Genomic DNA, 126,858 nt, shown 5'->3' on the forward strand with positions numbered 1-126,858 from the left:
CTGTCTGCTCACTGTCCTGTCTGTCTGCCCACTGTCCTATCTGTCTGCTCACTGTCCTGTGTGTCTGCTCACTGTCCTGTGTGTCTGCTCACTGTCCTGTGTGTCTGCTCACTGTCCTGTCTGTCTGCTCACTGTCCTATCTGTCTGCTCACTGTCCTTCTTCGTCTGTCTGCTCACTGTCCTGTCTGTCTGCCCACTGTCCTATCTGTCTGCTCACTGTCCTGTGTGTCTGCTCACTGTCCTGTGTGTCTGCTCACTGTCCTGTGTGTCTGCTCACTCTCCTGTCTGTCTGCTCACTGTCCTATCTGTCTGCTCACTGTGCTGTGTGTCTGCTCACTGTCCTGTCTGTCTGCTCATTGTCCTATCTGTCTGCTCACTGTCCTGTCTGTTTGCTCACTGTCCTGTCTGTCTTCTCACGGTCCTTCTTCGTCTGTTTGCTCACTGTCCTGTCTGTCTGCCTAATGTCCTGTCTGTTTGCTGTGTTTGAGTGATCAATCCATTTCCCCCCGGAACAGACTGGAAGGAATCCCCTGGTCAGGTCCTCATAAACAGGGCTGCCAATGTTTGACTTCAGCTCAATAAAATGAGCATTATTTGTGGTAAATTGACCCACTCTACTTCTCTGCAGCCTTATAACCAACTCCTTTTTCATAAAACTTTTTCTTTTTGCTCATGTTTTTATTGGGCAGCATTTGTGATACACTTGAGATATTACACATACTTTTCTTCAAAATATAGTATAAGAAAGATCTATGCCCCTCACCAAGTCATGCCTACAGTATCACCAGTACCTGCACTTTAAACCCTGTGTTATTATACAGGCTCCAACATTAGCACTAGCCAAATCCTGGTAAAATATGCAAGTGGCTGGTACATTTGCTTGTTCACCAGCCAATAAAACAAAAAACAATGGTAATGAGTGGCTGGTAAAATTTTAACATTCACTAGCCATTTGGCACCTTTACAAACCATTAATGTCCCCGTGCTATTTAATAATTTCATGAATGGACGTAGTTACGAGGCTGGATTATTTGGAAGAGAGCCTAATTGGTGAGTAAACAAGTAAAAGTTGAGGCCGGTTGTATAACTCCTCTCTGCCAGCCATGTTATTTTCTAAGATAGAGAGGCCTGGGACTTTACAAAATTCAAGTTTTATTATGAAAAACTGTCAGAATTCTAAACCAAGTTACCAGTGTTTTGAGCCTGCCAGATTTTTCTGTCCACAAACCAATTTATCTTAATCAAGTCAAGTCAAGTCAAGTCAAGTTTATTTGTATAGCACATTTCATACACAGAGGCAATTCAAAGTGCTTCACATAAAATGGTTGACAGGAAAAAAAAAAAAAAAAGAAGAGAATAAAATGGACATTTAAAAGCATCATAAGCACATAAAATGGTTGACAGGAAAAGAAAAGAAAAGAAGAGAATAAAATGGACATTTAACACATTCACTGCCAGACGTTTTTTTTTTACTGTAGGTAGGTTCTGCCAGAGGGTTTTTTTGAGGATTCTGGCTCATCTTTCAAGACCCGAGGATTCTTTTCTGCTAAGATTTTGTGAACACACAATATCTCAAAAGAACTAATAGAATGTGTGCTTTCTCTGTCTAAAAGAGTTAGTTTGTAGAGTTAGTAGTTATGTAAGCATTAGCAGTTGAATACAGCATGGTTTCAGCGTCTGAAAATTTATTCCGAGATAAACGGCTTTTTGTGAAATTCGATAGAACATTCACTTTAACCATTCATTTTTGGCATCAGTAAGACGTCAGACATCTAAACAATAGTTTTGAACAGTAATTTCCTCCATAACAGCAGGAAACCCCCCTCTGCTTCCAACTCCTCCCTCCGTGGGCGTTCTCCTCCGCCCTCCTTGGCTCTGCAGCGGGTCTGTGACAAACGAGTTGCTGCTGCTGCTGCCTGGCAGTCTGGATGGGGCTCGCTGGATGGGTTTCGCTCGTTTCTTGGCGTTTCGGTTGAGAGCTCTGATCAAGCTCTTGCGATTCTGGGCTTATTTATGGTGCGTGTTTCAAAGTGTGCATCCAGTCTATTCTTGGAACCCCCCACCGTTGCCACCGCTGTGCGTCAGCGTGAAAGTGAAAGCGTTTTCGCCATCCATTTTACAGTATGAGAACGGCTTCCTCGCGCTTTTCCCTCCAGTTTTGGCTCGCCTCTTCCTACTCTGGAGAGACATGTCGCCACTCAGTGGGTCGGTAAAATAGATTATACACATTCAATACCTCCAATATTGGTATAGGAGACGTAAAAGGGTTAGATCAACGTCCCACCGTCAAAAAAAAAAATCGACGTTTTTTTTACGTAAAAACACGTCATTGGCAGTCAACCGTTGGATTTTGTTTGACGTAAAAACACGTCATTGGCAGTGAACGTGTTAAAAGCATCACAACAAAACTTTAAAAAAAGAGTATAAAAAGTGCATTAAGCAACAGGCGCAGCAGTTGCAGAAAGAGCTAAAACTTATAGAGGACTCATTGGGTTTGCATAGTAGCTGTCAGCAGTTAAAAGCGACGGTAAACATAAAAGTCTTTAGTCTATTTTTAAAAGTAAGTAAGGTTGGGGCAGATCTGAGGTCTTCAGGCAATTTGTTCCAGCTAGCAGAAGCATAGTGGGTAAATGCAGCCTTCCCATGATTTGATTTGATCCTAGGGACAGTTAATAAGCTGGACCCTGTTGACCTAAGAGTTCTAGACGGTTCATAGCGTGGGAGCAATTCAGCTATGTATTTTGGGCCTAGGCCATTAAGTGATTTATAGACTAATAACAGTATTTTAAAATCTATTCTATGACACACTGGCAACCAGTGTAAGGACTTAAGAACTGGAGTGATATGATTAGCTTTCTTAGTCTTCGTTAGAACTCTAGCAGCAGCATTCTGAATGAGTTGAAGTTGCCTAAGTTCTTTTTTGGAGAGACCAGAAAAAAGGCTATAGTCTAACCTACTATAAATGAAGGCGTGAATTAGTTTTTCTAGATCCTGTCTGGACATGTATCCCCTAATTCTTGCTATATGTTTAAGATGATAAAAAGCTGATTTTCTAATTGACTTAATGTGGGAGTTAAAGTTGAGATCGGAATCAATAATAACTCCAAGATTTTTGACTTGATCCTTAGGCTTCAGGGATAGAGACTCAAGGCGTACAGTGATTTTAAGCCTTTGTTTTTGGCCTACCTTGACGAGGTTAGGGACGACGGGTGACTCGCCCGGCTGTTCTCCCATAGACTCCTAGTGTGGAATCCCATGCACATCTTTTACAATGCGGCTGATAGGACCACATTGTAATGTTAGAGCATTGACGTATATGTATGCTTTTTATTTATTTTATTTTCCCGTGTCTGAGTTTGTTTGTTTTTGTTTTCTTTGATAACAATTGAAAAATTAAATATTGAAAAACAAGGCTAGGTCGGAACCTAGCATATGGCCAGCGTGAGTTCACGAACATTGGCACTCAAATCCACATGCAAATTGGACTGGACAAAGCCAGATATAGGGCCCGCTTGCGCTGGCCAAAAAAACAAGTAAAAGTTGAATACTTTATTTCACTCCATCTGCCAGTTTGAAAGTTAAAATGCAACAAGGAGATGATACTGCTTCAGGATATATTGGGTGATACAGTAAGTGCCCGCTATTAACGTTCCTGCTATTAATTAATTGTTCCCTGTGTGCATATCAATGAATTAAACCAGCAAACTCATGAACACCAGATGCATTTCCTCAAGTTATTTTCTACTGGGAGTAGCCTACTTAAAAAAATATAGCCTATAGCCTACCTATCTTATTCCTCTTAAGAAGTCTTAGCTGACAAAGAATGTTGCACAGTTGATTTCACTGCTTTTGACAAAATGTACTATTGTAAGTAGCTTTGGATAAAAGCGTCTGCTAAATGACGTAATGTAATGTAATCATAATGACTATTTGCCAACTTAATGAATACAATGTGAACAGAAATGTGACATTTGTCCCTTCTGGCCTTGGCTGAATGGGCCTAGTAGCCTAGTGGTACTTTCCACAGCGAGGATCATCCAGAAAACGGACTGAGGGAGAAAATTCAACATCTCTCTCTAACACTGACCCTGTTGTCCTAGACCTAGACTAGAGGAGGTGAAGCATGTGCAGTGGGAGTCTTGTCTCTGCAGCTCTTGGAGGACGTTTCAGGATAATTGTAATAGGATTGTGTTACTATCTATAGGAAGGATAGAGAGAGGTTAGAAGTGGTTACTCATTCTTTCCTCCCCCAACAGGAAGAATCAAGCAACAATCGGATACTTTGGACACGGCCCTCTGGGACACTTTATATTGAAAGAAAAAACCCTGTCAGGAAAGGCAGCTGTCTTTAGAAAGGCTGACCGTGCATATCACAAATGCTCTTTCTATATAAAGACAGACCTGAGTGGAGCCTCCTCTGTGTTGGTAAATCAGACTGTTATTGCCAAGAGCTTGTGATTCCAGTAGAGCAGAGAGCAATACTTTAGAGATCTGAATAGTGACAAGTAGGGATGCCCAATGCCGATATGAAAAAGTTGGCCCATACGATGCTGCTAAGGCCGATAACCAATGTCTACCAATATATGATATGATCTGTATAAAAATAAGTTTCTGTGACAATCAAATTTTGTACATACTTGAAAAACACATGGGGCCCTATCGTAATACAAGCGCTACAGTATTTGCTTTTTGCGGGCCGGTTTGTGTGCCCTAACGCGCGTCTTATGGTATCGTCTGCCCGAGCAGGTGTCATTTTGCGCACAAGCCACAATATCATCGTTTTGCGCCGGGGTCTGTGTGCTAAGGCTACGTTCACACAGCGCACCCAAGCCTTGCCTACAACTTGCCTTTACCCACGCTTTTAAATAGGCGTCCTTTTTAGTCAATGAGGCTGTGTACACAGGGCGCCTCAACGTGAACCTTGCGTGTACCCACGCCTTGCCTGAGCTGCGCCGATTTCATCGTTTAGGCGTGAGTTCTATTTTCAAGCCGACTAGGCGCGTGAAGGCAGACTTCTTCTGTCAAGCCATGAAGGAAAAAAGTGACAATATCCGTGGGAAATGGCAAAGTCAACTGAATTTCAAAATAAAATGGTGTTACTACAACAGTGTTGAGCAGAGAGAGAGAGAGTGATTGACGGGTGGCTATCATGTGGGGCTTTCTCCCCGTCGGTAAACAAATCTTCAGGAGAGAGCGACCGAAGAAGCAAGATGGACAATGAAAAGTTAATCCACTTACAACAGCATCCAGTTCTCTATGACAGCAGTCACCCAAGAAGGAGACCTGGTTATACATATCCAGCATCAATAGCACATTAAATATATCCGATTTATTTTACCTACCCATGATAATTCGGGACCACACGTGACAAAAAAAACATTCGGGAGAGAGGAGAGGCGCTTGTAACTCGGCTGTTTCAGCGTGGAATAGGCGTGCAGTGTGATCGCAAAAGCGTGTGATAGGTTCACGGCACGCGCAGCTCAAGGTCTGTAGGCGTAGGCATGGGTTGAGGCAAGGCAAGGCGTAGGTGCCCTGTGTGAACGTAGCGTAACGCTGCTGTAGGCATGCCTTATGCCAAACCAGGTGTTTCCCCACAAAATGCATGCCTTATGCCATAAGACGATACCATATGATATCGTCGTTATGCGCTTAATTTATTGCGGCGTCTTTGCGTTAAGGCGTCTGAAAACCAACTCCTATCGCAAAAAAGGCACTGAAAAAGTGGAGTTTTCAAGACCCGCTCACTTCCGCGAGCAGAAACCCTCACAGAGTATAAAAGCTTCACACGTTTTGTCGTCAGGATTCCGTGTCTCTCATTTCCGTGCGACAGGCCAAACCTCAAGCATCATTCCAGCTTGGATTTGCGCGAGATCATGAAATCTCGATCACATGACAAATCCATCTTGCCACACTCCAATCTATTGGTTTGAATCTGAACAGTGGTGGCTTCAGTGATGGGCTTTGGTGTGATGCCAATGAGATTGACGTGATGGACAGATGGCTCATCCAATCACCTGTCAGCTACTTTTTTTTTTAATGCCTGCCCTTTGAAATGGTTTCCCAGATTGTTATGGGAAAAAATCCTTTGTATTATGTATTTGATGCTCTGTGAAGCTCGTTTAGTAATAGGCTTTTGATGCCTCGGTGCTCTACTGAGCCATTTAGAAGGTCCTTTGTTCCTGCTGCTGTCAAATTCTTTAATGAACACTGCTAGCTCTGCATTGTGAGGCTCTCTTTTCATGTGTTATGTAACTCGTATTGTGCTGTATGTTATTGTTTTCCTGTTTGTGTATCTGTACTCGCTCTGGTGGCAAACCATGTTTCCCCTCGGGGATTAAGAATAAACACCATAGCATACCAAAACAAAGCATCTGGCAGCGTCAGGTTAGCAACCTGCTGTCCCACACCCAAAAAACTAATTTAAACTGCATTTAAGTAAGTAAGTAAGTAAGTGTTTTAGAAATAAAGCCGTGAACAGACCTGTGTGAGATGTGGACTCATTGTCCCTATGAAATAAACCATAAGGACCATAATGATAATTGATTGCATGTATATAGAGTTTCTATATTCAAAGCACTTCACATATCGGGGGGGGGGGGACTCGCTGGTGTAGTCTACGCTCTACGTGATGCGTGATAATTGAGCAGAGATGGGAAGTGTTACTGTACTTAAGTAGATTTTTCGAGTATCTGTACTTTACTTGAGTATTTAATTTTCTGACGACTTTTTGCTTTTACTCGTTACATTTTAACACAAGTATCTGTACTTTTACTTGTGTACATTTTCAAAACAGGTTCGTTACTTTTGTTTAAATGCACGAGAAAGTAATTTAAAAACGAGTAGAAATGGGAGAACGGAGCAGAAGTAATAGATAAAAGCTCATTCCAGCTCCGCCAATAGTATGACTTGGCACTCCTCCGGTGCCGTAGATGTCTGCTTGTGATTGGCTCTCTCAGCCTCTCTGTCAGTATTATGAAACCTCATTGGCTAGAGCAGTGATCCTCACTATTTCTTCGATGAGAGCCGCACTGGCAGGACAAAGTCAATAGGAGAGCCACTTTTACCGCAAAACACCAAAAGCCACCCCAACCAAGCACATCTGCCTACCATTTTTTTGTTTTATTGTTTTCCACACACACACACACACACACACACACACACACACACACACACACACACACACACACACACACACACACACACATATATATATACCAGTTTCCCCTAGAAAATCTTTCAGGCCTGGAGGGATTTCGAAACGTACCCCGACCGCAACGGTGGGGGCCGTCGATGGCGACGCTGAAGTTTTAGCTAACCTGTTCACATCTATGTTCGCAATGGCATCCCAAGTATCATCATACTATTATGGGATGCGATGCGAACAGTTGTATTATGGGATGTGCGTTTCCCAGGCAACGACACACGTTTTGGAACAGCGCTGCACGCTGGCACAATACTCCTAAAAGCAAAATCCTTATTGTTTTGAATGATTTGGCACCTTCTATTACTGTCAACACCAGTATTGTTGTATTGTAATAATATGCCATAAAGGTTTATTGAAATTTTGGGGAGAGCAGGGAAAAACAAAACAAAAAAAAAACTATTTTTTATTAGAGCCGCCAACTAAAGCTTTGAGAGCCGCCAGCGTCTCGCGAGTCGCGCAATGAGGAACTAGGGGCTAGAGGGTCTCTTAAGGGGCGTGGACAAAGCAGCACAAAGAAGAGAAACACGGATGTTCTCTGAGGGGAGGAGAAATGTTGTATTAACACATTCACTGCCAGACGTTTTTTTTTTACTGTAGTTAGCTTCTGCCAGAGGGTTTTTTTGAGGATTCTGGCTCATCTTTCAAGACCCGAGGATTCTTTTCTGCTAAGATTTTGTGAACACACAATATCTCAAAAGAACTAATAGAATGTGTGCTTTCTCTGTCTAAAATAGTTAGTTTGTAGAGTTAGTAGTTATGTAAGCATTAGCAGTTGAATACAGCATGGTTTCAGCGTCAGAAAAATTATTCAGAGATAAACGGCTTTTTGTGAAATTCGATAGAACAGTCACTTTAACCATTCATTTTTGGCATCAGTAAGAGTCAGACATCTAAACAATAGTTTTGAACAGTAATTTCCTCCATAACAGCAGGAAACCCCCCTCTGCTTCCAACTCCTCCCTCCGTGTGTGTTCTCCTCCTGCCTCCCTGGCTCTCCAGCGGGCGTGTCACAACGAAGTTGCTGCTGCCTGGCTGCTGCCTGTTTGCGCGGCCGCTGTTTGAGGAAGTCTGGGTGGACTCGCTCGTTTCGTGGAGTTTTGGTTGAGAGCTTTGATGCGATTCTGGTCATATTTATGCTGCGTGTTTCAAAGTGTGCATCCAATCTATTCTTGGAACCCCCCACCGTTGCCACCGCTGTGCATCAGCGCGAAAGTGAAAGCGTTTTCGCCATCAATTTTACAGTATGAGAACGGCTTCCTCGCGCTTTTCCCTCCAGTTTTGGGTCGCCTCTTTCTACTGTGGAGAGACATGTCGCCACTCAGTGGGTCGGTAAAATAGATTATACACATTCAATACCTCCAATTCTGGTGTAGGAGACGTAAAAGGGTTAGATCAACGTCCCACCGTCAAAAAAAAAAAATTTTTTTTTTTTTTTTTTTTTGACGACTCAACTCGTCGTTGGCAGTGAACCGCTGGATTGTGTTTGACGACTCAACTCGTCGTTGGCAGTGAACGTGTTAAGAGATACATAGCAGACATTAGGGGCCGTGCAGACAGCCAGCACTTATTAGCGCTCACAGAGTCTTTTTGGAATTCATTCTCTATAAGTATCTCTTTCAACAAGCATTTCATCGCGTTTAAAAGCTGGTGTTTTTTTTTTTTTTAGCGCAGCACTCTGGGCGCTGAAAGCTGAGGAAAGTTTAACAGGAAAAGCGCTCTGCTCTCTTCACTCCTCCCACCTCTTCTCCCAGGAGAGGAGGATTTTCATCTCGCTGCTGCCAGAGTTGCCAATAATCTGGCGTTTCCAAGCGTTCTTTTTTAAATAACCGCTCCCTGTGTGCATGGCCCCTTATGGTGTTGTTCTAACACATACATTCAGTTTGTGCGCTGTCAACATTCAGCTAATATGGAATATGCTGGTGTTCTAACACCAGAGACAGTTCTGTCTTAATAATAAACCTTGAATTTGTGAATGTGATCAACCTTGTGGACATTCAGTTTCTTATCCATTAGGTATCAGTATCGTATCAGTCTCGCGACGCTTAGCGGCAGTGCCGTTGGAAAATAGTTTCCAACAATCCAACTTGCCGTTTTCAGCGTGTAGCAACGAGCTAGCATGTAGGTTTCTGCCGTTAGCTTGCTAGCTAGTTAGCGTTGTTGTTTTCACTGAGGCGGCAGGGCATTATTTTATTTACAACGACACACAGGGAGGAGGAAGCGGAAGCCGCTCTGATTGACATGGTCGGAGCCAATGACAGAGTTTGTAATAAGCCGGGAGCGGACATCTGGCAGCCACTGAAACTCCAATGGGGAGCAGCTGTAGAGCAGGGGAGGGCTTATCTCAGTTGCCTGTTTCCGTAGCGCCAGACTCTCTCACGGTAGGGAGGGGAGGCTGGCCAGCAAGACTACCTATCCTATAACCCGGAGGGTCGTTGGCACCACAGACGATCTGTCAATAAGCTTTCTCCAGCTCTCTTTGTCCTCAGCACGAATGAGTCCACTCTATTACGCATGGAGAGAATTACAGCATATTGCATGCCTCGCGCAAACAGCGATTGCAAGACGGGAATCTGATTGGTTTTGATTGACGTAATGCCCAGCATTGCCTGGCCACACCTGTGAATAATTCTGGTACTTAAGACTGCCCAAATCCCGTTTGCGCAGGCATTTTGGGGGCGCAGATGATTTTAGCATGGCTCTAATTTGCGCCCGCGCGTGCCGTGAACGTTTCCGCATCCTCACCGAGAATTGCATCCCCAACATATTTTGGGGCTGTTTTAACTTAGAAATCAGGGAGGTCACGTCTACCCAAACAATTCTATCACTTTTAAACAGTTACATTTCTGTATAAATCATTACAATATGCTCCCGTGAGGTGGGGATGCTGCCGAGCGGGGGTGCAAAACTCTGCATAACACCTGGACAAATGCGCATGGCAGACCGATATCTTCCCTGCCTTAAGGCACACGCAAACAGGTGCAAGCACAAATAGGGGATATCGCCTGTACGAAGATAGGGCCCTTTGTCTCTCGAACCCAAATCTGAGAACATTTCTACATATGATCTCTGATGTCTGTATTGTAGGTAGAGAGACAACAGTGAGGCGGGGCTCAAAACAGTTTCAGGGGAGACTCAGTGAATATCTTAAATGTGTGTGATTTGGTAAAAAGAAATAGTTCAGAGATACAGTAGTAGTTTAGGGGAATTCTACTGTGTTTTTCCAATTTCCCAGAGTTAGAAACTAATAAAATGCCTTCAGACAGACCTTTTTTGTAATGTATTTGGTGTAGTCTGAAGTATATCAAACAGCGATATCTTGGCTCAACTGTTGAGTATATATGGGATCAAATAACATCATCATGATCAGGCATCCAGGAATTGAGCGAAACTAAGCAAGTAGACTAATGGGGGGGAAGGCTTTGTCTGAGGGGAGGCCCGCAGTCTCAGACTTTGAAAACCCCAGAACTAGACTACACTGCGAGGACTGTGGTACTCTTTTTTAATAATTGTTTCACGTCGCCAGTTACACCCTCGAGCCACCACCAACGAGCCGAGCCGTGGCTGACCTGGTGACGTGGCACCATTTCCTGGTTGAAAATGGTGCCGCATTTCCTGGTTACTGGTTAGCATTATGGTTTTGGTTAGGCCGAAAAAAGGGGGGGAGGGGGTTTAATCCGCTATATATATATGTTTTGGTCTGAGTCAAATGTTCTATGGTCTCTCCTGATTCCAAATATAGTTGAATCGCTTGGTTTGACCAAGTAAAACTATTTCTATAAGCATTTTATGAAATGTCTATAGAAAAGTAAATGGCAGATTAAATCCCTTGGTTTGTATGCCTAACCTGGAAGTGGGCGTGACCAAAATAGTTTAGAAATCAAAAATTATTAGCAATAAGAATGTGTTCTTTCTGTGTCTGATAGGTCCTGGCCATGATCTCCATCCTTTTCATCATCATGTCCACCATCTCCTTGTCCCTCAACACCCTGCCGGAGCTGCAGGTGATGGATGAGTTCGGCCAGTTCAGTGACAACCCCAGCCTGGCCCACGTGGAAGCCGTCTGCATCGCTTGGTTCACCATGGAGTACGTTCTGCGCCTGCTCTCAGCACCCAAAAAGTGGAACTTCATCAAAGCCCCGCTGAACGGCATCGACCTGCTGGCTATCCTGCCTTACTATGTCACCCTCTTTCTGACCGAGTCCAACAGGAGTGTGCTGCAATTCCAGAATGTCCGCCGTGTTGTCCAGATCTTCCGCATCATGAGAATCCTCAGGATCCTGAAGCTGGCCAGACACTCCACAGGACTCCAGTCTCTGGGCTTCACTTTGAAGAGGAGCTACAATGAGCTGGGGCTGCTCATTCTCTTCTTGGCCATGGGCATTATGATCTTCTCCAGCTTGGTGTTCTTCGCTGAGAAGGACGAGGACGCCACCAAATTCACCAGCATCCCTGCCTCCTTCTGGTGGGCAACCATTACGATGACCACTGTTGGTTATGGAGACATGTACCCACATACCTTGCTGGGTAAAATTGTGGGGGGACTCTGCTGCATTGCAGGTGTGCTGGTCATTGCCCTACCCATCCCCATCATTGTGAACAATTTCTCTGAGTTTTACCGTGAACAGAAGAGGCAGGAGAAGGCGATCAAGAGGAGAGAAGCTCTTGAGAGAGCAAAGAGGAACGGTAGCATCGTCTCCATGAACCTAAAAGATGCCTTCGCCCGCAGCATGGAGCTGACAGACGTGCTGGTGGAGAAGGGAGAGGACGGCAAGTGTCCTGTGGACAACCACCTCTCGCCCAGCCGCTGGAGCTACCACAAACACTACTCTAATACAGACGTGGCTAATGTTAGCCCAGCCCGCTCCCAGCACAGCATCTACCAGGAAGTGACCCAGCTGGGCTCCCCTGACCGAATCAAGCCCCCTCCTAGCAGAACAAGCCCACAGCACCTTAATGCACAGCGGCTGGAAGACACTTCCAATAACATGATCCTAGGCCAGGAGCAGCACGGGAAGAGGCTTGAGGAACAGATGGAGATGAAGGTGGTGGCCTCCACATGTGCCAAGTCTCCTCAAAGGAAAGAACAAGCCATCCTTGAGGTCAGCCCTGCTGGCAACTTCTCCAGTGCGTTCACATGTTTATCTGGGGAGGAAGGAGAGAGAAGCTCCTTGCTACCCAGTGTTGGAGTAGTTCAAGCTGGTCCGAGACACCAGCGTATACCCCCTCCCCTGGACCTCAGTCAAATCAGCTCCATGGAGGTGAGCATCCAGCCCCTCATCACAGAGGGGCTGTATGAGTTTGACAGCAGTGGAGATATGGGCGTTGCATCACAGAGTGGGGAGAGTTTTGGGATGACCTGTGAGAGCATCCGGGCCTCCATGCGAGGCAACAGCACCCCTCAGAAGATGAGAGCCCGCAAAGTCAACTTCATTGGATCCCAAGAGGAGACGCTGATGGCAGTGATGACACCTGTTTCCCGGTCTTCTCCCGCTCTCGGCTCGACCGTGCAGGAAACTAAATCTCCACTAGGGCGTCTGCCACCCCCATCCCCCGCCCGACAGTCTGTCAGTCCAAGCAGCTCCCCAGGGGGAGGGGGAGGCACCGCGGCCAGGAGCTTAGAAGGTGAAGGGCAGCTCACAGCCTTAAGCCGCCGGGGAAGGAATCACATGGAGAGGTCTGCTGTCAGCTCAGGCACACTGTCACCTAAAGCCAGCCCTCTGTCACCTAAAGCCAGCCCTCTCACAGTGGGGGAGGGGGGAGGGAGAGATGGAGCAACAGAGAGTGGAGAGAGAGTGGAGAACCACCTCGCCTACACGCATCTGTGAGGCAGCATGTGACCCTGACAGGCAGGGGGCGCTTCCGAACCAATGGCCAGAATAAAACATTGGCATTTTAGGTGTCTGAAAACCAGTGATATGTAGAATATCAACATACATTTGAAACAAAACGTTGGCAAAATATGTTTCTAAAATGTGGCATTTTAAGTCTACAAGCTCAACATAAATTTGAAACAAAATGCAGGTTAATTAGAAAACCTTGTTGCCTTTCCATTGTTAAATGCAAGTAAAACAACTTGGTTAGGTTTAGGCAACTAAAGCACCTTGGTTACGGTTTGGGTTATGGTTTGGGTTACGGTTCAAAGTAAAACCATGGTGCCTTGCTCGTGAGTCGAACACGCGTTCTCTGGCTTGTAAGATGGGGAGACTACAGGTCAATCCCACCCCTTCATGGGTGGCAGCAACATACTTCAACATGAGACACGTGTTAGACTCTATGACGTGTATAACATTAATATTCACGTATCTAAAGACTATGATGTGTATAACGTTAATATTCACATATCTAAAGACTATGATGTAGGTATATAATGTTAATATTCACGTATCTAAAGACTATGATGTATATAACGTTAATATTCACGTATCTAAAGCTTATGACGTGTATAACGTTAATATTCATGCATTAGACTCTATGACGTGTATGTTAATATTCACGTATCTAAAGACTTTATGATGTGTATAATGTTAATATGCACGCATTAGACTCTTTGACATGTATGTTAATATCCACGCATTAGACTCTTTGGCGTGTATAACGTTAATATTCACGTATCTAACGACTCTGATTTGTATAACATTAATATTCACACGTTTGACTCTATGATGTGTATAATGTTAATATTGATGCATTAGACTCTAACGTTAATATTCATGTATCTAAACATGATATGCAACATATTTTGGTCCAGAAATGTTCATATTTTACATTTCTGTGGATTCCACAGACGTAAAATGCTGACGTTTTGTTCTGGCGACTGGCTAAGTGGTTCAGTGTGGAGGTCTGAGACCTGGAAACAGGCTGGCTAAGGACAGCACTGTCCCACATCCATTACACTGCTTTGCTACAGACTGGACCGCTCACAGTGGACTGGATTCACCAAAGGCTCAGATGTGGGCAAAAATGAAGCTTGGTGTGAATGACAAACTGAATGACAAAAATGGTACTGAACAGTTGTTTCCAGTTCTTTTTATGGGCTACAGTATAGCCAGATGTCAGTTACAATTTCTTGTTGGTTGCTCTTTATATTTATTTATTTATTCTTGCCCTCCCTGCATTACAATGGGCTATTTAGACCAAGAATGGAAAGAAGCTGGAATGAAACAATTTGGATATTATTCTATTATGTATGTGTATGCATGTGTAATGTGTGTGGTGTATATATATAAATATATACATACATTCATACACCGTATATACATATATATATACATAATATAAATAAATATATGTGTATCTATGTATATATACATATGTATATATATATATATATATATATATATATATATATATGTATGTGTATATATATATATATAGTCATTGTTCAGTGTTAGGGATCCTCCTTTACCCTTAAAATTGTCCCATCTTACATTCCTTCACAGAGAGGGTCACTTCCAGATGTCTTCATCATTCCATATTACTTTCTTTCATTGTGTAAACGGAATCCAGACAGAATGTTCTGTAAGTTGATACCTGAAACTCAAATGATACAGGAAAGACATATTATGTAGCAAATCTTCTCTTCTCACATGTCGCTACCAAAATAGCATCCTGTAGACCAAGAAACACATTTATCCTCTGTAGCCTATACATCAGTATCTATGTTAGCTCTTCCATGTATGTTTTGTTTTGTATTTCTGCTGCTCATGAGCTTGTGAAACTTTTTCTGTAAAACCAGGTTCCTATAAAGGTTAAAGGGTATAGGAATATACCAGCCATTGTATGTAATGCTAGGGCACTGTTTTTACACACTTTTAGAATAACTCATACTCAAAAATGTTACTGGTAGGTTAGGAAACAGCACCATATACTGGTAGGTTAGGAAACTGCACCATATTATCATACACAGGCAACACGTAGGCTCTGAAGACAGACTCCTTGGCTCCCAAATGCTCCCGCCTACCCGTCTGTACTTTGCAGGTCTGCAAGTTGGTAAAAAATAAGGCGGGATATCCGGTCAAAATGTGCGGTATCCAACCACCTGCCTTAGTTATGTTTCCGAGTCTTGTGATTGGTCGAATACCATCAAACTTCCTTCTGGTTTGAAGCATTTTTATTCTTTGGAAGATGATGACTTGCTCTGGCCAAATATCATGGCCTGAAGTACAGACTGTCTCTGGAGCATTCCGAGACTGTGGGAGAGAGACTGGCTTTGAGAGACTACTACAAAAGTGAAAGGGGTATAGACGATTTTAACTTGACAACATAAACATTCTAAATTGCCCCTAGTTTACTTCCTGTTGCAGTGTTTGCTAATAAAATAGCTGACAGGAAATAAGCAAGGTTTCAAATTAAGAAATATGATTTTACAGTGATTTTACCACAGCTAAGAGGCACACCTTTTAGCTGTGGTAAAATCACTGTAAATCACAGCCTCACACAATTCGGTGAAAAGAGTCTTTTTGAATATACAGACCTTAGTATTTAATGCTAAGACACTGCTTGTACTCACTCACTTTTAGAAAAATGTAACTGTTGGGTTAGGAAACAGCACCATATTATCGTAGAGACAGGCAACACACGGGTAGATCAATCAATCTCTCATGGGTGATCGCACACTGAATACAGACTGGACTGACGTGATCCTACTGCCTTTTGCTGAGGGAACTATTAACCATTTGTTTTGAAGAGTTCTGTTGTGATTGGTTCATATGGAACCTGGGCATGGCCAGGAGTTACTATAATGCGCACATGATGTGCAACTGGAACCCTTGTTTTGGTTTATTATTAGTGCGCACAGGATACCATTATTTCCCTCAATTCGTGCTCATCGAGCACTCCTTATGTAAAACATGTACAATTTGCCAATAATGTTCCCTCAAAACGGTGAACTCATGCTCTTGGTATATATAAAACATGTCCATGACACAAGCTTATAAAGAGTCATTAATACTGGTGATATCTTTTGAAATGTGCCCTGGTTATGCAACCTAACAAGAAATATCCAAAGAAAAGAAAATGATGTTCTTAAGAGTTGAAATCAATGGCTCAGGTTGGAATAACTCCTGTGTCCTTTTAATTGTGGGAACATCATTATTTTTTGCGCACAAATTAAAAATGTATAGGAATGAAGAACTAAGCCAAACCAAGGACTCACATTTGCCTGGGACATATATGAGATGTGGCCATGCCTGGGTTTCATATAGTCACATGTTTTATGTATATCTGATGTCTGCAGAGAGAGAGAGGGAGAGTCTGCGTGTGTGTCTGTGTCATTTATATTGCATTGTGTTCAACATGAGAGCGTAAAGTGCTGTGAGAGTGCCCTCTACAGCCATTGTGCAGGCACTTTAATGAAAAGACTTGATGCCTATGTAGCACTCTCCTTAGGTGTAATCTTATATTTAATCAACATCTTATATTATTAGATTGAGGCAGCGTTAATGTTATTGCATGGCTGACACATCCAAACACACACACACACACACACACACACACCTAATTATTTGCACACAATTGATTACTCATTAATATGAATAATATGGTCATATGAATCATAGCAATTACAAAAATGGTGCTCCTAAGAATACGTATACCCAACTCTTATTAAGATTATATATTTTGTATTGCCTGTCTGATAACTGATTGATTGCATTTTGGAATTAGGCGGTATGTAATGATATTAGTTAATGTCTAATTATATTCAAGAAATGTGTGCCTTTTCATAAATAAATAGATAATTTATGAGAAGGCGTAAAAACCTATACAATTTGCAGGGCCGGCACTGTCCATCTGGGGGCTCTAAGCAGATAAGTTTGGGGGCCCTGCTTCGCAGTGGATAGACAGTGAAATATTCATAGAACCAGCTACCGTATGCAATTATAACCCTCTAATGTCATTCAGATATCTTGATGTGAAATGTCAAGGAACCCGTTTGAAGGTAGTCATGCCCATTTACCTTTGTTAACTTTGGCGCTATTTTATGCTTCCCAGCGAGCTAGCAGAACATGGTTGGTACTAGGGATGCACTATATGGATTTTTTCAACCGATACGATAACCGATAAATATCTGCTTCTCCTGGCCAATAACCGATATGATATTCCGATAATTATTATAATAAAAATATATATAATAATTTTATATAAAACGTTTTTAACCTGTATTTTATGCACACCTGGGGTTCAAAAAGGCAGATGTAGTGACATCACTGTGAACACAAAACAATACAAAAATACAATAAAATAAATAATAAATAACAACGCAAAATGGCCATACCGGCCGATAATTTATCGGTCCGATAATTATTGTGCATCCCTAGTTGGTACCTACATATTTGTCTGGATGCCTAGTTAAAACTCGGCAGGAGACAGCTCGTCAGCTGCTTTTGACTCGGAAGTTGGAGACAAGGACTTCAACTTATTAATTGATAACGATTTTTCTTTGGTCAATTGGCATAAGATATTGATAGCTATATTAATACCGTGACATTATTCAATTTTGTGCAAGGGCAGGCACATGTGTTCCACCTACATGTGGATTCACGCTCATGTTGCATAACTCGACTCGTTCTCAGGTAATGGGGACTCGACGCAAACTCTTCTTTGGTGACTCAGACTTAAGGTCCTTACACACCGAGCACGTATTTTTCGTGCGATTAATTCGCACGTCAATAATATTTTCCGAACCTATATCAGTCAATGCAACCGTGCATACCAACGGCGAAGTTTCGCCCAGCGTTATTGCGGTGTTTATTTTTTCGAACCACGTTCGATTTTTCAGAAATTCGCTTCCGACGTGTACACATCTGTGGCTGTGATTGACAGGTGGGTCAAAACTCGCATCGCAATTTCGTACCGTATATTCGCATCGCTCCCGATGTGTAAGGACCTTTAGACTCGAACACTGCGGACTCAACTCAGACTGGATATAGTGGCCTAACTACAACACTGGCTCAAACACAGAACTCAGAGCGTTGTAAAAGGGCACAGGGAGCATTGCTTCATTGTCATTGCTATGTGACACAAAGTTTGACAACAACTTGCAAACTATTTAACTAGCTGTATAAAAAGAAGATGATGCTGATCATAATAACTCAAACAGGACAAGATAAAATCAGCGATTGCTCTGCTTGCTATTGAAGAGGATGGAGAGCCCATTTTGACATGGAGGATGTGGGTACATGACGTCCAGAGCATAAGAACTAACTTGTCACTATATAGCTCTGCTTATAGTGCCCTTTATGAAGATTTGATTTTACAGCATGGCCGAGCCATCTACATTAGAACAGGGTCTGTCTGTATGTCTGTCCCCACAAAAGTAGACCAATCACAGCTCACGCTGCTACGTGCGTGATGTCACCTGCCCAATACACCGGGCAGAAAACAGCACGGAAGTCAAAGGAGGCACACGCGATTCTCAGATTCTCCCATCCCTCCTCACTCTGGTTGTTTAACAGGATTTGACCATTAGTCTGTAACTGTAAGTCATCAGGACTTGATATTGAATGACCTGTAGGGAATTTATTGTTTCAAATGAGTCAGGTACCATTATGCAAGACAAATAAATGTGTTTGTCAGCTGTTTTTGTCTTTGTGCATTTTTGAACTTTTAGCCAGAATAAAATGTTGGCATTGCAAGGTCGGTTTAAGCCTGCTATATTAGGGTGGGGTGGTAGAAGTAAGTAGCCTAATCCAGAGGTTCTCAAATGGGGGTCCGGGGACCCCCAGGGGTCCGTAGCACTTTGCCAGGGGGTCCGCGAAAGGTTTTCAGGAAAATAAAAATAAAAACTTTTTTTTTTGCAAAAGCTTCATAGTTCAATGAAAATATTGTATGCTTTAAATCTAAAATTGTTCATGGATTACATTCGAATCTAACAAACCTATCAATTTAAAAGTCAAGCATGTTACCGTGGAAACAATTAAGCTTAGCCCAAAATCACAAATCAGAATGAGGGGGTCCCCGGTATATTTTCTATGTTGTAAGGGGTCCTTGGCTGAAAAACATTTGAGATTTGTCCTAATATACTGTAGGTGGGCAACTTGGGTGGTAGGTAGCCCAGAGAGGTTAGTCGTAAGCGGATTCATAGCCCGAAGGTTGTAGTTTCGGGAGATGGGGATTCATAATATTCTATTCTATTCTATTCTAATATATAAAGAACAATTTGAAGCGGGGTGTAGGAGCCATTTCCAGAATTACTGTACACTAATAGTGTAATAAGGACACCAAATATAATTTATTTATTTGAATAGGGACAGACACACGTACATGTAACGTTTACCAAACCATCTGATGTCCTGTATCATAGCATTTATAGCCCACGGCTAATTTGCAATGCCCGTCCCTAGATGTTATTGAAAGCACCTGTTAAGAGCAAAGTCCAGTAAGATACAGTAAAAGCAATACAATGAACATAATGATATCATAGACACATAAACTTGGTTAATCAAATAGTCGGTCCATCATAAAACAACGTAACAATCATCATGGGAGCACAGGTCTTCAGGAGCTGCTTTAGCATGGTTTTGAAATGCTCCCAGCTACGTTCCAGTTTAATGTGGGTGGGCAATGAGTTCCACATTTGAACCCCCTGTACAGAGAGGGCTGTTTGTGGTTCTTCGGAGCGGCACTTTACAGTTTCCTGCGACAGCCCCCTCTGATGGCTGCAGAGGACCCGTCATATTATATGAGTTTTGCATTTGCAAAACCAATAAAATCATCAAAACTTTGAATATTTCGCTTTTTGATTACTCGGCAGTGGTTAACTCATTGAGTGCCAGCCACTTTTGGAGAACGGATGCTCCCAGTGCCAGAGTTTCAGAGCGTTTTCAGTGATTTCTCGAGGCCCACAGAATATTGTGTGATATTACTATGTAAACACTGAACACGCACAAAGAACGATGAGACTCTATTCTATCATCTGCAAAAAAAAGTTTATTGATCCCATTTTCCGTTCTTTAGTTATGAGCCGGAGAAGATAGCTTGATTCATCCAAAAACAGCAATTTTTTTCTAGAAGCTGAGATAATTGGCCTTTTGTGAAATTAAACATTTCAAGCACATCACTGACTCTGAAGCTAATCTTTTCTAATGTAGTCACACCTCAAAAATAATTTCCTTCAATAAAACAGTGAAGGCCAGGGAATTCTGTTTGGCAGAATAATATTTTTTAGCTACAACCAGCAGCGCTGGCCCCTGCGTGCGCTGCTGGTTGCAGCTTCTTGCTGGTCTTGATTTGCTGCTGGTGGGCATCGGATATTCTGGCTTGCGTTTGTCAATCCTGTCCTGCTGCCTGGGTCTGTCTGGGTGTTGCGCGCTGCTCTGCGTGCCCCCCCCCCCCCCCCCCCGCCCCGCCCCGCCCCGCCCCGCCTCGCCTCAACTGCACACTCCTCCTCCTGTCTGTGGTGGCTCTCTGCTGAGTTTGCTGTGCGCACAGTGAAGGGTGCTCGACATCCTGCTTTTTTACAGCGTTCCGCGTGTGTTTGTCACCGGCAACGATGCTTCCAGTTGAGAATAATAACAACTCCACGGTGTGGATGTGCGGATGTGCTGTCGCAACCGACACGGAGCGGCTCAATTGTGGGAGCAGATTGGCTGCTGCAGGCACAGCTGCAGTAACGTGCTTCAGCATATCGATGCATACGGATGCGATGCGATTTCCGTTTCCATAACGACTTCTTCTTTGTTTTTTCCTTGCCTTTCTGTTATGTGGAGAGCACTGTCGCCACCTAAGGGTTCTGTAAAATAGGTTAGACACATCCAATAGCTATAATATTTGTACATCAGAGGCAGAAGGCTTTGATCGACGCCCCACCGTCAAAAAACGCAATTGACGAACATGTCCGTCCTTGGCACTCTACGTTACTATTTGAAATGACGAACATGTCCGTCCTTGGCACTCAATGAGTTAAACCTAATTGGTTTCCTGTCAAGAATTTTTTACTTCCATATTTTATTTCCAATTTTTGTCAGAACACACGAACAAAACAAGACAAACAGGCTCAGACACAGGAAGAGAAAAGAAAAAGCATACATCATCAACAATGTTGATGATGTATTATGTATGCTTTTTCTTGATGATTCAACATTCAATATTACAGGTGCTACATGTCATGGGATTACATGCAAGGGGGCCATTAGAAACCAGCCGGGCAGGTCATCCGTCGCCCTTAACCTCATCAAGGGAGGCTAGAAACGGGTCCCAGATGGTTGCATTTTTTTAAAGTGAGTTTGTCCTCAGGGACCTGAGTCTCTCCATCCATATAACAGAGATCATGTCCGTCAACCACAATTGAAAGGAAGGTGGGGAGGGGGACTTCCATTCCATCAGAATGTTTTTTTTTTTGCAATGGTTGTCCCCTCTGTCAGAGACTGCTGCACAGCCGTAGGGAAGTTCAGAGAGGACTCTGAGCAGCCGAAAATGGTGAGGTTCCCCTCCGGCTGAAGGATTGTTTTGAAGGCCTTAGACTGAGTACCAACCAATCAAATATTTTGGCCCCGAATCCCGTCAGTGAAGGGCAGAACCAGAAGAAATGAGACAAAGTGCTCTCTGACACCTGACACCTATCACACAGTGGTGAAACAGAGGGGTAAATATTGTGCAACTTGCTTAGAATAGTGAAGACGGTGTCTGATTTTAAATTTGATCAGCTGGTGTCTATTAACTGAGCAGAGCCGTACCACAGTCTGATTCCTTTCCCATATAATGTCAGACAAGTCAATGCCAAGTTCCCCCTGCCACGCTTCTCTAATCCTCTCAGTAGAGGCCATGGTGCAGTTGTCAAACAGACATAGAAATCTAGAAATGATGCATGATGCATGTTTATTTGGGAGTGCTTTAAAGTCATGAATCTTCGATCGGCGAATGAGAATGGTTCTATCGTACCCATAAGTCTCCCCTTTACAGACATGCCCACTTTATGCTAATCCAATGCAGTTTTTGGCAACAACAAAAAAACATGACGTTTTTTGCATGCAGTAGCCTATAAATGTGTTATTTTCACCTTCTATTTGAATATTTCTGCATACTGGGGTCCATAAAAAGTCTCGGAATTACATAATTTGGGTATGACTGGAAAGCTGAGACTCTTGTGGATTCAATGACCCCAATTGTATTGACGTGTGATGATGTTAGTCCCCATAGTAGCCATTGCATTGTAGTGAGAAAACTTTTCGAAACTTGACCTCACTGTATAAAATAATTTTTTTTTTTGTTAGTACATGTTTCTATAGTATGTGTTGAGCCTGTACTTTAGCAATAAGTTCATGCAAATCTGTGGGCTTTATTGCCATAGTTTTTTTTTAAACATGTAAATTGACAGGCCCTTCAAGTGTGGTCATGCAGGGGCACCACACTGTATTAATCCGGGCCTGACTATAGGCCTATGTCACTTTATTCTATGAATAATTATGAGCGCGGTGCCCTTTTTTCCACTTGAGCACCTGCCCCCCAAAATGTCTGTACACACTGTGGGGCAGCTGTAGTGTAGCTCAGGACGTAGAGCGGGTCGTCCACCAATTGCTTTAGATAAAAGACGTCGGTGGTTCGATTTCTGGCCCCTTCAGTCTGCATGTCGAATTGTCCTTGGGCAAGACACTGAACCCCAAATTGCTCCCGTTGGTGTGCCAGCACCCTTCGTCGTAACCTGCCGCCATCGGTGTGTGAATCGGTGAATGTTCCTACTGACTGTAAAGCGCTTTGGATAAAAGCGCTATATAAATGCAGGCCATTTACCATTTACACCACTGGGTATGTGAGCCAGTGCGTGTTGGGCAACTCAAATTTCCTCTTCAGAAGATCAAAGGATGCAAAATGACCATCTAAGTATACATCTCTGATGGAGACCAGCCCCTTCTCACTCTTGGCTTGGTAGGTTTTGTCTGACAGTGAAGGTAAAAAACAGTGATTAAGACAAATTGGTGTGTGGACAGAAACATCTGGCAAAAAACACTAACTCGAAACACTCCCAACAAGTGTGTTAGAATTCTGACTGAGGTTTTCATAACAAAACTTATTCCGTAAAGTCCCTGGCTTCTCTAGCTTAGAAAATAATACAGCTGGCAGAGAGGAGTTGGCAATAGAGCTGGCCTCCATTTTCAGCCACAGGGGGTCACCGAGAGTTAAATTGCCAGGAGTCCCTTGCCGCCAGAACATTAGAGCCTTAACATTAGCAGCCCAGTAGTAGTGCCTTAACACAAGCCAGCCCTCCTTCAGACTTGCAAGTGAATTTTTTAAATTCTATGGTTTATAATTCCAGATGTACGACAGAATTACGGAGTCCAGCTCTTTAAAAAAGAGAAAGAAAGATGGCAAGGTTTTGACACAGATAGAGGAACCTGGGAAGTGAAACCATCTTAACTGAGTTTATATGGCCAATCATGGACAAAGGGAGGATTTCCAGTTTTCTATAGATTGTTTAAGTCTTGAGACAAAATCATGAAAATTCAACTTAAATATCAATTTGTGATCTCCGAGTATGGTCAAGCCAAGATAGGTGAGACTTTGAATGGGAGATTTTCCAGGAAGCCGGGATTGAAGACATCCTAGAGAGGCATAAAGTCACTCTTCGTCCAGTTAATTGTGTATGCAGACAGCTTACCGAAAGAGTTGATTAATTCTAGGAGAGGGGGGATCGATCTTTCTGAGTTATGGTATAATATAATATTATTACATCGTCGGCGTACAAACTGATACGTGTCTCAATACCTCCGACTTCAAGGTCCGCAATACCTGGGTGACCACGTATTCTTAAGGTAAAGGGCTCGAGTGCAACGGTGAAGAGAGCCGGCGAGAGAGGGCAACCCTGCTGGACCGAGCGAAGTAATAGAAACCTGTTTGACTTGGTTATAACTGAACATGTTGCACTAGCATAATATGATAATACGTAGTCAATCTGATCGAACGCCTTCTGTGCGTCGAGTGATAAAATCACTGCACCACTGGTCTTACTATGAAGCCAAGAAGACAACTGTCTGAGCATAGGCTATAGCCTTAATCGCACAAAGTGAATTGCATTGACATTCAACAAACTATCATGACATGAGTCTGATAACAAGTTGCTAAAAAATACATAATGGGTGATAACCAGGGGCGGACTGGGATCATAATTCAGGCCGGGCATTAGATACCAAGCAGGCCAGGCCGATACGGGCCGACGCGCGTGCCGGCGTCCGAAGGGCGCCTGCGAAAAATTTGGGCCGTTTGAAGCTCAATTTGGGCCGTTTGAAGCCAGATTTGGGCCGTTTGAAGCCCAATTTGGGCCGTTTGAAGCCAGATTTGGGCCGTTTGAAGCCCAATTTGGGTCGTTTAAAGCCAGATTTGGGCCGTTTGAAGCCCGATTTGGGCCGTTTGAAGCCCAATTTGGGCCAAGTCCAATTTTACAATGAGATGCACCCACTTTAAACCTGAATAAAGTAATAAAACCACTAGTAAACCAGTAGGCAGCGCCTGGCCTGCTGTTCAGTGAGTGGCCTGGCCTGGCCTGGAAAAAAAAAAAAAAAAAAAAGTTTTTTTTTTTTTGCAGGCCAGGCCAGGCCACCGGGCATTTGCCCGACGTGCCCGATTATGCAGTCCGCCACTGGTGATAACTGCCTGCTAACATTCGCGCATATAATCGCTTGTGCATAACATTAGTAATTAATTAAACAACCCTACAACTCACGCCCATATGCATCCATTTCCTCAAGTCTCAAGTGCTACAAAGAAAACAGGTCTTTTTATAAGGCTTTACTGGGTTTTTGTTCTGTAATGCAACCATCTGTTTCACTCTGATGTAGCTAGAGATCAGTCCTAAAATGCATCAATCCTGCTAGAAATATACAGAATACAGGAAGCTAGGCGTGTCGACTCACTACGGGTTAAAATTGACTTTTTGAAGGCAGCAGATATTCTTCCTGTTTATCTCTGTTCTGTATCTTTTGGATCACACGCACAAAAAACATTACACATGCATTTACTTTATTTAATTGCCAGTAGGTATTGCGAAGGTTGTACCCGGAAGTTTCCGTTTTATACTGACTGACTTGACGCTGCTTGGCATTTGCGGTTCTGCATGTGAATCATTCACAAACGCTGTGTATAAACGTGAAATCAAAGGCATGAGCGCAACCAGATCCAGATATCCTACCTAACGATGTCCAATACTGGGAAGCAGGACAACCCTTGCGTCCAAAAATGCTCTATTTTAAAGGTGTGTGCTGCGCAAAGCTTTATAGAAATAGATCAAAACCAGCGTTTCAATCCAGCAACACTGGATGACACATGGAGCAGGTTCGAGCTTCATTTGGAAAAACTGAAACTGCATGATGTTTGCTCGCTCGCTCATTCACATCGACTATTTATATAATAATAATCCGTCACGTGGGCTTTCTGTCTCTTTCACAGCTCCCCCGCCTCCTCCCACTCACTGAGCTCAGCTACTGTACAGTCACGGAGCTCTGGAGGGCCCTCATACTAGACCACAGGGTAGTATCGGGGACCAAAGGAGGGTCTCAGGAGCGCACATAGCTCACCAAATTGTGTTCATACATACACCACCACCCGGGTCGCCTCTAGATAACTCCAGAGTTCCAGGGCATGTCTCAAAGGGGCTTTACTGTATTTGCTTCGTTCACTTGCTCCGGTGAGGTCCATCTCCTAGACGTGAAACAAATTGACACGGTTTTCTTAGTGTTCAGTGTTAGGCAAGAACATTTGAGCCATGCAGCCACTGATTCTTCTAGATGTTCTGTCAATTGTGTGGAGATTGAGGTAGTGGTCCGACCAGACATATATATGATCGTATCATCCGCATACATCTGGAGACCTGGTCCAGGGCATGATTCTGGAAGACCGTTTATGTATAAACTGAAGAGGATTTGGCAGAGAATGGACCCCTGAGGGATTCCCGTTTTACACCCTAGTAAACCTGATTGTTTATTATTCATGATGACACATTGCTCACGATTGCCAAGATATGATTTAAACCATTGTAGTTTTATCTGCTTGTAGTGTCCCGCCTGTTTACTGCTCAGTGCTCACTATCCTGTTATAGACACGGACCAGTGAGGGGAAAGTACACACATTCTTTACTCAAGTAGAAGTACAGTTAGTTGTGTAAAAAGTTGAACTGTATACTGATTTAACTTGTTTACTCAATTAAAAGTAAAAAAGAAAAGTACAGGCTTTGAAATGTAATAAAGTATAAAAGGAAAAATAATTTCTACTGGCTGTTTCTGTGCAAAGCTAACAAACACATGTCATATTCATATAATTCAAATACTATTAAACTTAAAAGATGCCCACAAACATGTTTTAAGATGTATAAAGACTATACTTTGATTAATAATTTGTGTGATATGGTTTTCTCACAAAAAAGGTGAACACAATGCGTGAAAGCTGGGAGTGTGTGAAACGAGAAACACAGATAAACGTTACATGGTTTTTGTCTGTCGTGTATTAAAACTAAACTAGCCTGTTTGAAAATGTAAGGAGTAGAGAGTACAGATATTTTGTGTTAAAATGTAAGGAGTAAAAGGAAAAAGCTGTCAGAAAAATAAATAGTAAAGTACAGATACCTGAAAATGCTACTTAAGTACAGTAACAAAGTATTTGTCCTTAGTTACTTCCCATCTCTGACTATTACATACATGGACAGAGAGCCCGTGACTCACACCAACGTGTCCTTCAAACATCTTCAATAACCTCCTCCAACACACTGAGTCAACATCACAGCCTGGTCGCCAGAAATGTCAGCATTGTATAAACATACAACGCTGACTGCAATCCACAGATACATAGAATGTCATGTTTCTCAAGTGAAATACGTTGGCTGTGTATGCCATGCAAGCAATCCACAGATACATAGAATGTCATGTTTCTCAAGTGAAATACGTTGGCTGTGTATGCCATGCAAGGAATCGACCTACATAAGTAGCATTTCTAGGTAGGAAGTTGTAATTTTTGAGTTTTAGGCTGTGACATGTTTGCTAAAATAACAACTTTCTTTTAATTTTTGTTTTAAAATCGTCAATAACGTCAAACATCACTTCATTTTAGTGCGGTGAGTTGTTTGTACAGTACAGTGTCAGGAAAGTCACTTTTGACCAATAGTAGGAAGCATCCTAAGTGGCTGTAAGGGTGTTATGGTCGGGGTGGCCACTGGCCACACTTTTTTGCTTTGCGAGCTACCTTTAAAATGACCAGCTCCACATGATCTACCAACCCTACTGGCTACTGGTATCAATAATCGATACCGATACTTATCGATATTCTTATCGATACTACTTTCCATAATTTGTTGCAAAAATAAATGACGTTATTTTGTTATTACTTTTTTGCAGAAATATGATAAATTCCTGAGAAGGCCTATTTTATCATTGTGAATATGATGATTTATTAAACTTAGGTCACTGCGGCTCATCGCACGCTTCAAGGCAGGCAGCCAGCACTCTCCCTCGGGGAGAAGGAGGCTGTCCCCCTGGAAGGAGCAAACCATCAGTCCTGTGCTCTGGGGCTGGGTGCAGTGAGCCAGCCAGCAAGCACGCAGTGCACAGGGCTGCATTTACATTATTGTGTTTGTACATAGACTGTTATTGAAACGTGACCGCTAGGCTTCACATTTGTCCGGTAAAATACATTATTTTGCGGTGGGGACTGTGGTCTCGCGCTGGTCCGAGGCACAGAGCACTCGCCTGCATCGCCCCTCACATTCAGTCAGTCAACTCCAGTCCCTCATCACAGACACGCCCACTTCCCAACAGTTCAATCAAACTCCTCACGCTATCTCTATCTTGTTTCACTGGAAAGATGGCATGATAAGGAATCACATCACCTGGAAATGCCATTTCAGGTCGGCTTTAAGTTGTTTAATATAACCAAAGTTGCGTTGCAAAGGCAGTGAGGCTTTCATTTGGTTTTAAATTTACTTTGAGATTGTAGGTATCTGTGGAGTGCAGAAACGGACAATACTGACATTTTATTCTGGTGATCGGGTTGACAATCCCGTATGCATGCAGCTCTCCAGCTCAAGTGTTGTGTGCTGTGTGCTGTGTGTGTGTACGCGTGTTACTGAAGTGTTGTGTGCTGTGCGTGTGTGTGTACGCGTGTTATTGAAGTGTTGTGTGCTGTGTGTGTGTGTGTGTGTGTGTGTGTGTGTGTGTGTGTGTGTGTGTGTGTGTGTGTGTACGTACGCATGTGTGTTATTGTTGAGTGTTGAGTGCTGCGTGTGTGTGTTACTGAAATGTTGTATGCTGTGTGTGTTACTGAAGTGTTGGGCGTGTGTGTGTGTGTGTGTGTGTGTGTGTGTGTGAGTGTGTGTGTGTGTGTGTGCTGTGAGCAGGTTCATATCTTCCTCTTCCTGGCGTCTTCCTCTGGGACTAACGGCCTCTTCCTCTTCAAGTCAGTCTCAGCTGGAGAGAAACACACCTGAGCATCACTTCACAGGTTCATAACATTCTCCATTCAAACCTTTTTCCAGACCTTAATTACTTTTGAAGATGTTGTCTGGTGTTCAATATGATTTAGGCAGACAGACATCTTGCACCTGATAACGGCCAAAATTGTCACATTGAGTGGAAACTGATCAATTTAGGATTTATGGGCTTTTCCAAATGTTTTGGGGGTGTTTACATGTGTTTTTCAGTATACAAAATGTGATTATCAGAGAAACCTGTTTTTAATATAGATCATATCAACATCAGAAAATATCGCTTATCGGTCATAACAGCAATGTTAATATCGGGTACCGTATTGGGGTCCCCCAGTACGGTGGCTAATGTGGCCACTGCTGGCCAGGTAAAGGGAAGTTTGGGGTCCCCTGCTGGAACTGCTACCTCTGCGACCTGGCCCCGGATAATGTGAATTATCCAGAATATGTGAAATGATTGGCAGGGTTCGTACACACTTTCCAATTTAAAACTCCATATTTTTCTAGGCAGAGACTATGTTCTTGACTGGATGTGATTTTGGTGCGGAACCTATGTTCTTGACTGGATGTGATTTCCCTGCAGACCCTATGTTCTTGACTGGATGTGATTTTGGTGCACATCCTATGTTGTTCTCCCCCACCTCAATATTTTTATTTTTTATTTTTTTAGAACAGTACACAAACAAGACAAAACAGAGAGGCTCAGACATAGGAAAAGAAAAGAAAGAAAAAACATGCAAACATCATCAACATTCAATTACAACATGGTGCTACCAGCCACATAAGGTGCTTATAAGAAATGTACATGGGATCCCACGCGAGGGGTCCATGAGAAACAATCACCTGTTGCCCCTAACCTCATCGAGGTCGGCTAGAAACAGGTTTCAGATAGTTCGAAATTTTCTAAGTGAGTTGGTTCTCAAGAACCTGAGTCTCTCCATCCGTATAACAGAGATCATGTCCGTCAAACGCAATTGAAAAGAAGGTGAAGAGGGGGGCTTCCATTCCTTCAGAATGAGTTATTTGGCAACAAGTGTCCCCAGTGTCAGAGACGAAGATGGCAAGCTCTGCCTCTGGCTGAAGGGTTATTTTGTAGGTCTTAGAGTACCAGTCAAATATTTTGGCCCAGAATCCTGTCAGGCATGAGATAGTGTGACCTCAGACACCTGACACCTGTCACCTGTCACCTGTCACACAGTGGTGAAACAGAAGGGAAGATCTTGTGTAATTTATGTTTGGAATAGTGAAGACGGTGAGCGACTTTAAACTGGATCAGCTGGTGCTATTAACTGAGCAGAGTTGTACCACAGAGAGACTTCTTTCCCATATAATGTCAAGATAAATCAATACCAAGTTCCCCCTGCAACGCTTCTCTAATCCTCTCTGGTGCAGGGAGAATAGCCTCTGCATTAATGTGGGGAAGACCAAGGAACTGGTCATGGACTTTAGGAAGAGGAGCCACACCCCCGCTCCCCTTTTCATCGGAGGAGCAGCAGTGGAAATGGTGGACAGTTTCAAATACCTCAGCTACCAGAATTATTCACGGGTGTGGCCAGGCAATCCTGGGCATTACGTAAATCAAAACCAATCAGATTCCCGTCTGGCAATGGCTGTTTGCGCGAGGCATGCAATATGCTGTAATTCTCTCCATGCGTAATAGAGTGTACTCACTCGTGCGAGGACAGAGAGAGTTTATTGACAGATCGTCTGTGGTGCCAACAACCCTCCGGGTTATGAAGGTAAATAGCCTATGTCCATTGTCCAACAAGTTTTCTCAATTCATTTCCCTCTTTGTGATGTGATCAAAGTTTCTCAGTGAGTTATAGTTGATTGCCTCACTGAATTATCTGCTAATACCCAATTTTAGCAGCATAATTTGATGTATTGGTGTGGCAAGGTTGTGCGTAATAACATATCCAAAAGGAATTATTTTTTGCACTGCGGTGCGCTGCACGGAGATTACGGTGCGCTCCCAGCGCAGCGAGGTATTTGCGCGTAAAAGGTCCTTTTCAAAGCTCTTAGCGCAAACTAATTGCGTGGTGCTAATGATAGGATAATGCCATCCATCCAAACATTTTAGCACTGAAATGCCTGCTTTGGCATGTGGCAGCCTATGCCCAGTACAATTATCACAGGCATGCGCTTGTGTCCGCCCCCAATTTGCATTGCGCATGGCGTTAAACGAGCACAAACGCTAAATTAGCGCTTTTGGGAAGATAGGGCCCATGGTCTTCTTCAAATTTACCCATAAAGAGGTTGGCATAGTTGGGAGAGCAAGGACTTCCCACACTGACACCCTGGCATTGTAAATAAAATGCGCTTTCAAATTTAAAATAATTCCTTTTAAAAGGACCAACTTGGACACCTCCACTAGAAAACCAGTGGGGGGTGTGGGGTTCTGCGTCTTGTTCAGATAATGTGTCAAAGCTTCAAGGCCCTCTAGGTTCCATACAGGACATTGAAGACAGCTATTTTTTTTATCTACTATGGATGTAAACAGCCTTTATACTAATGTGCCACAACTAGAGGGCCTTGAAGCTTGACACATTATCTGTAGTTGTAGTCTGGCTGTCAGTGTTTCACTCTTTAACAGTGATTGAGAGGAAATGTTTATTTAATATTATTTACATTGTTACAGTCCATTTGTCTATTTATTTCTAGTCTATTTGTTTTTGTTTGATTACATTTTAGTCTGGCTGTCAGTATTTCACCGTTTAAAACTGACGTGGAGGATTATGATTTTGAAGCGGTTATTGAAATAAATAAGCGTTTATAAAGTTATTTGACTTTTGCTTGATTACATTTATTTCACAGAATATCAATGATTATAATACAAATTAAATTCATTTTTGAACAGGTTAGATACTGTAAATTGGCCAATAATATCACTATTAGACAAGTATTAATACCATGTATTTTTTTTCTTTATAAAGCAAGGTAAGACTGCAGTATCTTGGGCGAATGGGCGTGGGGGGAAAAAGTGACTTGACTTGGGACTTGACTTGCCTTAACTAAGGACTCGACTTGACTTGGGACTTTGAGACTTGGACCGAAGTGACTTGGTCCCATGTCTGCATTACAGTGACCATAAAGCAGTATGGATTATAGTGGACATGTTTTGGAAATGAGCCTTCGATCGCTTTTTCCACAATTGTCTATTGTCTTTGAACAAAGCGCTAACCATCTAACCACCGGAGTTTACTGAGGTAGGCTAACATGCTAAGCTAACGTCAGATCACTATCACGGTCCGTCCGTTTATATTTCTCCTCATAAAAAGTGCTCCAGGCAGCGCTTTTTCCATGCCAAAACGCTAACGTTGTGTAAACAGCCCCTACACAGTAGATTACCCCTGCTCTGTCATTATTACCATAGTAATAGATATTCTTACAGGTGTATGGCTAATGTGAAACTAAGTGCAAACTTGTCCGCTTGTGTTTACACACGGACCCCCACACCCCGAGAAGCGGCTGCCAAATACAGCGATCTTGGTCAACACTGCACCAATTTCAAAGATTGTTCACATTACTTAGTTATACAGTATACAAAACATTTAAATGCAGTCCAGGTTGAAAAATACGGAAATTCACCTTTAACATTGCACGCCATGTTCGACCACTCATTCTTGGTCATGGTTAGGATTCTGAGCCGACTCATAAAATGTGCATATTATAGCAGACCTGGCCTCGGCCGAGGTCTGCGCTCTCCAAGTGACACAGCATGGAAAAGAGGGCTTACTTGTATGTGAGCTCCGTGCCTCTTCTCGGTGTGGATTGGCTCTTTTGGAAGAAGGCGGAGGCTTACTGTGTTGTGATTGGGTGAGGGAGGTTTGTGGGAGGTGCCTCTCTGTCGTCTCTGCAGCACGCAGCTCATTGCCTTTACCTGAGAGAGAGGAGAATGACACGTGACATTTCCCCTCACGTCACAGTGTTCGAATTTTGCATTGGGGCCAGTTGTATTGAAGTGAATCGGGTGGGCAGGATATGTCCCACTATAAAGACATCATATCTGTGTTCTTGGATTCAAAAATGCTCTATTTTGGACTAAACAGGGGCTTTGAACTACATTATATGCAGCTGCTGGACAGAGCCATGGTCTGTTTGGAAACCAATAATAAAGACAACTAAGGCACTCATTTACGGAGGGGGGGGGGGCATCAGTCAACATCATGTCTTTTCTTTAATCTGTTCTTTCTTCAATCAAAGGTGAAAAAACATAGATGATGGTTTATAGTGGGACTTATTCATTTCTTATCCTTCTATTTAGGGTCCTTCCTTGGTACACTGGACCTGTTCAGAGTGTCTGTATGGATGAAAGGATGTGTGATGCTAAACCAAAGTCAGATAGTTCCAGTATCCAATACCCAAAAGTGCCTTTTAAACATGTTATCTGGATCATGTCAGGCCGGCCAATTGAGCCGCAACATTCCAGAATTCCGGCCTTATAGAATAATTACCGGCCCAGTCAAAATGTAGCCTATTGAAAAAAGATAGATGTAGCCTGATCATTTCATAAATACATAACACATTATTGTATAATTCTTAGCAAACGAAATCTAAATTTTAAATCATTTTTTGATTTCCAAATAATTTTCTAACTATTCACTGCGGAGCCACTTCTTAACATGCAGTGGAATCCGTATTATAACCTGCACCTAGCCGGTTGGCCTGCATGTTAAACAACAATTAGCCGGCCTATGCGCACTCCCGCGACTCCGTATCTTATCTACCTCGACCACCGGTATAAGATCCGCTTCCACGCAATCGTGGCTCATGTTTAACAGTGGCAGGTCATTATCCGCATATCCGTAGTGGGCAGGTGTGGCTCTTCGTGACTCACTTCACGTTCACTAGTTTATTAATTAATGAATCGTTTGGGCAATCGCTTATATCAACGAGCAAACTCACGGTTTCCTCAAGTGCTGCTGATAAAAATCGCAAGTTTGCTTTGCACATGCGGAGCGCTGATCATGAAGAAACTGCCGCAAGCGTATTTGCGAGAATTCTCGCAGCGACAGAGAAGTCCTCTGCAGGTTGTAAAGCTTATTATTATGTCTGTTAATTTAGCCACTAATATCAACATCATTTCAGCATAAATAACCTACTAGAACCTCAATTGATTTGCCATGGAGTATTTAATGGGCAGCTTTCATTTATTTGTCTGAACACTTTATGGAGCGCATCATCTCAAAGCTCACAACACGCAACAAGGGATTTCGTTCTCAGATGTAGGCTACAGGTAACACAATATTCTTACCTTTTGCCCTTCAGTTGAAAGTAAAGCAAATATTCTCATGTTGTGAAGTAGGCTATAAGTCCGTTCTGAAAGTGAGTTGGATGCCCGCGTGTCAACCAGCTGCAGTCCCTCGTCATCGTGTCAATATAGACCCGCTTCAGAAAATATATAGGCTATAAAGTTTGACTGACTGCACGTCTCATCTCTGGCTTGTTGCAGGTAGGCAACTTCTTAATTTAGATTATCTTTCAAGTTATTTAATTTCATGTTCTTCGATGCAAAGAGACATAAATGTAGGCCCGCCAGTGTTCTTTAGGCTTAATTAAATGGGAATATATGACAAACTCAGTTCACAAAGTGTGTGACGAGTTCATTCACTATAATAAAATACATTTGTTGGATAATAGCTTTTGTTTTTTGTGTTTTATTGTTTAATCTTAATGGGTCTGCAAACCCGAACCGAATTAATTAATTAAATAAGGAGCGGTGTGAGTGCAGCTCCTCCCTTTGCGCAGACCGCACCGCAGTGAATATTTAGAAAATTATTTGGAAATCAAAAAATGATTTAAAATTTAGATTTCGTTTGCTAAGAATTATACAATAATGTGTTATGTATTTATGAAATGATCAGGCTACATCTATCTTTTTTCAATAGGCTACATTTTGACTGGGCCGGTAATTATTCTATAAGGCCGGAATTCTGGAATGTTGCGGCTCAATTGGCCGGCCAGAAAAAATGCTAGTGGAATCCCTGGTTTGGTTACAAATTCGCTAAAGCTGTTATCTATCACATTTCTTTTTTTCGATAGGCCTACATGCTACCGCGCCCCCCCCCCCCCCCCCCCCACCCCCCGCGCCGCCCACTGGCAGAAAAAACGGCTCATATCCAGTTGTTTCTTAACAAAGACCCCTCATGTTTAGAAAGGCAAAACCTGAAAATATCCTGCTCTGTCTAGCCTGACATGATCCAGATAACATGTTTAAAAGGCACTATACAGTACATCTTCAATTTCACCCATTTATTTTGGCCATGTCAACTGGTCGCAACTAACCATTATTTTCATTGTAGATTAATCTGTGGGATTTTTTTCTCGACTAATATATTGGTCGTTTGGTCTATAAAATGTCACGCAATGGTGAAAAATGTCAATAACTTTTTCCCCAAAGCCCAAAATGATGTCCTCAAATGTCTTCTTTTGCTAGGTTCACTGTTATAGAAGAGTATGAGCCTGAGCCCACCTGGAGGTGGATCATTGACTTCCTGATGCACAGGAAGAGTCAGAGTCAGTTTATTTGCCATCTGCAGTAGAAACTACATTGGAATTGGGGTGCAACGAGCTTAAAAACATAGAGAACAAATCATACTGGCAACATATAAAAACATTTAGATAACATATAAACTAGTAAAAAAAAGTAGATAAAAAATAAAATTAGACAAGTAGGCTACACATGTGAATAGGCCCGAGTCATCCAGCTCAAGTTTAAAGTGCAGGATAATAAAGTGCACAATAATAAAGTGCCTATGAATCAGTATTGCATGGTCGGATAACAGTATAAGACATCTATCTTATTATAATTAGAGAAGTGTCCGTGTGTGCGTGTGAGCAGAATTTCGGCCAGCCACGGCTGTGCTGTTTTACATGTGATCAGGCTGAAACTTTCAGGGGGTGTAAAGAGCACCCGTGCGGGTGACCTGAAGGAGCTGGATTTTTTATTAGGTGATTGCCCTAATTACCTAATGATGTGATGTCAGTGATGATGTCACTAATGATGTGATGTCAGTGATGATTTCATCAGTGATGATGTCATGTTCCAGACCAGGGGGGCCTAACTCACAGGGGGGTCCCCACGGGTCCGCTAGTAAAATTGAGTATGTGGGCGATGTTTGTTTCAATTCTATGTCCGGCCACAGCTATGCCGTTTTAAGTGTGCTAGGGCTGAAACTTTCAGGAAGTGTAAAGGGCACCAGCGCGGGTGACCTGACAGAGCTGGGTTTTTTAATTAGGCTAATTAGCTAATGATGTGACGTCATCAGTGATGATGTCAAAAGTGATGTCATAAGGGCGTGCACGCGCACACACGCACGCACGCACGCATACACACACACACACACACATGGAGGCATTGTGAGAAGACTGATCAGTGATGTCACACACACAAGGAGGCATCGTGACAAGACTGATCAGTGATGTCATGGGGGGCACACACACACACTGATGATGTCATCAGTGATATAATAATGTGAGTTCAGTGATGTCATCCGTGATGTCATCAGTGTGTGAGGCTATATAAGCAATGGGAGTATAAGGAGGTAGAATTGGGAGGAACCAGACAGAGACGATGCCTTCCGCCCCTGGGGGACCTGATGGAGCCGGATTTCTTAATTAGGTGATTGCCCTAATTACGATGTCACAGAGCAGGCGAGGCAGTGACACGCAGTGGTCATCAGTGATGTCATAAGAGCAAGTGAGCTACGGGCGCTCGATGCCTTCTCTTAGGGGCTCTTTACACGTGGACAGTTTCTGAAAGAAACGACACAATAGCGTTTCCTTCACACCTTCTCCCTGTTTACATGAGCGCTGTTGAATTTTTAAAACGCCGTAATGTACATGCCAGGTCGCTAGGTGGCAGTGTGATCACCTTATTCTTTGCCCATACAAGGACGCTGCTGCATGACGTAATTTCGTAATCGTCTTTCCGGTTTTTAAACACGGAAGTAGAGTCCGCCTTCCGCAGTCATTTAGACTTGCCAAAAAGCTTTTTTCAAGCAAAAAAAAAAACCCAAACTTTTAAAGTTTTAATATTTGTCGGGTGAGAATGTAACATATATGTGACCAGTTTATCAGAATAACGCCTATTGGAAATCTTTAACGAGCAGCGATGACCGGGAGCGCTGACTGTGATCTGTCAAACCCTACTGTAGGCTAGTTAACTGTAGGCTACTGGCAGTGAGAAAACACTGTCGACGTGCTTTTGTAACTAACGTTAAATGCCGACCGGGTACAGCCATCGGCTCCTCGCAGCAGCAACGTTCTGAACATGTAACTGAAGTTGGCCGCAGTGTAGCTTAATTCTGAATGTTGCCAAACTTCATTCATACTGACGTTTTATTTGGTTGCCAACTCGCGTGTGCAGGCACGTCAGAGTTTCTGAAATGTGCCGTTCCAAAGCGATTACATGGAGCCCTCAGCCCCGCTCAGCGGGAAGCGTCTCAAACAATTTCACTCTGGAGGGTGGTTCCAAAATGTCTCGTTTCCTAAGCGCGAATTCGCCGTCGCCGTCTAAAAGGGAGGCACTAACGATAAAATAATTCCCCGTTTCCATAGGAAACTGTCCTTGTGTAAAGTGCCCCTTATACAAATGAAAAGCAACCGAAAAAAGAGCAAGTGCATAGATCTAACATTTGGAATTGTGATCGCAGTACGTGCGGCTGGGCAAGCTTGTCTTGGAGCCCCGGACCATCAGCACCGGATGGGAGGGGAAACAACATCTTGGATTGTTTAGCCACCTCTGTATTTACCACTACACCTCTGCGGATGTCACAACCCTCATTGGGTTAATCACCAATGGGCACAAGTCTGGATATCGGAAGGAAGTGGACCACCTGACCTCCTGGTGCAGCCAGAACCATCTGGAGCTAAAAACTGTAGAGATGGTTGTGGATTTCAGGAGGAGGAGCCCAGCCCCAACCGCACCCCTCACCATGTGCGACTCCCCAGTCAACATTGAAGAGTCATTCAGATTCTTAGGAGCCATAGTCTCCCAGGACGTCAGGTGGGAGGACAACATCACCGCCATCACAAAAAAGGCCCATCAGAGGCTGTTCTTCCTGCGTCAGCTGAGGAAACACAAACTGCCACAGAAAACCTTGGTCCAGTTCTACATGGCCATCATGGATTCCATCCTCATCTCATCCATCACTAGTCTGGTTTGCTGCCTCCACCACCAAGGACAGACAGAACCAGAGTGCCCTTGCCTTGATGAAAAAACAATCCCGCGAAAAGTAATAACTGTCAGGACAGTGGAGAGGTGTGCGCATGCCTTGAATCTCTGGCAATACGCATTATGCACCTTCATCTCTCCCACTCCACACCTGGCAGCTGCATCAGCCACTGCGTCCTGCACTCGCTCTTGGATCAATCAATCCCTCGCGCTTGGTACCCGACTGCGTTTACTTTTGTTCCATAGGCTAATAATTTTATAACTTTGGTGTTGTTACTGCAAAATCTATATTATTGGAAAAACCTTCCTTAGAAAAAACCCCGTAAAAGAATAAGTATATAGGCTATAAAAACTGGTCTATTGCTGTCATGATTCCTGCTCCTGCCTGCTCCCACTGCCGCCTGCCCCCGTTGACTTTTTTCCTGTCCCGTCCCAATCACGTGATGAACAGTGAAATGACTCCCATCTTCTGCCTGTATGGACGCCCGATGAACCTGCGCCCCTCCCGGTGGGAATTAAATGTTTTAACATCATCCTCCAATTCATCGCATAATGTTCCTAGGCAACACTAATGCTACCATCGGGCCGCTTTTAGAATTCTGCTCGTCTGGCGGGACTTGAGAGAGGCCAGAAGACGGAGAAAATATAACCAAGTCAAACAAAAATATGTCAAAGATCAGATTTCCACCTGAGGAGCTGAGGAAGAATCTGCACTGCTTACTGTGTAAGTGCACGTTTACATTATACGCCAATCCCACGCCAAAGCCACGCAGTTTCATTTCAGCGTCCTTGTTAACAGGCGAGTCCGTTCACTCCAGCAGTCAATGCAATTTGTGAGGGGGAGGGGCCAGAGGAACAGCTCCAAGCCCGGCGCTGAGGAAAAGAGACTGCTCCTGGTGTGACCAGTTAGCATCCGATCAGCTTGAGCCTGCCTCAAGCTTCAGTTCTGCATGGCTTTGGCGTATGGTGTGTTTGAGCTGTAAGTGTCTCGTCCATTGGATGAATGTTAGCTAGCCCTGCAGCCTCCACATCCTCCAAGTCCAAGAAATGGGTAATAGACAACTACAGTGAGTCTGGCAGGACCATGTAGGCTCGTACAAAAAGTCGTACAATGTCTCACCACTGTGGGAGAAAATAATTTCCTGCGAGCCGGGTGTGCTGTTGGAGAGGAGGTGGAGCCTTGAGCAGGGAACTACTGTAACTCACCTCCAAGCAGACGAAGGCAGTTACATCGCTATGAAGGATCCTGTTTTGATAAAGGTTCTTCAGGTGGGCTCACAAGGGCACAATCCCCATACTAGTATTATCCAGCAAACTACTAGGGCTGTGCCGATTCCCTTATCTGCCGATTCGATACTATCACGATACTTGGGTGCCGATTCGATATATATTGCGATTCTTAACGGAACACTCTGCCCATTTTCAGTTATTGAGTGTTAAAGTGTGGACCAGTGACATCACTGGTCCACACGAACTCAAATTAATAACTCATTAACTCAAATCAACTCTCAATAACTGTCAAACTAGATGAATGACTTTAGTTTGACAGTTATTGAGAGTTGATTTGAGTTAATGAGTTATTAATTTGAGTTAGTGTGGACCAGTGATGTCACTGGTCCACACTTTAACACTCAATAACTGTCAAATTAAATGACAGACTTCAAAACAGTTTACAGTTTTCTGATATACTACTGATGTTCTAATGATACAAAGCTGGTTGAAAATGGGCAGAGTGTTCCTTTAAGTATTGGGATTCTACGATTATTCGATATTACGATTTATTGCGATTGTTGTTTCTTTTTTCTTTTCTTTTTGCAGTTTGTTTGCTTTTTTGCACTAGAACATGGGAGAAGTTGAATCATACACTTCTAGAGACTGTATATTATATCATGAGTAGGGCTGGGTGATATAGTTAAAAAGTATATTGATATAACATCTTTCATATCAGTCGATATCGATAATTATTGATAATTCTATTTACCCGTTTTTATTCATAAAAAACATGAGAAGAAAAAGGTTGCATTTAGCCACTTTATTTTGAACCACCTTATTTTCAAGGCACACAGGTCTAATTTGTCACACACACACATACATGCTCTGAGTGCAACTGCAAGCAGTAAATTACAGACATGGTGACGTTTGACTTTGATGACAGCCTAGCGTTGCCAGCCTTCTAAAAAAATGTATTTCAGGGTTGTAGGGTTAACGTTAGGTGAATCAGAGGTGTGGAAAAGCCTGGGTTTTGCTTTGACTTGCTTAACTACAAATATGCCATAGGCTTATGTAGGGCTGGAGGGCGACAGCGCGCCGTTGGTTGGGCGAGAAAAAGCCTCGCCTGGCTGAAAATGCGGTACATTTCTCCATATCAGTTTTATATACCCATCAAGACTCCGCCCAAGCAGAAGACAAAAAGTCATAAGCTGTGTGCTCAATAGATGACACAATGAGTTATTCCTGTCCCAAAGTACAAGTAAAACCTTTCCAACAGTTCAACTTTGTCTCTGCTCACAGAAGTGAATTGATCTGCGGATGTCCCGCATTCCGTAAAGTAACGTTGCAGACGTCCGTATTTGTGAAATTTGTGTCTTAACATTAACGTTAATTTCCTGGGCGCTTATTAATAGAACACATGTTAAAACGTTACGTTAACACAAATTGAAACTCACCCACATCAAATTCTTTGTAACACCGGGTGAGATGAAACCATCGCGTCACTAGCAATGCCACCATTGTCAAGGGATATGATTAGCTGTGTATGAGTGGGGTGGGTGCACTCGGAGTTTGTCTGTTAAATGATTGGCTGTGTCTGTGTCACTTGTACTAACAAGGTACATGATTGGCTGTATGAGCCACGGAGCAGTGGGAAGCGCTCTATAATGTGCTGGATGAAAGTGGTAACATTTCATACATAAACAGAAAAAAATGACGCGATTATCGATTCTGGAATAAAAGATGGATTCAAAAAATCGTGACATTAAAAATCACGATGTGAATCGATTTTTCCCCCCACCCGTACAAACTACACTCCACACATCGGCATCAATACAACACAGTTCAGAAACAAGTGCCACCCACGTAGTCCAAAGAAACCACCATAAATTGTAAAATTCAGACACTTTTCAGTGAAAGGCGAACGGGTACTGCAAAACAAGCATTGACGAGCAGGCGAATGGCAGACGAGTCCACCGCATTAGGCCGAATTCAGACCCCGGCCCCTCCTCGAAATGGAGAAAATGGCTGCCTATTGCATGTAACTTGGCAGAATTTCTAGCCCATAACTTGGGCAATTGTATGTAACATACAAAACAAAGCAAATGATAATGTCTAAGAATGCAAAGAAATGCAACTGGCTCGTTAAAATCGCATTCCAGGATAACGTTAGTTAACGTAGTTAAGGGCTGCCTGGGGCTCTCACTTGCCTAGCGCCACAACACGCTGAATCCCACTCGATTTGGGGGTGGAACACGGCAGGATTGGCCAAAGCCAAATCGGTTTGTAAATCCGTGACAGAATGCGTGACAGAATGAGAGGACAATGCCAAATAACGAGGCTGTTAGGATGACGTCATCATTCCTACTTTGACGTCGTCATTCCTACTATGATGTCATCGATCACTGATGATGTCATGATTCATAAGTGTCTTTCATGCCTTTCGCTGGTGATGTCATAACACAGGTGATGTCATATTCGGGTCTATAAGGGCCTGCTCCTGCAGGTCCTGGCCAGTGATTCATAATCCAGACTCACATCAAGGATCACATCAATCTCTGCAACCGTTCCCCAACCTCGAACAAGTGCAGACTCAGCTATCAAGTTCCACAACACCCCAGCTTCTCAAGACTTCACTTACCAAGTTTGCCTTGGCCATCAACTACCCGCGAATAGATCCACATGTCTAACTCCGATCCTGACAGTATGAATCACTCAGAAATGGATTTAGCGGATAGATTTCCACCGATCAAGGAGGAAGACCCTTGGTGGGTGCGAGACCTGCCTCCAGGTCTCGCACAGGGGTTTGTAACAATACTTGAGCTGATTGCCCAGCAGGAAAAAGCAATCCAGGCTCTGGCTTCCGAAGCCGCTGATCGGCACGCCCTCTTGATTGGCCGGCTAGATCGTCTCGACGGACTAAACCCCCCTGAGGGTGTCATTCCGCAGCCCCAGCTTCTGAGCTGGGACTGCGAGTCTTGGGACTGGGTGTCATCCCCAGCCCCAGCTTCTGAGCGATCAGTCACCCCAACCCAAACACCGGAGGTTTCCAGTGCAGCCACGCCCCTTGCTCCCGCCGTGCCTGCTCCGCAGCAGCTGGTTGAGCCACAGCACGTACCCCTGCTGGGTGCTGCTGAGTATGGAGACGTTTTCAAGGAGAGGCTCGCAGGTTTCCTGCGGGCCGAGGGCATGACGGTGGAGGACCTCCAAAGGTCATTCCCTACTGCTCCCGTGCCTCCTATTCCTCCTGCCACTGCATCAGCTTCCGAGCGCACCCTCGTCCCGGAGGTTTCCAGACCCGCTGCCCCCCCACCTACCGCGGCCGTTGCTACTAGCCCTGCTTCCCGGCCGCCACCAGCTCCTAAGCACATACTCTGGGGGGAAGTTAGTGTCATCCCAAAGCGAAGGCAACCACATCTGAACACCAGCAGCCATCTGTACCGTGATCAGACCGGCAGGGTTCGCATCACACCAGAGGAGAGGCAGCGCCGTTTGGACACCCGGAGCTGCCGGTACTGTGGTCGAGCCGGGCATTACCTCTCCTCCTGCTCCCGGCGCCCAGTAAGTGGGTCCACCACTCGCCGGCCCGTGAGACTCTCAGCGGGTCAAGGCTCTAAGAGTCCAGCCCCGAAACCCGTACGGTCGGGCAGCGTTCCCTGCAGGACCCAGGAGTGGCAGTGTGTCTCCAAGAGGGTTAAGGAGTTGGAAAGGAGTGTCGATCGTCTCATTGAGAAGTTCAATCACTGCCTGCAGATCAGCTCCGTCCCCCCGCAGGGGGCCTCCGAGTCTGCTGGTCCTGAGGCACAACCTGTGGACCTTCCCCTCGCCGAGTCTGAACCCGTACCTCAGCAGCAGCCGATTCCAGTTCTTGACCCACACGTAGGTCCCAGCTTGACGCTGGGAGGTCCCCGTAGTATCGTCAGCCCTCGGTCAGGAGCAAAGAAGGGGCGTTTAAAGAAGGAGACGGTGGGTGTCCTGCCCAAACTACAGGTCGGGAAGGTAGGCCTCGCTGAGTCAGAGCCCCCTGTGGCTCTGCCTTCGGAGTCGGCAGACCGAGTCTGTCGGTCTATCTATGGCTTCGATATCCAGTATTAGGGAGGAGCACCTCCACTGCCTGACACCCCCTTTGGGGTCTAACCGCCTGCTGAGGAGCCCCTCCACCAGAACCTGCGGATTTTCTGTCTCCCAGATGCCATCCTTGATGGCCTCATTGGACGCCATGTGGCGTCCGTTGAGGGGAGGGTACTGTTAGGATGACGTCATCATTCCTACTTTGACGTCGTCATTCCTACTATGATGTCATCGATCACTGATGATGTCATGATTCATAAGTGTCTTTCATGCCCTCGCTGGTGATGTCATAACACAGGTGATGTCATATTCGGGTCTATAAGGGCCTGCTCCTGCAGGTCCTGGCCAGTGATTCATAATCCAGACTCACATCAAGGATCACATCAAACTCTGCAACCGTTCCCCAACCTCGAACAAGTGCAGACTCAGCTATCAAGTTCCACAACACCCCAGCTTCTCAAGACTTCACTTACCAAGTTTGCCTTGGCCATCAACTACCCGCGAATAGATCCACATGTCTAACTCCGATCCTGACAGAGGCCATCTCACGCCGGCCTAATTACAACAATAGACCATATTCACAGCGCGGCCATCTTGGAATGACGTCACCCGCTGGTTGGGAAGGCAACGAGACTCTCATCCAAAACCTTGTCTGAACATGGAGCAGTAGACCAAAAGTTTTAGTTCTGTCACACCAATTTTGTTTGATCACATCGATAAATGGGCAGATGAATGTGTACAGGATTAAAAAAAGGGTTACAGCAACCGGATCAAGTCTTATATCCACGATATTCAAGGAAGCCGACGCTCTAAATTGTAAACTGCAGTACAGCCTCGCACCACTGAGCACCGAACCGATACATCTGGCGCTGTGGAGCAGTTGAACCCGAAATGACACAGCTAAAGAAGGCTTTTCAAGGCAGATTTTAATTAACAATTAGGGGTGCTCCAAAAAAAACGATTCTTGAAAGGATCGCGATTCTTAATGCCACGATTCCTGGATCCATTCCCAACTCCCAAGAATTGATTCTTTTTTTTCTCAGTCCCTCCCCCCCCTCCGCACTGCTCCCCCACCGGCCATCGCCACTCATCCTTTTCAGGCTTCCGTAGTTCCAACTAAAAGGCTATGCTAACGTTAGTAGCTCTAACGTTAACTACAGTTACAGAGCGAAATATGGAATTATTTTTTGCTTACGTTACATTGCTGACAGTACAGAGGAAGCCCATGGACACAACATATCCCGTCTGTAAACGCTGTTTAAAAGTTGCGCAGGCGAAGGGAGCATGGATGGAAACTAAGGGAGCCGACACGTTCAGCCAGACCGATAAACATCCCAGTAACAGGTTAGCAAACATAATTACATTCCCTCAAATAAGTCAAGTCAAACGAGTGCTATTTCTTTGTGACAAGCAAACGTTTTTCACCATCAGCGTTTGATGAGGAAATGCGCTCAGTACGAGCACAGACCCTCTGCCAAGTAATGTTATTGAGTCATGATGCTGTGAAGTGATTAATATCTGGTTCCAAAAATATCAAAGAAATCACATTAACTTAAGTATAAGGGGACATCAGATCACGGTATACCATGTAAAAGCTTTACAATCAAATGATAATGATGTTTTTCTGCAAATTGCATAATTGAGAGGTTGATTCTGGCGCTCAATATTAGGGGTGGGCAATATATGGTCTTAGATGTTGGATATGGTGATATGGCATAGGCCTATGTTGTCTTTTCCTGGTTTTAAAGGCTGCAGTGTAGGCTAGTGACATTTTAAAGTAGAAAGTTATAACTCACTCACTTTTTCTATCTATCACTATCACTGTAATACTTTGGAAGTTGAATTTCAAGTTCAGCATTAATAAATGTGACCTTTTTGTCTTAGATTTGCCTTTGTGTATTATTGCAATATAAAACTACATAATGTTATACACTTGTTTACTGCTATATTTGGCTTAGCAGCACACAGTGGACTGCAGTAGATCCTTAAATCTCTCTTTGTAGAGAATGGATTCTAGATTCTTGAATCGAGAATAGATGAATCGAGGATAGATTCTAGATTCTTGAATCGAGAATCCTTGGAATCGAGAATAGATTCGGATCGTGACCCCAGGAATCGGAATCATATCAGATCGTGGCTTAGCCGGATCAGAGCACCCCTATTAACAATATGCGAAGAAAATGCAAAATGCCCCCCAAAAAAACTGCAGATTCCATTTGGACCTGCTGATAATATTAATTTCATGTTAACTGGTGTATTCAGAGGAAAGAGGGGGGAAGAGAGAGAGCATGATGATGCCAGTGCAGGGAAAGGAGGTGGTGACATGGAAGTGAGTGAGAAAAGGAGCAAATATACCGTAAATTCCGGACTATAAGCCGCGGCTTTTTTCCCGTTTTTTGGCCCCTGCGGCTTATATAACGGTGCGTCTTATCTATGGATTTTTTCAGAAAAAAAATTTCAAATACAAATAAAATCTCTCTTTTTTAGCACTCTTTCTACCTATAAATCCACTTCTGTTTTAATTTCCTCTGTTGCCCTCTTTTCACCACACCGCGGACACTGTGTGCACTGTCGAAATAAACAAAGGTGTTGTGTTATGTTGTTTTGTTGAAATGTTACGGTAATACGGTAAATGGGAGCTTCCTCAAACAGCCAACAATCCCCTCTGTGCGTGAACCCTTACATATGGTAATTACGGTAAGCAAAGTTCATCAGCCCGGAATCACAACAAGACAAGCAGTCTCTCTCTCACTTACCATGGGGAAGGTACGCAGAAAGTCACACGACGCAGCTTTCAAGCTGAAAGCAGTCGAACTCGCACTAAAAGAAACAAACAGAGCAGCAGCGCGTATCCTGGGCATCGATGAGTCAATGGTGAGACGTTGGAAGCAGCAGCAGCAGGAACTGTCTCAGTGTAATAAGACAAAAAAGTCCTTCAGAGGCCACAAAAGCAGATGGCCGGAACTTGAAGATTCCCTTGAGGACTGGGTGTTGACCCAGAGAGGAGACGGCCGAGACGTTTCCACGGTGCAGATCCGACTGAAGGCCAAAACAATCGCCACCGAGATGAAAATTGAACATTTCAGAGGTGGGCCATCTTGGTGCTACCGATTCATGAGACGAAAGGGACTGTCCGTCCGGGGGAGAACTACTGAACAACTCCCTCCCGACTACCAGGAGAAAATCACAAACTTCGGCGAATTCACACAAAGGAAGATCACGGAATATTATAGGAGTGTGAAAACATCCACAATCACCAACGGGTTCCAAAACGCTGGACTGCTGCGGGATGAAAAGGATGACGCCGCCACAGCTGGCGCTGAGGGCCGTCAGAGGCTTCAGAGGCTGTTCGATGCCGACAGTGATGAAGAGGAGTTCGTTGGTTTTGAGTGACAATGAAGGAGAGAGGAGAGTGGTTGACGAAGCCACCCTGAACCTGTTCGTTTCCGACACTGAAGATGAGGACTTTGGTGGTTTCAGTACGCAGGAAGAAGAGGAAGACGAGGATTAGTGACTTGACTTCTCTGGTTACAGGTTTGCTGCACATATACGGTAGCCTATTGTTGTGTGATTTTGTCTGGGGATTAGTGACCTGACTTTTGTTTTGTTTTGTTGAAATGTTAATAAATGGGAGCTTCCCCAAACAGCGATCTCTTTCCCGACATTCCTCTCTGTGCACGAACCCTTTCACATGGTAATTAAACATCAAAACACCCGCGGCTTATAGTCCGGTGCGGCTTATAGAAGAAAAAAATAGTCAATTTTGGTCCCGCGGCTTATAGACCGGTGCGTCTTATAGTCCGGAATTTACGGTAGATGGTTATACCATGGTCTGGGTGAATATTCGATTCTGATTGCAGGGTGTCCATTAATTTGTGATAATGTACATTGATAATGTACACCTAGCTAAGTAGTTCCAGTCAAATAGTCTGTCCATTGTTCATATCAATGCGCCAGGATCACAACAGAGCCGTTTGAGCTCTATACCACCGTTAAGGGTTATTATAAAACGGCTCTCTCAAATCAAGCAATCTGATTGGTTCACAGCCATTGTATAATTCCAGTAACCGAGTTCAATAACCCATGGCCATGGGTTATTGGTTGCCATGGCAACTCTCTTACTAAGAGAGTAATAATAAGGCTTACCTCAAATGACAACGTAGGAAAAAAAAATGGCGAGACAGCTGTCAGATCCTTGTGAATCGATCTTCGCTTATAACTTTACTAACACTTCACAGAAAATGATGTTTTGTACAAGAATAGATGCGGGCTAATGTCTTCTTTGCAAAAGAAAGGCTGTTAACCCCGCATTTAACCCCGCATTTAACCCCGTAACGTTAGTTGGTGTCGGCTTTGCAGAAAGCATTCAGCTTCTCAGCAAGCGCTGAGAATGCAGCGCTGCGGCTGGAGCTGCCTGTCGGGTCGGGGATTCCAGAAAGCTCTCAGCTACTCAGCAAGCGCCAGGATTGGCCAATGTCAACTTCAGTCTCCAGAACGATCCAATCAAATCACCCGCATGTTCTTGCGGTCCCGCCTTACAGTAGTGTTTCAACTGACTCTATCAGAATGACATGCCAGTCGGAGTCGGACTTATAGTATTATTATTATTATTATATTATCATACTTGGAAACCGTTTTATAAAAGCAATATAGCACTCGAGCTGCATGTGTTGTGGAATATATCCCCCTGCTCAGCAGTTATCCCACTCGGCAACACACTGGCTCTCATGCTATATTGCTTAAATATAGCACTTTTATAAGTTTAGAAAAAAAAAAAATTGTCAAAGTAACTATTTAGATTACCCGTGTGTGCTCAGTTTATCAAAAATAACGGCTATTTAGAAATTTGTCGTTTTCGGAGATCTGATGTTGTCAGCTGACAGAACCAGCTCTCAGCTGTCAACTGTCAAACAAGCTCTGTTTACAACTTTGCAGCAAGCCAGCCAGGCACTTTGCAAGAGCGCGCGCTGCCTGTATCACTGATACAAATCAAGTTGAAGAGGAAAAAGATGAGATCAACAAAAAGAAAACGAAATGGGCAGTTAACAGCAACACACAGAGACTTCCTTGTAGAAAACATACCTGGACTCCAACATAGAAAGCTTCAGATGGTTTTCAGTCTCCTCCAGCCTCGCACCACTTACGTCTTATAAGACCTGCAGGCGTTAACGTTATTCCCGGAATGCGAGTTTAACGAGCCATTTGCATGTCGTTGTATGTTTTGTATGTTACATACAATTGGCCAAGTTATTAGTTAGTATATGGGCTAGAAATTTTGCCGGACAGCGGCCATTTTCTCCCATGAACATCTTGAGCAGCCGAGGGGACTATTTTGTCTCAACTCATATCCAAAGTTATGAAAACTAGATTTTGATTGCAAAATGAATGAACATATAAATTAATGGTCTTGTTTTGTTTCTTTGGCAAGTGACCATGGTATAAGCGGGTTAATGGACTTTGAGGTGTCCATTATCAGAAATTAATGTACTTCGCGGAAGCAGTTCACGCCTCCACGTCATACATTAATTTCTGATAATGGACACCTCGTCGTGCATTAACCCTTACTTAAAGACCCCCTAAACGAATGTGTCAAGATGTATATAAAATACTTTGAATAATAATGTGTCTGATGGTTTTGCCCAAATTTTTTGTAATTATCTTGTTAAAATCCTTAAAATGACTTCCCCTCCTTCTCCTTCATTTAAAAATCCAAAGCAACCAATCAGGGTGATCTAGAACCTAACTAGCCAATCACAGCATAAAACACGGCCTTTCAACACATTCTCACTCCCAACACATGACAAAATGATGGCAAGAAGGCTTCCTGACAGTATATGACAAGTTGGGAGTGAGAATGTGTGGGGGCTTTAACTGCTGAATACTGGACAGGGATTGGCTCCAGGATTTGTGATGTTCAAGATTCAAGATTCAAGATTATTTTATTTATCCCAAGGGAAATTTGTCTTGGACATACATACGGCTGCTACATACAAAACAGTGCAAACCACAAGACAGTGCAAACATACAATTAAAGTGCAAGTGCATCATAGTTACAGTAGATGCTTATTATGACCCGAGTTTAGGAGACTAACTGATATGGGGATGAAAGAGTTCTTGTATCTGTTGAGGTATCGTTTTTTGTTTTTGATTGGGACTCTGTAGCGTCTACCAGATGGAAGCAGTTCGTATTCTATATGCAAGACATGGGAGGGGTCAGCAGTAATTTTCCTAGCTTGTCTAATTACAGTTTTCTCAAAAAGCATTTGGAGGGTGGGATGATTTCTCACCCCCATCACTTTCATTGCCGTGTTAACCAGTCTATTGATTTGTGATCTTGATTTAACTGATAAGTTGCCAAACCAAACAGAAATTCCATAACGTAAAATGCTCTCTATAACAGCAGAATAAAACAACAAAAGCACCCTCTGTCCGACCCCAAACACCCTGAGTCTCCGTAGAAAGTAGAGTCGCTGTTGAATCCTAGAGCATACAGAGTTCACATGGACATTCCACGACAAGTTGTCATCAATATGAAGACCCAGATATTTATATGAATGAACCTGGGCAATGTGGGCACCGTGGACCAGTGTAGGAGAATGGTCCCCCAGGTGCCCCGGATCGAAAATAATTTCTTCTGTTTTTTGTGTGTTTACAATGAGGTGGTGGTCCTCACACCATTGCACAAACTTAGCAACCTCCAAACTATAACTGGAAATATCTGTGTCTGTGTCTATAAGACCCAAGATGGCTGTGTCATCGGAAAACTTGATGATAAGAATTTTGGGGTGACTGCTTATGCAATCATCTGTGTATACTGTGAATAGCGGAGGAGAACTCACGCATCCTTGAGGGACACCTGTGTTGATGACCTTGGACTCAGATAGTGTCTGGTTCACTCAGACCTGTTGGGTTCTATTGGTTAGAAGAGAGTGATACCACCTGATGATATAAGGGTTAACGGACATCTGTCTGAGTTTACTGAGGAGGATGTGTGGCTGCAGAGTATTAAAAGCAGAGCTGAAGTCTACAAACAACAATCTGGCATAAGCTTTGGGGTTTTCCAGATGTTGCAGAATGGAGTGTGTTATGGTAAGTGTTGCATCATCAGTGCCACGGTTGTCTTTATAGGCAAACTGATATGAATCTAACTGACCATGTATGTTTGACTTCAGCTTCCACACCATCAGTTTTTCTAGACATTTGACTACAATGGAGGTCAGGGCTACTGGTCTATAATCATTATTTTCTTTGGGGACAGGTTTTTTTGGAAGAGGAGTAATGATTGCTCTTTTCCAAAGAGATGGAACGGTATGGGAGTCAACTGACCTTTGAAAGACAGATCTTTCGTCTTTCGTCTTGTCACAAATCATGCTTGGTGAAAACCGTTTCGCGGAGCTGCTTGTGACGTCACAAGCACGCGACAACAATGCTCCGCTTCAATGCAAAACAAAGCCAAGTTGCCGCCGTGTTATCGGGGGCTATTTATCGGCTAAAATGTCATTATTGGAATACTAATAATAACGCAAAATGGCCATATAGGCCGATAATTTATCGGTCCGATAAATATCGTGCATCCCTAAATGTTACCAAACCACCTTTTCACTGAGCACAGAGAAACCTTCCACTTTCAGCAGACGATTGTGAAAACAGCCTTCTAGTTCAAACGCTGCACAGACATCATTCAGCACAGTGAAGCTGAGACATCCAACTGAAGGAACAAGAAGAAAAGCTGATTTTTGACTTTAGGGGGTCTTTAACACATTGACTGCCAGCCGTTTTTTTCTTGCTGTAGATAGCTTCTGCCAGGGGGGTTTTTGAGGATTCTAGGCTCATTTTACAAGAGCCGAGGTTTCTCTTCTGTTACGACTTCGTGAACACCAATCATCTAAAAAGAACTAATAGAATGTGTGCTTTCTCTGTCTAAAAGAGTTAGTTTGTAGAGTTAGTAGTTATGTAAGCATTAGCAGTTGAATACAGCATGGTTTCAGCATCAGAAAAAATATTTAGAGATAAACGGCTTTTTGTGAAATTCGATAGAACAGTCACTTTAACCATTCATTTTTGGCATCAGTAAGACCTAAACAATAGTTTTGAACAGTAATTTCCTCCATAACAGCAGTAAACTTCCCTCTGCTCAACTCCTCCCTCCTGTGGGCGTTCTTTTTGGCTGCAGCGCCATGTCACAAGCACTTTCCTACCTTTGCAAATGCACTTTCTCATACTCTCGACCTCTCAAATAAATTTCTGAATAGAAATTAAATTACTCTAAATTATAGCGAAAAAGAAACAAAAAAGAATGGGTTGAAAATCCCATTCTAAAAGCCTTTTAGAATGGGATTTGTTTCCAATTTGGTGTCGGACTAGGGGGCAGTCCCCGCTTGTCAACAGTCTCATTGCTTTGCTGCTGCTGTGCGGGTGTGAGCCTGTCTGTGCGGCCGCTCTTTGAGGAAGTCTGGTTAGACTCGCTCGCTTCTTGGAGTTTTGGTTGAGGGCTTTGATGAAGCTTTTGCGATTCTGGTCATATTTATGCTGCGTGTTTCAAAGTGTGTCCCACCCGCAATCCACTATGCAAATCTGCAATCCCGCACCGCCAGCAATCAGCGCGAAATGAAAGCGCCTTCGCCAATCCACCTTCATGAGAATGGCTTCAGTCACACTGCTTTTTGCTTGCCTTCCTCTAGTCAGGAAAGCACTGTCACCACTTAGTGGGTCGGTGGAATGGGTTGTACACGTTGTACACGTCCAATACCTATATAAGAGATGTAAAAGGGTTCGATGCACATCCCACCGTCAAAAAAAAAAATCGATTTTTTTTGACGAGTCAACTCGTCGCTGGCAGTGAACAGCTGGATTGTGTTTGACGACTACACTCGTCGCTGGCAATCAAGGTGTTAAGACTGAATAATGACATCACAACAGTATAACCCTAACAGTGGCGGACTGCATAATCGGGCACGTCGGGCAAATGCCCGGTGGCCTGGCCTGGCCTGGCCTGCCAAAAAAAAAAAAAAAAAAAAAAAAAAAATTTGCAGGCCAGGCCAGGCCACTCACTGAACAGCAGGCCAGGCGCCGCCTACTGGTTTACTAGTGGTTTTATTACTTTATTCAGGTTTAAAGTGGGTGCATCTCATTGTAAAATTGGTCTTGGCCCAAATTGGGCTTCAAACGGCCCAAATTGGGCTTCAAACGGCCCAAATCGGGCTTCAAACAGCCCAAATCTGGCTTTAAACGACCCAAATCTGGCTTCAAACGGCCCAAATTGGGCTTCAAACGTCCCAAATACGCGCCGATACGCGCATCGGCCCGTATCGGCCTGGCCTGCTTGGTATCTAATGCCCGGCCTGAATTAGGATCCCAGTCCGCCCCTGAACCCTAATGTTAATTTAAAATGGGATATTCCTCTAAATTCCTATCTCTAGCTACAACACCCACCCCTCGATTCCAGGCTCTCTACCATCTTCCTATCCCTAGCTACTCCCACTACCCACCCCTCGAATCCTAAATCTCTACCACCTTTCTATCCCTAGCCACTCCACCTACCTACCCCTCGAATCCTAACTCTCTACCACCTTACTTCTTCAGCTTCAGAAGGATTTGGAGTCACTGGCATACACCATTGAAACGTGATTTAAAGTCACACGATCACTAACGTCGGGTGTATTTCACCCGATGCAATATACCCCATAAAACATACTTCTCGTCAAAATATCTTAAAGTACAACAATACATGGCAAATTGAGGTACTCTTCTTTTATTTTTCAATGTGAAATATCACAAAAAAACACACAAAATGTATTATGGGGGACACTATAAAAAATATGTAAAATTCGTGAAAAATGAGGTAATCGTTACTAAAAAAATCCCCAAAAAATAAAACAGGAGCTCCCAACTTCTCCTTTGGTCCACCAATTCATGGGACTTGTGTGGTGAAAATCACCACACAAGTCACCACAATAACCATAAACCTAACCTGAAGATATTTGACCCTCTATCACTAACGTCGGGTGAAAATCACCCGAACACGTAGCCGGTAGAAAAAACCATGAATGGGAGCAGGGAAATACACCTACATTCAATGACATCAGTGAGCATCCTGAAGGTACCCAAGGACCCGCCCACCTCAGACAGCAGCAAGACAATGAAAATCACGTGAATTCAATTGTCCGGGTGAAAATCACCCGACGTTAGTGTTCTAGGGTTAAGTCTGATAACCTCCACCCAAACAAGAATGGGACTATCCCTGCAGTGTGTTCCCAATCCTGTCTCCCATATCAAACTTCCAGTCAGCAAAATCCATACCCTACTTAGCAACGGTTTTTCCAGTCTCCCCCCCAGTTTTCACTATAGAAATAGGGGTGTAAACAGAAATAATATTTTGCCCATAAAACCTTTTTCCCCTGCTGCACCACCACCGACTTTCATTCGAAATTATTTTATTACCTCTAGACATCTCGACACACAGTGACAACCCGATCTCCAAATAATTGTAAAATAGCAACGTTTTGGACCAACGTTGCTATGTTACAATGTCGGCTCCAAAATTGTAAAATGGTAATGTTTTTTTTTCTGGGGGGTCTCCGACCCTGGGGACCCCTCTAGCCTAACCTCTCCCACCCCCCAGACCTAACCCTACCCCACACCCTAAACCTAAACTCTCCCCAGACCCTACCCCTAAAACATTACCATTTTACAATTTTGGAGCCAAAATTGCAATGGTAGTTTTGTTTTTTTTAAGACTATTGACAGCGCTGACTGAGCGATGATGTTTTGTAATATGTTCATAATAAAGGGCACAAAGTGGCACACAGTTTGGTTGCTCAAGATGATGAGAGAATCACTTGTTTTCTGACATTTTAACCTTATAGATTAAATTGGGCTCAATGTTGACTGTTTTCTGAGTGTTTTCTTAAGTGATGTCATAAGGGTACACACGCACACACACACACACACACACACACACACACACACACACACACACACACACACACACACGGAAGCATTGTGACAAGACTGATCAGTGATGTCATAGGGGGGCACACACACATGATGTCATCAGTGAGATGATGTCATCAGTGTGATGGGAGTATAAGCAGGTAGAATCGGGAGGAACCAGACTGAGTCGATGGCTTCCGCCCCTAGCTGGGCTGTATGAGTGACCTGACGGAGCCGGATTTCTTAATTAGGTGATTGCCCTAATTACAATGTCATAGAGCAGGCGAGGCAGCAACACACAGTGGTCATCAGTGATGTCAAAAGAGCAAGTGAGCTACGGGCGAGGCCGCAAAACTAAAAAATTAACTACTTTAAGTAAATTAAGTACTTAAAAATTAACTAGTCGACAGGGAAATGAGTCGCTTTGGAACATCCCTACAAGAAAAGCAGGAAAAGGCCCATGATTAAAAAGTGTATTGCATGTCATTATTGAAAACACCACGCAGACAGAGGTGCAGATCATGCAGGACATTATTGCGGTGTAATCACAGACATGGTTAGTGTTAATGTGGCACAGATAGTAGAGATGGCAGAGAGAAAAGGAAGGAATCCTGGTTAAGCAAAGCAGTTCAAATCCCAAATTAACTACTACAATTAACAATGAAAAGATGATTTGAAATCTAATCTAAGACAATTGGATATAAAAAAAAAGATTGTGGATGACTGGACTGATCCAATGGGCTCAGGGGTCTCATTTATCACACGCCTGCATGCAATTTCCCTGTTCAATTGATAATCAGTCTCAGAGCCATATAATAAAAGAGTTGAGACATCTCCATTCACTCCAATGGACCAGTGTTTTACCTCACAAAGTTCCAGGAAGTAAGCTTCTGGATTAAGCAGCACTGTAGAGTTGAAGCACTGTGATGTACTTTGAAAGGGTCAGACTTTTAAAGAATCAAATTGTACATTTATCAGCTTTATTTTATGCATTTATGCATGCGAGCCCTCTTCCTGGCTATAGACCCTTCTCACGGGGGCCATTTTGTGTTGAAAAGGCAGGGTAAACACAGGTGCAAGCAAAACACTAATGGGGGTTTCCAAATTCCATGATTGCAATTTGGAAACCCTCATTAGTGTTTTGCTTGCACCTGTGTTTATTCTGCCTTTTCGACACAAAATGCCCCCCGTGAAAAGGGTCTATTCACTGGCGACATGTCATGCATTTTGGACCTCGGCTGGCTCCACTCGTCACTAGATTGCTCTGATCAGGCTCATTTATATGCGTCATGTAGTAATTGGCATTGACAATTCATGGTTGGATTGGGGCGGAGTCACATGTGGAATGTCCCAGTTGGACTGTGATTGGTAATGGGGTAATCGCCTCCAGCAGGTGTGGGCACATCTCCCAAAATGTGCTTAAGGGTCAGAATTGACTTAAATTATTGGCCTAAGTTGTCTTGTTTACCGTTTTTTTTTTTTACATCAGTACTTATACGTGGAATACATTTGCAAGATGACACTAGATTGTGACATACAGATTGGATCGCGTAGACAGTTACTGGACAAGTTAGTCATAGTTTTAGTAGGGATTCTAGGCACAGATTGATAAATGAGACCCCAGGTGTTTACTGTATTAAGAGCAGTTGATTTGGGATGAGGGCAGATTAAAAAAACACCACCAGCCAGCTCAGACGTCAACGTCCCAAAACAGGATATGACATCAGATTTAAACAGGAAGTCAGATTTATTGTTTACAAAGTCACAAAATGCCTTCAGTGTATCACATCTCATTTATAGACCCACTTCCTTCATCTGTGCATCATAATGCAGCATTAACATTAAGACTTGAACAGTAACTGGCGTACATGCTTATTAAATAAACAAAAAACACACTCGTATTAGAACATATAAAATTGCATAACACATTTTTTATACAAAAAAGTAATTGTTACTATGGGAGGTTAGACAAGCCGTAAACAGAGGGGGAAATTTAGTCAAAGGAAAAATGTTAAGTCATTACCCATAGCTTTTTTTTCTTTTTCTTTTTTAAGAAAATACAGTTCAACACTAAATTTTAATATCCAGATGAAAAAGCAGTCATGCTTTGTTTTCTGAATGCAGTGTGTGTGTGTGTCTGTGTGTGTGTTTGTGTGTGTGTGTGTGTTGTCCATACACTTTTTGAAGCAATGTGCCCATGGACGGAAAGAGCGAGAGAGCAAGACAGACAGACATGAGAGAGAGTACCGCAGGGATGATGTATTTTCGTAGGCCAACCCAGAAGTCAGTGTACTTCCAGTCCCCTCGTCTCAAAGGCAATGAGATTTTTGTATTGGGGATTTAGGTTCAATGCATGAAATAAGGTCTGTGATTAACAAAAGTTTATGAAACAGCGACGTTTGTGTTCAGCACGATAATCTTCACAAACGAGGAACACTTTTATGACTTTCACTGTTTCATAAACGTTTGCTAACCACAGATCTTATTTCAGGCATTTCAACTAAATCCCCATAGAAAAATCCCATTGACTTTGAGACGGGGGAACATCCAGGTCTTAAAGACTCATTCCTGCGGTATTCTATCAACAGAGTGCATACAGAGGACTCAAAGAGGGAAAGACCTCTTCTTCTACACATAACAACATTGTGGTCCCAAACACTTTTTCTAACACCACCACCCCCTGAGCCAAAATATAACCACAACTCTAAATGAATGCATAAATTAACAAAATGCATAGAAAAGTTTGTATCTACTTCAGCAGATTTGATCTGTTAGTTGAGAAACAAAAGCTTGTTGGGAAAGGAGGCAAGGAAGATAAGAGGTTAAAAAAAGTATGTACATCTGAAACAACAGTATAGCACTATTATAGCGTTGTTTTGTTGTTGCTTTTTTGTTTGTTTGGAGCAGTTTGTTGGTATGTTTGTGCTGAAGGTAGAGAGGAGGTAAGCGTCTCCAGCGGAGGATGTGGTTACTTGTTATCCAGGCGCAGCAGCTGTTCCTTACCATTGACGGTTAACGACCGCAACTGTCCATCCTCCTCCACCTCAACCCGCTCCTGACCATTCTCCACAATTCTGCAAGAAAGGAAAGGAAATGAAAGAAAATGAACAAAACTAGAAATAACCACCTGGCGGTTGTACAGTATGCCTCTGCCAACAAGTCAAGTGAGCAGAAACATCCATGTCTGACTCATACAAGCACAAATACCTTGAAGCCCACAGGGCAGTGGCATGGCCATTCAGCTTTATGGCACTTTAGGCAATGTTTGGGAGTACCTCAACAACACGGCTAATCGTTTCCAGCATGGAAAATGGTCCTACCCCAAAACCACCCACATACCCCGGCCCACCCCTTTAACCCCAACTCTCTACTCGCTATGGCCCACATTCCCTAGCCCCGCCCCTCACTTTGTAGAAAGGTTTTAATTAATCTGGGTCAGAGCCCCCTTACTTACCTTACTGACTCTCTATGACCTTCCTATCCCCAGCTATGGCCCCTTTAACCTAGCTCTGCCCCACTTCCTTGATGGAACGGGCGGATGTGAGGTCACAGTGACCTTGAACTTTGACCACCAAAATCTAATCAGTTTATCCTTGAGTCCAAGTGGACGTTTGAGCCAAATTTGAAGAAGTTCCATCAAGGCGTTCCAGAGATATTGCGTTAATGAGCATGGGACGGATGGATGGACAACCCAAAAACATAATGCATCTGGCCTCCGGCCACAGTTATCGCCAGCGGAGGCATAACAATATAAAAGTCCACAATTTCTCTGTGATGAACTGTGTTGTAACGCTAAAGAGTACTTTTCAATTAGCGGTCAACACGCAGTGCACTGCAGAGACTGTCCTAATCTGTCTGTCTCTCTGATCTATCTGTCTCTCTGCTGTCCTAAACTGTCTGTCTCTCTGACCTGTCTGTCTGCTGTCCTAACCTGTCTGTCTCTCTGACCTGTCTGTCTGCTGTCCTAACCTGTCTGTCTCTCTGACCTGTCTGCTGTCCTAATCTGTCTGTCTCTCTGACCTGTCTGTCTCTCTGACCTGTCTGTCTGTCTCTCTGACCTGTCTGTCTGCTGTCCTAACCTGCCTGTCTCTCTGACCTGTCTATCTGCTGTCCTAACCTGTCTGTCTCTCTGACTTGTGTATCTGCTGTCCTAACCTGTCTGTCTCTCTGACCTGTCTATCTGCTGTCCTAACCTGCCTGTCTCTCTAACCTGTCTATCTGTCTGGCTGAATGCTGTCCTAACCTGTCTTGTCTGTCTGCTGTCCTAACCTGCCTGTCTCTCTGACCTGTCTGTCTGCTGTCCTAACCTGTCTGTCTTTCTGACCTGTCTGTCTGTCTGTCTGTCTGTCTGCTGTCCTAACTTGTCTGTCTCTGACCTGTCTGTCTGCTGTCCTAACCGGTCTGTCTCTCTGACCTGTCTGTCCGTCGTCCTAACCTGTCCATCTCTCTGACCTGTCTGTCTGTCGTCCTAACCTGTCCGTCTCTCTGACCTGTCTGTCTGTCATCCTAACCTGTCTGTCTGTCTGTCTGCTGTCCTAATCTGCCAGTCTCTCTGACCGGTCTGTCTGTTCTAACCTGCTCCGTGCATCAGTGAACAGGCTGGGTTACATGTCGCTTGTTTGAAAAATGGCTCTCCTCGGCTCTATTCTTGCGCAGCTCTATTCACAACTCCACCTTCAACATTTTTGGGACGTGAGGGTCATGCTGCTTCCCAGTATTGGACATCACTTGTAGGATATTTGGACAATTATTTGCGCTCCATAAGCCAGAGCTCGCTCGCTGTATGTTCGAAAGAGGTGTTAAGATCTTTGCAGATCTTTGTTTTTTTCCCATCATCCGAAAACATAGACGGGTTGTTGACCGATGTGAAAAAGGCAGAAAATCAAACCTGTTCTGAAAACTTATCGGCTATCGACTTTTACCCGCTACAAACTATCATTATTATACATCGGCCATTACAGATCCACTATCACCTCTAGAAAAAGATACATTTGAATGTAGAACTTTCTCTCTCTCCCTTGTGTTGTTGTCCTTTGTTGTTGATGCTGTTGATTTAAAAATGGAACGGCTTGCATTTTACTGAGTCCCATTGCATCGTATCGCATTGCATCGTATCAAAACTGGGCTGAATTTAAAAGCAACGGAAGGTTGGTGCTTAGATTGTGACTCTCACACATCGAACCCGAATGGAGATGCATATCAGATGGTCTCAGAAGGAGAGAAACAGCCCATCCATCCCATTGATTTGTAATGAGATGGCCGACTTCCTGTCAGCTACCTTTTGGTGGTGATCTTCCTGCCGTTGACGAACTTGGTGGAGGTGGAGACGGAGCGGAAGTTGCCCATGCTTCCTCCACCTCCTCCACCGCCTCCCCCGAACGAGGAGGAGGAGAAGGAGGTGAAGCCCCCGCCTCCCAGGTTGCCCATGCTTGTCATGTGGCCCATGTGACCCATGGAGCTCATAGGACCAAAAGAACCAAAGCCTGAGATGAGGAAGAGACAATACAGACAAGTTGGAATAAGACAATAGGCGGGTTTCCATCCACCTGTTTTTATGCAAATTATGACTCCAAACATATTAAAAAAAAAAAAAAAAACTTGGGGGAGGTGGAAAAGTTGACGTATTGATAACAAGTAAATGTGACTAATGCAGTGGAAACTGCATTAGTCTCGTTTAGCACTCGTTAGCACTCGTTTAACCAAACCCCATTCAAAAACATGCAGTTTCCTGTTACCTTGCTGACTGCCAAAAGTTAAACCCCGACCGTAAAAGGCTTGTTACTATGCTTGTTACGAATAGGTAGGCTAGAATGCCGACATGTCGACATGACTAAATACACTTGTAAGGTAAATAAGAAATGCATTAGGCACAATTAGAAGGTTTAAACCGCCCACTGCTGTGTTTTATCAGAAGACTGTACATTTTATTCACCTACAGTAACTGCCCCGTGGATTATACATTATGTATGCCGAATTGAAGAGTGGCACCTGGTAATCCATTTCATGGTGTAGCATTGTGGATTCATCAAAAAGACTTTAATAGATGTTTTTCATTTTCACTGCCAGCAAGACAACAGTGTGCCGTTCCGGGTTTTAATCAGTAGGCAGACAGCACAACTGACTGCGTACCAACTCCTAATAGCCAGTAGTGCAGTGTTGTGCATGAACGCGCTAAAAGAGCACCGCTCATTGAACAAGCTCATATTTTGGTGTGCCGAGCGCAGCCTCTTGCAAATACATGAACGTGAGCGTTGTTAAACACCTGCGGGAGGGAACGCCGCCCTTATTGTTCTCGCTCTCTTATTGTTCATTGTGTTTGCATGCGTGTGGTAATTACATAAGAAGAAAAAATGGTTTTGTTGTCATTTCACCACACTGCGTCTGTCTCCTCTGCTCTGCCTATGGGGGCGGGGGGCTCAGACACACAAGCTGACTGACACACAGCGGTGAGCCTGTTTTTGGGTTCTGTCAAGACAGCAACAGTTTACGCAGACTAGCAACGGACAAATGCCGCAATTTACTTTCAGAATAAAGGTTTTAAGATTCTCACCTTTGTAGAAGAAATTTATTACAATGAACAAAAACAGCAAATCTTGTATCAAAATACTGATGTTAAGATTACACATGGAGTGAAACTGTGGCTGTAAATCACTACTCAAAATTAATATTAAGATTAACATTACAATTAGAGTTTTATTTTGAAGGCCCTAAAGTGGAAGAACTACTTTTACATTCTGGCTGACTTGATGCTCATGCACTAAATGATGAAAAAAACTAAAAGGGAAATTAACTGCTCATGAGCTGAACTGCTCATTTGTTGGGACTGTGAACTTAGTTCAAAATTCAAAATTGTGAAATATGAACGTGAACTAGTTCAATTTAATCTGTGTGAACTTGAGCTAGCTCTTGAAGTGTGAACTTGCACAACCCTGCAGTACTGGATGGAAACGTACATAATTTCGCCTTTTTTTCCTCAACGATTTTCTGGAAATTCAGTTGAAATTTGCGATACATTTGGATGGAAACCAAACTAATAATTCAGAAAAGTGGTGGTCGTTTGCAACAATGTATGTGGTCTTGTGACATTTGTTTCAGCTTGTGTGATTTGCAAATGGGAGCAAGGTTTTGTGAGTTTCACTGATTCCTTGTTGTATTTCTGACCTTGGTCAAATGGTGAGAAGCCAGCACCAAAGGGAGGGAAACCACCAAAGCCCCCAAAGAACGGCCCGCCTGTCCGGCTGCGACTGACCCGACTCTGGTGCCGCCGGCCTCCACCGAAAAATGGATCATCACCAAACGGATCTCCACCTGGAAGAGAGGGGGGAGAAGAGGGTCAGGAGGGGAGAAGAGAGGGGAGAAGAGGGGAGAAAGAGAGAGAGAGGGGAAGAGGGGGAGAAAGAGAGGGATGGAGTGGAGAAGGAGGGAAGAGAGAGAAAGAGATAGAGTAAGAGAGAGAGAGCAAGAGAGAGACAGAGATAGTCAGGGGGAAATACATAGAGGGAGATGGGGAAGAGCATGCAGGAAGTTGACATTTTTTAAACCTGCACTCTGGACTGGCGTCGTTGCCCCGTCAAACACGGAAGAACAAAAACAAAACAGGAGCAACAAAGTTTTATGCGTTAGATTTTTTTTTAAGGTTTGTCTGAGGGAGCAGAAATGACACTTTGATGATAGGAGGCGTGAGGAGTGATGCCGTATTGTCCGAGGAATGAGTTATGATAACTGAGGAACGAGGACTGAGGACCGACGAGTGACGCCGTATTGTGCGATGTCTGACGCGTGAGGAGTGAAACAGTATTGCAGGAAGAATGACAGCGTTTTCGTGTGAGGACTGAAGGCGTTTCAGAGCAGACCCGATACAGTTTACTAGGAGACACAAGAACTAAAGAATGATAGCCAATACTCTGAGGGAGGAGGATGGCCTAAAATGGTTGCCTTACGTTGGTCTATGGGAGTGAATGGAGCCTTTCCCCCGTGATGGGCGTGGCCTATTTCAGGCAGTGTCTCTATGGTATTCCTGCTCTGGATGATGCCGCTTGTGGCACTTGGTTCCCTATGCACAGCGCGTGGTGCGCGTGTACCTAGCTGAGCTCAGCCATATGGGACAATTCTTGATTGATGATGTAAAGATGATGACGAAAAATGACTCCCAACTGGAAAGGAAAAAACTTACCAAAGAAATCTGCAAACGGGTCTCTGCCACCAAAGAACTCCCTGAACACGTCTTCTGGGTTGCGGAATGTGAATGTTTCATGGAAGTGGTCTCCATTGTGGAAATGGTTTCCTGAAATAGTAACACCATATCAGTGAAAACCTGGACTGGAAATTCACTTCATGAATTGAAAACATTCAATCATACACTACAGCAATGGTTCCCAAACTGTGATACGCATACCCATAGGGTACGTGAAGGTACTACAGGGGGTACTTGAGAGAAAGGGGGAAATGGAAAAATGTAAGAATAAATCATGAAAATAAATGAAATGTTGAAATAAATCTGTTCAGGAGGCACTAATTGCAACTCTTTCACTCCATTTCTTATTTAGTAATGTCATTCTTCAAAACGTGGGTTATCATTCATTCATTGCATCATACGCTATAGTTTTCTCTTGCAGTTTTCGAAAGAAAACGTTGGATACAGATAAAGGGGGTACTGAAGCCAAACAAGTTTGAGAACCACTGCTTTATTATGTGCAAGCTATTTCTATACCCAACCTGGGTTGCTGCCATCATGCCAGGTACCTGTGGCATCACATTCAGAGAAACATTGCCTCTGAAATCTCATGAATGCTCAAAAATATGTGCTGAGAAAGTATTTAGGGGGCTGAATGTTTTTTGCCAGTTTTGAACATAACACAACAATTTACCTCTTCCTCCATTTCCCCCTGTCAATCCTTCTTTTCCATAGCGGTCATATATACTCCTTTTGTTGCCTGGAAGAGAAAGGTGAGAAAGGTTCATGTCAAATAATAAACAATACAAGTTACCAGTAAGAAATAGTGTACAAGGATCAGTAAGGAGTATTCGTCCCGTGAATTCACGGTATGGGCGTCACGGTTCGGTGCGTGAAGCGACACGACGAATACGTCAAATCCAGAAGGTGGAGGTAAAGCACCTAAACACTGTTTGAATGCCATTCAATTGAATGGAATTAAACGCCACTGAAGAAGACACACCAAAACAACACAAGGGCCATAGAAATCCGCGTTCACTGAATGGAACGTTTTGTGGAGAGGAAACATTACCGGGGGTCGCTCCAGCGTGTTTACAAGCCGTAGCTTCCATGCTACTTGACAAAACCACAACAACATTGAAGCGTCCAGCTGCTCTCCCTTTACCGTCGTCAAAAAAGTGCAGAGCAGTATCCTAATGACTTTTATGACTCAGGCGATAAGCTGTTTTGCAAATTCTGTCAACATCAAGCCAACGAGGTAAGCTTGCTAATGTGACAAGTATGTGTGCCCTTGCCGTGTTCTCTACGGTTCAGAGCCGCAATACCTGGAAAGGTAACAAGCTAATCTTATCAAATCCTTAAATCAGACTAAATTCAAGATTTTTTTTTTTTTTAAGTTGTGAATCGATTAACACGTTCACTGCCGTGGACGAGTCAACTCGTCAAGCAGAAACCAGCGGTTGACTGCCGTGGACGAGTCAACTCGTCAAAAAAAAAAATTGACGGTGGGACGTGGATCAAAGCCCCCTACGTCTCCTATAAAAAATATGGGAGCCACCGAACGTGTACAACCCATACCACCGGCCCACTAAGTGCGACAGTGCTCTCCAGACTAGAGAAAGCCGAGCCAAAACTGCAGGGGAAAGCGTGAGGAAACCATTCTCATACTGTAGAATGGTTTGGCGAAAACGCTTTCTCGCTGGCGCACAACGGTGGCGCACAACGGTGGGGGGTTCCAAAAATAGACTGGGTGCAACACACTTTGAAACACGCAGCATAAAGCCCAGAATCGCAAAAGCTTCATCAAAGCTCTCAACCGAAACCCCAAGAAACGAGCGAGCCCCATCCAGACTCGCCCGACGAGGGGCCGCCAGGCAGCAGACAGGCAGCAGAAACTCGCTTGTGACACACCCGCTGCAGACCCACGGAGGGAGGAGGAGAACACCCACGGAGGGAGGAGTTTGAAGGAGAGGGGGGTGGGGGTGCTGTTATGGAGGAAATTACTGTTTAGAACTATTGTTTAGATGTATGATGTCTTACTGATGCCAAAAATAAATGGTTAAAGTGACTGTTCTATCGAATTTCACAAAAAGGCATTTATCTCAGCTTTAATTTCAACTGCTAATGCCTACATAACTACTAACTCTACAAACTAACTCTTTTAGACAGAGAAAGCACACATTCTATTAGTTCTTTTGAGATATTTTGTGTTCACAAAGTCCTATCAGAAAATAATCCTCGGCTCTTGAAAGATGAGCCAGAATCCTCAAAAAAAACCTTGGCAGAAGCTACCTACAGTAAAAAAAAAACTGTTGGCAGTGAATGTGTTAACACATTGAGTGCCAGCCGTTTTTTCAATCCTGTAGGTAAGTTGTGCCAGGTTTTTTTTTGAGGATTCTGGCTCATTTTACAAGAGCCGAGGATTCTTTTCTGTTAAGACTTCGTGAACACCAATCATCTAAAAAGAACTAATAGAATGTGTGCTTTCTCTGTCTAAAAGAGTTAGTTTGCAGAGTTAGTAGTTATGTAGATATTAGCCGTTGAGTACAGCATGGTTTCAGAGATTTTCAGAGAGTTTAGAGATAAATGGATTTTTAGAACCACCTCACGTGCCTGTGATTATGGGTGCCCTTGGGCAAGTCTGTATACTGTATTGTGTGTGTGTGTGTGTTCGCGCGTTGCTCCGCGGCTCTGAGAGGAAGAGATCTCTGTCCGTTCTTTGCCCCCACAGCGTGTCTGTCTCCCACTCTGTGTGTTCTCTCTCTCTCTCTCTCTCTCTCTCTCTCTCTCTCTCTCTCTCTCTCTCTCTCTCTCTCTTCTCTCTCTCTCTCTCTCTCTCTCTTCTCTCTCTCTCTCTCTCTCTCTCTCTCTTCTCTCTCTCTCTCTCTCTCTCTCCTCTCTCTCTCTCTCGGGACTAGAGAGAGAGAGAGAGAGAGAGAGTGTGTGTGTGTCTCCAAACTCCTCCCTCCGTCTGTGCTGCGGAGGGAGGAGGCTCCGCGGCCGCTCTCGGGCACTCTGGACTGTAAAACTGGCTCGTTCGTTTCTTGAGGTGCCGGCTGAGAGCTTTGAAGAAGCTTTTGCGATTCTGGTCTTATTTATGCGCAAAGGTACTCGAGTGTGTGTGTGTGCGCGCGCGCGTGCGTGTGTGTGTGTGTGTGTGTGTGTGTGAAATCGAAAGAGTTTTCGCCCAGCTATTTCCTTGAAAATTAGACTGGCTTTCCAGCGGACCCGTGGCTGTGGCTTTCTCTCTGTCTGGAGAGAACTGTCGCCACTTAGTGGTCGGTAAAATAGATTATACACATTCTCTTCCTCCAATATTGATATAGAAGACGTAAAAGGGGTTGATTGATGTCCCACCGTCAAAAAAAAAAAATGTTTATGTAAGACGAGATATCTCGTCTTTGGCACTCAACGGGTGGATTATGTAAGACGAGATATCTCGTCCATGGCACTCAAGGTGTTAAGATAAGAAATGTGATTCTTACTGGAGCTGCACAATTAATCGAATCACAATCGCAATATGGCCAAGTGCAATATCCAAATCGCAGGATCTGCAATTATTTGATAAAGGAAAAATGTATATCAGACAGACTTCTTCTCTTGTACATTAGTCATGGGAAATAAGAAATGTGTGAGTTTTCTTTTTAAATCAAGCATAAAAAAGGTTGTAGCATGACGTCTGTGCAGCATTTCATAATTGCGCACTCAAAGTTCCGGCATTCGTCCACCTCAGTCGGATTTGAACAAAACGCTGTGTTGTATGTTTAGGAGATAGCGCAGTCTCGAGTGAGTTTAATCAGGATTTCTCAAAGGCATCTTGAGTTAGGAGCAAATATGTACTGATCAATATGGCACGTTAGCCCCACTTCCTTCCAGACCATGCACACCAATTTGGGTGAAATTCTGTCCAAGTTTTTTTTAGATAGATGTTTGAGGAATTTGTGGTGCCCCCTATAGGTTGGTCTCAAAATGCTTTCGTAAACCTATTCCCAAACTCGGACTGAAGTTACCTACCAAAATTTATCATGATCAGGTTAAAGTGTAACTACACCCAAAACCAAATGTTTGGTGAAACCAGACACCTAAGCTCAGACCTGCCTTTTGCAAAGATGTTTTGGTTGACAGCAGCCATGTTTTTTGACCGATCTTGCTCATTTATAACAGAAATGTGTATCAGTCCCCCACAGCTGTATGCCAAATTTGGTGTTCATCTCCAAAAGGGAGATGTCAAATTACTGTTTTTCACATTATGCAAATTCACGAAAAATCCACCATGGTGGACTTTTATGGTCCTAGAGGTTTTTTTGTCGAGCACAAGTCAATCGGACTTATGGTGCGAGGGGCATGGTCTTTCCTAAACTGCATTTTTGGGCCTTAATTACAGCGCCATCATCTGGCCGATTGGGCTCATTATTTCTTGGGAAGCATTTGCTGGTTTGTATTTCCAACCCTGCCCAGGGCCGCTGGAAGTCACTTTAAGCAGGGGGTGCTGTTTTTTTTTTGTTTTTTTTTGCCATATTTAGAGGAATATCTAATTTTAAATTAACATTAGGATACTGTTGTGATGTAATTATTCTGTATTTTCTGCTTTTCTCACTCATTCAGAGCAAAGAGGGAGATATATAGCATGATGATAATGCTCTATATCTCCCTATTTGCTCTGAATACACCAGTTAACATGACACAGACTTAACATTATAGAAATATTATCAGCAAACTTAATGACTAGACTAATTATTCTGATCTGAATGGCATATATCAAGAAACATTGACTCCTCTCTTTGCTGTATAGTGGGAGGTGCATTTTTGAGTAGACTATTAAAATAGCATGTCAAGTTCACATTTCTTTATTGCCAGATTAAACAATTCATATTGGTTGTTGGTTGGTTCAACACAACATGTGCGTGCATGCGCGCTTCTTCTTCTTCTCTAGCCTACAAGCATGTAACTTCCTTGATTGTTATTGTTGATAATTATATTTAAATAGGCTACATTTTCAGTATATCAATAATGCAATCATGTCCCAAAACATTCTTAACACATTCACTGCCAGCCATTTTTTTTTTACTGTAGGTAGCTTCTGCCAGAGGTTTTTTTTGAGGATTCTGGCTCATCTTTCAAGACCCGAGGATTCTTTTCTGCTAAGATTTTGTGAACACAAAATATCTCAAAAGAACTAATAGAATGTGTGCTTTCTCTGTCTAAAAGAGTTAGTTTGTAGAGTTAGTAGTTATGTAGGCATTAGCACTTGAATACAGCATGGTTTCAGCGTCTGAAAATTTAAGCTGAGATAAATAGCTTTTTGTGAAATTCGATAGAACAGTCACTTTAACCATTCATTTTTGGCATCAGTAAGACGTCAGACATCTAAACAATAGTTTTGAACAGTAATTTCCTCCATAACAGCAGGAAACACCCCTCTACTTCAAACTCCTCCCTCCGTGTGTGTTCTTCTTGGCTGCAGCGGGCGTGTCACAAGCGAGTCGCTGCTGCTGCTGCTCCTGTCTGCTGGCGGCCGCTGGGCAAGTCTGGATGGGCTCGCTCGTTTGTTGGGGTTTCGGTTGAGAAACCCCAAGAAACGGGGTTTCTTTTGCGATTCTGGTCTTATTTATGCTGCGTGTTTCAAAGTGTGTTGCACCCATAATCTATTATGCAAATTTGCAAACCCCCACCGCCAGCAATCAGCGCGAAAGCGAAAGCGTTTTCGCCAATCCATTTTACTGTATGAGAATGGTTTCATCGCGCGTTCCCCTGCAGTTTTGGCTCGGCTTTTTCTAGAATGGAGAGCACTGTCGCCACTTAGTGGGTCGGTGGAATGGGTTGTACACGTTCGGTGGCTCCAATATTTTTATAGGAGACGTGGGGGGCGTTGATCCACGTCCCACCGTCAAAACATTTTTTTTTTTTTTAAGCCGAGATATCTCGTCATTGGCAGTCAACCGTTGGATTTTGTAAGCCGAGATATCTCGTCAATGGCAGTGAACGTGTTAAACAAGAAAGGAACATAGTGCACTGCAAAATATTTTTAATTACATTTGTAAAAAAAGAAAAAAAAAAAATTGGGGGTAAAAAAACTAGGGGGTGCTGCAGCACCCCTACTTCCCGCGGCCCTGACCCTGCCTCCTAGACTAGTATTCATTATGTTGTATTTAGGGCTGCAATCTTCTTATCGCGGTTAACCGGGAAAAAAGGCAAAGAAAAAAAGGAGGCATTATTAGATGGACTAGTGCATTGCCCGTTCCCCCCACACACTCCGGCAGGCCCCCCTAAGTGCACTCCCCAAGTTTGAAGTCGATCCGACAAACGGTTCTCAAGATACGTGAAGGACAGACATACAGAGAGTCCTGGAATTATTGTAGTGCAGTGCCCGTTCCCCAGTCGATCGGACGGACAGTCCTGGAGATACGTAAGCCGTGATCGTATTGGTCGAATGGCACAAAATTCAACACTGCAATTTCTCGGGTTCCCAGCAGCACGTTTGGTCATGTCTGGTGTCATCACTGTCGCTGCAGCTGCCTGTCAACTTGCTGCAAACTAAATTAGTGACAGCCTAGGTTACAGCAGTGCTAATATGAAGCTATCAGGCATTTGTATTTCTATTATCTATTACAAAATAGCAAGTAACATTTTGTAGGCATAAACAAAAGTAAAGTAAAATAAAATAAAAGGGGACTTTCCTAACCTTCATTGGAGTGATGTTTAGCCAAGACAATACTTTTATAAGGCCTAAAGGAGTTTGTAGTCAGTTGACTGCAAACTCCTGCTTTAGGTGTCCTGTGAAATGGTTTAGTGATGTGAGATAGCAGAAGAATGTACCGGTACCTGTATCAGAACCAAACAATTCATGGAATTGATCAGAAAAGAGGCTATGAGCCCAGGGTTCGAAACTACAATTTTTCACCATCGTCCCGGAACCGTCTCCAAATACAATCTAAGGCAGGGATGTCAGAGATACGGCCCGCGGGCCGGATCCGGCCCGCGGGCAGGTTTCATCCGGCCCGCGAGATGTTTTGGAATATTAAAAATATATATATATATATTATTATTATTAAATTTGCACCCCATTATCATGAACTACGTGTGGCTAATAAGCAAGCTAAGAGTTCATTCATAAGTTAATTAACTCATTGAGTGCCAGCCACTTTTGGAGAACGGACGCTCCCAGTGCCAGAGTTTCAGAGCGTTTTCAGTGATTTCTCGAGGCCCACAGAATATTGTGTGATATTACTATGTAAACACTGAACACGGACAAAGAACGATGAGACTCTATTCTATCATCTGCAAAAAAAAGTTTATTGATCCCATTTTCCGTTCTTTAGTTATGAGCCGGAGAAGATAGCTTGATTCATCCAAAAAAAGCAATTTTTTTCTAGAAGCTGAGATAATTGGCCTTTTGTGAAATTAATCATTTCAAGCACATCACTGACTCTGAAGCTAATCTTTTCTAATGTAGTCACACCTCAAAAATAATTTCCTTCAATAAAACAGTTTAGGCCAGGGAATTTTGTTTGGCAGAATAATATTTTTAGCTACAACCAGCAGCGCTGGCCCCTGCGTGCGCTGCTGGTTGCAGCTTCTTGCTGGTTTTGATTTGCTGCTGGTGGGTATCGGATATTCTGGCTTGCGTTTGTCAATCCTGTCCTGCTGCCTGGGTCTGTCTGGGTGTTGTGTGTGTGCTGCTCTGCGTGCCCCCTCCCCCCCCCCCCCCCCCCGCCCCGCCCCGCCTCGCCTCAACTGCACACTCCTCCTCCTGTCTGTGGTGGCTCTCTGCTGAGTTTGCTGTGCGCACAGTGAAGGGTGCTTGACATCCTGCTTTTTTACAGCGTTCCGCGTGTGTTTGTCACCGGCAACGATGCTTCCAGTTGAGAATAATAACAACTCGACGGTGTGGATGTGCGGATGTACTGTCGCAACCGACACGGAGCGGCTCAATTGTGGGAGCAGATTGGCTGCTGCAGGCACAGCTGCAGTAACGTGCTTCAGCATATCGATGCATACGGATGCGATGCGATTTCCGTTTCCATAACGACTTCTTCTTTGTTTTTTCCTTGCCTTTCTGTTATGTGGAGAGCACTGTCGCCACCTAAGGGTTCTGTAAAATAGGTTAGACACATCCAATAGCTATAATATTTGTACATCAGAGGCAGAAGGCTTTGATCGACGCCCCACCGTCAAAAAACGCAATTGACGAACATGTCCGTCCTTGGCACTCTACGTTACTATTTGAAATGACGAACATGTCCGTCCTTGGCACTCAATGAGTTAACCTGCACTACAAGGAAGTATGTCAGTAGGTCATCAGGTGTAAACAAAGCCGCCATGATGCCACGCTGGAATTGAATCGCGCATTCGGCTACCTACCAAAAAACAAAGGAATCAACAAGATGCTGTCGAAAAAGAGAAAGGTTGACACGGAATGCAGGCAGTTTCAAGAGAAATGGAGAGAGCAGTATTTATTTTGTGAAGTAAATGGGTAAATGAGTCGAATTGATTTTAGTAAAAAAAAAAATCCGGCCCCCATGAGGTCTCAGTTGAACAAATCCGGCCCTCTACCTAATATGAGTCTGACACCCCTGATCTAAGGCGTCCCGAAATAAATGTTGCCGCGCCGAATTTTAAATATTTGTTTTTTACCACGTGCGCAGCAGCGTGTGGTCAAGAGAAGGCTTTTTGGGGTGAGTCATAAATCCATTCATTCAGTCCAGAACGGATGATTTCATCAGTGATGATGTCATGCCAGGTTTCATCCTCAGGTATTTTGACTCTTGACTGTAAGAGGGCCAAGTCTTCATTAGGAACGTCCTCATGTTTTTCTCTTAAACGGCTTCTGTCAAGAAGATGTGTATATGTTCTGTCATTGCCTTGGCGAATAGCGATGGTTCTGTTCCAGTGTTGCACAGCTGAACATCTGCCAGAGATTGAAGATATCGAAAACACTTTTAAACCTGCCAAACCTGGGCTGTTGAGTGTTGTAGTTTCCTCCAATGGGCTTGAGTTGCATGAGGTAGCCTGGTTGCTACATGACGCATGTGGTCCTGGGCCAAAGTTGCCCTCGTCTAGGGGTGGGCGATATGACAATATTAGATCGTTTAACGATTAGAATGGCTCCACGATCTACCTTTCCAGACAGATCGTTAGTATTGTATCGTGATACATGCAGTGCACATTCTATCAGTTGCATTTCTATGTCTGAAAGACGCCTCCAAAGTCCCCCCCCCTTTCAGGTAACGTTAGTAAGCGCTTGGTCGTGGGGGGTCACCAACTGGTCGTCATGGCAACTCATTACCGCATGTTTTTTGTGAGTTTGGGTCCCAGGGAGACACAAATCATGTGATAATATCACATGAATTATTGTAAACTCAGCATAAAAATGAATGATGTGAAAATATTTATGAAACAAATTTCCATGACTTTTCCAAAACTCAAAAAAATCTACTTCCCTTCTTTTCCAGGTTTTTCATGACTGTACGAACCCTGAAATTAGTTTGGATGTACTTGTACTGTTCAGTAACTTGCAAAATCTTAAAAAGCAATATGAAAAAGATTCATGATAAGATTGTGGATCGTGATCCTGCCTGAAAAATGTTTGATATATTTTTGCCATATCGCCCACCCCTACCCTTGTCTACATTATTATTAGTTAAAATCATTCAAAGTGACCTTTAACATAAACTAGAACGATTTATGCCTCCGCCATTAGTTCATTCTTGAGTCCAAATCGCCATTTGAGGCAAATTGGAAGAAATTCCGTCAAGGCACTCCTGAGATGTGTTACAGAGCTTGGAAATTGAGTGTGTGAGGTCACAGTGACCTTGAACTTTGACCTTTAACCATCAAAATCTAATCAGTTCATCCTTGAGTCCAAGTCGATGTTTGAGGCAAATTTGATGAAACTCTGTCAAGGCATTCCTGAGATATCGCGTTAACAAGCTTGAAAATGGTGTTCGAGAGGTCACAGTGACCTTGGCCTTTGACCACCAAAATCGAATCAGATCATCCTTGAATCTAAGTCGATGTTTGACGCAAATTTTATGAAATTCCGTCAAGGCGTTCCTCAGATATCGTGTTAATGAACATCGGACGGACGGACGGACAGACATACGTACATACGGACGGACAACCCGGATCCATAATGCCTCCGGCCTTGCTATCGCCAGCGGAGGCATAATAAAACATACTAATGATTAGGGGCCCTATCTTCCCCCTGGCGCTAAACTGGCGTTAAATGCAAAAAAACAAGATGCGCTTTACGCCGAAGAGGCGTGGCGCAGTGCCAGAATAGGCCAGAATGGGCGTTTCGGCCTTAAATACCGGCCTAAGGCTGGTTTCACACCGGCGACCCAAGCCTTGCCTATGCCTTGCCTTTACCCACGCTTTTAAATAGGCGTCCGTTTTAGTCAATGAGGCTGTGTACACCGGCCGCCTGAGCGTGAACCCTGCGTGTACCCACGCCTTGCCTGTGCCTTGCCGATTTTATCGAATAGGCGAGAGTTCTATTTTCACGCCGACAAGGCGCGTGCAGGCAGGCTTTTCTGTCAAGCCATGAAAGAAAAACGCGACAATATCCGTGGGAACTGGCAAAGTAAACTGAATTTCAAAATAAAATGGAGTTTCTACAACAGTATTGAGCAGAGAGAGAGAGCGAGAGAGATATTGACGGGTGGCTATCACGTGGGGCTTTCTCCCTGTCGGCAAACAAATCTTCATGAGAGAGAATAGCGACCGAAGAAGCAAGATGGACAATGTTGTTGTGCCAGCACATATTCTTGCAAGATCACCTCTCTAAAATGTCCGACTATAGTCAGACCTGCTATACATATCCAGCATCAATAGAACATTAAATATATCAGATTTATTTAACCTAGAGGCTACCCATGACAATTCTGGACAACACGTGAAAAAATACAGTCGGGAGAGAGGAGAGGCGCTTGTGACTCGGCTCCAGGTTCGGCGTGCAAAAGGCGTGCGGTGTGATCGCAAAAGCGTGTAACAGGTTCACGCCCAGCTCGGCGTAGGCGTGGGTTGAGGCAAGGCAAGGCGTGGGTCGTCGGTGTGAAACCAGCCTAACGCTATCTTCCCCCCTGGCGTTAATTTAGCGCTTAGCGCTTTTCAAAACCAGGCCTTATTCAGTGCGCCGGGGATACAGTAACCTAGGCCTATTCACCTTATGTAGCCACGCCCATTTGATGTATGTAACATACCAAATAAAAGCAAACGGCAATGTCTAAGAATGCAACGCCATGTAACTGGCTCATTAAGTCTCGCATTCCAGGGGATTACGTTAACGTCTGCGGGTCTTTATTGACGTTAATGGCTCGCGCTGCTATCGCGCTGCCTCGGAGGAGAGAAAACTATCCGAAGCTTTCTTTGTTGGAGTCCAGGTATGTTTTACAAGAAAGTGCTCGTCATTGTCGACGATAACGTTATCTAACCTGGCTAACAGTGGATACTTGCTTGCTTGCTGTGTACCGGCTCAAAGTAGTAGGCTACGTTATTTATTTTACCCCTTCACTGTCTGCTCCAAAAACAACTCTTATTTTGCGCCGTGACCGCCGGAAGTGTTAGAAGGACCCGGAAGAATTTGGTCCACTGTAAGGTCTGAACATACGGTGAATAGTGCAAAAGTTAACGGTTAGAAAATTCAAATTTAAGTCTGGTTTTGTCACGAGTAGCATACAGCTGCAGATTCAGCGCGCCGGCCCCGGGGATACACTCACTCTCTCCCCTCTCTCTCTCTCTCTCTCTCTCTCTCGCGTGTCAATTTCTGCCCCTAGCGCACTGCAAGCATCAGATCTGAAATGTAGGCTACACCACAGAATGACAGAACCATCACTATTTTGGGGAAAAGGCCACTAATTTATAGCCTATGTAGACACTAGGCAGGCACAAAGACCGATGGAAAAAAAAAGTTGTTATACCGTAGTTTTGAGCCCCTGTCATTCAGAGGCTGTTGCATCATCCTACCTGAGAAAACGATATTCTGCCCAAACTTTCACCAATCTAATCTCATCATGACATCCAGGGATAGGCTATATTTTTCTAGCCGATGCGTTTATATGTATATATGGATTGCGCTTGACCACGCCCACAATTTGCGCTGCGCCTGGCCTTAAACGCTATTTTAAGGCCAGGGGGAAGATAGGGCCCTAGATGTTCAATCATCAACCTTTTTATTGAAATTCACCTGAAAGGGGGGAATCTATCTGGGGTTAGGGTTAGGGTAAAAAAAAAGAGATGGATTTTAGATGGATAAAAAAAAAATCCATTTACAGTATCTATCCATCCATCTATCAATTGGCGTCCAGAAGACGGTCCTTCTATGTGAAAATGTTCGTTGGGTCTGTCTGTCTGTCTGTCTGTCGATCTATCTATCTATTTATTTAAACGGATCCCCATTAGCTGACGCCAAGATGCCAGCTAGTCTTCCTGGGGTCCAAGCAGCAATATACATTACATCGTAGGCAATCAATAGAATATACACAAACAGAAAATACAAAAAGCATAATACTAAAATACATATATAATTAAAACATAAAATATCTATCTATCTATCTATAACAAAGGAAAAAAAACATTACAATTGCCCCCGGTCTCCCCTATACTACCCTTGCCATCTCAGACAAAAATCACCATCAGTCAGCACTCGGTGGTGGTCTGGTGGAGGAGATTAGAAAGTGGTAGGAAGCAGTGGTCCGTGTGGGCATGGCCAGTGTACAGACAGACCACTGACTACAACTGCTGCTGGGAGATTATCTGCATCATGGAAGTTTAACGTTGCTTGGCTTGTGTTAAATGAACCTAACATTAATCAATTATAACCGTCATGCAACTGGTTATTTTCTCGTGCGCCCTACCAGAGGCATCACTTTTAGCACTGGTCTCTGAGTAATGGCGTAGAAAGTACACAACTTCGTTTTTGTCTCGCAAAGGTAATTATTGAGTCATTTAATCAAAACATGTTTGCACCTGCTGCTTGCTGATATGAACAGTAGCCTTGATGCGCTTCAGAGAATGAAGACATTTATGTAGAGTGAGTGCACACATACGGCAGCAATAAAGTAGCCTACACAAACAAATGGTAATGAGCTCAACCCCACGGTAGAGTAACGCTGTGGACACACAGGGGGCGGAAGGGCAGAAGGACGGAAGCGAAGCGCATTTCTCTCACGAGCAGGCGCCTGGCTGTCCACACAAGGAGCGCATTTTTCCACGCCGGGTATCAGCTCATCTTCATCTTTTGTTTTCACATATCTACCTCATTTTGACTAGGGATGCACCGATCCACATTTTTTCACTTCCGATCCGATTCCGATACCTGAATTTGGATATCTGCCGATACCGATATGCCGATACCAATATTTTTCTTGAATATACAGAATAGGCAAAGATTTGGCCAATTAAAGATTTTTTTTTAAATATACCTTGCAAAAAGCAGACAAAATTAAGAAAATATACAAGGCAAAGAAGGATACTATTATACATGACAGTGGCCCGCGCTGGAATTGCAAAAGAAAAAAAATCCAGATTCCGATCCGATCCGTGAATTAGTGCCAATATCGGCACACGATACCGATATTGGATCGGATCGGCCCCATCCCTAATTTTGACCATGAGTTTATAACCATGTATAACGTAAAATGTTCATGACAGTTCATGGTATGTCCATGTCTTGGGATTGGGGTAAACACTGAATGAATGATCACAGTAGGACAAAAAGTGTTTGTCAACAACGTTGTTGTGTAGGTAGGTCTATAGCAGGGGTGGGCAATTTTTTTTTCCTGAGGGCCATACTGACTTACATCAAGTAAGCGAAGGGCCACACATTGGAGATTATACCTGCCAAAACTCCTTAATATGAAAGTATAATAATAATGTAATAACATGTTATAATACTGTAATAATATATAAGGCCCTCTGTCGACCTAGCGTCTTTTCATCTGCTCCGGTGTCTTTTTTCAGTTGTTTCCAATGAGGAGAGAGCGTATGTGGGCGCACACGGACGTCTAGAGAAAGTGCGCTACGCCCAGCGTCTATTTTCACAGCGCTCCGGCGTTTTTGTGCGCCGGCTCCCAGCGCTCCCAGCTGAAAATATTTTAACTTTTCAGAAAGACGCTGGTGTCATGTGCTCCTTTTCAATTGTGGGAGCCGATTGGCTAGACACTTAATATTTCTGGTGAGTGTTGAGCTAAATCACTGTATGTGTGTTGTTAGCTAATGTTAGCTGTCAGCTATCAAGCTAGCTACCGCACTGAACTAACGTTACTTTTAGACTGCTTCCTTGCATATTGTGCGCTGAGATCTCACACACACACACACACACACAATTTCTTGTTAATCTCCTGATATAATAGTGCCACAAATCCAATGGCTGTAGCAGATTATTAACATAATTATGCCTTTTATTGAGTTTTTGGGGGTCGTTTTGTTTTCTTTGCTGATTTTGCCCCAGGCCCCAGGGCCACAAGAAATGACTGTAGAACAGTAATTTCTTACACATGAGATTACTTTTAGCCTTTTAGTCATAAAGATTATTGAAAGATAGCCTGTTCAATATTCCAGACTGAAATGTTATAACAGAAGTGGAGTTTTGGCCAGAATGACATGAAAATGTGGACACTTATTCAGCGGGTAAGTCTCTCTCTCTCTGTCGCTCTCTCACTCTGTTGTGCCGGATGACCACCTGAAACCCTACTTCAGATAGCAACATCACTCCCACCTCTCTCTCTTTCCCCCTCCCTCTCTCTCTTTCACTCACGGCTCGTGGAAAAAATAGAACAGACGCCGAACAGAAGCGCAGCAGAGCGTGAGCGCGCTCCGCGGCGCGGGCAGTGCGGACGGTCAGGTCAGCTAACATCAGTTAACGAATGAAAAATGGCTGTGCACCACTGCGCTTATGCGTCCTGTGTGTTTTGGCCGTAAGATGACGGCGGTGATGCGGTTATCGTCACAGCCCGCTCTGTAATACCAACCATCCAACAGGTCACACTGTAATACCAACCATCTGACAGGACTTCATAAGCCTCCGACAGCTCCTTGAATTTCTTCTCAGCCTCCTCCTTGTTCTCTGGGTTTTTGTCCGGGTGCCACTTCAGCGCTAGTTTTCTGTAGCTAGAGGGCAAAAGAGGGAAGGGGAGGGCAGTTTAGTTTTCTGTAGCTAGAGGGCAGAAGAGGGAAGGGGAGGGCAGTTTAGTTTTCTGTAGCTAGAGGGCAGAAGAGGGAAGGGGAGGGCAGTTTAGTTTTCTGTAGCTAGAGGGCAGAAGAGGGAAGGGGAGGGCAGTTTAGTTTTCTGTAGCTAGAGGGCAGAAGAGGGAAGGGGAGGGCAGTTTAGTTTTCTGTCGCTAGAGGGCAGAAGAGGGAAGGGGAGGGCAGTTGCTGAAAAAGGTGTGCTGGAAACGGTTCGAGCACACCTTTCGAGCACACCTGTCATTTTGCTCAGAGAGCCCCAGGGATGACGTATTTTTGTAGTCGGAACGCCGAAGTCGCAGACTTCCGGGTTCTTCACTGTTTCTGCCTATGGGATTTTTTAATGGGTTTTTGGCGTGATGCTTAAAATAAGGTATCTGGGCAACGCAAGCTTAATCAAACACGAACCAGTGTTCAGTGGGATAATCTTCACAAATGAGGACCACTTTCATGAGTTTTGAAGCGTAAATGCGAGCCCTAGAAGTAAAACGCTCGTGCTAAGCTAATCCAGAACTACACACAGTGTCACATACAGTAGGCTTCCCCGTCACGTCACCACTCAACCTGGACTGTTGTTGATGTGTGCGCTGCTGTGCACTGATTACCCCGGGCTGAACCAGGTGAGGGAAAGAGAATTTCTGTGTTCATCCTTTGAAGTGATGACGTTATTGACGTATAACAGACATGGGACCAAGTCACTTCGGTCCAAGTCTCAAGTAAGTCCCAAGTCATTTGGTCCAAGTCTCAAGCAAGTCCCAAGTCATTTTGTTTTGGGCAAGTCAAGTCACAGGTTTTGTCAAGTCAAGTCAAGTCGAGTCCCTAGTTAAGGCAAGTCAAGTCCCAAGTCAAGTCACTTTTTTCCCCCACGCCCAAATACTGCAGTCTTACCTTTCTTTATAAAGAAAAGACATGGTATTATTAATACCTGTCTACCTGATATTGGCCAATTTACGGTATCTAACCCGTTCAAAAAGTATGACAAATATAATTTGTGTTCTAATCATTGATATTCAGTGAAATAAATGTAATCAAACAAAAGTCAAATAACTTTATAAAGGCTTATTTATTTCTGAACTGGTTCTCAGTAAAAAAAAAAAAATCTGCCAACAAATAGCTTAAACTTAGAGTATTTACCTCTTCTCAATCAAAACATATTAATATAAACAAGGCTGGAAACCTATACTGTATATGCCATTGCAGAAAAGCATTGTTGACACACACACACACACACACACACACACACACACACACACACACACACACACACACACACACACACAGCTGACATGTTCCTCTCCCCCCTCTAACCCAGGGCTGACACATACATTTGCATAATGTCCCATGATGCATTGTGGTTGACAAGGAAGCAACCAAATGTAGCTAAATAAGTGGCAGATAGTAATATTTATTTTTACCAAATTTTTACCACAAGTTGTAATATTTCAATGTTGGCCAAAATACAAATTAAAAATTGACTATATGAATTAACACCCTAAGTCTAAAGCACATTTTTAGGCGGGGTATATATACATCTCACAACTAGAACGACTTGTAGGATGATTGGGAACTTTGGAGACCGTGTTGCGCAAGCTTGTGCATAATATTTTAAGATCTCTTGGTGTGCTCGCAGTCTACGATCAAACTGGCGCACCGCTGGCCAAAAGTATTTAATAAATATTTCCTCTCAATCACTGTTAAACATTGAAACACTGACAGCCAGATTACAACATCAAACGTTGTTAGATTCCGCCCCTGCCCTTCTGCCTGTTTGAAGAATATCGCAGCTGTGTGCAATCCAGTGAGATGATTGATTGACGGCCAGTCATCCAATCACGACAATGCTATAAGGAGGAGCATGACTGGATGACAATTTCTCATTGGATGACTCAGTCATGATCCTCCTTAGGGATTGTGGTGATTGGGTGACTGGCTGTCCGTCACGCTGCTCTCTCCGTCTCCTCCTAATGCGTTCCAGCTTGCACTTGGCTCGCCATGCACTGACTGATGCATAACAGACAGTCAGAGAAACTTGGACAATGTTACGTTATGATTTCATTATTTAAACAGACAAACACAAACAAGTCATCCAAGTCATCACCTCTCAAGTCAAGTCAAGTCTCGAGTCTTTAACTTCCAAGTCCAAGTAAGTCTCAAGTCATTTATGTTTTTGTCAAGTCAAGTCACAAGTCATCAAAACAGGGACTCGAGTCGACTCGAGTCCAAGTCACCAAGTCTCAAGTGCCCATCTCTGACGTATAATATCCCCGTCGACTAAACAGTGTAGTCTCATTTAGCCGTTTGCTAGCTAGCCGCCCTTTTAACGGCACATAAAATATTAAAAACTCATAAAAGTGGTCCTCATGTGTGAAGATTGTGTGAACACTGGTTCACGTTTGATTAAGCTTGCATTGCTCAGAGACCTTATTTGAAGCATCGCGCCAAAAATCCATTCAAAAATCCCATAGGCGAAAACAGTGAAGAACCAGGAAGTGTTAGCATCGATGTTTTCCGGACTCATTCCTGGGGCTCTCGATAGGAGTTAAATGGTAAATGGTAAATGGCCTGCATTTATATAGCGCTTTTATCCAAAGCGCTTTACAGTCAGTAGGTACATTCACCCATTTACACACCGATGGCGGCAGGTTACCACACGGCCGCTCCGCTCCAGACCGCTCCCCGCTCTACAGATTTCACCCGCTCGCACTCACCGCTCCGCTCAAAAGAATAAAAAAGATAAAAAGGCCAGGGTGTTTTAATTTGCGTTTAAACGCCTGGGCAATGGGCATTGCTCACTAGTCACTACTACAAATAACATGAGCTCAGCAGAGTCGGCTGCATGTTCGTTTCTCTTCCTTCTCGTCTCGCTGCAGCTGGCAAGAAAATAGTGGGCGTGCACATGGCCACGCACCGATGCATTCTGCTTCGAACATGTTGTGATCGAAACCGGAGCGGGATTGAGCGGGTGATCGGTGCCGCTCCAACTTTCTTCCGGTACCGCTCTGGTCCCCGCTCACCGCTCAAGCCAAAATCCCCCCGCTCCGCTCCCCGCTCGCTCCGCTCACATGCTCTGGTCTGGGGTCAGTCGAGACAAACTGTCTTAAACCAAACTGGATGAGATTGACGGGGAATGAGCTGCTCTGTCTCCTCTCTCTCGAACTAGGATGTCACTCTGCTACTTGCCCCTCAAAAATAATCTGTCATATTATTTATGTCATTGTTTGATATGCATGTTTACAGTATTAGGCTATAGTATTTATTTGTTTGTAACACATGGGAACCGTTTACATTCTGTGTTGTTCTGTGTTGCAACTGCAGTAACATTATAGCCTACTCTGTCATTGCATTGCATATTTTTTGAAGATTTACGTTAATTCAAGTAGACTCATTCCATCTTGTGTGCAGACAGTGAGCGAGTGAGGTATTAGGCTATGTTTCGTTACACATATTTATATTTGTGTGTTACAATTTGTGTGAGTAAAGTTCACTTAATTTTGGACATTCTGTGTTTAAACAATTCAACAGTGGATTTGATGTCAGTGATGTCAGTGTCACATTTCTGTAGCTTACCTACAATACACATGGGATGTTGAACCAATGCGTAAAAATGTATATTTTATCTTTATTATGTAAACTTGTACATGTTCACTGCCTGATAAGACATGCATTGAAGATGCATTTTGTGGACGTGCAGATGTCGACCGTGCATGTAGGAGTGTCACCAAGGAACAGGCGTTGTGTTTTTGTTTTTTATATTTTATTTTTCAATTTTCAGAACAAAAAACAAGAACAACAAATAAGCTCAGACACGAAAAAAATAAAAATAGTACATCATCAACATTACAACATTAACTTGGCGCTACCAGCCGCATAGGGTATCCATGTGCTGTTGTGTAACACTGTACACTTTTTTTGTGTGTGTGTGCATACAATCCCACACAAGTTCTTAATGACTTACCTGGTTAAATAAAGGTTAAATAAAAGAAATTAAATAAAACAAGGAGTCCATGAGAAATCAGTCAGGCGAGTTATGCCTACCCCACACTACAGGATTTTCAAATCCTTGAAGATTATAAAAATCTTGAGAGCCCACACACTACAGGACAGAGAGAGCCGATTTTTTAACATTTCAATCTTGGGACACACACACAATCGCGTCTGTTCAAACGCAACCCCACACACTAGAAGATTATGCCGAAGATTCACATTGGAAGCAGGGCTCGACGTTAACTTTTAAAATGCCTATTCAGTGTGCGCACCGGGTGTAGTAGTAGTAATAATGATAATAATAATAATAATAATAAAAATAATACATTTGTGTCATTTCGTTTTCTAAACAAATCTTATTTTTTGTTTTTATAATGCATTTGCACTGAAAGGATTTGTTTAACTAATATTTGCGCGGACAGCCGCGTCCATTCGGGGTGTAGGCCTACTGTGCACGGCCAGGCGAAAACCGTCTGTAGGTGCCTTGTTGAGGGGCGCTTCTGCTGATTAATTTTGACTCACTTTTCCGTGCGGACACTCGCGATGCGGGAAGCTATGAGACCTAAGCGCTTGTTGTAGGCTACATGCTTTGCAGTATAGCATTAGTTTTCCGTCCCGTTCAAAGACGCACGGGTATTTCACCTCGATGACAATTTCCTCGTTCTTTGTTTCTGTGCGGGGCTGCGGGTGAACGCGGACCAGTTTATTTTGCGAAAAACTAATGGAAACGCAGCTACTACTGGCTCTCTGCTCAAGATGCAATCGCCTGTCGGGTTGTAAATATCTAACATGTTAGATATGGCCGATTCACAATCGGGAAGAGGCAGTCTTCCCGATTGTGAATCTTTGAACCCCACACACTACAGGATCATTTGGGAAGATTATCTGCCCGACGCGCTTCAAATCGGGAGCACCCCCGAGAAAATCGGGAGGGGGGAATCTTGGCCATAATCTTGCAAATTATCCTGTAGTGTGGGGTAGGCATTACTCGCCACCTCTAACCTCATCCAAGTAGGCCATAAACGGGTCCCAGATAGTTTCAAACTTCCCAAGTAATTTGGTCCTCAGGAACCTAAGTCTTCAGGCGCTGTTTTTTGCAAAAAGTATCAAAGGTCGAAAGGTTCGATACATTTACATGTATCAACTCGAAATTATCTGGTCCGCCCAGAGCCGTGTATATAGAAGAGTTGCGACATCTCCATTCACTCCAATGGACCAGTTTTTTACTCTCAAGAGTTCCAGGAAGTAAGGTCCTGGATTAAGCAGCACTGTCGAGTTGCAGCAAAATGGACAGTTTGTGTTACAGTATACTTTGAAATAGGGATGGGCGCGAGTAATCGGGTACTCGAGTACTCGTTCATAACGTCAGTACTCGAGTAACGTTTCCGCTGTTCGGGTACTCGCCCCACTCCCCACCCCTTTAAAAATGGTCTAAATCTACGCATGCATCGTTATGTGGATCTGGCAGCATGAACTGCACGGGCGTCAAGTCAGCCAGAATGTACAAGTACGTCATCCGCATTGTTGATTTCAAAATAAAAGGCTTATTGTAACGTAAGTTGTAACCTTATTTATTTTGTAATGTAATGCGTTACAGCCATAGTTTCACGCCATACAACATCACAACGAGTATTTTGATACAAGGTTTGCTGCTTCGTTCGTTTTCTCCTCCAACGTGCATAAATAATAGGGCTGTGGCGATTCACTTATCTCCCGATTCGATACTATCACGATTCTTGGGTGCCGATTCGATTTATATTGCGATTCTTAAGTATTGCGATTCTACGATTATTGCGATTCGATATTACGATTTATTGCGATTTTTGTTTATTTTTTTCTTTTCTTTTTTCAGTTTGTTTGCTTTTTTACACTAGATTAGAACATGGGAAAAGTTGAATCATACACTAGAGACTGTATATTATATATCATGAGTAGGGCTGGGCGATATAGTTAAAAACAGGGGCGGACTGGGATCATAATTCAGGCCGGGCATTAGATATCAAGCAGGCCAGGCCGATATGGGCCGACGCGCGTGAAATTTGGGCCGTTTGAAGCCCAATTTGGGCCGTTTGAAGCCAGATTTGGGCCGTTTGAAGTCCAATTTTACAATGAGATGCACCCACTTTAACCCTGAAGTGTAATTATTACTTCGGACTAACTAATAAAGTAATAAAACCACTAGTAAACCAGTAGGCCGCGCCTGGCCTGCTGTTCAGTGAGTGGCCTGACTGCAAGCACCCAAAAAAAAATTTTTTTTTTTTTTTGGCGATTATCGATTCTGGAATAAAAGATCGATTCAAAAAATCGTGACATTAAAAATCGCGATACTTAGGTGAATCGATTTTTTCCCCCACCCCTAATAAATAAGCTATTTACTTTTGTTTAAGTAACATTATTTTGAAAGTTTTAACCGGAAGTTTTCCAGCTCATCCCGAAAATGGTGGCTGAAGATATGCTCCCGAAGGAGACAGATGCACGCTTCTTCATAGTGCACGCCTGATAAAACTCATTCAAAACTTTGCAGTAGTTTACTGACTACACTGTCGTTTCCCATAACGTTAGTCACAAGAAATGTGGAGAAAGAATCGCTTTTTGGGAGACAATCGTTTCATGATCTTGTTATCAAAACATACATTTATAAAATGTAAAATTATACATCAGAAATCATTTGTATATCTCCTTTTACCATTTACTCTAAAATACTAAATCTCTAAAATTCTGTTGTTTATGCATATTTTCACATTACTTTGAAAATATATGCAGAGTAAATGGCAAAAGGAGATATACAAATGATTTCTGATGTATAATTTTGAAATTTCCATAGTTAAAAACCTGTCATTTGACACCAGAATCATCAAAATCGCCCTGGACAGTGAAATCCTATGGTAAAAATGGCTGAAATGGCAGCCATCTTTAAAATGGCAGCCATTTTGAAATTTTCATGGAATAAATCTGGCTTCTCTGTGGTCATAAATGTATGGTTTGATAACAAGATCATTCATATTGGAAAATTCTACCCAAAGTTGCCCCCAAAATAGTGTTTTCAGGCTGGAAATGGCGGCCATCTTGGAAAAAAATAAAATTTCTGCGTGGCCAATTACTTTTATCAAAATAACAGTCCACAAGGAGTATTTGTGCCAATTTTGGCGCTTCTTTCCGGAAGCGACCTAAAGGTGCTGTTTTGAGCCCCACTATTATTCATTATTTAAAAAGGTACACGGAGCAAATGTATATTATTCGGGACGATTACATCAAACAGGTAAAATAATAATAATAAAATAATAATGATTGGATTTATATAGCGCTTTTCTAGACACCCAAAGCGCTTCACAGGAATCATTATTCATTCACACCATTCGTACCAGTGGTGGTAAGCTACGGGTGATGTAGCCACAGCTGCCCTGGGGAAGACTGACGGAAGCGTGGCAGCCATTTCGCGCCTACGGCCCCTCCGACCACCACCAACATTCATAGACATTCATACCCATTCATACGAGGCAATGAGGGTTAAGTGTCTTGCCCAAGGACACAACGACAACAGCTGGGAGGGAGCGGGATTCGAACTGCCAACCCTTGAGTCATTGGCCGACCTGCTCTACCTCCCGAGCTAATGCCGTCCCATAGGTAGCCTTCCACATCACTTTCTACCCTTCAGGTAGCTCTCAGTCTCAAAAATGTTGGTGACCCCTGATTTAGATGGTAGATTTAGATGTGTGGTTGAAGGTGAAGTGGGTGGTTAGTGGTTACTCACGCCTTCTTGATGTCATCTGCAGACGCATCTATCTGGACACCTAATATGTGGTAGTACTCCACCATGATGACTTCAATGAGCCGGGGACACCTGAAAGCAGCAGACAGCAAAACAGTTTTACACACAAATGGGGATGGTACTGTGGACTGACCAGTATTAAATTGTTACCGGTTCCTGATTGGTCAATACTGGAGTATCAATAAGATCCTGGACATTTGGTGCTGCTATCGGTATTTAATTTTTTTTATCGTCCCCTAATGATGACGAAGCAGCACCAGGCGTTTGCGTTTGACGTTGCGTGTTTACACTCCTGTCCTGCCACCATGCTGGCGACAGGTTTAAAAGTTTTAAAATATCAGTAGCATATTATCTATGCTACCACCCAATGGTACCATTCGCAGATTTGAAGATCTTATATTCCTCTTACAGATGTCAGTACTTTTGTCCAGGGGTGTTAACATGATATTCCGCTGTGAAACAACCATTTCAAACCAGTATTTTGTAGGGGTGGGGATCTCTACAGCATAACATTTTGTGTGGCAATATACCGTAACACACGAATGCCAAGTATTTATGCCGTGATATTTTATTATACAAATTGTCAAGTGCATGCAACATTTATGACAGGTTTTTATGACAGTGTTGGTCTGTCTGCTTGACAATTCCATTTTGCAGCAATAAAAATGATTGAAGTGAGATGAACAGACTGGAAAATGTATCTCATGAGTAGGGATGCAGTGGTATACCATTTGAAGGTGAAACTTTGTTTTAAAGACTACATTTTCGTTTCCTTTTGTTGGACTCCTTTTTACATTTTAAATTTTCTGTTCTTTTATAAATTTTATTTCCATAATCTGAAACTCTGTAAATGGTTTAGCCCGGCATCTCTCGGCCTGTCCCGGAGGGAAGTCCCCAGATGGGGTCCATAGCTGGACCCCTACAGTACAGTACATCGGCCTCACAAGGTTCCTCCTCAGCCAAGTCACTGATACCGCTTTCAGACAGACACTGTTCTGTCTGAAACCTTGGTGCTTTCTGGCGAACCAGCCTGTGTTCACACCAGTTTAAGCGGAACCAAAGTGGGAGGACATTATTCGGTAGTCCTTCTTCATTTTTTTTTTTTTTTTTTTTTTTAAAGTTTATTCATTATTTGGTCTGCCGTTCGAGTGTACTCAGCCTTGGCCCTCTCTTCTGCAAGTTCAGCATATGACTTGCTCTTTCTTGTACTGCTTTCTAGCTTTTCTTGAGATTCGGTAGATGCCCAAATCGCCACTAAACATTTGGTTTCCTCAGGAGACCACTGCAAATTATTTTTCTCTGTGTTGTCACTGCCTTCTTCTCCTTCCTGCTCGTTTTCACAGCCTAGAATGAGACACGCCCACTGATGATGTCACGGTTCCCAAGGAAAACCAACTATTTTTTGGTTCCGCTGAGAACCAACTTTTCAGGTTCCGAACCAATTATTTTTTCGGTCTGAACGCGCCGGCCAGTTCAGATTAGGGTTCTGGAACCGGAACCGGCACGGAGCCCTGCCGGTGTGAAAGCCCTATGAGGCAATCCATGTGGTGGAAAGGTTTTCTTGCGTGCACTGGGGGTGAGGGGGTGCCGCTGTGTCCCGGCCTGGCCTTCTCTCCCACGCCTTATGTGTGTGGGGGCGGGGGCCAGGGCGGGGGGCATCGGTGCTCACCCTCACTGGTTGAGGGCTGCCGGTAGGTTAGAATAGCTTAGGTAGGCGATAGATTAGCTACAGCCTAACTATAGGCTGTAGACCTGTTATAGTGTTCAGGCTCAAATCAGACTAGAGCAGAATAGGACAAGCCAGACTAGGCTGTAGATTAGCTAGATCCCCTGTGTCCTAGTTAGTTCTGGTTAATGTCTAGAGTAGTCAGTTTTTCTGATCTTCTCCCCCCCCCTCTTTCTCTTTCTCTTTCCCCCTTCCCCTGCTCCTTCCCCACTTCCCTCTTCCTGTTCTCTCCTCTCCCACATTTCCCATTCCCTCCCCACCTCCTCTCTTTCCATGCTCTCCCCCCTCCCTTCTCCTGCTCTCTCCTCTTTCTCCCCTCCCCTGCTCCTTCCCCTCCTCCTCTTCCCCCAAATTTTCCCCATTCCCTGCCACTTCCTGCTCTCTCCTCTCTCACATTACCCCTGCTCTCCCTCCCACCTCTCCCCCACATTTCCCATTCTCTCCCCACCTCCTCCTTCTCCCTGCTCTCTCCTCCCCCACATCCCCCGCTCTCCCTCCCTCCTCCCCTCTCCTGCTCTCTCCTCTTCCCCCCTTCCCCCACTATTCTAAAGCATAGTACCCATTCTACTCCAAAGCATGGCACCCATTCTATCCCCTCCCACTATTCCGCCACTATTTTAAAGCATGGCACCCATTCTACCCTAAAGCGAGGCACCCATAAGCTCTATGTGTGAACATGTGTTTATTTGGCAAAGGGATTCACTACTAAAGGCTTGCAGCAAATTAAGTTAAGTAGGGCTGCAACAACTAATCGATTAAAATCGATGATCAAATTCGTTGGCAACGAATTTGATTATCGATTCGTTGCCTCGCGATTAGTTGGACCGCAGAGCCATCTGTTTTGTTGATAAAAAACAACAGCTGATCGCAGCTGCTGCGGCGCAGTGCTGGCTACGTCACTCCCTGGCCCCGCTGTCGCGGAGCCGACTACCTCACTCGCCTTGCGCACGCGCAGTAAACGACAAACAACTTGGAAACATGGCAGAGGAGAAAGCAGCAGCTCGACCCAAAACTTAGCAAATTTGGGAGCACTTCATATTAACTGGAAATAAAAAGTCTGTTACGTGCAAAATGTGCAAAGCCGATCTTGCATGGCATGGCAGCACAACGGCCCTGCGTGAACACCTTAAACGCAAACATGTTGGATCATTGGATGGTGCCAAGGGAGCTCAGCAGCGGGGTAAGTTAACGTTATTCTACTACAAACTCGATATGCATGTAAACCATTAATGTTACATTATTAGACCCATGTGTATTGTTGTTTGAAGTGGAAATGTTCGTCTCACAGCAGATAGTTTGTTTTGTTTATCTAACGTTAACAGTCGATGCGCATTGCGCCCACATCCAGGTCGACAACATTAACGTTATAGCCGACCGGCTAGTTAAAGGAGAACTTACCTCCAAAACACTTTTTTTCAGCTTTTAACCAATATATATGACTTTGGGGGTGATGTGTGAAGAATTCTGGTCAGAATTTCCACATTTGACACCAAACTGTTGCCATTTTACCATTTGTATCATTTTTCAGCAGCATACCTGGCATAAGCGCCCTCTAAGGGTGTAACACTGCTTTTTTTTTTTTTCTCAAATGAATGGGATATTTGACACGTCATGACGTCATGGTGAACCAAAGACTATGGGATTTCAAGATAGTTACTCCCCTACTCCCCCTGTACCCTTTCGGCTCCTCACAACTCCAAGCCTATTGCCATGATGTCACTTGACCTGTTAATTTATTACAATCGCCTGTTATTTTCCTACCAACTCCTATGTAACACAATACTATTAATAAACGCCACTATAATCATAAAAGGAAGGACATAGCAAGTAAATCATTCCCAACCTTGTTCATACTAAGGGGCCCTATGATGAGATTTGGTCTCATGTAAATCTTATTTTTTATTTTTTATAGCCTAGATATGATTTTATCCAGAATTCCATATAATTAGGTTGAGAGACAACGAATGCTGGAATCCTCTCAAGGACGACTGGTGGTCTTCTGTGCCCCTTTTCGCTGGGGACACAGAGCTGCTGCACTGACTGCCCGGAGGGAGGGAGGGGTTTATTGTGTGTTTGCAGCAATCAGCTCCGAGAGCCCAGCATCAAAGTGAGAGCCTCAATTTCATCCTTCCGCAAACAAATCTTATCGCAGCGCACATGTAAAATATAACGCTATACTACGACGTGAAAGCAGCAGCAGCAGCAGCTCTGTGCTCTCAGAGCACAGAGAGCACAGTCTGACATTTCCGCGGCTATCAGTCCGACTTGGAAGCACTTTCTCTCGGCCAGTCTGCTCTCTCATGCACCCGCGGGGGCGCGCGGCAGCAGCACACAGCAGCAGTGAGAGGCGGGGGCTTTCAACAGTCTGACATTTCAGCAAACAAATCTCGTCGCAGTTTAGCGGACATGTAAAATATAACGCTATACTACGACGTGACAATGTGACAAAGCTTCTCTAAACATATCGGCTAATATAATATCATCACTGTGTACAAGCAACGCCAACTTTTCTGGAAATCAAGTCAGCAGAGCAGAGCGACTGGCTCTGTGTGTGTGTGCTGCTCGGGGGGATTCGCATGGGAACAGTGTGAGGAGGAGAAGAGCTCTGCGCTGCCTCCTGCGCCCTGAGAGGAAAAATCAGAGGTGTTGTAACTTTCAACAAGAATCACGAAAAGCCCCAAAACGCAAATTAAAAACGGATTTCATTGCGCGGTTTATCTCTAGTTAGACGAGGGAATTACGTGGAGAAATCTCGCATTGTGTTACCCCAGAGCGAGAGGTTTGTCCTATTGTGGGTGTGCTGCTGTTAACGAGCCCATGTCACTTTGCTCTCGTAACGTAGTTTGAGTAGTTTCCATAGAGATACATGCAGAAAAATAATTAAATTTCTAGTTCGCCACTGAATTACCAAATTGATATAACTTTCAACCATTTTGAGCAAAGCTCTTTCCAAACAGGCCACCAGCGTTGGCTAGTTGTTGATATTTATAAAGATATGGCCCCTCTCAAATAAATTATTTTTGAGGCGGTAGGCAAACTGTAATGGCGTCGATTTCCGAAAAAAAATCTGGACTTGAACACAGCCAAAGAGTCCAGTATAGACAAGAGTATATGTCATTTCTTGGTTTTTTCCATAGGTATTTTCAAATCACTGTTCTAATACATATCTAGGGGGTAAGTCCTCCTTTAACGTTACGTTACGTTGCTAACGTTAGTGGTAGAGCAGACAGCAGATAGTTTGTTTTGTTTATCTAACGTTAAGTCGATGCGCATTGCGCCCGCATCCAGGTCGACAACATTAACGTTATAGCCGACCGGCTAGTTAACGTTACGCGTTAGCTAGCTAACGTTAGTGGTAGAGCAGACTTGGTCTGTAAACTAAGGCTAAAAGAGATGTTGTTGTCCCTTGTTCATTGGTGTGTGTGTGTGTGTGTGCGCGCATCTTTATGTAAGGAGTGAGCTAGGACAAATTTCATTTGAGGCTTCTGTTATATAAAGGCCTTCTTTACATAAGCAATTATCAACTAAATCATCAATGAGTGAGTTTTATTGAGTTTTATGTTAATTGTGCTGTTAGGCATACTCGCTCATACTGTCTTTCTCATTTCAGAAAAAAACAACTCACCATGAGGCGTTTCGTTGTGGGGAATGCGGCTTGTATACCAAGGCAAGCAGCCATCATGACAGACAGTGTCCTGAACATGCTGGTCACCGACATGAGGCCCATGTTAACGGTTGGAGATGCAGGCTTCATTGCCATGATTAACACCCTCCACCCTGGCTACACTCTTCCTTCAAGAACATTCTTCACAAAACTGATGGAGCGAAAATATGAACACACATTCCAGGAGCAGGTCCGTTAAAGCACTTTATTTAAGAAGATATGAAGATATCTGGAGGGAGGAGAGGGGAGGTGAAGTGGTGAAGGGCTAAAGGAAGTAGGCAGTGAAGGAGAGAGGAAGTAAAGTGGTGAAGGGCTAAAGGAAGTAGGCAGTGAAAGAGGAGGTGAAGGGCTGAAGGAAGGAGGCAGTGAAGGAGAGGGGAGGTGAAGGGGTGAATCTGTTATCTTCAATTTAACTTTTGTGTTTTAAATTTAACTGTGATTTTGTGATTCCCATTTTTCTTTGCAAGTTTAAAAGAAACCAGTGTGAATACAGTATACTATAAATAAGAGGGGACAAAGAAAAAACATCTACCACCAAAAAAACCTCTTCATTTTCTTTGCAAGTTTAAAATAAAGTTTACCACTGAATACAGTAGAAGAGGGGACAAAGAAAAAAGATGTACCACACTGATGGACAGTCAATGACAGAAAAAAGAAAAATAGCACTGGTTCGGTTCATGTTCTTGAGTAAATAAAAACAGTTTTCTACAATTTAACTTGGTTGTGGTTTCCCCCTTTTTGTATGCAAGTTTGAAGTGTTCCAATATAAACCACTAATGAATACAGTATAAACAAGAATGTTTTGATGCAGACTTATGTTGCAGGGACTACTAGAATCATCGTAATGTTGGAATTGTATGCATCAAAGGGTTAAATCGAGCATTTCTGAGCGATTTCAATATATCCGATTAATCGATTAATCGACAACTAACCCTACCGATTAATCGATTATCAAAATAATCGTTAGTTGCAGCCCTAAAGTTAAGCATAGTTTGGTTGCAAAGAAATCGACATATGTCTATAAAATGTGTGTCTATATTTCTCTATCATATGATTGTTCGATGTGTTATTATTACTACTGTAATTTGTTACTGTTGTCAGCTAGCCCTCCTTTCCCTGTTCTCTCCATATACAGTAGTCTCTCATACTCCCCCTGCTCTCCCGCCCCACCTCCTCCCCCCCCCCTCCACTTTTCTAAAGCATGGCATCCATTCCATTTTAAAGCATGGCACCCATTCTCTTTCTTTCCCCCTTCCCCTGCTACTTTCCCCACCTCTCCTTGTCCGTTCTCTCCTCCCCCACATTTCCCATTCTTTCCCCACCTCCTCCCTCTCCCTGCTCTCTTCTCCCCCACATCCCCCCGCTCTCCCTCCCTCCCCCCTCCTCTTTCCCCCTTCCCCTGCTCCTATACTCTCCAACATTTCCCATTCCCTCCCCACCCCATCACTCTCTCACATTCCCCCTGCTCTCCTCCCTTCTCCTGCTCTCTCCTCTGCTCTATCCTATATTTCTATATTTTCTATATTTCTCTATCAATTGTTCAATGTGTTATCTTTATTCTGTAATTTGATATTGTTGTGTCAGCGAGAATTAGCTAGACATATTTTCTGTGAAGCCCTCTGGGACATGCTTGTGAATTAGGGCTATACAAATAAACTTGACTTGACTTGAATCCGTAGTATTTTTGTTCAAGGTTAACAAATAACATACCATCAAAAACTCATACCGCTGCATCCCTACTCAGTACTCATGAGATAAAACAGATGTTGACAAAGTTTTTTCCTTTGGGGACATAATTTGCAGTTGAAAAAAGATAATAAATCACAATATATCGTAATACTCAATATATCGCAATACTAGCATATCGCAATACTATCGTATCGTGACTTAAGTATCGTGATAATTTCGTATCGTGGGGCATCTGGTGATTCCCACCCCTAGTATTTGACACCCAGGTGGCCGTATTGGGGCTAATTAGGTAGGACTGCTACTGGCCTGACCTCATTTTCTTATCTGCTGTGACAGCCTTATCAATATTTTGTTGTATAATATATTTAGTAACTTTTTTGTAGCATGTATTATTTGTATTTTTCATCACTTATTTGTAGCAGCGGGTTAAATGTTTTTAAGAGTTTTTCCCCCGGGATCATGTGATGATCATGTGACCAGAGGGTACTACTTTACTTTACTTTATTTGTTTATTTGGACGGGACAGTGCATATTCATGAACATTACACAAGGCAACGTAAATAAGCCGGAGTTAGCAAGAATGCTAAATTACATCCGTAGTCCCCACAGAGAGACAGAAAAACGACAGAGGCAGCACCAGGACAGAACTAAACAGAACAATACAAAAAACAACATGAGCAATAACAAAAACCAAAACGGATCAGAAACTAAAGTAAACCAAAGTGAACTAAACTAGGTTAATAAGACAAGACAAAACAAAAACAAGAAGCATAACAGAGCAAGCAAAACAAGAGCACTACAGTACAATTTACACATGGTCGCAGATTTGGCTATTTAAAATCCATTTTTTTACGTTGTGTTTGAAAGATGGGAATGACAGACAGTTTCTTATAGTTTGAGGTAGCGAATTCCAGATTTGGCAGCCCTGGACTGAGAGGGTGTTTTTGCCCTACACTACTGTGTATAAAGATGGCGTCTTTGTGTGTATTTTCTTTATGTGTGTGTATTAGTTTAAATCTAGTCTCAGGGTTCATACACATTTTGACCAATGATTTCCCATAACTTTTCCATGACTTTAAACCACATTTCCATGACCAAACATTTTCTCTGCATATACATAAAAACGTGAGTAATGAGTATGATATTCTAAATTTAAAATGTCACTAACAGATTACAATAATTGGAAAACTAACATGGTCACTCAGTTAGTACTTTAAGACTGGCTTTACACTGTGAAACATTCAGGCAACTAGTTGCAGGTTGCAAATTGCATCAAACAATTTTCATGCAACTTGACATTTAGCAATTCAAAAATAATCAAGGTCTCATGTAAGCCTTGTTTCACTAAAACAGCTAGCTAGATTGGTAATGTTTCATATTGTTTTTCCTTTTCTATCTCTTGCTACAGTAGATTACGGTATCAAGTAGGGGTCTTAACCGATAGTCGGTTAACTGCCGTTAAGAACGAAACCGTTTAAAATGAATTCACTGTTTTGACCGACAACATTGTTACTTTGTCAATTCAGTCTTCATAGCTCACAGTGTGTTAATTATACCAGTCCAGCAGAGGGCGTACCTCGCCCAGCTAGCGCAAGTAGAAGGAGTGGTCACGTGAGAAGGTCGTCACGCATGCATGAGGAAGTAGGAAGTGAATTGAGCAAACAACATGAACCAAAACAGATGCTAAAATTAGCCGCAAGCTCACGCTAGCAACAGCATATAAGCATTACACTCTAAAAGTAAATGTGTAAATACTGCGACGCCGTTCTCAAAATTCAACTCCAGGGGCAATTTATGATTCCCCCACGAGCATCACTGAACGTCACGTTATGTTCCATTATCGCTGGACGCTGATTGTGGACGGTGTCACTCAAAAAAGTTATAGCTAAATATTGATACTAGGCGATTGGAGCAGGGATCTGGAGGGGGGGGGGGGAGAAACAACGTTAACAATTAACCGATTAACTGATTGTTAAGGTGCGCAACTAACGGTTAAGGAAAATGCATGAAATTCCCATTGGGAGTAGGGATGCAGCCAGCGGTGTGAGTTTTTGATGGTATGATAACCTTGGACTGAATTCGGCACAGGCTGTCAAAAGACTAAGGGCCCTATCGTCGTACGGTGCTATCATTTGCGCAGCCGTTTGCACACCTCTTATGCCATCTTCCCCGCGTCTTAAGCTATTGTCTGCCTCCACCATCCAGTTTTGCGCTGGAATCTAACCGCAGACACAAGTGTAGGCATGGCCCAGGCGTGTCCGTGCGCCTCTTAGCCTATCATCTGCCTCCCGCAAGTGTCATTTTGCGCTCTGGCGAAGATACCATCGCCATGTTCCGAGCGTAAACACAGGTTTGGGCGTTGCCCGTGCCAAAATAGGCGTTCCAGCGCAATGCGTTAGAAAAAAGGGCCTTGGGTGCTCTCAATTTTAACACCACCTAATAGCAGGTCTTAGCAGCAGGCGTACGCCTGAGCGCACACAGTATTCTCCGCGCAGTGCAGGAAATCCTCGCTTGGATACATTACGCATGGCATGGATGTCCCTCTCTCTCCAACATCTTGCGCGCACACACACTCTTCCCTCCTCAGAATGCCATGTTGATTTTCAACTATAGCCTACATTCATTGTAGAAAAAACACACCTTGATTTAAAAATGAGAATTTGTTTGTTATGGTTTTATTAGGCTACATAATTCCTGATGTGTATGTTATAGCCTATATGATCGAAACGACTAATTACAGGTAAGCGCACGCTTTGGGACATAACACATTGTGGATATTCACTGCGTAACTGCGCGGCAGCCCTTTGGTGTGTTTCAAATGGATCGTTCCATCAGCACCAATTTTCGTTAGTTTCGAATGGTTTATCTGAATCCGAACTGGTTCATCCTCCAATTCTCTCCCTCTCTCTTCCCTCTCTCATTCTCACTCTGTCCCTCTGCTTGCCCACGGCACTCAGCAAGAAAGAAGCTGCTGTCACAGATGTGACGCTGTGGCTTTTAAGGGGAGTGGACATGATCTCACACTTGTGAATACTGTTTTGGGCATAAACACGCCTATATGGAGGTTTGCACGAGATGACGCCAAGTGCAGCGAGCCGACACGCCCACAATTAGGGCTTTGCGCGGCGCTATTCCAGCGCAAAACGGGCGCTAATGCAAAATTACCGCCTTTGCGACGATAGAGCCCTAAAGCTTCTGGCATACTCTTCACGCACGCGCTGGAGGCGGGGCTCCACGGAGGGCCAAAACAGGCCATAGTGAGTGCGCAGCTCGCTCCTCCTGTGGAAGCTCCAGGGGAAAATGGCGGCGATCAGTGCCAGGCAGTCTGAATGAAATTGAATGTAACGTTCCCAATTCTATATATTAAATTCTAAAAAACGACCCTCAACATTTGGGAAGGCTAAGCCACACAACTAGTTATAATCGTTATAATCGAACATCATGCTTTGAAGGCGACTTTACGACGATGAGGACGGTGAGGACTCGATCACAGCAGATATCCGCTGATAGCCTACCACGGAGATCTCACAGGCACAGGCAGCAAAACCCGACACGCTGATAGAAAAATCTCCATGGACGCGCCGCGCTGCGCTCAGGCCTCGCCCCCCGACACGCCCCGTGCGATGACGTCATAATCGCCGCGCACCCTATGCGCTTGGCTGGGCGCGAAGAGTATGCCAGAAGCTTAAGTCTTTTGACAGCCAATGATAGTAAGATCAAACACCCTGCTGTAAATTCGGCACAGGCTGTGGAAAAACTGCTTTTAAGCGGTTGTTTCACGCAGGAATTAGGGATGTCGAAAATCATAATTTTTCTTGACCGACAACCGACACTCATTAGCCGACAACCAGGGCCCGAAATTAGAGCCCGCCACCCGCCAATGGCGGGCATATTTTAGGTTTGGCGAGTTAGGTTTGGCGTCTCTCCGCCACGTGGCGGGTCGCAAAATAGTCGTCATGTAATATTAAAACTGTGTGTAGCCGCCTGTGTCCACCAAGCGTCTTTTTCCGACTGTTAAACGCTGGGAGTGCGCTGGGGAGCACTGATCCCAGCCACAATATACAAGGAAGCAGTCTGAAATTAACGTTAGTTCAATGCAGTAGTATAACATGAGTGCTTCCTGAGGCTGTTCCATTCTGGCTCTCCGGTATAGGCTACCAAACGTGACTGGAATGAAATGCAGTCTCAATTTAGCGGAGGTAAATTGACAGCCGAACGTCGGGCGAATCAATCAATCAATGAATCAATCGCTCACACTTGTTGCCGACACCACTCGTATGATACAGTATATATGAGGAGATAATAGTTATGTGTGTTTTGGTGCGCAGCTGGCTAACACGAGTGCTTTGTGAGACTGTTTCATTCTGGCTCTGCCCTTATAGGCTACCAAACATGACTGGAGTGGAATGGAACGCAGTCGTCAATTTAGCGGAGGTAAAAAGCGTCTTTTAACCTCTGCTAAATTGACAGCCTACATCGGGCGAATTAATCAATGAATCAATCGCTCGCGCTTGTTGCCGAGCTGGTATGATGAGGAGATGAATCAAAATGCTTACCACCAATAAAGCCGGAGCCGAGAACGAGTGCAGGAGAGCTAACGCAGGTGCCAGGTGTGAGTGGGAGAGAAAGGTGTGTGTAGCCCAAGTTGTGCGCTGTGCACTGAGACTGTCGCAGTTTACTTTTAGCTGCGTTGTTTTTTTGTAACAATTTAAGCTCAAGATTGACTTGACATGTATTGATAAGATTGACTTGACATGTATTGATTAATCAATCATCAATCAATATATTAAAATAATTTGCTTCAAATTTTACTCTGGTCTCTTATTTAAGTGTGTATTCTTCAACGTAATACCTTATCTACCGTACTTGAAATGTACTGAAAAAAATTGATATATATGGATATATGTGACACAAAAATGCGTTTTTTTTTTTGGCCGGTAAGAAATATGCTTGGCGGGTAGATGTTTTCCATCTACCCGCCACTGGCCGGTGGGTCAAAAAGTTAATTTCGGGCCCTGCCGACAACTGTCGGTTAACCGAGAAGATTAAAATGCGCTATTTTACTGTCTGTGCCCCATTAAACCATTAGGCCTACCAAATGCTTGATTTTTTTTCAGTAGAAAGCGTTTATATTTACATCTACAAGCAGAAAAAAACACATTAACAAAACGAGAAGACAAGTTGAACCTTCCAGCCATCTAAACAAAAACATTCCTCCGATAGGCTATACTGCTTAGAGCTGCACGCATTGCATATTAAGGACACGTCAATTGACACGCAGCCGCCAATTTAAACAATTTATCCGAACAACCATGTGTTGGACAGTAACGTTAACGTTAATTGATACTTTTCAATCGTCAATTCGACCGCTTCATGTCATTTTTGTAACACGGTAAAAACTACTGTTTCATCATTGAGTGCGAGCGTATGCATGCGTGTGCATGATGAACATGCACTGCAGAGAGGGAGGGAGAGAGTTGCCAGCCGCAGCAAGCACGCCACGCACACGCCACGCACATGCAAGATGTGTGTCTCGGCCGTTAGACCGAATGAGACAGTGAAGAAAAAGTAGGCTAATGACAGCACACACGGAGTTAACAAAACTATAGAACATGACATGAGCTGATTGTTTCGCTGGGTGTATTAATCATTCTGAAATGGTCACAGAGCACATCTGAGCTGTGTGCTCAGACAGGAGCAGCAGAGGGGCGGGGCAGTCAGTGCGCTCACTTCACTGTGACTGCAGCAGGTGTTCAGCTGTGTGTGTGCTTCGCTGCGGAATGCGTTTGATCAGACATCAGGTAGATAAAATCAACATGAACCATGTGTTTATTTCCAAATCTAGCTTGATTAATACTTGCCCCATCATTTAATATACTTATGTTACATTGCTGACCACGAAGGAGGGGGGGGGGGATCGCCACATTGGCAACACTGTTATATGCAAATTAACATGGAAATTGACCGTTTAACCGACATGCTTAACCGACCAAAGACGTTCTCGGCGGTTAACCGGTTAACGGTTAACCGTCGACATCCCTAGCAGGAATATCATTTTAACACCCCTGCCTATACTACTGGCTTCCGTAGGGAGATTATTCTATCTTCGGATCTGCGATCGGACGTCGGGGGCGGGTAGGATAGCGTTTTAAACACTTAAAGTCGAACTGAACCCGTATCGTCACGTGCGTCGCAGTCCGTTTCAGACTGAAAACATAATTTGTCTGAGATGACAAATTGAGAGGCGGGTCATAGTATCATGTCGATGATTTGATTTGACAATTCTGTCGACTGGCTTTGGCATTGGTCAATCATGGCGTGTTCCACCCCCAAATCGAGTGGGATTCAGCGTGTTGTCGTGCTACGCGAGTGGGATCCGCGGAGTACCAGGCAGCCAGCTGCTTCGTGCGGAGGGAGCGGACAATCCGATGAATGGGTGCTGCCCGCCCGCCTGGAATCTCCGAGGGCAGACCCCTGACAAGCACGCTCTCAAACGCGCGCCTTTTACGCTATTTCTGTAAATACGATATCGCTGGAATGCACGTTTTAACGAGCCAGTTACATTTCTTTGCATTCTTAGAGATTATAGTTTTTGTTTTGTGTTCATGTTTCTAACAATTGGCCAAGTTAGTAGTTAGTTTATGGGATAGGAATTCTGCCAGATGACAGGCACTAGGCGCCATGTTCTACTTCATTTGGAAGAGAAAATTATCCTGAAATGAAGATTTGATTGACAGCTGCATGTCGTGATATGATTGGTTAAAATGGGGTAGAAATTTGATAGTACTAGGTGACGTCAGCAAACTGCACATTACTGTTATCAATGAAATCTTGAAAAATTAACTTTTGATGTGAAAAAGTGTGAAAAACAAAAGAAATTAGACTTTTGTGATTTTCATACATTATTAAATAGGTGCACTGCATACCCAGGTATTTGAACTAAAAGAAAAGAAAAGGCATTCAGTTCAGCTCGACTTTAACCCCCCAATTTCGTTATGGGACGTTATGTGATGCTGTTTCAGAGAGAAACTGAGATACAGTGGAACATTATGGGGCTAGGATAGTGAAAAAGGTGACAGATACCAGGGCAGACACAAAATCACAGACTTAAGTGCCCTATTTTGGGATGAAAAAGGTGATTACTTTGCATCCCTGCAGGGATCAGCTGACAGATTCTGTACTGCTGCTTGACTGCAAACCACTGGAGTAACACAACAGTTATTGAGTTATAGTTATATCACATTTTAATGTGTGCTAACTGCTCCTGATCACCGTGTAATTTTTTTTTTTAAACTATCAAGCTTATACTCGATTTAGCCAGCCTGACTACAACTGGCTTGTTTGCTAACTTGGGTCTGATGCTATCAGCAGCTAACGGTACAGTGTTGTCCACCCATGGATACACATTAACGTTAATCAGACTCAGCGGTATGTGGACCCGGGCGTTGTTGCTGGGCTGGGCAGGCTGACAAATCCCAAGTAACGTGAACACTGGCTAGCTCAGTCCAATATGTGGTTGTTTTTGTTTTGTAAGACGGTAGCTAATGTTAGCTTGCTAATTAGCGACCCCAGGAAAATAGCTTGGTCGCTAAGCTGAATCAAGAGGTTTAGCTTGGCACAGCAGGAAACACCATGACACCAAACACTCACCTGATCACAGTCACACCTGCCGCTCTACTGATGCAGAGGACAAACTAACTCCGTGTTTAGATGAGGAAGAAGCTACAGATGCTAATCTGTTGTGTTCATGCTAACCCTCTGTCTGACTGACAGATCTGACGCAACGTCCTGTACAGTGACTGTCTTCTGTGGTGTTTTATGGCGGTTGGCATCCTTAAATGTTGCATTACCGCCACCTACTGTGTTGTAATGTTGTAACTAACCTCGCGTCACAAGGCTCACCAGAGAGAGCCTAGTGGTACCCAGCATTATGCAGACTGTTTACTTTGAGATGATCAGATGCACTTTATTCACAACATTCTAGTGATTAATGCAATGTTGTTGTTTTTTTTTAACTCACCCTGCTGTTCAAATTGTAAAAAAAAAAAAAAAAAAAAAAAAAAAAAAAAAAAAAAATGGCCAAAGGGCTAGCAGGACTCCGTTTTCGTTTGGAAAGTTATTCTTTCATTGGTAAATTCCTAGTGAGGCTATATGAACAGCCTTCATTTTCTACCTTTTGTTTTTCTGGTAGGCTATTGGTGGTAGTTACGGGTTGCAGCCACGTGATGTCAGCCTACTCCATAACACCAGTTAGCTCTAGTCTGTGGACTCAAGAGATTTTCTTTCTCCCAATACCGGACACTTTGTTGACACTGTTTATATTGACAATAGCAATGTGCAGCTGTTACAGAATTTATTTTATGCGAAACCCGTAGATAGGTAGCCTAATTGGTTTACTGTTAATCAGGCCCCTAGCCAGGGTTTGGGAAATCCCAAGGTCGTTTTAGCAAGGCGTGGGGGGTCCAGGGGGGGCTGTGGCCCCCCAGGTATTTTTTTGTCCATTTTAAAGTAAAATGCTTCAATCTGGTGCACTTTGAGAGCAAAATTAAGAGGCTAGATCTATAAAGAACTACAGACATCATGTTAGATTAATATCCTCTTTACTGTGCTGTTGCTTTACAATGATACAAAAAATGTATGTCTCCCCATATAATATATAATCTGCATACAGGTCACATATGGCAGAATACTGCTCAATTAAATACAATGGCCCATCTACACAAACATCACTTACAGGTAAGTTACTTACCCATTCACTTCAATAGAACTGTCCCCAAAGTCTAGCCCCTATCTAGCCCCAATGCAAAATGTGAACGTTGTGGTGAGTTATGTCTTTTCCTTCTATATAGCACACAGAGAGGAAGCAAATTGTTGCAATTCTGATCAACTGTCATATATCATGTTAATTTATGAGGGCTTTAAATATATATATTTTTTTTTAATAGAAAATACCGACACCTCGGTGTCCTCAATGGTAGCTATGGGCATGCTGTTCATACTCTTAGTGTTTTTGGTAATGCGTTAGAATCCTGCCCGCAAATAACTCTGTAAGTACAGGGTAACAGTGTTGTACCCCGTAAAAGGTGTTTTTCCCTGTAGTGGACCAAATATGTACTTACAGGGTACTTATGGGTTACAAGGTGTTTTACCCCGTACTTACATGGTACAAGGTGTTTTGGTAACACTTTATAATAACGTTATTATAAAGTGTTACCAAAACACCTTCATAAGTCATAAGCCTTTAGTTAATGATTAACTAATCACTTACAAAACATGAATATGCATTTGTAAATGATTAATAAATGCTATGTTAACATATCACAAATGCGTTGTAAGTCATCTATACACTTTTAGTAAATGAAGTGTTCCTCACCTGTTTAATGATATGTAAATCATTTACAATTAATTTACAAGGCTTTCTGCATCCCCTAATCTAAAGTGTAAACCAGGGATACTCAACTTGCTTTGCCCGGGCCACTTTCGTGAAATGATAGAAGGCCAGGGGCCAGTTAATAAACAAACAATATACATTTTTCTGTAGCGGATTGTAGGTTTTTGAGGTGTCAGCCGGAGTTTAGTCTGACAATGTTGTGCACACCAGATAGTTAGTTAGGGTAAGTTGGTTAGGTTAAGTACATACATTAGTGCCTGTGTAGCGAGCTAAATTATAGATTGAAAGATATTCCATATTCCAGACTGAAATGTTATAACAGAAGTGGAGTATTGGTCAGAATGACATGAACATTTGGACACTTATTCAGCGGGTATCTTGCTTGTTGCGTTCAGGTGCACTGTTAAAAAAAAGAGAAAAAAAAATCAATTCCATCGCGGGCCACACAGGGGGTGCCCGCGGGCCGCAAGTTGAGTATCACTGGTGTAAACCATTCATCACACATACTGTACATGTGTTACATATAAGGGGGTAGCTCTGTCAAAATTGAAGCCAATGCAGAAGTGCACTTAAACCTGCATTCTTTTGAATGGCCTACAGGGGGCGACCCATTGGTCTTTTGACGCCTCACATATGGCATTTTGGCCATTGCCATCTTGGATGGACCAAATTATGTACTTACAGGGTACAAGGTGTTGTACCCTCTACTTACAGGGTACAAGGTGTTTTTCTCTGTAGTCAGTGGACCAAATATGTACTTACAGGGTACTTAAGGGGTACAATGTCTCTCTCTCTGATGTGGCTACGGCCTACGGGTGTAAATCCGGAATTACACACCCAACAACAGGAATTACAGGCTCTGGCATGACAAAAAACCCTCTGTATTGAAAATGATGCAATATTTAGGGACACAAATAGCCTGTTGGTGCCAGGTGTCTTTGTGTAGACCTGCCGGCTACAATATATTACAACGGGGGGCAGCGTTGTACGGGAGGCAAGACTATTGACTGTATATAGGACCGTACAATACTTGTTTATACTTGTTACATCTTACATTTGTGTGCAGGGGGACAATAACATATCTTGTGTATTGGTGAAGAGACCTGCTTGCACTGCACTGTAGTCTATTGTTCAGTTTTCCCAACCTACAGATATCTTCACCAGTTACTGAAAGAATTTTTTTTATTTGTTTCCATTGCATTTCCTGCAGATTTTGTACATAGATTCAGGCTGTTCTCATTCACTGTTCGTACTTCTACGACAAGCAATGCACTGTAATTCGTATACCCCATAACGATGTATGAAGGTGCAGTACCCCAGCAGGGTATTGCACCACTAGGTGCCTGAAATAAAATGTGGCCAGTATTATAAGGGCATCGTGGCCGGGGTGGCGGACGGGCGCATACATTTGCCTTCGACTGGGGTTCAATTCCCAGCCTGTTCAAATTACTTTTAAACCGTGAGCCACATTGAAATTCTTAGCAAACCTGTTTCTTATGTAAACATGACCAAACCCTAACAAAGTTGTTTCACTTGCCTAACCAAAACTGAAACAGCCACCTTTTGGCACATAATTCAACATTTTCTAAAGGTGCACTGATCGCTCATGTTGGTAGGATTATGCATGAAAAACACTTTTCGTAGATATCATACAAACGTTTCATGAGAATACATTGATAGATTACACTAAGTCATTAGCTTGTGTTTTGATGTTTAAATCAAGAAAAATAGGCATGCGTCCTCTGAGTAAGACTAAAACAGGGCGAGGGCACAACAAGTGGCTGTTATTCACATATCACAACTCACCCTGGCTTGCAATTTAAGCGACTTGACATAATTTCTTAACCATGATCACATATGATCTATTGAATACATTTCCTACACAGCATGGACCCCAATGTTTATTGACAGTCACAAGAATCAGTAAGATCTGCCATAAAATAAAAAAAACAGATTGACAGTACGTAATTAAACAACCACAAAATTAATAAATAATCATTCCTACAACATTCCAATATGCTCAGCTTTTGCCTCATTATCTTGGCATAACAATTGTGGCACAAGACAGCTGTGTTGTTTCTAAACCACATTTTTGTCAAATTATCACTAAAGGCTTTTGGTTTGGCTTCTTGGCAAAAACAAACAAAAAATAAAAAATCTACATTGAATCAATCTCATGGAAAATGAGGAAATTGGAAAGCTATGGCAAATGTAATGGTACTTAAGAAGACTGCAACTAAATAAAAGTAAGGCACAAAAAGCAAAAACAAAAAACAAGGAATGATGGCTGACCTAAAGGTGGATAGAACAGTTATTGGAATGCAGTGTGTATGGCTTGGTCTTTAGTGCTGGGATGAGACATTACCTGGATCATTTAAGGCACAGAGTAGGAATAGCCTGGAAGTTAAAGAATTTGTTTAAAAAAGAAAAACAAGATACCATAGAAAGAATAAGAGGAAGGTCACAGCAGGGGGGGCGAGATTAAAAGTGCAAGCCAGTGGCTGGGTGTCCTTGGCCCAGAATGTGGAGTTGGGAAGGTGGCATCTTGGTCCAGGAGGGAGGAGATTCAGCATGGGTCAGACAGACAGGAATGAACAGAGACTCAGTGGAATGGATGGCCTTCATCCTACTTGCCCATCCGGATACTCTGGATGATCTGGAAGATTGCTGTGTAGAGAAACATAATAATGTTAGGAGACAGGATAGAGAGATGTGCACTACACACCAAAAAATGTCCTAGACTGTGTCCAACTGTGTCTGACACTATCCATATACCCAACGGAACCCAAGTGGCGTGTGGGTCAGAGACGTTTCAGACTGGAAACAACTCCATTTCACATTTTAACACTCTGCCACTCCACCTTTTCTCTTGAGAGAAGTGAGCTCCCTATCTATCTGTCTGTCTGTCTGTCTGTCTGTCTGTCTGTCTGCCTGCCTGCCTGCCTGCCTGTCTGTCTGTCTGTCTGTCTATCGATCGTTCGCAATGCAAACTTCACATGCCGTGGGGCAGTGAATGTTTGAGTGTGCCCTCAGTCTGGATTTGAGTGTGTTTGCCCGTGTGGCGCTTTAATAGACAGGTCAGGATCGCATCGCACTTCACATGAGACATACTGGTTTTGAACTGCCCGTGAGAACAAAGAATGAACATCTAAGAGTCTGCCTGCTCTGGATTCAGACCCGTAACCAAGGGCGGGCTTTGAGGGGCCGGGCCTGCCCACTGAATCAGCTGTGCCCGCCCTGACGAAAAGCTGTTATTTATTTATTATTTCCATGAGACGTTGTACTGTTGTACTGTCTCTTTAATTCTGTTATTACGGAATGACCTGACCAATCCCAACTAAGGAGGGCAACTTATTAGCCAATCACAGGCAGAGTAGGGCGGGTCACCATCTTTGGTTGTGTTTCGCCATCCAAGGTATTCTCCTAGGATGGCGAAATAGGGATGAATTGACGATGGTTATCAGAAGATTAACATAACACCGGCAAAGCAGCACATGGCGTAGCATCGTCATCGAGCAGCTATATATATATATATATATATATATATATATATATATATATATACAGTATATATATTAGGGCTGTCAATCGATTAAAATATTTAATCGCGATTAATCGCATGATTGTCCATAGTTAATCGTGATTAATTGCAAATTAATCGCACAATTTTTTATCTGTTCTAAATCTACCTTAAACCGAGGTACCTTAAACGTGGGAGCTTTGTGCAAAGATGCACTGTTGTATTAATATGGGTAGTAGCTATTATCATTAGTATGGGTAAGTATTTGGCCATTGGTATATTGTTATTGCTACTAGTTAGTGGGAATACAAATCTCTCAGGATACTCTGTGTGAAATTAACCTGCTATCCAGGAGCAGCTGTGTGCCAGCTCTCTTCCTCTCTCGCTTTCTCTCTCGGTCTCTCTCTCCCGCTCTCCGTTGGTCTCTCTCTGACTCTGGTCTGATCGCCCTCCCGTCTTTCTCACTGTCTGCCTCTCTCTCTAGTCTCTCCCTCTCTCCGCCCCCCGCTCTCCGTCTGTGTGTGTGTGTCTGTGTCATGTGTGTGTCTCTCTCTCTCCCTGCAACGGTCTGATCGCGCTGACGCGCTCTCTCTTTCTCTCCCTCACCCAAAATGCTGGACATCTTCTCAATTTTAAGCTGAACTTGCCATTATAACAATTTTCTTCCTCCTTTTCTGCTCACGGAGGTTTATTTCTGCTTGCTATCAACGTTACTGCTTCCTGATTTCATAAACTACGGGTCGGACCAAGGCTCAAACATCACAGAAAGTGCATGCGTTAATCGCGCATAAAAAAAAATAGTGGCATTAAAAGGAATTTGCGTTAACGCGTTATTATCGCGTTAACTTGACAGCCCTAATATATACTGTATTTATAATTTTTGGGGCATTTTTGCCTTTATTCAGATAGGACAGTAGGCAGACAGCAATGTGTCTGCTCTGAACAACTCCTGTCACAGCCCCTCCCTGTCACTAAGGGTGTGCCTCAGGGCTCAATATTAAGTCCAACATTATTTTCTGTTTATATACTGTAAACCAGGGGTGCCCAAACTTTTTTGACCCAAGATCTACTTTTCAAGTAGCCAGCCTCCCGAGATCTACCAGTCCAGTTTCAACATCGCAAACGCACACACATCGTTTCCAGCCTGCAGTAACTAACCTCACAACACTTTCTCGTTGTCCCACAACCACTTGACATTAGGGCTGTGAATCTTCACTGGCCACATGATTCGATTCGATTACGATTCAGAGGGCTACGATTCGATTCGATTACGATTATCGATGCATCTTAAATCGATGCATCACTTTTTCCCCCAATACATGATTTATTTTTTCTCACTTTACAATACAATTGCATTGTATTATGATCCATAATTAAAATAAACAACTGCATGTACTTCCATTATATTTTATTTTATTATAAAAAAAAAAAAAAACCTCAATGCCATGCGATCTACCACACTACCTTCGCGATCGACCGGTCGATCGCGATCGACGTATTGGGCACCCCTGCTGTAAACGATCTAGCTGTCTTTGTTGGTGACTCACTCATTCATCTTTATGCTGACGACACTATTCTGTATGCCTCTGGCTCCTCCCCAGATGCTGTAGTCATGCTACTTCAGTCTTGTTTCAACAGCATCCAACAGGTCTTTTCCTCTCTACACCTTATGTTGAACACCTCTAAGACCAAGGTCATGTGGTTCGGTACAAAGGGCTCACATTTCACCTCCTCAGATTAGTACCCTCAATGGAGCGATCCTAGAGCAGGTCTCTGAATATAAATACCTGGGCATATGGCTGGACAACACTGTCGTTTTCTCATCATATTAACAAGTTGCAAGCCAAGGTCAAATAAAAAAATTGCTTTCTCTATATAATGCGCTCTTCATTTACTCTCTCTGCTAGACTCACCCTGGTTAAAATGACAGTTCTTCCCATGTTAGACTATGGTGACACCTTTTTCAGATCTGCCTGCAAAACTACTCTGCAGAAACTAGATGTTATCTATCACTCTGCCATCCGTTTCGCTACTAATGCCCCTTTCAGAACTCACCACTGCACTTTATATTCCTCTGTAAACTGGCCCTCCTTACACACCTGTCGTGAAATACACTGGTTCATGCTAATCTACAAAACTCTCCTTGGTCTGTCCCCCCTACCTGTGTAGTTTGCTGCAAATTGCACCTCCTGCCTACAACACCCGTTCTGCTAACCTCATCCTGTTGAAAATCATTTGTCACTTCATTCTGCCGTGCCCACAGACTCAGGGATTAAAGCAAAAAAAAATCTTCTGACTGAAAATATTTCCAAGCCTATTTTAGCTATTTCGGGCTTTTTAAAGTGTTTGCTTTTTTGCCGATGCTTTGCGTCATTTCCCATAGGTTTTCATGTAAAAAAGGTGGACAGTGTGTACATATTACACTCATTTCACTCTAAAGTTCCAAAACACCCAGTAATGATGCATGGATTGTGTTCCAGGCTGAATCAGTATGCTACAGCAGTGGTTCTCAAATGGGGGTCCGCAGATTTTTTTTTTTTAATAAATAAAAGAAAATGCTACATGTTACTTATTCCTTCTCAAACTACTTCCTACATGGTGCTAGTCTTTCAAAATATCTTGGCTGTCATTGATTGTGTTGCATAGTGGTTTTCTGTACTGTTGACAAATTGTGATATTGTAAGTCGCTTTGGACAAAACAAAAGCATCTGCTAAATGACGTAATGTAAATGTAATGTAATTTTAAAAATATATATATATATATATATATTTATTTATTTTTGCAAAATCTTCATAGTTCAACGAAAATAGTTTATGCTTTAAACCTAAAATGGTTCATGGATTACATTCTAATAACAAACCTATCAAATTAAAAGTCAAGCACGTTACCGTGGCAACAATTAAGCTTAGCCCAAAATCACAAATCAGAATGAGGGGGTCCCCGGTATATTTTATATCTTATAAGGGGTCCTTGGCTAAAAAACATTTGAGAACCTCTGTGCTACAGGTTCCAACATAAGACATACTTTTCACATTTTATATCTGACTCCAATTGACTGAAATCCGTCATAGTGACTGAGAACTTTAATCCCTGCAGACTGGAATGACTTACAAAAAAAGACTAAAACTGGTCAATTTCATCTCCGAGTCTGATTTCAAGGACTCTATCATGGACATTTTCACTGACACGTGCAACTGCTTCCTGAACTAGTACTTATCCCCTGCCTGTCTGCTCTGGCTGTTTGTTTGTTTGTTGTTGTTTGTTTTTTGTTTTTTTATATATATATTTGCTCTCTCTGTCTTGCCATGTTTTAACTGTGTTTTAACTTGTTCTAACTTTGTATTTATTTTACCCCCTACCCCTCAAAAGGCTGTGCCTTCTGCCAGGTCGCCATTGTAAATAAGAATTTGTTCTGAATGACTTACCTGGTTAAATAAAGGTTACATAAAAAAAGAAAGAAAAAAGAGCCTTGTGCAGTGGTCACAGGGGAGCGCTGGAGGAGCAGGAGGCTGGGTAACGTGCTATGTCAAAGTCGACCACACAACAAATAAAGTCAAGCTGATCTGACCCAAGATGGAAGACAAACTCAAATCTCACTCAAAGCAAAAAGCAACCTTTCAATGTCCCAAGCTGCAGTACATCCTCACTGTGACTGTTCTAGCTGTTCTATTATTTGCCTTTACCCACTTAGTCATTATATCCACTTTACTCATGATTATTTATCAAAAATCTCATTGTGTCAATATTTTGTGAAAGCACCAATAGTGATCCCATATAATATGTTGCAATATATCGATATTGAGGTATTTGGTACAGTCTTGTTTTAATAAAAGTGCTTCTGACATCTCACATGTGGTTTAGACTTACTGAACATTTAGCCCACTTTGTAGAAAATACAGAGATATAAATGATATTGTATATTGCCATTCATTCTGAAAATACCCATATGACTTTTTTGTCCATCTGGCACAGACCTACTCACACGTATTCATAACCTGTGTTTACCCACACTGAGCTGAGCACTTTGGGGAAAAGCAAACACACAGGCAGAACATGCACGTGTGTTTTGGCAGATAAAAACCAAGTCACAAACTCAGAGTGTCATTAGTACGGTACATTAGAGGATAAGTGCTTAGGCTCTGGAGCATTTTGGCTGGTCCCCACTTTGACAATTGGCCCATGTCCCTGACATGTCAGGCCAAACGGGCCTAGGTCAGGCCAAACGGGCCTAGGTCAGGCCAAACGGGCTCATGTCAGGCCAAACGGTCCGATGTCAGGCCAAACGGGGTCATGTCAGGCCAAACGGGCTCATGTCAGGCCAAACGGGCCTATGTCAGGCCAAACGGGCCTATGTCAGGCCAAACGGGCCCAGGTCAGGCCAAACGGGCCTATGTCAGGCCAAACGGGCCTATGTCAGGCCAAACGGGCCCATGTCAGGCCAAACGGTTCCATGTCAAGCCAAACGGGCTCATGTCAGGCCAAACGGTCCGATGTCAGGCCAAACGGGGTCATGTCAGGCCAAACGGGGTCATGTCAGGCCAAACGGGGTCATGTCAGGCCAAACGGGGTCATGTCAGGCCAAACGGGGTCATGTCAGGCCAAACGGGGTCATGTCAGGCCAAACGGGGTCATGTCAGGCCAAACGGGGTCATGTCAGGCCAAACGGGGTCATGTCAGGCCAAACGGTCCGATGTCAGGCCAAACGGGGTCATGTCAGGCCAAACGGGGTCATGTCAGGCCAAACGGGGTCATGTCAGGCCAAACGGGGTCATGTCAGGCCAAACGGGGTCATGTCAGGCCAAACGGGCTGCTCCTCCAGTTCTATACAGCCATACTAGAAAGCATCCTCACCTCATCCATAACCATTTGGTACGGCAACCTGGACAGTAACTCACGCAACAAACTCCAACGAATAATAAAAAAAGCTTCAAAAATTATAGGTACCCCACTCCCATCACTGGACACTCTCTACCACAAACGGACAATCACACGAGCACAAAAAATAGTTTCTGACCCATCTCACCCAGCCAATCACCTGTTCCAACTGTTGCCCTCTGGACGGCGCTTCAGATCACTCTCCACCAAAACAACACGATTCAAAAACTGTTTTTTTCCCACTGCCATCAGGTTTCTGAACTCCACTCACCTCACTGCATACCTCTCCAGCAATGTATATGTTTGAATGTTCTGTATTTATGTTGTCATATGTCTGTCTATGTACTGTAATGTCTCATGCTGACACATATTCATGTGCTTAACAATTGCTGTACCGAAAGCAAATTCTGCCGACTTGTTGTGCAGTCCTTAATAAATGAATCTGAATCTGAATCTGAATCTGAATGTCAGGCCAAACAGTCCCATGTCAGGCCAAACGGGCTCATGTCAGGCCAAACGGGCTCATGTCAGGCCAAACGGTCCGATGTCAGGCCAAACGGGGTCATGTCAGGTCAAACGCGCCTGTCAGGCCATACGGGCCCATGTCATGAAGCCCTGAACCATTTCCAGCGCTGGTCTGGAGTCAACCATGTTGATCAGCTGTGGCCATAGTTTTATTTTCTTATTGTTTTACATTTCCATTACCAGCAAATGGGTTTTCTGTTTATTTGCAGAAATGACCACTATCATAAGACTGAAAAAATGTCTACACACCTACTTTATGGTCAAGGAATATAACTGTTAAGAAAAAACTGTTCAGATCATCATTGAATGATTCATTCAATATCATGTATTCTATGTATTATGAGATACATGATAAATTAGCAATTCCATTGTATTTCTTTACACAATAACACTTTTTTTTACCGTTACATGATGACCTGTTCATGAGGTTTCCCTCAGTACTACTGTATTCCTCGACCACCTTAAAATAGCTGGAGACATATTGTATGTTTCACTTCCAGGAAAACCCTTTTGTCACTAATGGAGGAAAGGCCAACTGTTTTTGCAATAGCTCCAATTGATTATTTTTTTTGCCATTATGTTTGTTGTGTATCTAAATATGTTCTTGTATATTTGGCCTTGCCTATGAGGTCAGGGTTTAGGTAATGTAATAGTAACGTGGGGTTGTGTGGTTGGTATCCTTGAGTAAAGGTTGTAGGGAGGGAGTATACTATTCTGTCCAACCAAGGTGACAGTGATAAGCTGCACAGCCATGTGAATGGAACCACCTGATGTATGTACCACACAAACATCCCCTCTCACAGTTCAATCACAATTTTATTATTCAAAAACAGAAACAGATTTTTAAATGTTTGGCTTTTTTTCTGTTCTTAATCTGACGTTAGTGACAGTCTTCCACAGACTAATGGCAGGGTGGGACGTTAACACCAGCCACATGCTACTAAATGCTGATGAAGCCTACCAACCAGGCACTTTGAAATGGAGACAATTATCATTTTATTATAATAGTTATGTAGTGCAAGTGGTGTATGACCTATGACCCTTTAGTTAGGTTTGTGTGGCTGTTTTCCTGGTTCTCAATGTGTGTGTGCGGGGGGGGGCTATTTTCATGTTGTTCCATACCCAGCAAGCAAAGTTACGTCATGATAGATAACGTTGTGATGACGTCTTTCAGTGATGTCCAGGACGTGGCCAAATCACAGCCGGTTTGGGGATGATTTAGACGTCTACGCGGGAACGTCAAGCTGATGTCGAAATATGACCGTTACCATGAATGGGCATGTTCCGTTATTCTGCTATGTACACAGTGTATATTCAGCAGCTTTATACATAAAGCTATAATTATGTCCAGATTAACAATTTATGCTAGATTTTCAAAAAATATAATACTGCCCTGTGTGGGATTTGAACTCAGGATCTACAATTTACAGGACGGCTATTCTACCACTACCACTACGCTATCTGTTCGCTGAAATAATCTGCTGTACGTTGGAGTAATATAGCCTACCGTTTCAAAACATGGACCCCTCGTTCTTTTTATACCGGTATAACATCCATGGAGTTGGGACAGTTTTAATAAAAACGAATGCTAATTTAATTCAAACCTTAATCTCGAAGAATCATTGAGGGTTCCCTCAAAATTGACAACTGTCACCACCAGCCTATAATGTTTGTTTACCCAGTGCTGCTGCACATGCAGGCTATACGAGACACGAATATAGCCTATACCGTAGGATTATGGCAGAAACTTGTTTTATATTTAAAACGTTGGCATCAAGTCTTTGTGGATGGGACATCACAGTGTAACCGTCTACAATCTGTGTAAGAAGAACCCCGAAACACATTGCAGACAATTGCAGGATTCCCCGCAATTCATCTCCTCGTAGTCCCACCTCCACGAATAAACAGTTTGTTAATCAGCGCAGATTGTCCACATGCAAGTGCTGATCACTCGGATTTTGGATAAATAAATAGCCCAGGCTGAGAAATACGTGATTGATTGCAACCATTTAGTTATCCTCATGGATATTTCAGTGGTGACCGGTGAGTGAAATTAGTTGGATAGTGATTATACAGTGATAATCTGGGCCAGATCTGACTCGTCATGATATGACTTGAGCTGGCCCCGATTGGGCTCTCTCGATTCGTCCAGGTCCGTCCATGCTTGCTGGGTAACATAGGCATTATGAAGCCATTTGAGACAGTAACTGTCATTAAGGATTAAACAAATACACTTGATTTCACTTTAGTTAACTCATTGAGTGCCAGCCACTTTTGGAAAACGGCTGCTCCCAGTGCCAGCCTTTTCAGAGCGTTTTCAGTGATTTCTCGAGGCCCACAGAATATTGTGTGATATTACTATGTAAACACCGAACACGCCCAAAGAACGATGAGACTCTACTATATCATCAGCAAAAAAAAGTTTATTGATATCATTTTCCGTTCTTTAGTTATCAGCCGGAGAAGATACTGTAGGTTGTTTTCACCTAAAACAGACGTTTCAAACTAGAAGCTGAGATAATCAGCCTTTTTCTGAAATGAAGCATTTCAAGCACATCACTGACTCTGAAGCTAATATTTTCTGATGTAGTGACACCTCAAAAATAATTTCCTTCAATAAAACAGCGAAAACAAAGGAATTTTGTTTGGCAAAATAATATTTTTTAGCTGCAACCAGCAGCGCTGGCCCCTGCGTGCGCAGACCCTACACCTTCTTGCTGGTCTTGATTTACTGCTGGTGGCCATCAGATATTCTAGCTTGTGTTTGTAAATCTGTCCATCGAGCCTCCTGCTGTCTGGGTCGGTGTTGTATGCTGCCCTGCGTGCCCCACCCCCCTCAACTGCACACTCCTCCATGGGAGTGTCTCTGGTGGCTCTCTGCTGCATTTGCTCTGCACTGAAAAGTGCGCTACGCCCAGCTTTTTCACAGCGTTCCGCCGTTTTTGTCGCCGGCTCCCAGCGCTTCCAGCTGAGAACAATGTAACTTTTCAGAAAGACGCTGGTGTCGGCAACTAATCATGTGGAGGGGCTATCGCAGCGGAGACGGAGGGGCTCAATTGTGGCAGCAGATTGGCTGCTGTTCACAGGCACAGCTAACGTTATGCTTCATGCATATCGATGCGGTTTCCGTTTCCCCATGACTTCTTCTCTGTTTTTTCCTCACCTTTCTCTAATCTGGAGAGCACTGTCGGCACCTAATGGGTCCGTAAAATAGCTTATACACATTCAACATCCACCATACTTTTACAGGAGATGCATCAGGCTTTGATCCACGATCCCACCGTCAAAAAACGCAATTGACGTCTTTAGACGTCATTGGCACTCAGTGAGTTAATGTAGATGAATCTGTGTATGCCCCCTCTTATTTATTACCGTATTTCCGCTAATAGTAACCGGGGCCTTTATTTACTGAGCCGCAGAGAGCCCCCGTCCTATATTAGAGCAGAGGCCTGTATTCGAGTGAGGCCTTTATTTCTTAATATTAAACTCTCATGGACATACTCCTTTATTTTCATGACTTTTATTGCAAAATATTGCATAAAACCAAACAACGCAAATAAATATTGGTGGTCACTCACTCACTCAGTATCCTCCTCCTCCTCATCTAGTATGTCGGTATCCTCCGCGTCCTCATCATTCAGAACAACAAGTTCATTGTTGACCAGTTCCTCTTCATCTTCCTCATCCTCGGCTGCCTGTCTGTTCTCCTGGTCCCGCTAACGCAGCTGGGCGAGAGCCTCAGCGGCGCAGGGCTGTCCCTGCTTGAAGCAGTGGATGAGGTTGTCTTGACTCCCGTCAGTTTTCACAGACTGTCCACAAACTTGGAAGGACTTTTTGATCAGATCCTTGTCCAGCTTGTCCCAGGCGGCGATCACCCAGTCCACAAGCAGGCGTCGAGCAGGCGCTTTTAGGTTTCCACCTCCAGCTGTGTACTGCTTATCTGCGTCCCCAGCTATCCACTCGTCGTAGGCATCGTGCAGGCTCTGCTTGAAGGGCTGATTCCACATCACACTGTACCAAATGTTCAGCTGCATATTGCACAACGCTCTCTTTAAACTTAACGTCAAACTTTCGTCTGGTTTGTTTGGTCTCTGCGTTACGTCCGGTTACGTCACACGGTAGATGCGTTGTGTTATGGGAAATTTACAGTACCGTATTCACCGTAGTTTTTGCTCCTTCGTTTTGTTTTGTTTTTGACCCGGCCTGTATTGAGGGAGGGGCCTTTATTTGTCCGCGCAGGCCGTGCCCCCGTCCTATATTAGAGCAGAGGCCTGTAATTGAATAGGGGCCACTAATAGCGGAAATACGGTATCTATATTAATTATGTGTCAAATCTTCACATCTATGTTGGAGATACAATCATTAGCTGCTCAGCTTCCAACACTGAGAAATGACGACAGCACAGTGACAGACAGCCCCTGTGACAGCGGCAATAGGCAGTAATGGGGCATTCCTTTTGTATTGGGAAGTAGGAATATCCCAGTTGAGTGACATCACATACGGGTTGATCACGTTCCAGTAAAATAGACAGGAAGCCAGCCAGGGTTAGCTCTAGCCAAGCTAGCCCATTTTTACCAATAATAGTTGACATTGCATTATGGTATTTTGCGCATACAGACACTGTAGCAATGATAGGAGTTAGACATAATTACTGTAAGTACAGCTGATTTAAAGACGAGCTGAACCCAATTTTTTTTTTTTTTTAGTTCACATACCTGGGTATTCAGTGCACCTATTTAATAATGTATGAAAAAAAAAACACAAAAATCAAATTTCTTTAGTTTTTCACACTTTTTCACATCAAACGTTCATTTTTCAAGATTTCATTCATAACAATAATCTATAGTTTGCTGACGTCAGCTAGTAATATCACATTTCTACCCAATTTCAACCACTCATATCAAGACATGGCAGCTGTCAATCTATCTTCATTTCGAGGAGAAAATTCTTCAGGCAAATGGCGCCTAGTACATTACATTACGTCATTTGGCAGACGCTTTTATCCAAAGCGACTTACAATAACACATTTTTGTCAGCAATAGAGCAATCAACTATGTAACACAGTCTATGACACCTTCAACTTCTGAAGGATAGTGGTAAAAGTTTAGCTTAGGTTAGTTTAGTTTTTGTTGTTTTTTAAGAGAGAGAGAAAGAAGTTAGATCAAGAAGGGCCCAGATGGAGCCTGAAAAAGGTGTGTTTTTAGTCTTTTCCGAAAGATCGGCAGTGATTCGGCCGTCCTGACCGAAGGTGGAAGCTCATTCCACCATTGAGGTGCCAGGGACGGGAAGAGTCGCGAACGGGATGAGCGACTTTTGAGCCCCCGTAGTGGAGGAGGGGCGAGGCGTCCTGCACTGGTGGAGGAGCGGAGGGAACGGTGAGAGATTTGGAGCCTGACCATAGATTGTAAGTAATAATAATAATAATAATAATTCATTTATTTTATATAGCGCTTTTCCAGACCCAAAGACGCTTAACAGAGAACAAGAGACAAGCAACAGGGAACAAAACAGGCAACAGATACAAGTAACAGGCAACAGTTACAGGGAACAGATACAGATGACAGTGGCGGTTCAGGGCAGGTAGTATGGAGAAGCAGAGGGGAGGAAGATAACAGGAGGGAGGAAGAGGGGGGGGGGGGGGGTGGGGGGAGGGTGATGGTTTGGAGCTATGGTTTGGAGGAGGTGGTCAGGGGTAGGGGAGGTTGTAGGCTTGGGAGAATAGGTAGGTTTTGAGTCGGGTTTTGAAAGTGGGGAGTGAGGGAGAGTCTCGGACGGTCTGGGGGAGGGAGTACCAAGGGGCTGTCTGGTGTACTGCCCTGTAGGCCAGAACCAGTGTTTTGAATTGAATGCGTGCCGAGATGGGAAGCCAGTGAAGGTCCCGGAAGAGGGGAGTGACATGAGAGAATTTGGGTTGGTTGAATACCAGACAGGCTGCAGCGTTCTGAATGAGCTGAAGCGGTCGGATGGCTACAGCAGGTAGCCCAGCCAGAAGAACATTGCAGTAGTCCAGGCGAGAGATGACAAGTGCCTGGACCAGGAGTTGTGTCGCTTCCCTTGTGAGAAACGGATGGATTTTGCGGATGTTGTACAAGGAGAACCTAGTGCCTGTATCCTAGTGCCTGTAATCTGGCAGAGTTTCTAGCCCATAAACTAACTAATAACTTGGCCAATATGTAACATACAAAATAAAGCAAACGGTAATGTTTTCATTTGATGTAGAATCCATAGGACATGTAACTGGTTCGTTAAACTCGCATTCCAGGAATATTGTATTTATCACGGCTCTTTACGGTGGCTACTCGACGCTCCAAGCCGGCAGGCAGCACTCTTGCCTCGGCATGTCCGCACCAGTCCACACGGAAGCAGCCAGCTGCCTGGTTCTCCCGGAGCACACTCGCGTAGCGCCAGAACATGCTCGATTTGGGGGTGGAAACATGCCAACTCCGGTGCACAGAACTGTCAAATCAAATCATTGACATGCTATTGCCCGCCTCTCAACCCTCTTTAATCTGAGGCAATATCTGTTTTCAGTCTGACACGTGACCGACCCTTGTCTTTAATGAGAGATGAATAAGACAGATGTGCTAATAAACAGTGTACTGGAATGGAAGGGGAAATATTCCATTAGTTATCAAAAGATCACATAGAATAGCCTAAATGTGTGTCATATGGTTAACAAGATAGTTCAGAGGTAGAGTAGTTTTTGGGGAATTTTACTGTTTTCCCACTTTCCCAGAGTCACAAACAAGTAAATGCTTTCAGACAGACCTTTTGATGCAGTCAGGAGTATACCAAACAGCAATATTAGGCTGCCATGGCACAGTTGTTGAGTGTCTATTAGGGATGCACACAATTAATCGAAGCTCAATTATTCGCTCGTTAAGGATTTACTCGAGCATGTGAAAATGTATTCGATCAAAACAAAACAAAAAGCAACGTGCATTCTGTCAGTAGAACAGTGTTTTCAAATCATTTTTCAATGATCCTCCAGAGGGCGCAATGATATCACTGTAACAGACTGTTCAGTGTGTATGCGAGGCTCTGTGGATGTCCCCTCAGAGTTACCATAGAACAGGAAGTGCGCCGGGGACTTATGTTGTGGACGAGAGCCGGTGTTGACGAGTGTGCTAACGCTAGGCGCTAGCTGTCTGAGAATAAATGTGGAAACGTGTTATAAAGTTACAGCCTGACTCTCTCGTTTATTGTTTTATTAACAAAGTGTAAGTAATAGGCGGACCCGGACACTCGGCTACATCACTATAGCCCTTTTCAGACAAGTCATAAGATGCTCTACTTGAACAGTGTTCATTCGGATCAATTGGCTGGCTCCTCTTCCTCAAACCTGGAGCAACCCACCATCATAAAACTGGAACTCATACTGTATCTAATTTAATGCCTGTCTAACTGGGACTGGTAAATTGATGTAAATTCCCTGCACATTAATGCCTATTTAACTTAGCCTGTAAATTTCATGTACATTCAATGTAAACTCTTATCTAACTCTGACTGTAAATTAATGTAAATCCACTGCCTATTTAACGTATATTTAACTCAGTCTGTAAATCTCATGTAAATCTCATGTAAATTCATATTTATCATCCACAGAACACTTCACCACTCATGTACATATTGTATATATTGACTCGATCTGATTCGATTTGATTGCACTTGCAACCTTGCGATTGCCGCTAGTTATCTTCCTACTTCTTATCCCTGTATATTGATGTAACCGCTACGCTGCATACAGACACTAAGACAAATTCCTTGTATGTAACTTGCATACTGTGGCAATAAAAGTGATTCTGATTCTGATTCTGATCAGCGAGGAAGAGGAAGAGTTGCGGCGCACGTACAACAACAATCACTTGAACAATGTTCATTCGGATCCTAGTCTCACCTAGACTGGACTCGGCATCAACTTTTAGAGCTGTGACGGCTGCACGATGCACTGTGAGCAGAAAAAGTAAACAATCTGCGGTAAGTGAGCCCCTGTTGGACCTAGGCAGCGGCCGCGGTGGGGATTCTGGGCAAATGTTCATATGTCTAAAAGTTATGCCTCTACGTTTTTATGTGTTTCATAGCGTAGGCTATGCTATGCAAGGCTGTGAGAAATATTCAATAAGTTGCTGCTGTATAAATAAAGGTCTTATTAAGGTAAAAACACATTTGGTATGGTTTGGATTTTATTTTATTTTATTACAAATACTCGAATGATTGCTCGTTAACGTTACCAATGTGTCCTAGTGTCTATGGGATCAAATATCATAATCATGATCCCATAGCACCCAGGAATTTAGCGAAGCTACGGTAAGCACGTAGGGGTGGGGTGGGGGGCTTTGTTTGAGGGGAGGGGGGCTTTGTTTGAGGGGAGGCCCACATTCTCAGACTTTGAAAGACTTTCTCAAACCCCTGTACTACAGCTTTCACTACTGTTGAAGCACTGAGCTGCCATTTTGGATTTTGAGGTCGGGGCTGGTGTGAGGCTCCCCGAGATCAGTGGAGGAAACCCAAGGGCAGGCAACGTCGGTCGCTGACCTTTGAACCGGGAGATTCCTAAATCCCAAAACAAATGGAACGCGACATATGGCCCATTCCTTTATCGCAAACAAACTGAGATATGGTGGTTGAATGACATCACATCCATTTTGTTAGTGTTCCATTTGCAGAAAAGTGGGAGCTGGGAAGTTCACTGTTGAATTGCGTCACATCCGTTTAAACGAGTCAGATCCGGTCGCTAGGCAGGCTAGCCATCTAGCAATAATAGTTGATAACAAGGCCTTTCGCAGCATTTTGCGCATACAAACGCTGCAGCAACATGTCCACACAGATAGAAGTTAGACAGTGCTATTTGTCCAGCTGATTTAATGAGACACAAACAAGACAGAAGTGCTAATAAACAGTATTTACTACGATTTTAACTACTGTTGATGTGCGGAGCAGCCATCTTGGATTTTTGAGGTTGGGGCTGCTGAGGTTGGAGTTTGGGAGAGAAAATACAAGCACTGGTGACGTCACCGTTCGAGCTCATGAACTTTGAACCATCACATTCCCATTTCCCAGTTTTAAAGGAATGCCCCATAGTCCTACCAGCTAAATGGCTGTGGAGGGGGACATCTCAAAAAGACAAAGCCGACCCTTCATGGTGGAGACATGACAGAGGCAGACAGACAGGCAGAACTCACCTGAACCACAGACTACAAATATGAAGAGAGCCAGCAGCCAGGGTCCCACTGACACCTTCTCATCAGGAGCACCCCTCTGAAAAACACATCACAGGCAGGGTGACAGGTTTCAGACATGACAAACATCAGCACCTATGGGTGACAGCCAGGTTTCACACAGGACAATTGTTCAATGTTCTAGTAGCAGGTGAAGTCCAACACTGCTGCACTTATTTATGTATCCACTCAGTAGCCTAAGGTTAGGCCAGCAACAGCTGACAGGTTAATGTTACATAAGGAAGGTTTCAGAAAAACAAGTGTCATTATCAGTCAGTATCATTACACCCTCGTCTTGTAAATAGAGCCGCGTAGAGCATAGAATAGCCTATCTAACCCATATAACAATAATAAATAGCCTAATGTTGTGGTTGTCAGCTGGAAGCTAAGCTAACGTTAAGTCGAGTCAACTGAGTTCGCAGAGGGCTGTTCATACCGTGGATTTGACGACGTTGCCTCTCTGCGTGATGTTTTTGCTGTGTTTCTCGTTGGCCATGCGGATCCTCTGTTTAGCCACCATCTTCACAGCAGAAGCCTTTCTATCAGCACTAAGTTAGTGAATAGTTAGTGTGCGTTGTGCTATCTAGGCTAGGCTAATGCTGCAGCTCCTCTGCTCTGTGTGTCTCACTTCCAGTCCAGCAGCGCTGTAGTATGTCTGACTGTCTGGGAAGGCTCGTCTCCCGGTCACGTGACGGCAGGTCAGGGGCGGACTCAGATATTTGCGGGCCCAAGGCAAAGACAAGCATGGGGCCCCTTGAATCTCAACTCTCCCCCCCTCTTGCTTTTTTTTGGTGTGTGCTTCTCTTGCTTCCTTTCGGGGTCATCCCTATGTTCCCCGGGTCCTATGTTCCCCGTTTTTGTGGGACCGGGGAACATAGAACCCTTTCTATGAAAAAGGGTCCTATGTTCCCCGCTTTTCCCAAAGGGTCCTATGTTCCCCGTTATGTTCCCTGGTCCGATGTTTCTCCCGAAATGCCAAAAACAGCCTACCTCATATGATCGCGTGATTCAATCAATGCATATGGGCGCAGACAACACTCTCCGTAACATTTGGAAAGGGCCTGCCGACTAGGTCATTTTTAAGGGATCTGGAGGGGGTGTGGCGGTGCAGAAGCTCGGAGACGGAGAGGTATGGGGCCGTGCCGTTAAGTGCTTTAAAAACAGTGAGGGCTAATTTAAAATCAATGCGGGAGCGCACAGGCAGCCAGTGCAATAGCCTACTAGGCTACAGGTGGCTCAAATAATACAGCCATTTGCAGCCATTGTTTGTCTGGTAGAATAAACACGTATGCTGGGTGCTGGCACGTAATAGATGAGGAGTAGGTGAGATGCTGCTATACTGAGCGAATCTACTTTATTCACTCAACTAGTCCTAGTAGCCTAAATAAGGGAACGAGTCTGCTCCCGCTGTCTGCAAGGCGCGTTTCACAGTGTCCTTATGGAAAGAGTATTTTTCAAATGGGCTGTGCAATAAACTTCAGACTTATTTTCAGCGCATCAGGCTGAAGCAGTGGTCGATGGATGAGCCTGCTCCTCCGTGAGATTCCCCCACAACGGATTTCAATCAATGAATGAATCAATACATCAATATATCAATGGCTACTTTATTGATCCCAGTGGGTAAATGAATGTGCCTCGCAGAAGGCTAAGGCAGACCAAAAACACAAGGCAAGCGCAGACACATTTTGTCAAATCTATTCTATACATCGGACCAGGGAACATAGCGGGGAACATAGGACCCTATTTGGGAAAAGCGGGGAACATAGGACCCTTTTTCATAGAAAGGGTTCTATGTTCCCCGGTCCCACAAAAACGGGGAACATAGGACCCGGGGAATATAGGACCCGGGGAACATAGGTACGCTCCCTTCCTTTCTACATATACATTTGGGTAGCTTTGCATATTTAATTTTGTTTAACTTCTCTCTCAGAAATGAATGCAGTGGCAAGGAGAATGTGTATAGGCTAGACGAAACAGCATGACGTCACTGCCACCCAAAAATTTGTAACCCCGCAGCAGTTAACTAGCATGAGTTGAGTTGTGCCAAAAAAACATTAATATCTCAAGAAGTATACATCACATCGCTTATATTTTGACATTCCGAGTGAGAGCAGAATTAGCTCAAGAGTGTGAGCCCGAGTGTAAGCAGTAGGCCTACAGATACCACGCCGGAAAGGAGAAGATGTTATATTTGACAAATTAATAAATTTTTAAGTTCAGAAATTTAAATACCCCCTAAAGTCATGTTTCAAGATGTGTATAAAATACTATTTTGAATAATAATTTGTGTCTGATGGTTTTTCCCACACAAAATGATAAATTATCTTGTTAAAATCCTTAAAATGACTTCCCCTCCTTCTCCCTCATTTAAAAATCCAAAGCAACCAATCTAGATCATAACTAGCCAATCACAGCAACACAGGGGGTCATCTTGCCATTCCGAAGTGTCGGCATTCCGATCATTGACTTATATGCTTTCGGAGAGGCGGCCCTTTTTATCTCCAAAAAAGGTTTCGCCATTGCGAAAGATATTAGGTCCGCCATTCCGACATAGCATCTTGAGTTATTTAGCTATTATTATATTTATTATTATTATTATTATTATTATTATTATTATTTGGCTTTCAACACATTCTCACTCCCAACTCGTGACAAAGTGACAATAAGGGTTCCTGACCGCTCTGTGATGAGTTGGGAGTGAGAATGTGTTGAGGCTTTAAAGTCGAGCTGAACCCAAAAATGACTTTTCTTTTCTTTTAGTTCAAATACCTGGGTATGCAGTGCACCTATTTAATAATGTATGCAAAAAAATCACAAACATCTAATTTCTTTAGTTTTTCACACTTTTTCACATCAAAAGTTCATTTTTCAAGATTTCATTGATAACAGTAATTTACAGTTTGCTGACGTCACCTAGTAGGCCTACTATCAAATTTCTACCCCATTTCAACCAATCATATCACGACATGCAGCTGTCAATCAAATCTTCATTTCAAGATCATTTTCTCTTCCAAATGAAGTAGAAAATGCACCTATGTGCCTGTCATCTGGCAGAATTCATATCCCATAAACTAACTACTAACTTGGCCAATTGTATGAAACATGAACAAAAAACAAAAACTATAATCTCTAAGAATGCAAAGAAATGTAACTGGCTCGTTAAAACGCGCATTCCAGGAATATTGTATTTACAGAAATAGCGTAAATGGCGCGCGCTTGAGAGCGTGGTTGTCAGGGGATGCCTGTCGGAGATTCCAGGCGGGCGGGCAGCACCCATGCATTGGATTGTCCGCTCGCTCCGCACGAAGCAGGTGGCTGCCTGGTACTCCACGGATCCCACTCGCGTAGCACGACAACACGCTGAATCCCACTCGATTTTGGGGTGGAACACGCCATGATTGACCAATGCCAAAGCCAGTCGACAGAATTGTCAAATCAAATCATCGACACGTATATGGTCCGCCTCTCAATTTGTTTTCAGTCTCCGATGCTCACGCTAGTGCATTCCGTTCTGGTTCACCTCGACTTTAACTGCTGAATGCTGGACAGGGATTGGATCCAAGCTTCGTGATGTCACAAATCTTGCAAATCTTGAAAACGGCCTTTTCAGTGAGCTCTGAGAAACTTTCCACTTTCAGCAGACGATTGTGGAAACAGCCTAGTGTCAAACTCTGCACAGACATCATTCAGCACAGTGACGCTCAGACGTCCAACTGTAGGAACAAGAAGAAAAACAGATTTTTGACTTTAGGGGTCTTTAAGTTAGTTGCTAAAATGGAATGATTACGTATGACTATTAGAACTATAGTCATACGTCATTTCAATTCGATTCTGACTGAGGATGAGCTAGCATGACAACTAGTTGGATACTGACTGGAGGAGAGGGAGGATTTAAAGTGGAGCACTAAACTAGTCATGCTGGTCATGACATGACTCAAGATTGAAATAATTGTGATAGAAGATGGGTGTTCTTCAATAGTATATTTACAAATAAGTTGACATTATTTGTATTCTTATCTTTTGTGGGGCCTTCTGGCAGAGATGTTCACAAGTCATTTTTTGCAAGTCTAAGTCAAGTCTCAAGGCTTTGAACTCAAGTCCAAGTCAAGTCTCAAGTCTTTGGTCACAAGTCCAAGTCAAGTCTCAAGTTTCTTATGGATGAGCGTTCTATCATCTGCTACATGCAATGCGGTCTGCTTAGAACACTGCATAGCTAAAACTAAGGGATTCAAAGCATGTACTGTATTATCCTCACTCCTTTATCTATTAGCATACAGTATCAGCATTGATTGGATAACATCAGTAGATATTTCCTTAATGTTAATGCACCAAAAAAATACAATTAAAAATAAAGATTGTTCACAAGTCCCAAACCTCAAGGCCAAGTCAAGTCTCAAGTCTTTGAGGATGAGTCTCAAGTCAAGTCTCAAGTCACTGTGGGTGAGACTTAGCCCCCGTTCACACAGTACGCCAAAGCAACGCTCAACCTAAGCTCTACCACAAGTTTCATTTAGGCGTCCTTGTTAACAGGCGAAGGCGTTCACACTAATCGTGCACGTGCCACGCTGACGCCTTGCCGAAGCCACGCTCAAGCAATCGCTCAGGATTGACACGTATTTTCCAAGCGTGACGCATGAAGCCAGGCATAAAGTCAATGGGAGTGGTGGGCGGGTTCAAGGCGCGAGAGTAGGCGCTGAGAGGAAAAGAGAAGGCGTCTTGAGTGAATGGTTAGGCATACGTTCAGCTTGTGCCTGCTTCAAGCTTCAGTTCTGCTTACGTTCGGCGTCCTGTGTGACTCAAGTCCAAGTCCCAAGTCCAAGTCCCCATCTCTGCCTCATTTAGCCTCCACATCCCAGTTATTTTGTGATAAAGGAACGCACGATCACTCTTATCTGCTCTCAGCTCCTCTCATCCGTTCTCTTCTCTTCCCCTGTGTTTTTTAACCATTTTAGCAGTTCATCATCTCTTGGCACTGTGATGCTCCATCTCCTCAGATGGAATGTTCCGAGAGTGTAGCGCTCTGAATAACCGAACGCTGTATTCCAACAGAGCTCCAAATTTACGGGTCCAGTTTGGGCCAGAGTGCGCTCTGGGCGCTTGTGCTATTTCCGAACGCACCCCAAATGTGGGACTAAAGAGTAGCCTATGTTTATGTGGGACAATGTGGGACATGTTACCAATGCTGAGTAGGGGTGCAACTAATGATTATTTTCATTATCGATTAATCTGTCGATTATTTTAGAGTAATGGATTAATCGTTTGGTCTATAAAATGTCGCAAAATGGTCAAAAATAACAATAATTTCCCCCCCAAAGCCCAAGATGACATCCTCAAATGTCTTCTTTTGTCTTGACCAACAGTCCACAACCCAAAGTCTGTCATACAAGACTAAATATATCAGACAGCTGGAACAAGAGAAAACATTTTTCCACGTTAAAAATGTGTCTGTCTGTCTGTCTGTCTGTCTGTCTGTCTGTCTGTCTGTCTGTATCTCTCTCTCTCTCTCTCTCTCGCTCTCTCTCTCTCTCTCTGTGTCATCTCTCTCTCTCTCCCTCAATGGTTTGACTTTGAAGAGCCAATCAAAATGTGGGACATCATCTCAATATGTGGAACATGGGAAAAGGTGTAAAAATGCTGTGCAGTCCCATACAAAGTAAGTGGGACATCTGGTCACTACTACACTAGTCTGGGCACCCTTTACACCGCTTTTGGCCATGGAAGCGTAAACCAAGGAAACAGGAAACAATACCGGAAATAAGTGCGCAGAAAAACGTCTTTGTTGCCGTTGGCTTGACGCGGCGAGGTTACGTTAGCTAGAGCCTGATAAAAAGAACAACACAAGTTGTATAGTAGCATTAGCACATTTCTCCAGTAGTCACTGCCGAGGAAGGTTTCTGGAGAGCCAAAGACAATAGAGTACTCGCCATGTGAAATCTTATGATCAATGTCCATGTCTTTCCCAGCACCGGCAGCAGAGCAGAGAATGCAGAGATGCCTTTGGATTTCAACTGTTGTACTTGATCCTCCATTATCAATAACAGCCAGTGGCGCCGGAACAAGTTTGCAATTAGGGGGCCAAAAGAGGAAGGGAGTCTTGCCAGCGCCCGTAAGGGATTGACGTTTTTTTGGACGTTTGGATGATTTTTAACCATATTTAAAGGAATATCTAATTTTAAATTAACATTAGGATTATACTGTAGTGATGTCATTATTCAGTATTTTCTCCTTTTCTCACTCACTTGGGTGACCTGCTCTCCCTTTAGGTCATTTTACAATTACACTACAGACAGCAACACAGGCAGAAACACTGAACTTATTATTATTATTATTATCACTTTGAAACACAGTGCAAAACTTGTCATCTCAACACAAAAATAAAATAAAACTAACCGTATACTATACCATTATAGCAGCAGCCAATGACAACACATTCAAGCCATCCTAAAGTGCATTAGTGAGTGCAGTACAGAGTCCGGGTCTGTCTGTCTCTCAGGTGTAATAATCCCACAACGATCACGGCTTTAACAAGCATCACAGGCTGTGTAAACAGTGTAAAGTGGGCTCTAAGCGTCATGCCCATTGAGATATAATATGAATGGAGAACGCGTTCCTATCTCCTCCCTGTATGGTCTATTGAAGCCAAAATCTTCTCAGATCAGAGAACCAGTCTGCGCACTAGCTCTGTTGAGTTAGAACCTCTGTGAGGTCCCGGCCCTCTGAACTTTCTTATGTAGAGCTGCTGTTTCTAGAATGTGCACAGTGCATTGTGTATTTATATACAGTCTAGCTCTGTAAATATGGCACTTTAAGTTGTAATATTTTTTGTCACGCCAAAAGTAACCAGGAAGATTCCCACTATGAGATCAGTTTATCAAAATGACGCATGTACGAAAATCTGATTTTCGTTGTCGGAGATTGAGTTGTATCAGCCTGCCAGACAAGTCAGACCTCCGGGCTGCTCTCAGCCCGTGCTCTGAGAGCAGCCCGGAAGAGGAGCCTCCCAGCCCGGAAGAGGAGCCAGGGCTGCTCGGCTCTCAGCCTCTCACTGGGGGAAATTCTCGAATGAACAGCTCTGTGTTGATTAGCCTAATGTTTCCGTGGCATTTTGATTAACTTTATGATTGAATTCATTTTGGAGCAAATGTTGGTTTA

The 126,858-nt window shown here is 43.5% G+C and overlaps 3 protein-coding genes across 4 annotated transcripts in view; 1 reads left to right on the forward strand and 2 right to left on the reverse strand.

Annotated features, from left to right (window-relative positions):
* The window catches only part of LOC310792002 (potassium voltage-gated channel subfamily B member 2-like), a gene marked incomplete at both ends in the record, with an annotated part of 44,448 nt that extends 31,419 nt beyond the window's left edge, over positions 1-13,029 (forward strand). Inside the window, one exon of the mRNA XM_083653684.1 lies at positions 11,128-13,029. Coding sequence (XP_083509810.1) covers positions 11,128-13,029 — 1,902 coding nt within the window. The remainder of the gene's footprint in view (positions 1-11,127) is intronic.
* Positions 13,030-26,243: 13,214 nt separating this feature from the next.
* LOC310791722 (dnaJ homolog subfamily B member 6-like) lies at positions 26,244-99,948 on the reverse strand. Of its 2 annotated transcripts, XM_083653376.1 has the most exons (10): positions 99,827-99,948; positions 85,080-85,169; positions 77,160-77,269; positions 62,856-62,921; positions 62,162-62,272; positions 61,150-61,296; positions 59,267-59,471; positions 56,992-57,062; positions 32,338-32,481; positions 26,244-28,584 (listed from the first exon to the last, which is right to left on the reverse strand). In XM_083653376.1, exons 2-10 carry the CDS (start codon positions 85,142-85,144, stop codon positions 28,517-28,519), a joined length of 987 nt encoding a protein of 328 aa, XP_083509502.1. In that variant the 5' UTR covers positions 85,145-85,169; positions 99,827-99,948; the 3' UTR covers positions 26,244-28,516. The 2 variants fall into 2 exon arrangements, with proteins under 2 accessions (XP_083509502.1, XP_083509503.1); XM_083653377.1 differs by lacking the exons at positions 26,244-28,584; positions 32,338-32,481 and having other exon boundaries at positions 55,824-57,062.
* A 3,502-nt stretch (positions 99,949-103,450) lies between these two features.
* Positions 103,451-120,352, reverse strand: LOC310791890 (stress-associated endoplasmic reticulum protein 1). Its single transcript, XM_083653568.1, has 3 exons — positions 120,143-120,352; positions 119,671-119,746; positions 103,451-104,234 (listed from the first exon to the last, which is right to left on the reverse strand). Exons 1-3 carry the CDS (start codon positions 120,224-120,226, stop codon positions 104,194-104,196), a joined length of 201 nt encoding a protein of 66 aa, XP_083509694.1. The 5' UTR covers positions 120,227-120,352; the 3' UTR covers positions 103,451-104,193.
* Between the last annotated feature and the right edge of the window lie 6,506 nt (positions 120,353-126,858).

This window comes from Poromitra crassiceps (assembly GCF_964638095.1).
Source record: "Poromitra crassiceps genome assembly, chromosome: 17".
NCBI classification, from domain to species: domain Eukaryota; kingdom Metazoa; phylum Chordata; class Actinopteri; order Beryciformes; family Melamphaidae; genus Poromitra; species Poromitra crassiceps.

Excerpts from the sequence above, each read along its gene's own strand:
- LOC310791722 (XM_083653376.1), bottom strand. The coding sequence starts at position 85,144 with ATGGTGGAGTACTACCACATATTAGGTGTCCAGATAGATGCGTCTGCA. Across the intron at positions 62,922-77,159 it reads TTATGAAGTCCTGTCAGATG|GCAACAAAAGGAGTATATAT; the intron begins GTTGGTATTACA and ends TTTCTCTTCCAG. Across the intron at positions 57,063-59,266 it reads AGGAAGATCACCACCAAAAG|AATTGTGGAGAATGGTCAGG; the intron begins GTAGCTGACAGG and ends CCTTTCTTGCAG.
- LOC310791890 (XM_083653568.1), bottom strand. The coding sequence starts at position 120,226 with ATGGTGGCTAAACAGAGGATCCGCATGGCCAACGAGAAACACAGCAAA. Across the intron at positions 119,747-120,142 it reads GCAACGTCGTCAAATCCACG|AGGGGTGCTCCTGATGAGAA; the intron begins GTATGAACAGCC and ends TGTGTTTTTCAG. Across the intron at positions 104,235-119,670 it reads ATTTGTAGTCTGTGGTTCAG|CAATCTTCCAGATCATCCAG; the intron begins GTGAGTTCTGCC and ends TTCTCTACACAG.